The sequence below is a fragment of the Mauremys mutica genome, chromosome 12, assembly GCF_020497125.1.
Source record: "Mauremys mutica isolate MM-2020 ecotype Southern chromosome 12, ASM2049712v1, whole genome shotgun sequence".
Taxonomy (NCBI): Eukaryota; Metazoa; Chordata; order Testudines; family Geoemydidae; genus Mauremys; species Mauremys mutica.
Window position 1 is genome coordinate 56345080 of NC_059083.1, and position 112614 is coordinate 56457693.

General features: G+C 49.0%; 2 protein-coding genes and 2 long non-coding RNA genes across 7 annotated transcripts; 3 read left to right on the forward strand and 1 right to left on the reverse strand.

Annotated features, from left to right (window-relative positions):
• Positions 1 to 4735: 4735 nt before the first annotated feature.
• Positions 4736 to 28287, forward strand: LOC123345146. The gene is made up of 3 exons (XR_006572733.1): positions 4736 to 5042; positions 8907 to 8960; positions 27942 to 28287. It is a non-coding gene; the product is annotated as an uncharacterized LOC123345146 (long non-coding RNA).
• On the reverse strand, positions 15669 to 88190 carry LOC123345130 (E3 ubiquitin-protein ligase TRIM39-like). 2 transcript variants are annotated; one of them, XM_044981815.1, is made up of 8 exons: positions 30931 to 31347; positions 29704 to 29799; positions 27528 to 27758; positions 27160 to 27182; positions 24266 to 24381; positions 21266 to 21325; positions 17995 to 18123; positions 15669 to 16390 (listed from the first exon to the last, which is right to left on the reverse strand). In XM_044981815.1, the coding sequence occupies exons 1-8, from the start codon at positions 31345 to 31347 to the stop codon at positions 15879 to 15881; spliced, it is 1584 nt and encodes a 527-aa protein (XP_044837750.1). In that variant the 3' UTR covers positions 15669 to 15878. The 2 variants fall into 2 exon arrangements, with proteins under 2 accessions (XP_044837750.1, XP_044837751.1); XM_044981816.1 differs by lacking the exons at positions 15669 to 16390; positions 17995 to 18123; positions 21266 to 21325; ... (3 more) ...; positions 29704 to 29799; positions 30931 to 31347 and adding exons at positions 55762 to 56982; positions 63737 to 63840; positions 63929 to 63951; ... (2 more) ...; positions 84016 to 84491; positions 88058 to 88190.
• On the forward strand, positions 44767 to 47013 carry LOC123345143. Its single transcript, XR_006572730.1, has 3 exons — positions 44767 to 45377; positions 45611 to 45798; positions 46787 to 47013. It is a non-coding gene; the product is annotated as an uncharacterized LOC123345143 (long non-coding RNA).
• A 6280-nt stretch (positions 88191 to 94470) lies between the features above and the next one.
• Positions 94471 to 97500, forward strand: LOC123345134 (zinc finger protein 239-like). 3 transcript variants are annotated; one of them, XM_044981823.1, is made up of 3 exons: positions 94471 to 94524; positions 95130 to 95243; positions 95582 to 97500. In XM_044981823.1, the coding sequence occupies exons 1-3, from the start codon at positions 94491 to 94493 to the stop codon at positions 96556 to 96558; spliced, it is 1125 nt and encodes a 374-aa protein (XP_044837758.1). In that variant the 5' UTR covers positions 94471 to 94490; the 3' UTR covers positions 96559 to 97500. The 3 variants fall into 3 exon arrangements, with proteins under 3 accessions (XP_044837758.1, XP_044837759.1, XP_044837760.1); XM_044981824.1 differs by having other exon boundaries at positions 95585 to 97500; XM_044981825.1 differs by having other exon boundaries at positions 95130 to 95231.
• The last annotated feature ends 15114 nt before the right edge of the window (positions 97501 to 112614 follow it).

Here is a 112614-nt window from a genome sequence, read left to right on the forward strand (position 1 = left end):
TTGCTTCCTGCAGGCGCCCGTGACCTCTCACCCTAGCTCACCTCCGCTCCGTCTGCTCCCCCAGGAGTGCCACTGCTCTGCTTCTCCCCCCTCCCTCTCAGGCGAGGGAGGGTGGAGAAGCGGAGCAGCGGTGCGTTCAGGGGAGCAGGTGGATCAGAGGTGAGCTAGGGTGGGGGGGCACAGGAAGTAACGGGGGGTAGAGGAACTGCTCCCCACTCCAGCTCACCTCCGCTCCACCACTGCCGCCTCCCCTGAGCACCCACCGCTCAGCTTCTCCTCCCTCCCTCCCACCCAGCCTTGCTGCGCAAAACAGCTGTTTCGCGTGTGGCAAGCCTGGGAGGAAGGGGGGAGAAGCGGAGCAGCGGCATGTTCAGGGGAGAAGGCGGAGCGGAGGTGAGCTAGGTTGAGGGGGGCGCAGGAAGTAACGGGGTAGAGGAACCAATCCCCGCTCTAGCTCACCTCCGCTCCACGACTGCCGCCTCCTCCGAGCGCCCCGCCACTCGGCTTCTCCTCCCTCCCAGCCTTGCTGCACGAAACAGCTGCTTTGTGCGCAGCAAGCCTGGGAGGCAGGGGGGAGAAGCGGAGCATCAGCGGCACACTCAGGGGAGCAGGCGGAGGCGGAGTGGAGGCGAGCTGGGGCAGCAGGGGCACTTTTTCCTCATGCCCCGGAATCAGTGCCTATGGTGGCCAACGCCAGAATGCCGCCCCTAGAAATGTGCCACCCCAAGCACCTGCTTGTTTTGCTGGTGCCTGGAGCTGGCCCTGATCTGGTGTTAACCTATGCAGAAATACAGGGAAAATTATCCCTCCAAAGGACATAGTTATCAATGGGGTGGCTGTGTTCACTGTTAGTTTTGGGGGCCCCCACTTTCTATCTCCTTCCATGGCTCATGAAACCACACCCTTGCCTCAAAGCACATGGCAGAAGAAGGTTTAATTACACACTAAGCATCAGCAGGTTGGTGGAGTGAAGATTTGGCAGGCTGAAGGCAAGACGCTGCCACCTGCAGACCATTTGGACACCAGCATAGCCAATGCCATCCATATGACTGTGGTCTGCTGTGCTCTGCCTAGCATCTGTGAGGAGAAAGACACTGCTGGTTTGCAGTCCCAGTACAAACATCCAGAATGTGCACCTGTCATGCAGGGGAGCCAGAACGGGGGGCCAGGGGTCCATTGCCCCATCACTTTTTAAAATGAGGGGCTATGCTCTCCAGCATTTTACAAGCCATAAGAGCGAGTGACGGGGGGGGGGAGCAGAGAGGAGTGAGTGGGGGCGGGACCTTACGGGGAAGAGGTGGTGCGAGGGTGGGAGCTCAGGGGGAAGAGGTGCTGGAACGGGGCAGCATGGGGGGAAGGGCCAGAGTTCAGATGCCGGTGGCACTACACACTTTTATGGAGCATCCGTCACTCCTGCTGTCATGATAGGGTTTGGGTCCAGGTGAACAAGGGAAACAAGGGATGCCTTGCATACCCACATCCTTGCAGCACTGGGCAATGTGGAGATATGACCAGTGACTGTAATGCTGAACACTGGCGTTGTGTGTATATATCAGTCTATTTCCTACGTTCTGATTTGCTCTTGGTTATTTGCTATTGCTTTTAAGAGAATCTGATATTTTATTTAAAATCTCTGGATACAATTTCTTGACTCTTCCTTTATTTCTTGACACTTATACGCCAATGTATTGTCCAACCCTGTGCAAGAGGGGACCAATAGCTCCATGGGCTCACTAATAGTGGAACTGGAAGTCAGAAGGGCACCTGTGGTTCTCCTTCCCCCTAGTCAAAATGTTGATCATATTGAATGCTGTTTTATGGGGGTGGAATGCACACAGTACAGCTGCCCATTTCACTACATGCATTGCTCAGAGCCCAACCCAACCCCCGAGTTTTCCAGTGGCTGATGGATGTGGTAGCATGGAAGTGGGTCTGCAGGCAGTGAGGATGGTGCTGAAGGTGGTGCTGGAGCTGGTACTGAGTGCTGCAGCTATCAGCGTGTAGCCTTTAATTTTATTTACAGTGAATTTTGCAATGTGGTATTACATCACCATGGGTTCGGCTCTGGTGGCTAGTTTTAAGCTTAAAGGAGTGAAAGTTACCTTTGCTACTTGCTTTAGATTTAGAGTTTTTAGGAACACATAAAGACGAAAGGTAGTGACCAGGGGTGAGCTGGAGCCGAAACGGTTGTTAAATTTAGAAGCGGTTTTAGAACCCCTTGTTAACTGGCTTCCCTGCGAAGCTTTGATGGGCTCTGGCTGGGAAGGGTGTAATTCCTCCTCCAGGCCTCCAGGGGGCGCCGTGCTGCGCTGCGGGAGGCATGTGAGCTGCCTCCTGGCCCTGTTGCTGCTGCTGCTCCTCGGACCTCTGGCCCTGGGGCTCCTGCTGCTGCCTGGTGGGTCCCCGGCTGCGTCCTGCTGATCGGGCTGCTCCCAGCTACTCTCCCCGTGTGAGTGTCTGCACCCCTCCCCTGCCCAGAGCCCCCTGCCTCCACCCCCCCGCCTGCAGCCACCCCTTGTCACCCAGCCCCCTGTCTGCACCCCCTGCCCTGCCACCCCCAATTGCACCCCTGCCCGCAGCCGGCCCCAGTCACCCTGCCCCCAGCCCCCTGTCTGCACCCCCTGCCCTGCCACCCCCAATTGCACCCCCTGCCTGCAGCCGGCCCCAGTCACCCTGCCCCCAGCCCCCTGTCTGCACCCCCTGCCCTGCCACCCCCAATTGCACCCCCTGCCCGCAGCCACCCCTTGTCACCCAGCCCCCTGTCTGCACCCCCTGCCCTGCCACCCCCATTGCACCCCCTACCCGCAGCCAGCCTGTCTGCACCCCCTGCCACAGCCACCCCCCATTGCACCCCCTGCCCCCCCGCCTGCAGCCCCTGCCTGCAGTCACCTCCTGCTCCCAGCCGCTCTCCCTGTGTGAGTGTCTGCAGCCCCCCGCTCTCCCCTGCCCACAGCTGCCCCCTGCCCCCCTCCCCCGCCCGCAGCCTCTGCCCCCCCCCCCCCCCGGCCCCCAGCCAGCCCCTGTCTGCAACCCCTGGCCAGAGCCAGCCCCTGCCATCCATCCTGCCACAGCCCCTGCCCACAGCCAGCCCCTGCCACCCTCCCCCGCCCGCAGCCAGCCCTTGCCACCCCCACTGCCATCCGTCCTGCCCACAGCCAGCCCTTCCCTGCCCTCCCCTGCCCAGAGCCAGCCCCTGCCCACAGCCAGCCCCTGCCATCCGTCCTGCCCCAGCCCCTGCCATCCCTCCTGCCCCCTGCCACCCCCCTTGTCCCCTGCCACAGTCTCTGCCTGCAGCCAGCCCCTGCCCACAGCCCCAGCCACCCCCCCGATCCCTGCCACAGCCCCTTTCCCCGCCACAGCCTGTCTGCGCCACCTGCCCACAGCCAGCTCCTGTTGCAGCCAGCCCGTGTCACACTCCCTGCCTCCAGCTAGCCCTGCCCCACGCCCCTGTCTGCAGCCAGCCCCATGTCCACTGGTGCCCTGCAGTTCTCAGGGCACTAACCCTGCACACCTGCTTCAATGAGGGGGGGCAGGGAGCAGCTGGGACCCACATATGTGCACACCTTAGGGTGACCAGACAGCAAGTATGAAAAATCGGGACAGGGGTGAGGGGTAATAGGAGCCTATATAAGAAAAAGACCCAAAAATTGAGACTGTCCCTATAAAATTGGGACATCTGGTCACCCTAGCACACCCCAAGGGAGTGGCGGGGACCCACACATGTGAAATGGAGCTCATTTCTAGTTCAGGCCCATCTTTTTAAAAAAGAACTTTAGGTAGGGTTAACATACATCTGTATTTTCCCAGAGATGTCAGGCTTTTAGGTTCTTAAATCGCTGTCTGGGTGGTAAATTTTAAAAATTCCTCCCAGGAAAATACGGACGTATGGTAACCCTATTGGTACAAAAAATCCATACTGTGGCACATCCCTTAAATCAGAACTTTTTATATGGAACCGGTTGTTAAGATTTTAGCAGCTCATCACTGGTAGTGACCACACATACATTTACCAGTACAAGGTTTATTTTATTTTAGAAGTTTTATTGAAGTTGCAATTAAAGTTATAATTACCCAAGCATACGGAAATTTTATACAGACCTCTGCACAAGTTACAAATATAGTTCTACTTTCTTAATAGAGTTAGGGTTTGATGGGTCTTTTATGGCTTGATTATTAGTAGAGGGATGGTTTCTGCTGGAGTCTTCCATAGGGAGCTCAATTTTTCCATTTTGGGCATTTTTTAAAATAATGTGATTTTGTTTATATCTACATTTTGTGCATGTTTATGAAAGTGTTAACCCTTTTTTATTGGGTTGTGTTTCCTGGAAACTAAAGGGATTCCAATTTTTATAGGCTGTGTAAGGTTTTTTTTTTTATTTTTTATTAGCATTGATGCACAACCTGTATTTTATGGTTAAGACACATGTTGGAGACAGAGGTGCCTTTACAGTATTTTTATGATTTACTATTAATTTTGGGGGGGAGGGTGTAATTTTATGCAATATTACCACTTGGTACTTTTTTTCATAATTTTAGGCATTGGGTTATTTTTTGGTTATTGGCTTATGTTATTATTTCTTGTTTTTAATGCCTAAAATAGCTAAGCTAAACTTTTGCAGACCTTAGCCTACATGCCTTGTGTTTTAGTTTGTTTTATTTATGTTTAATACATAATTCTTTTAAATACTAATTGATCTTCTACGTTTATAATTCTACAATTACACAATAAATAAATAATAAACTAAAATTATTGGCTACAAGGGTGACCAGCTGCTCTAACTGTGCTTGGTGGTGATCCCCATTCCTTTGATCATGTTCCAGGAAATCAGTAACCATTCTCTCCCCCCTCCCTCTTCCAGCTCTTTCTTCACTTTCTGACACTCCAGGTGCTCATCAGACCTGTGACCCATGGCATACAACAGGGCATTCTCGCATGCTTTCTCATGCTGGTTGAGGTTCCTGTCCCCAAGGTTCCTGGGTGGCTGTGTCAGTGCTGCTGAGGTAGAAGGGCCTGCAAAGAAAATTAAGGACTACGTGTGCATGTATGTATATTTGTGTTGTGTGTATGTGTAGGTGTATGCATATGTATATATAAACATTGCCCCCCATGTGGGGAAGAAATAATCACCCCATATTTATTACGTTCTCTGTCAAGACAAGGCCAACATGTTTGAACTTTGTCATCAATCTGATATGTTTTTATTCCATCTTCATATTACTGAAAAGCTCCTTCTAGCAACAAACCCAGACCTAAGATACATCATGGTAAGAATTTCTTGGCTAATTCATTAAAAATAAGTAAGCAGGCAGGTAGGTAGGTCCTGGTTGGGGGTTTTGGGTAATCGGATCAGGGGCCTGTTACCTATATGAGTTTCAAGAAGGAAACCTCGAAGCCCTGAGGAAGCCTTGTAGGACATTACACAATGGCATAGAAAGCAATGGAGAGAGTGAGTAAGCTACCACGGTGGGCATTGGAAATTTCCTCATCATGAGATTCTCACTGTCTGCTTGACGTTTCTCTGTATGAAATATTGTCAAGAATCAAATGCTCGATTGGGGGAAAATCCAGGTGAATGTTAACTAGATACAGAGCTAGGATGCAGAGGAGTGATTACAACAGAGCCTATTTCCCCGCTGTCCTTCCACCACCCCATTCCAGACAGGGTAGCACAAATGCACAAAATCAGGAGGCCAAGTACTAGGGCCATAAAAGACTTTTCTACTGAATACAGCCACTGGGACTTATAATCTACACTGCCAGGGACAAAGCTTTTATGCCAGTGACAACAGAATTCTGTGTCATTCTATCGGTGTCACGGAGCTACACACACAGCAGGCAATGCAGAGATGCTTACTCAGCCTGCAGTCCTGAATCCTTTTAAATAAAACAATAAGTGCAAAGATAATAAAAATGAATCACTAGCTGCATGTTTAATCACATGAATGAATCACATGGCAGTGTTCTCTGGAGCTGTCCTCATCTTCTTTCCTCTGGCCTAAGCACTACACAATCCCTGCTCAGAAGCACGTCATGCAAGGCTCTGTGCTCAGAACAGTGCTAAGCACTCAAACTCCTCATCTCAGGGGCAGCTGGCACCTAAGCTGTTGTTGCCATCCTTAGCCCGGTGCTGGAGGGTCTTCAGATGTCTAAGGTGCTCACTGAACTGCACACCAGTCCAGTTGATCCCCTCCCCACCAGCCACCGTGAGCCAGTCTCGTACTGGTGCCGATTTCAGGTGCTTTTCCCAAGATCATGTTCCTTGCTGTATTCACACCACGTTTAAAGAAGAACCCCAGAGTGCTCCTCAGAGTAGCTAGCAGCATGTTGGGTGACGAGCATGAGATTGCTACCTAAATAGCTTGTCAACTAAAATGCCCAAGCTCCAGCCTAGAAGGGGCTCTGTGCCTGTAGCAGGCACACTAGGCTGTGTGGGCACCGAGAGGGCACCCTGATAACAAATGGGCAAGAGTAAAGTGTCACAATCTCCAATTAAATTAAACAAATTTGTTCCCTTCCCACCATATCTCCATTCACCATCCATTTAGCAGGGATCTACTTAAATACATCACAATGACTGCAAGCATGACCATTCTTTGAGTAACTACTACAGCACTGTGGACAGCTCAGAGCCCCAGAGAATCTCCAGTCAAGGACCAGCTCCTCTTTTTCTTCTGCTTCAGTATTCAATTGAGTACTCACCTAAGCAGCCAGGGAGCAGCGAGGCCTCTGGGAGAGCTGAGTTGCCTCCAAGTTCAGAAGAAGGAGATCAGAGTTAACTCTGATTTTATTAGGGGGATAGGGCTTCACTTTAAACCTGTTCTGACTTGAAGGCTGACACTGAGAAAGAAAGAAAGAAAGAGAAATTATTAGATTCTAAGGAAACCACAAGCTAAGATTACATCACTAGTTTGTCACACTTTTCTTCATGTAGGCCGAGCTCTGTGTGTTATCCAGCTTTTCAGTGCAAACGGAGACTTGGCTAGGGGCTAGCCAGAGTGGCAAGGAGGGCTGGCTGGGGTGCAGGGGAGGTTAGGGGCCCAGCTTGTGGTGGCTGGCCAGAGTGGGGAGGGAATGAAGGCTCCAGCAAGGGGGCCTGAATGGTGTGAGGTGAGATCCAGCTGTGAGGGTGTTGACTGGAGTGGGGGGTAAGGGTCATGGCTGGGGTAGCTGGTCAGAGTGGAGGTAAGGGGTGTGGCTGGAGGGAATTTGGGACAGGACAGGGGTGAGGGTACCAGCTTAGGGGCGATGGGGGGACTGGCTGGAGTGGGCAGGCAGGAGGCCTGCTTGGGGGGCTGCGTATAGTGAGGATAAGGGGCCTGGCGGGAGGCAGGGACCCAGCTAGGCATACAGCTCAGCCTACATAAGCAATGCAGTGTGCGACCCCTCCTAGCAGCTACCTGTCATACATATAGACAGCAGCAGGGGGAGCCAGAGAGATTCCCCTGCCCACATCATCCTGGGCCTCTCTGGGCCTGACTTTAGTGGAAATTGGGCTTTTCCAGTTTTCTGATTGTCCCCAAAATCAGCAGGGTTCTGCCTGTTTGCGCCTTAACCAGGCCCATCTGGAACGTAACTGAGCGGGTGTTCTCCAAAGCTATTATGTGACAGGCACAGAAGTGCCTCATCGAGCTGAGTGGGCAGCCTGGCTTCCCTGTGCCCTAAAGATCCTGACATCAGCCTGAGCAGTCAGTTCTCAGACACCCAATACTCAGAAACAGTGTCACCGACTAGCCCCCAAGCGCCCTTTACTCTGCCCCGGCACTGCTCATGGACATTTCTGGGTGGGATTGTCAGGAGCATCTAAGGGAGTCAGGAGCACAAGTCAATTCCCAATGGGCTTTATGCTCCTAACACCCTTAGGTGCTCCTGTAAATCCCACCCCATAATGAGGAAAATGGAGCAGAGAGGCCGCTCAGAACTGTCACACCTTTCCCCCTTCCCCTGGGTTGGGGCTTTCCCTCCAGAACCTTCCCCTGGAGCTAAGCTCTCCTGCGGGGGCTGAGCTCTGCCTGAAGTGCTCTGCTTCTCTCCTCAGCGAGCGGTACTCTGTATCCAGACACTGCTCATCACTGGCTCCCCCTGTCTGTGGATCGGAAAATTTTGACCTGGGCCGTCATACGGCTGAACCACCCTGAACATCCTCAGAGATTTGATTTGTCTCCTTGTGTGCTGGGCTGTGAGGGATTCACCTCAGGGAGACATTGCTGGGAGGTGGAGGTGGGCGGTGGGACAGTCTAGGCTGTGGGGGTGGCTAGAGAGTCTATGAGGAGAAAGGAAGAGCTCAGTCCAGCACCTGAGGGGGGGATCTGGGTTGTGCAGAGGTGGGGGTTCCAGTTCCAGGATCCAGGTGTCTCTGGACTATGAATGGGGGCAGGTGGCATTTTTCAATGCTAATAGCGAGTCCCTGATCTTCACTCTCCTGCTGCCCTCGTTCATGGGGGAGAGAATTTGCCCTTTCTTCTGGGTCTGGGGTGTAGGTTCCCAGCTCACTCTCTATTCCTGAGGCACCGGGTGGCACGTGGCTTTGGGTCTCATGAAGTGAGTTTCTCCGGCCCATAAGTCTCCGGTCCTAGTGTCTTTGACCCTGCATGGCTCCCATGTTCCTGCAGAGACACTTAAGCACAATGTGAACAGACCAGAGAAGTTGCTGTCTCTGCCCCATTGTGATGTTTCCTGCTTGTCTCTGTCTCTCTCTTCCCCGGAGAGACCATGACAGCTCTGCAAGGAATGGAGAATGGGGGTTTACAGTCTGCCTGAAGGGGGCAGGGGATTTCCAGGAGCCCAAGGCTGTGATCCCACAAAAGGGAACATGGCTATCATGTGAAGGGAACCTGGTCATGGCTGTAATGCATTGCTCAAACTGTGATCTACAGAGAGCTGTCTGACTCTTCCCCTTTGTTTTCAGCTGCTGCACTGCATTAAAATAGCCTTGGGTGCCTCCTTAGGATTCCTTCCTCAGGTGAGTGATTGCTGTGGTTGCCACAGGAATGTTGAGGAGAGGGGAAGTGGGCCCTGCAGTCATGTCTGGGAGAGAAGATGGTTTGTGAGTCACTATATCTACTGGGCTTGGGTGTACACTGTGGGGAACCACTGAGATCTGCTGGTGTCAGCGCTGTCCTTCTGTTTAATGTGTGCCCCTTCTAGCCTTAAAATGTCTAAGTCAATTACAGGCATGATTCTTTATTTAAAATGTACAGACTCATACCTTTAGCTCAGGAGGTCCTGTGGTTGAATTATTGATGATGGCCCTCACACTTCCATGTATGGCTTAAAAGGAGCCAAGAGGGATTTTTAAGAACCAGAAAATTACCACAAATATTGATAACAGATTTTTAAAGCACTTAAAAGGCTTCCCATGGGATAAATGAGATACAGTCTCACTTGCTGTAATATTTTGTAAATCTCCCTCTCTTGCTCTGTTTCCTTCTCCCTTTCTTTCATTCTATCAATACTTATATATATCATTTTTTCCAGCACTCATTTCCTATTTCTGTTTATTTCTCTCTTTTTCCCCAACAGTCAGCTCATCGTCTCCAGTTCCTTCCTGAAGCTCCTCCCCACAGCAGCTTTCCCGCCCCAGTGTCTTCAAGGAATCACTCTCCATTCACCAGATTGCCATCCCATTCCCTGAGTATCCCTCTCTCAGGCTCTGACCCAGCAGCCTTTTAGAGTCTTCCACAGCCACAGATAATAGTGACAAGCAGACTGAGTGACAACAGCTGCAATGGGATTGGATTGTTTATCCAGATCACTATGCACTCTCTGTTATTATGACAAGCACCAGGACCCACTGACAGGTTTCAGAGTGGTAGCCGTGTTAGTCTGTATCAGCAAAAAGAACAAGGAGTACTTGTGGCACCTTAGAGACTAACAAATGTATTTGGGCATAAGCTTTCATGGCCTAAAACCCACTTTATCAGATGCATGCAGTGGAAAATACAGTAAGAAGATATATATATATATACACACACAGAGAACATGAAAAAATGGGGGTTGCCATACCATCTCTAATGAGAATTGGCACTCTGTAGCAGAGCAGGATGGAAGGGTAGTCCAAGAGGGTAGCAGACCCTTCTCAGAACATAAGAACAGCCACTGGTTCAGACCAATGATCCATCTTGCCCCAGTGCTTCAGAGGGAATGAACAGAACAGGGCATTTTAATGAGTGTTCCATCCTCTTGTCTGATCCCAGCTTCTGGCAGTCAGAGATTTAGGGACACCGAGAGCATGGGGTTGAGTCCCTGACCAACTTGGTTTATAGCCAATGATGGACCTGTCCTCCATGAACTTGTCTAATTCTTATTTGAACCAGTTATGCTTTTGGCCTTCACAGTCTCCGCTGGCAACGAGTTCCAAAGATTGACTGTGCAGTGTGTGAAGAAGTACTTCCTTATGTTAGTTTTAAACCTGCTGCCTATTAATTTCACTGGGTAACGCCTGGTTTGTTTGTTAGGTTAAGGGGTAAATAACCCTTCCTTAGTCATTTTCTCTATACAAATTCATAATTTTATAGACCTCTATCATATCTCCCCTCAGTTTTCTATTTTCTAAAATGAACAGTCCCAGTCTTAATCTCTCCTCACATGAAAGCTGTTCCATACCTGTAATTATTTTGGTTTCCCCTTCTCTGTACTTGTCCAATTCTTTTTTCTTTTTTTTTTGAGATGAGGGTGACCAGAACTGCATGCAGTATTCAAGGTGTGGGCATACCATTGATTTATATAGTGGAATTATGACATTTTCTGTTTTATTATCTATCCCTTTCCTAATGGTGCCTAATATTCTGTTAAATTTTGTGACTTGCACTGCACTTCGAGCAGATGTTTTCAGAGAACTAGCCACAAGGACTCCAAGATCTCTTTCTTGAGTGGTAACAGATAATTTAGATCCCATTGTTTTGTATATTTTTTGTATTTTTCCCCCAAAACCTCCTCTAGTGACCCCTCAATCTGGGACAGGCCCTCAGATTTGTCACATAAAAAGAATGGCTGATGTGTGGGAATCTCTCCCACACCTTTGCAGGGTTGACTGGAATTTTATGGGCTAATGTGTTTATGGCTCACTACTGATCTGATCAGAAGATAATTTAGGTTCTTATCCCTGTAGAACTGGGACAGAGAACACAGAGAGTGCAATATCATGAGAGGACTCTCGGGGTGTGTGGCAAGGACACTTATACTGAGGACAATACCAACTTGTTAAGATCTTTATTAAATAAAAGAAAGAAGCATAAATGCTACAAAACACAGAGTCACAAAGAAGTAATACAATTCTATGATCCCTGGTGGTAACATTCTATTCTAAAAGACTACTAAAGCTAGCATACTCACATCCTTCCCTGAAGACCTGGTAGCATGAGACAGAGGACCAGCCTTGTCTCTGGCATGCCTGAGGAACTGATTGGTCCAGGCCTCCAAAGTTGTTAGGGATTAGGTTCGAGTGTTGAGTAGCTAGGATATATTGCGAAACTGAGCTGATAGCTTGATAGAAGATAGGAAAATGTGACCCCTTAGCATGGTCATTTGCCATCTTATAGGGTCCCGGTACTGCCCACTGTCAGAATCTAGGCCCAACCTACCATGCACAAATCTTATTTCCTCACCCCCATAAATCTTCAGGTATACTTACTCTTATAGGTTAACATCTTATGCCATATACTCATACATATTAGTATCGATTATCTCATTCCCGAAACCATTACCCTAGGCCTAACTCATGACTTCCATGTTCTGCAGTGTGTCTTGAGGTTACTGGTCTGCTCCAGATTTAAGTTAAATAGATTCAGTTCTTTGTTCAGTTCCCCATTCAGTTCCCCAAAGTAAAGGGGGGTAACCAGTAGGCCATTTATCTATGCCAAAGTTTACAAAAACTTATACTAACTTACTCTAGCTAATCATACAGGATACAGGCCTGTAGGTTACTTGCATTACAGCCAATTATTATGAATAACCCTTATGAATAGCATAAACTGGAATTCCACATAAACAAAATACTATGATTCATTAATAATATGATATGATAAAATAATATGAATGAAACCAAAAGAAAACATATTACACAATATAGCAAGCTAGCAAACTGACCTTATGGGCAACAGCAGTGAAGACCCATGCAAAGAATTTACTTTGCTTCTCTGCAATGGCCTTGCCTTCTGAGAGTGCTCCTTTGGCACCTTGGTTATCCAGTGGCCTCACTGATTGTTTGGAAGGCTTCCTGATTCTGATGTACTTAAAAAAAATTCTGCCAGCAAGGAGCCATGAGCCTGGGGGGACTTGGGCTCCCAACAGGGAGCTGTGAGGAGCTGAGAGCCCAGGCTCTCAGTCCCCCCCACTGCCTCTCTTAAATCAATGGAAGCACTCCTGGTAAGGATGCGCACCACTGACAGAAGGAGAGTAGTGTGGATGTGAATAGGTCAACTTATGTTTGTAGTGTAGACATGCCCTCTGAGGACCTTGAACTGCTTTCACCAAATGCCCACATACGCCACCACCCCACAAGACAGGTAATCACAGATGCTGCATTCAGAGAAATAATTTTTACTTCAGCAGGATTTTGTTGTTGTTGTTTGTTAGTTTGTTTGTTTTGCAGGGGGGTGCTTATTGGCCTACATTTAGAGAATTAATAGTCTGGATGATGGGTTGAATTGCACACTCAGCAAGTTTGTGGATGACACTAAGCTGGGGGGAGAGGTAGATACACTGGAGGGTAGAGATAAGGTCAAGAGTGACCTAGACAAATTGAAGGATTGGGCCAAAAGAAATCTGATGAGGTTCAATACGGACAAGTGCAGAGTCCTGAACTTAGGATGGAAGAATCCTATGCACTGCTACATACTGGGGACTGACTAGCTAAATGGCAGTTCTGCAGAAAAGCACCTGGGGATTACAGTGGACAAGAAGCTGGATATGAGTCAATAGTGTACCCTTGTTGCCAAGAAGGCTAATGGCATTTTGGGCTGCATTAGTAGGAGTGTTACCAGCAGATAGAGGGACGTGATTATTCCTCTCTATTCAGCACTAGTGAGGCCACATCTGGAGTATTGCATCCAGTTTTGGGCCCCCCACTACAGAAAGGATGTGGAGAAATTGGAGAGAGTCCAGTGGAGGGCAACAAAAATGATTAGGGGGCTGGGGCACAAGACTTATGAGGAGAGGCTGAGGGAACTGGGCTTTTTTAGTCTACAGAAGAGAAGAATGAGGGGGGGATTTGATAGCAGCCTTCAACTACCTAAAGGGGGGGGGGTTCCAAAGAGGATGGAGCTCAGCTGTTCTCAGTGGTGGCAGATGACAGAACAAGGAGCAATGTCTCAAGTTGCAGTGGGGGAGGTCTAGGCTGGATATTAGGAAACACTATTTCACTAGGAGAGTGGTGAAGCACTGGAATGGGTTACCTAGGGAGGTGATGGAATCTTCATCCTGAGACGTTTTTAAGGTCAGGCTTGACAAAGCCCTGGCTGGGATGATTTAGTTGGGGTTGGTCCTGCTTTAAGCAGGGGGTTGAACTAGATGACCTCCTGAGGTCTCTTCCAAGCCTAATCTTCTATGATTCTATGAATGTTTGTTAGATATATCTGGCTCTCATATTCCATCTCTAAACTCCCTTGCAAAACTCCCCTATTTGCTAGCTCCTCTGGTACTTAGGAGCTGCCTTTTAAAATTCCTGAGTTAGTCCTGTCCCCTCACGAAGGCCTTCAAAAATCACATCTGGGAAATTAAAGGGAAACAAGCCAATAGAACTTTTTGTAGGCTTCATTTACATTAAGTAAATGTCAGGCTTTAAAGTAGCTGAGAGGATCTTCAGTAACCAGAACATATGGGAAAATGTCCAAACATTTGAAGCATAGTTCTTCTGAGGAACTAAAATGGCACAAATGTCCATGAACTAATGTATGGAATTAAAGAGTTACAGCTTCAATTTCAGTAACATTTTGTAAATCATCTCTCTCTCTCTCTCTCTCTCTCTTTCCTTCTCCCTTTACTTTCATTCTATCCGTTGTTGATCATAATCTTTTCTAACTTTTGTTACCCACCCTGGTTTATTTCTCTGTCTTCTCCATTCTCCTCTAGTCACTGTTACTGATTATTTTCCCCTCTTATTCCCCGTCCTGACTTGCTCTCCCTGGGTGTTTCTCCTCTCAGGAGTGTTTTCCTTTCACTCTATCCATTTCTGTTTTTCACCCTTTCTCTAGGACTCTCCCTTTATTCTTGCTTCCTCTGCTGCCTCTGGTTAAACTCTTTCTGTCCCTGCATCTTCCAGTGTTGCCAGCCCTAAAAGTTAAAAAATTATGAGTCAATCTTGGATTCATAGTGGATAGTTCCCTGAAAACATCCACTCAATGTGCAACGGCAGTCAAAAAAGCGAGCAGAATGATGGGAATCATTAAGAAAGGGATAGTTAATAAGACAGAAAATATCATATTGCCTTTATATAAATCCATGGTACGCCCGCATCTTCAATACTGCATACAGATCTGGTTGCCTCATCTCAAAAAAAGATATCTTGGAATTGGAAAAGGTACAGAAAAGGACAATAAAAATGATTGGGGTATGGAATGGCTTCCGTATGAGGAGAGATTAATAAGACTAGGACTTTTCATCTTAGAAAAAAGATGACTAAGAGGGGATATGATAGAAGTCCATAAAATCATGACTGTTATAGAGAAAGTAAGTAAGGAAGTGTTATTTACTCCTCATAACACAAGAACTAGGGGTCAACAAATGAAATTAATAGGCAGCAGGTTTAAAACAAACAAAAGAAAGTATTTCTTCACACAATGCACAGTCAACCTGTGGAACTCTTTGACAGAGGATGTTGTGAAGTTCGAGACTATAACTGGGTTCAAAAAAGAACTAGATAAGTTCATGGAGCATTGGTTCATTAATGGCTATTAGCCAGGATGGTCAGGGATGGTGTCCCTAGCCTGTGTTTGGCAGAAGCTGGGAATGGGCGACAGGGGATGGATCACTTGATGATTACCTGTTCTGTTCATTCCCTCGGGGGCACCTGGCATTGGCCACTGCCAGAAGACAGGATACTGGGCTAGATGGACCTTTGGTCTGACGCAGTATGGCCATTCTTATGTTCTTAACCCTCAGAAAATCATGAGATTGACACACCGCTCCCCCATGAAAAGGGATTTTTAAAGAAGATTCTATAATGGTTTCTGGTCTCTCTTGGTTTTTGATTTCCCCCTGCATATCCCCTATGTGTGTGTGACAAATAGAGACATCCCATAGCTACAGAGGAAAGTGACTTTGCGCCCTGCTGCAGGATCTGTCACTGGGAGCCCCAATGAGATCTGATTAAAGAGATTTGTAGAAAATGCTCCCTGATGGTGCAGAGCTTCCAGCTTCTCCCTAAACCCCAAATCCCAATTAATTCTGTATCCCTGCCGCCACCACATCTGCCTGTCCCTGAGCCCAGTAACTAATTCTCCCTCAAAAACCCCACATCTCTCCCTACCCCTCAGTGACTCTCTGCTTCTGCTGTAGCTTCAAGGGTTTTTCCCTCACTCCACCCCATCCACCTCGAACAACCTCTGGTGCTTCAGAGATGGAGGGGGAGGAGAGGGAATGAGGAACCAGAGCGTTGAGTACATGGGAGTCCTCCAGGGTCATAGAGACTAGCATGACTGCGGCTAGGGAAGCCCATTTTTTTATTCTCCCCATGTCCTCCTGGACTATAAAAGATAGTGACAGTCTAAACAGCTCCTTGGGTAATGAGATTGGCTTCTCCATCTCGATCATTTGCTTCTTTCTATGGTTTCACAGTACAGACATGAGACCCCAGGACCCTCCAGGGTCATAAAGACTGGAGTTTCTAAGGCTCGAGAGGCTGATTTTAGGGTCCCCAGTGCAATATTCTACTCCTTGTGTCTCAGGGACACAGTCTGAGCTGGGATCCTGCCCCCACCCAGAGCCAGGGGTAGATTCTCTCCCCAGGGACAGAGGCTGGCGGGAAAGTGAAGATTGGGGCCTTATTATCAGTATCAAAAAATGTCACTTGGCCCCATTCACAGTCAAGACAAACCTGGATCCTCCTGGGCACCTGACTCAGGGGCAGGGTGGTTGCAGGGGAGGTGAGAGCCTGGAACAGACCCAACCACTGCACAGCCCAGATCCCCATGTCAGGGTTAAAGCTGACTTCTCCCTCCCTCCTCACAGACTCTCTGGCCACTCCCACAGCCCAGAATCCTCTGTCCCCCACCTCCACCTCCCAGCAATGTCTCCCTGAGATGAATCCCTCAGAGCCCAGCACACAGGCCCAAGAGTCAAATCTCTCGGGACTGGTGGGCAGAAGCTGACATGTGTCTCCCCATCTCACACTTTTCCGATCCTCAGACAGGATGAGTCGGGGATGAGCCGTGTCTGGATCCAGAGTCACATTCACTGGGAAGAGAGAAATCAGAGCATTAGGGGCAGAGCTCAGTACTGGGAGAGTCTGGGACCATTTCTCACACTTCCTAACATCCCTGCTTTGGCTGGGACAAGCCTGGATCCCAGGAAGCTGCCTGCATTGAGATGTCATGGCAATGCCTCAGCCTGTGTTATGTAGGGTGACCAGACAGCAAATGTGAAAAATTGGAACAGGGGGTAGGGGGTAACAGGAACCTACATAAGAAAAAGACCCAAAAATCGGGACTGTTCCTATAAAATCAGGACATCTGGTCACCCTAATGGTAGTGTAATGGGATCCACTTCTGTATGTTCTCATTTGGTTATAGAGGCTGCAGCTCCCTGCTCCCCAGCTGAGGCTGCTTCATTCCCAACAACAGAGAGTTGGCAAGGAAGGTAGCAAAAGCTTGTAATTAGGAGAGTCCTGAGGAGGCAGGTACCAACTTTGAATCCGAGAGGGAGTCTCCTCCCATAAATGCATCCTCCACTCCCAGGTCTGGGAGCAGAGATGAAGATGCAGCATGTGGGAAGAGTCAGTGGTTCAAGGCCGGTGAGCAGGAAGCAGGAAGTGGCATTGGGTGGGGCAGCTCCTTCCCCAGCCCAGAGAAAAGAGAGGGCAGCAGGTGGCAGCATTAGAGAGACATCATCTCCCCAATCCACAAAGCACCTGCAGTGGCAGAGCCCTGCCCTGCCCAAAGGATAGGTAGGATGTTGAAGAAGAGCCAGGTGAAATGGGGAAAGGTGTGACAACCAGGAGGCTCTCGCTCCTGACCACCCTGAAGGTAATATTGGAAAGGCTTGTCAATGTCAATATAAATTCTCAGGTCACAATTAAGGTGGTTCAAGGGCTGGGCAGTGTGAAAGTCTCTGGTTACTGCTGAGCGGGAGATTTGCTTTCATGGGCATTTTCTGTTAATGGAAGGACAGACTCCCCCAGAGCTCACCCTGGGAGTGTGATCCCAGAGATCATAGAATCATACAATATCAGGGTTGGAAGGGACCTCAGGAGTCCAACCCTCTGCTCAAAGCAGGATCAGTTTCCAACTAAATCATCCCAGCTAGGGCTTTGTCAAGCCTGACCTTAAAAACCTCTGAGGAAGGAGATTCCACCACCTCCCTAGGTAACCCATTCCAGTGCTTCACCACCCTCCTGTGAAAAAGTTTTTCCTAATATCCAACCTAAACCTCCCCCACTGCAACTTGAAACCATTACTCCTTGTTCTGTCATCTGGTACCACTGAGAACAGTCTAGATCCATCCTCTTTGGAACTCCCTTTCAGATAGTTGAAAGCATGTATTAAATCCCACCTCATTCTTCTCTTCTGCAGGCTAAACAATCCCAGTTCCCTCAGCCTCTTCTCATAAGTCTGAGTCAGAGAACTAGAGGGACTGGATGGACCCCACAGTGCTCAGCCAGTGCATAGGGCTGTTCACCCTGCATGTCCCCTCTTTTGTGCTCCAGAAGGTGAGGACAATCTAGCCTCTTGCTTCTCTTGCTTTCCTCAACCAGGTCCTGTGAGGGCCCTCACAGCTGGCCCTCTGTAACTCATCATTGCCCCTTGAACCACAAGCCTCCCCAGCCACCTTTGATATGCCACCTGTATTGGCTGCAGGACATCCATCTGGTCCACCTTTGTACCAGTCCCCGAGAACATCTGTATATGCTTGTCCTCCACACCATCCACTTCCTTGCCTTCGTGCTCCATCCTGACCCCAAGTGGCGTGACCTACAGGAGAGAAAGTGAGGAACCCTGGTGAGCCAGCCTCTACTCCACTTTTGTTCCACAGCCCACTGGGGATATTAGGTGGTGTATCAGCTTGCAGCCCCTCTTCCCGCTCCTCCTGGACCTCTTACTGAGGTTCTGGCTGCAATATTCCCTGAACATCCTGATGTATGCACCCACATTAGTGACTTCAGAAAGTGGCAGGACCTCCTTATTAATCTCCTCCTGGTGATGGCCAAGATGGCTACACATCACTGTAGGAGGACAAATCTGGAGTGGGGGGGAGAGATGTTCTGAGACTGTAGGGTCTATATCCAGTCCCTTTTAAAATCATGTCTCCAGGCACAGACCCTCTGGGCAGTGTTCACTGGCTCCTTAGTCCATTCTTTGTCCCATCTTTGAGGAGTGATGGGTGCCATCTGGGGTTCTCTGCTTGGTGTCCCCTTCTGACTCCCTCATTTTTAACTTCTGACCTCTCTCCTTATCCTGGTTTCTCTTTCATTGTCCCAAATACTCCATTGCTGCCTGGGCTTCATGGTTTCTCCCCCATTAGTTGAGGGGGCTGGCCTTTAGTTTCGGGTAGGTGTATATCCACCTTGTCCCAGTACATGCAAATAGCATCTCCCTGCTTTTCCTGCTGGAGCTTCTCCTCTGAGGATTAGAGAGGAAGTTGAGAACCTGAACTTGCAGGGAGGGGAGTTAGAGGAGGGAAGCAATAGATATAATCCTGCAGGAAGCTCTATACTGAGCCTGTCCTTCTCTCCCTGGCATGGGAGAAGAGAAGGGGATGGGTATTGGGGATGATCCACTCAGGCCAGAGAGTGACCCCTTCCCCCGCCCAGAGAGGGGCCATATCTCTAACAGGGGAAAAAGCGAGTAACTCAAACGGGAGAGCTCAGCCCAGTCCAGCTGAAGAGAAAGATAGGATGCTGGTGAAGAGCAATCGGAGAGAGCCCCTCACACAGAGGAAAGGAAAGAAATGTAGCAATCCTTTGAATTTAATATTTAAAGGGCTTATGGACATGTATGGAAATGTGAGGGTCAGCATTAATGACATTTCTGTGTTGGTGAGTGAGAGTTTATCTACGTAGCAATTTAAGCCTGGGTCTGAGCCTGTGCTCAAGCCAAACCCCCATTGCATCCACACTGCAAATATGCTAATCTAGGGCTCTGATCCAGAGTCCCAGGGCCCTGCAGGTCTGGAGGGTCAGAGCAGGGCCACCCAGAGGATTCCGGATGCCCGGGGTCTTTGGCGGCGGGGGGCCCCCGCTTAGGCAGTAAGTCGGTGGCGGGGGGTCCTTCCGTTCCGGGACCCGCCGCCAAAGTGCCCCAAAGACCCACGGCGGGGACCCCCCACCGCCAAATTACTGCCGAAGCGGGACCCGCCGCCGAAGTGCAGCCCCCGCCGCCGCCGAAGTACAGCCCCCACCGCGGGTCTTCGTGGCACTTTGGCGGCGGGTCCCGGAACGGAAGGACCCCCCTGCCGCTGAATTACCGCCAAAGACCCGGCTGCACTCCGGCGGCGGGTCCCGCTTTGGTGGTAATTCGGCGGCGGTGGGGGGGTGTCCTTCTGTCCCGGAGAGGAAGGACCCCTGGCCAGCGAAGACCAGGAGTGAAGAAGCTCCGGGGGCCTGGGCCCCGTGAGAGTTTTCCGGGGCCCCCAGAGAGAGTGAAGGACCCCGCTCCAGGGGCCCTGAAAAACTCTCATGGGGGCCCCTGCTGGGCCCGGGGCCTGGGGCAAATTGCCCCACTTGCCCCCCCCTCTGGACGGCCCTAGGTCAGAGCCCACGTTAAACTACGACCTTGGGTCCAAGCCCTGTTGTTTTCCTATGTGCATGCATCTGTGGCTTGACTTGGGTCCTGGAAGTTTTCTGGGTGTATCCTACACTTCCTGAAGGCAGAGGAGCAGTGCTGCAGGCAGCCAGTGTAGCATGCCAGATGCAGCGGCATTACTACTTGGCTGAGAGGGCCCCCTTCCTGCTCCTCCCACAGTGGTGGTGGAAGCTCCTTCTCATTGTTGCATGGAGCTTGCCTAGAGCAGGGAGCAAAGTTAGCAGGTGGGTCATCCTTCCCCCAGCCATACTAAGGGGAGAGCTCTGCCACTCCTTCTACCTGCAGGGCAGCTGCTATGGTCCCTGCTCTGCTCGCTGGCCCTTACTCCAGGCCCCCCTGCCCTCTCTGGGGCTGCAGGTGCAGAATCACCTGGACAGCATGCATTATTACGGTAGTCAGTAGGAGCCAGTGCCACAAATTCTCCACAATGGTGATGGCATGGATAAGGGATCCCCCAGGGTTGCTGGAGCACACTGCACCCCAAGCCCTGGGCTTGTATTTTACCACTTTGCAGCAAGCAGCAGCCAGACTGGCGTGTGTGTGTTTTCCCTCTGATACCTTCATTTTATATCACACTTCAAAATAAACTGAAAAAAATAAATCAAGCAAGCAACCCCCCCTTCATTGATCATCCTATTTGAAAAACTTAAGAATTACAAAGTTTTATTGTAATAGTTTGAGACCCTGGAGACTGATGTCCTAATTATCCTTAGAACAGGCACAGAGGCATTTTTCTGCCAATGTGACTGAGCCTAGAGCTGGAGAACCCAATTATCCAATTAGACAGTAATTCAATATAATGCCTTCTCAAATGGAGACAGCCACCAAATGAGCTAATTATGCAGTGTATTTACTCATGTGCTCCTTATGGGCACCTGAGTCCTATCAATAGCACCACCACAGTTAGGAAACAGGGTAGGCAGTAGAGTTTTCCCACAGTGCAGAAAATTCTTAACCTAGAGTTAAAATGCAATGTTGATGCTCAAGCCCAAGATTGCCTGACAAGAGGTCAGCTGACTCAAATCCCCTACACTTACATTACTGCATAGGCATAGCCTTAGAGTGTTTGTTGGTCAGTGAGAGTGTTTCTGTTCATCAGTGGGTGCAGGGACTCAGCACTAAGGATGGTGTCAGGATTGTTCGTGTGATTTCAGCTTGGGATCTCTTAGTATTTCAAGTTTTTAATTTTATTTTTAGGGGGGTGTTTCATGGTTAGTGTTGGTTTGGTTTGTACATTTATCTACAAATTCATGAAAATGTTTTCATGAGATTTTTCTCTTTATTTAATGATAATCTCCACCCGAAGTCTCACCTGGTCTGTGTGATCCAAAGGATTTCCCTCTTATTGTCTCCAGTTCAGATTGCAGAGTGTCTGGACGGGGAAAGGATAAGATCAATGATATTTCATGCTGTCATATTTGTGACATCCTCAATCTTAATTGACATAATTGTATTTTAATTATGAGAGAAAAACAGTTGGAGACAGAGACACACCCAGATTTTTAACAAAGGCTAATGTGAATCATCCTATTTTTCTCTTTCATTCAAGCATCTCAAATCAACAGAACCAATATCATTAAGCCTCAGAATCACCCAAAGAGACACTATGTGGAAGACAGATTTCCTGTTCCCTCATCTTCCAGACCCAGCTGGTTTCTCATTCTCCTTTTGCATTTTGTCATAAACTAGACCAGATCCTGCAAAGATTTTAGCATTAATGTAACTTTACAAATATTGATATCTTTCACATCAATGGGGTGCTGAGACTTCTCACGAGGAGGAGCCTGAATTGTGAACTCTTTGGGTCTATTTACACAAGTATATGTACAGAGCTCAGCACAATGGGGCTTTCATTCTGCATAGACTGAAATACGAATAATATTAAAATTATTTCACAGATGCGGAAACTGAGTCAGGGAGAGAATTGGCTCAATGGGCTTCATTCACCCCTGCACTGGTAAAGGGATGGAGGAAACAGTTTGTGGTTCTCCTATTCAGTAGCTGCCGGAGCCAGTGCAGACATTGGCACAGGCTGCAAAAGTCCAGAGGTCAAGCCTGAGTTGCACTTCTGGTCCAGTGGCCCCTACATGACTTCTCCCCAGGGCCGGCTCCAGACCCCAGCGCGCCAAGCAGGCGCGTGGGGCGGCATTGTCACGGCAGGGCGGCATTTGGCTCCGGCGGACCTTCCGCAGTCATGCCTGCGGGAGGTCCACCGGAGCCCGGGATGAGCGGACCTGCCGCAGGCATCACTGCGGCGGGTCCCCTCTTCCCGCGGCTCCGCTTGAGCTCCCGCAGGCATGACTGCGGCGGCTGCGCTGGTCCCGCGGCTTGGACGGAGCTCCCGCAGGCATGCCTGCGGATGCTCCACCAGAGCCGGGACCAGCGCACCCGCCGCAGACACTTCTGCCCCGGCCGCGGGACCGGGGAAGGGCGGCGAGCGCGCCGCCCTGCTTGGGGCGGTGTAATTTCTAGAGCCGCCCTTGCTTCTCCCGGAGGCAGTGTCAAAGGCACAGCTTTACCTGGGCCACACCCCATTATTCTTGCTCAATCCCTTCCTCCTCCGACCAGCCCTCAACAACTCCCTGCTCTCCCAGGAACACTCCTTGTTCCTGCAGCTGCTGTGGAGGAGCTGGAGGCACAAGAGGCTCCTGTGCTGGGGAGGATTCCCCTGGGTTTACACCTTCCCTACAGTCTGTTTGGCCCACACAAGCTGCCATATGGGACCAGAACACAATGGTGAGCTGGGTCCACATTTCAAAAGTGGTCTTAAATTGAGGGTTTAAATTTTGGGTGCCAATCTTTAGGCCTTGTCTACGTAGTTTTGTCAGTAAAACACAGCTTTCGTTGACAAAACAGTGGAGGTTTACTCACTACAATGCTCCTCTCGCTGACAAAACTCTCCTGCTTTACTGACAAAATAAAACCACCTCAATGAGAGGCATAGAGATTTTTGCAGCAAAGTTAGATCAACAAAGTGTCAGTGTAGACAATGTGTTTGTTACGTTGCTGTAACTGGCCTCCGGAATGTATCTCACAATGCCCACCATGACCGCTCTGCTCACTGTTTTGAACTCTGCTGCCATTCATCTAGCTATGTAGACATGTGTCCCTCCCCTTTCAAAGCCCAAGGAAGTCCCCAATGCACAATTTGTCTCTCTTTCTCACATACACACTCCACACACACACAGTCTCTCACACACTCCCCCAGCACATTCTCTCTCTCTGTCACACACACACACACTGTCACACATGTTTCCCCCACACAAACACACTTCTGTCAACTTCTTGTATTACTGTTCAGCAGTGTTAGTTTGGTCATATTATCAAGCATTACTTTAAAAAGTGATTTAAGATGTCTAACTTTTCAGGCACACACAGAAATCATTACAAGGTTCATAGCATGGTGCAAACAAACAATGCCAGGTTCAGCACACTACAGCAACACACATTACTGTGGCTCAGTATTAAAATGCTCCTTCAAGGCATTCTCCAGCCGAATAGCCTCCCATTGGGCTCCTCCTATAGCCCTGTGTTCAATAGAAGCACAACACACAGCACAGCACAATACTGAACAGCAGTGTAGGATCCAAGCTTTCTGACAGAGATGGCTGGGGTGCAGGTTGCCAGGGCAGTTGAAAAATTGCTGGCAATATGGTAGGATGCCCATGGAACAATGAGATTGAGAAACCTTCATCATGTGACTCTGTACCTGCCCCCATGAGGCATTGCAAACCCTTCACAGAGCACCTTGTGGCCAGTTGCACAGTGGGATAGCTACCCAGAGTGCACTGCTCTCTGTGTCAATGCAAAGCTGCTATTGTGGATGCACTCTGCCAACACAAGGAACACAGTTTGACATGCAACAGTAGTTTAATTATAGCAGTGGCTGTTTGTTGGCATAACTTGCATCGACAAAACTCTGTAGTTTAGACAAGGCCTTAGGCACCTGGGGCCTAGAGCTTCTTGGTAATGGATCCTGCAGGACCCGCAGATCCTACTGACTCCAGCTGCATGTGGGACTGCTAAACAGCTTTGGAGCACGTGCCCTGTAGTTCTGTAGTTGGGAGAGAGAAACTGAGGTACCCCAAATTTTGTATATTTTTACCTTAATGATTGTACCAAAGTTCACAGAATGAAACTATGTGAGAGATCCTGGCACCTGGGCCCTTACTTCATCCGCTCAGTTTGTCTGCTTTCCACTTGTTATTAAATAGGTACATAATTTAATTATGAACCAGTTGGCCAGAGCCCATCTCCACCCACAGTCCCAGAGACACACCCTGGTTTCCTTTCCTAGATCCCTTCTCAGTACCTTTGAACTTCCACAGAATCTCCGTTACAGCAATATTTCTCTGGGATAAATCACTGAGTCTCTTTTCCAGCTCAGGAGAAATCTCCACTGGCTGCAGGAATTCCTCCTTCTCACACCTGGAGAGAGAGAATTTCATGGTATTATGTTTCTTTTAGTGACTCATTATAATTCCTTGCTAGTGGAAGTTGCTGCCAGGGGTGGAAGTAACTTACAGGACTTACCGGTACTGCCGGAGTCCTGAGGGGGGTGTGGCCTCATCCGGAAGAGGTGTCGCCTCTCAAGATTTAAAGTCCCTGGGGAACCAGCTGTGGCTGGGAGACCCAGAGCCTTTAAATCAACCAGGGCCTCCCAGCGCAGAGGTGGCTGGAGCCTCCCAGGGTTCAGGGGCAAATTAAAGGGCCCGGGGCTCTGGCCGCCAGGGGGAACCCCAAGCTTTGCAGGGCTGGGGCAGGGATTTAAAGGGCCCAGAGCGCCTGCGGCTAAAGGAAGCCCGGTGCCCTTTAAATCCTGGTCCAGCCCTGCCGCCTGAGCCGTGGCTGAGATTAAGAGCTCTGGGTTGCCCACAGGGGCAGGGAGCTCTGAGCCCTTTAAATCCCAGCCACGGCCAGGATTTAAAGGGCTTTGGGCTGCCCGTAGCTGCGGGGAGCTCTGAGCCCTTTAAATCCCAGCCCTGGCCCGGCTGCCAGAGCCGCGGCCAGGATTTAAAGGGCTCTGGGCTCCCCGCAGCCGCGAGCAGCCCAAAGCCCTTTCAATCCCCCCGTGGAAGTTGATGCGGTCCGGCATGGTGTACTGGCTCTTGCCGGTACGCCGTACCAGACCGTACCGGCTTACTTTCACCTCTGGTTGCTGCTCTTATGGGCCTAGAATTAGAATTCCTCCACTTCTCCCAGCCTCAGAGCAGGCACAGCACTGGCCATGGCAGTGCAACATTTCCCTAAAGGCCCCATTAATATTCTTCATGTCTGCCCTGGACAGAGCAGACCTGCACATCAAAGGGGAATCACGTCTTCGTGACCAATTCACTCCTTCGCCTCCATGCACTAATACTGGTATGTTCCCATATTTCATACACACGGGGTTATTGGATTGTTCTTTCAGGAACTAGATTGAAACCTCAGTGACCCCCACCAGCTCCTTCCACACAGGTCTCCAAACAATCCTGAGGTGGTAAAGACTCTTGATTCCTGCTGTCCAGGGCATGATTGTAACCAATGCCTTGAGGTGAAAGGGCCATATTGTATCCTCAGGATTCTGAGGCAGCCAGTTCCCCAGGGATGTAACATCTCTAGGAAATACTGTAGGCCAGTCTTTCCCACTGGATAGATAATTCAAGAGTCCTGTGTAAAAGGGTCAGGATTAAATGCATAAATGGGAATTATATTCAGAATATGGCCCTGCCCCATAAATTTTGCTCCAGCACGCTGGGGAACTATACTAAAGAACAGAATTATCAGATGCATAAATCAACATGATTTGTTGGGGGAAGAGTCAACATGGTTTTCATAAAGGGAAATCATGCCTCACCAATCTACTAAAATTCTTTGAGGGGGTCAACAAGCATGTGAACAAGGGGGATCCAGTGGATATAGTGTACTTAGATTTTCAGAAAGTCTTTGACAAGATCCCTCACCTAAGGCTCCTAAGGAAAGTAAGCTGTCATGGGATAAGACGGAAGGTCCTCTCATGGATCAATAACTGGTTAGAAGATAGGAAACAAAGGGTAGGAACAAATGATCAGTTTTCAGAATGGAGAGAGATAAATAGTGGTGTTCCCCAGGGGTCTGTACTGGGCCCAGTCCTATTCAACATATACATAAATGATCTGGAAAAAGGGATAAATAGTGAGGTGGCAAAATTTGAAGATAATGCAAAACTACACAAGATAGTTAAGTACAAAGCAAACTGCGAAGAGTTACAAAAGGATCTCACAAAACTGGGTGACTGGGCAAAAAAATTGGCAGATGAAATTCAATATTGATAAATGTAGAGTAATACATATTGGAAAACATAATCCCATCTATACTTATAAAATGATGGGGTCTAAATTAGCTGCTACCACTCAAGAAAGAGATCTTGGAGTCATTGTGGATAGTTCTCTGAAAATATCCACTCAATTTGCAGTGACAGTCAAAAAAGCTAACTATGTTGGGAATCATTAAGAAAGAGCTAGATAATACAACAGAAAATGTCATATTGCCTCTATATACATCCATGGCATGCCCACATCTTGAATATTGCATGCAGACCCGGTCACCCCATCTCAAAAAAGGTTCAGAAAAGCACTACAAAGATGATTCTGGTTATGGAACAGCTTCCATATGAGGAAAGATTAATAAGACTCGGACATTTCAGCTTAGAAAACAGACGGCTAAGAGGGGGCTATGATAGAGGTCTATAAAATCATGATTGGTGTGAAGAGAGTAAATAAGGAAGGTTATTTACTCCTTCTCATAACACAAGAACTAGGGGTCACCAAATGAAATTAATAGATAGCAGTTTTAAAACAAACAAAAGGAAGTATTTCTTCACACAATGCACAGTCAACCTGTGGAACTCTTTGCCAGAGGGTGAAGGTCAAGAAGCAAACAGGGTTGAAAAAAGAACTAGATAAGTTCGTGGAGCATAGGTCCATCAATGGCTATAAACCAGGCTGGTGTCCCTAGTCTGTGTTTGACAGATGCTGGGAATGGGTGACAGGAGATGGATCACTTGATGATAACCTGTTCTGTTCATTCCTTCTGGGGCACCTGGCATTGGCCACTGTTGGAAGACAAGATAGTGGTCTGACCCAGTATGGCCATTCTTATATTTTTATGAAATGTAGAGTCAATACACTCTACAAGCCCTTCCACAGCATCGTGAAGAATGAGGGGAAGCAAAATAGAGCCACATACCTACTCAAGGTGCTTCTGACATCCTAGAGGAGAAAGAGACAGAAAAACAATCTTAGTCCCAAATGCTGCCCACTGGGAATCCCAGAGAAGGGATTTTGCAGATATGGGAAAAAGAGGCCCTGCCTTGGCTCTAGGGCCATGGAGTTGCTGAGTTAATGTCATCCATAATATAATATAATATAATATAATATAATATAATATAATATAATATAAATGATTCTGTAATTCTTCAAAGAGAAACAATAATTCACATTTCAGGAATGCACACACTGAATTACACTGTGAACTCTGACTGCTGGTCTCCAGTGCCCATGATTCAGCTGTCCTGTCCCTGTGTTGGATCAGGGATGTTTCTAACTCAGTCTCACCTGCAGGAATTCAATTGCTGGCTTCTGACACTTCCTCTCTAGCTCATTGATCAGGTTGCTGAGATGGGAAATCTCCTCAGACATTTTAGTGACATTGTCATTCTGTATCTTCAAAATCTCCTGTTCCAGATTTTCCAGCTGGGCAAGCAGGAGTTGCTCTTCTTCCTCTAGAAATTGCCGCAGTTGCTGAAATTCAGATACAACCTTCTGCCTCTTGTTTTGTGTCTGTATCTATTTATTTTTTGAAAGAAAGGAGAGGTAAGGGTTAGAGAGAGAGTCTAGGGTCCGTTCATGGAGTGCTGACTGTACAGGAAAGAGAATTTGTTTGAAAACTCTATGATGTCTAACACATGATTATACCCTGTGGTTACTAGGGACAGGATTTTCTAACACTTTCCCATTTGTCCCTAACAGTTTTTTCATGGGATGTTTCTGTGTTTGACATGGTCAGCACACTGTGTTATCAGAGGCCTGTGGCAAGCCAGACCCAGAGCAGCAGCCGGCAGGACTGAGCACTACATTAACAGAGATGCGAGAGGAGAAAACGATGCAAGAAATGCCTGCAGACTCACGCAGACAGCACTGCACAAGATATAGCCTGCTCACCTTGGGAGGAGTTTTGTGAAAGACACAAGGGCTAGAAATTAACTCGTTAATTGGAATGGAAGCTTAGAACAGGCCTGCACAACATGCGGCCCGCGTGGGCTGACTGTGCGGCCCGCGGGCAAGCGGCGGGGTGGGGCTGTCGGGTTCACCCAGGGCCAGTGCAGCCACTAGGGCCGGCGATCTAGGCAGTCGTCTAGAGCGCCCAGTGATTGGGGGCATCCGGGATTTTTCCTCCCTCCCCTCCCTTCCCCTCACACAGAGTGCGGCGCAGCTGATTAGGCGCCTGGGCCTGATTTAGCTGCTCCCATTGGCCTCCAGCAGGCAGAGTCCCTCCCCCGCTCCCCCCGCCTCAGCATCGCATCGCAACACTCTGTGGGGGAGGGGCCACGTGCTCTGCAGCTAGTTTGGTTTAGCTCCACATGGAGCGGCATGGTGGTAAGGGGAGTCTCGGGGTGCAGTCAGGGAGCAGGAGGAGGGTTGGAGGGGTCAGGAGTTCTTGGGGGGAGGGGCTGGCAGTGGTTGGATGGGGCGCGGGAGTCCCGGGGGTCTGTCTGGGGGCGGAGGTGTAGATAAGGGTTGGGGCAGCCAGGGGACAGGTAGGGGGTAGGGTCCTACAGGGCAGTTAGGGTGGGGGGGGGTCACAGCAGGGGGCAGTCAGGGGACAAGGAGCAGGGAGGGTTGGGAGTTCTGAGGGGGGTGGGAAGTGGGAGGGAGTGGATGGGAGCAGGGCTCAGGTGGGGCTCTCCCCCCATCCTCTTTTTTGATTGTTGAAATATGGTAACCCTAAAAAAGTGGTGCCCTGGCTCGGCAGGGAGGATCCACCTTCTGGAGGCACCGGAGAGCCAGAGCATCAGCTTGCAGGGGTGGCGAGCCCCAGCCATGGAGGAGCTGGCGTGGCACAGGGGGGCAGCAGCCCTGCAAAGGCGGCGGCACTGCTAGCAGGGAGCAGCCGTGCCCCCCACCCCTCCTGCCCAGGCTGCACCTTCCTCGCCCCCCCCCCAGAGGGGCTCCTGCAGGCTGAAGCAGATGCATGCGGTTGGTGGACCCCGTGTGCTCCCGGCTCCCCCTCGCCACATTCGGGCTCTGCGGCTCCCGGGCATGTGAGCCACCGGGGCGCGGGGCAGCGGCGGTGGCTTACACTCCCGGGAGCCGCAGAGCCCGTGCGTGGTGAGGGGGCAGCCTGGGGGCGCATTGGGGGCCGGTGCCCGCATATATCTGCTGCAGCTTGCAGGAGCCCCCCGGGGGTGGGAGCACTGGGCCGCACCCTGGGCAGGAGGGTGTGGGGCATGGCTGCTCCCTGCTAGCAGCGCTGCTGCCTTTGCAGGGCTACTGCCCCCCTACACCGCGCCGGCTCCTCCATGGCTGGGGCTCGCTGCCAAAAGCGGGACACTCTGGCTTTCTGATGCCTCTGGAAGGCGGCTCCTCCCTGCCAAGCTGCTGCAGTGGCCCAAGCCCAGCAAAGTCAGTGAGTGGGGTGGAGGGCTCGCGGAGGGGGGGCAGTGCACCCTCCAAGTCTATCTGCAAGTTAATAATAAGACCTATCTGCAAGTTAATAACAACAGACACCTACCAGATACTCCAGGCTTTTCCCCTCTCCAGTCACTTTAAATCTCAGAAGCTTTTCTCTCTCTTCCCTCAGAATCTCCAAATGGGCCTGAATCTTTTCCTGAAGAAACAGAAATGAGTTGGGAGGTTTCATTTTGAGAGTGTTGGGGGCGGAGGGGCATGTTTTTCCATGTCAAACCCAAGACTCTGTAGGTGACTGTCAACCCTACTAGCTTTATGACATCAGGGACACCAAGGAAATGAAACCTCGTTAACAGAGATAGGTAGTGGTTTATATTCAGACTGTTTTGAATTATTTGTCCTCTTTCTCCATAGAGTTAAACCAACAAGAAACTGGAGTCACATGGTGGTGAATCAATTACCCTGGTTTTGAGAAGATTTAACTCACAAAATGATACAAATCTCAGATGTTGTATGCACTGTTGTATATGTGTTGGTCCCCGGATATTAGGTGTTAATGGGCCATGGTGGGGAACAAATAAATATATTTTTGAAAAGTTTTAGCTTACTTTGTGATACAAACCATGGGACCACTGAACTTGAGCCCTGAAACCCTGGGGAGCATACTGGTTGTGCAGAACTTGCTTAAGCTCTAAAACAAACCCCACTAGAGGTGCTGATCTGTGTTAAGAACAGCTGGAGTTTGACATAGTGCTGTTCTAAACACTTTCAGTGGCAATGCCCTCTGTGTAGGTACCCCAGAGTCCCTGGAAAAGTGCCCAGAAGCAGTGGATTCTGGGAGATTTCAAAAGGCTTCAGTGTAGGACTAATGAAACCACTCTGGCTGGTCCTTGCCCACATACACAATAAAACAATTCAGACTGGCACAGGACAGCTCCTCCAAGGTTAGTTTTGCTGCAATCCAGTCTAATCCCAATGGTGTTTAGCATGGACCTGCGCTGTCTGGAGCCCTTTTGTATGTGGACTCAAGGTACTCAGGGTCCACACAGTTTAGCATAGTGCAGGCTGGCATCAGAGTTTAACCCCTCATGGAGCAAAACAGGAATTCTGAATCCCAGTGGGAAACCGCCTCTCCCTGCTGGGCCTGAGGCCTTTATCAAGGAGTTGCTATATAATTTTTCATACATTTTTTCTTTACAGAGCTGAATGATGCAGATACATCAATAGCTCTAGGAGAGAGAGAGTATGTGTGACTGGCAACTTGGGATTAAATGAACCTGTAACTAAAATTCAAAGTTATTTCTCATTAGGCTGGAGAGAAGTTCCCTACCTTGTACTCCTCGGCAGCCTCCTCTATGGGAACCACAGTGTGAACTCTGTGTGTCCGGGATCTGTCACACACCACACAAATAAGGGTTTGGTCCTCTTCACAGAACAGTTTGAGAGGCTCCTGGTGCTCATCACACACACTCTCCTCTCCTGATCCTGTTCCTGCCTGGAAACTGAGCCGTTTGGCTATTTCTACAACATTTGCCAGCTGCCTGTTTGGCCTGAGGTTTCTCTGCTGAGCAGTTTCTCTGCACTGAGGGCAGGATACTTCTGTGTCAGGTCCCTCCCAGCACAGGCTGATGCAGGCTCGGCAGAAATTGTGCCCACAGTCTATAATCACTGGGTCTTGAAAATATTCCAGACAGATGGGACAACTAGTTTCATCCTGGAGACTTTCCACGGGGTTCTCTGTGGCCATGGCTCCCTCTGGACAGTGTAAGTTTCACTTTCCTGAGCTCAAAAATATGCCCCTCCTGCAACAACAACTGGGCGTTTCCCTACCTGGCACTGACGCATGCTGTTTGCTGAGCTGGAAGGTGCCAGCTGGTAACATTATAGCCCCAAAGTAAGGTGACCAGATTCCCGGTTTTATAGGGACAGTCCTGGTTTTTGGGTCTTTTTCTTATATAGACTCCTATTGCACCCCACCCCGTCCCAATTTTTCACACTTGCTGTCTTGTCATCCTACCCCAACGGCTTTTCTGAAAAATGAACCACTAGGGGTCTGGTGCTGCAACCAGCCCCCTGTGCTGGTGTGGAAGGTCACTGGGGCATCACAAAGACACCAATGTCCACCAGTAATGGTGAGCTTGCAGAAGCAGAGTGTGTGTGTTTAAGGAAGGAAATTATTAAATTCACAGGCTAAAAACTTGGTTAAGTTGAAGTATTTCCAAGGACTCATTCTCATTCACACTAAGACTGTTCTTGTTTGGTATAAAAGGGCCTTGCAGTATTGCCAACCCTCACAATTTTTTCATGAGTTTCATGACAGTTGATGTGTTTGTTAGAGCCCCAGCTCCTGGAAGCTTGTGATTAGATGAGACTCTGGCAACTTCTATCTAAGCAGAGCCCTTATGCCTATAGTCCTCATAATGTACAATTTTTTTTTAACATACTGTTATTCCTCCAGCAATCTGGGCCCTGGCCATGTTCCAGGCACAAGCAATTTTTGCTCAGGTCAGAATTCAGGATTTGCTTTCCAATGAGAGTAAGATGAACACACTGAGTGTTGTGTGTAGAATGCTTTCTGTCAAAGGCACTTACCTGGGATGGGGCAGTATCCTATTGCCTTTGAATGATTTTAGGAGTATGTAGCCAGGAATGGGGTAGGTATTCTCTTTAAATCTATATTTCTTTGTATGAGGGAGAAGAGACAGTGCCACCTGGCATAGCAGGGGTTAAAGAAAACCTGTGGGTTTAGCTAGCCCCGCTCTGCTATACCTGCAGCCAATGCCAGGCCTGGAGGGAGGAGAAAAGAAGGGAGCTGGGCTCAGTTAGGGGCTGACTGGTGAGGGAGCAGGAGTTCCATATTTGTTTGCCTGAAGGAATGGTGTAGCAACTTGCCAGCCAACACAGCCACCGGAGGTAAATAAGGAAGCCAGCCAATCAGCCTTCCCCCTGCCAGGGGGAGCCTGAAGATAAGTCTCAACTGTGGGACAACTGGACTAGTGGGGCTGTGCCCCAAACTAAAGAGACTTTAGTAGGAAGCAGCCCAGGGAAACTGGTTTTGAAGCAACCCTTCCCCTGGCAGGGAGGGACACTCATCTCCCTGTTTAGGGGTTGAACCACACAGGGCCCTGGGATGGGACCTGATGGAGAGGGAGGGCCCAAATCCCCCTACACCCTCTTTGAGCAATGAGCTAGCCACTAGGCCATCTGGCCACTGAAGGCTCTATCATGCCTTCCTTTAAAGATTGGGGCTGTGGTGGGAAACTGCCCATGAGTAACCTTATCTGCCTTTTAGCTAGGATTTGTTTCTTTATATACATTACACATGACTAAAATTTCACTCACTAATTTCACCCAGATGGGGGAGGGGGGAACAACCTCTACCAGCTGTTTGGTGGCATTTAGTGCTTTCTAGGAGGGAGGGGGAGGAGCAGGGATGTGGTATGCTCAGGGAAGGAGGCAGGGATTTGGGGAAGGGGTTGGAATAGGGGTGGGAAGGGATGGGGCATCATTGAAGGGGTGGAGTTGGGGTGGGGCAAGGGGTAGCAGGAGGCTTTTTGTACCTTTATATGAAAAGGTGTCAGTGATGTGGCCCTCAGGCCAATGTACTAGTCCTCATGTGGCCCTTGTGGTCATTTGAGTTTGAGATCCCTGCTCTAAAATATTAACCATGGAGTTTAGCAGATGTCCTAAAAGGAGGTTATGTGAAAGTCCTTTTAATGTGCCAGAGGTGATTCTGGGTGTAAATGAAACTCAGAAGGAGTTTGTTGTGGCTTCACAGAGCAATGCTTCTGTGGTGCAGAAAAAAGACGGATTGTTGCTTAGAAAAATTCCTGAAGAGAAAAAATCTTCAGAGTAGTTTTTGCAAGCAGTTTGCTGTAACTGATGGATGTGGAACAGACATGCCAACCGCCATGCCCCCCCCCCAAATGCAGAAATTGGCTTGTTTTGGGCTTACTTGGCTTGTGAGTTGCTTTTTGGCTAGTCTTTGGCTTGTAGCTTGTTACTTGTGGTAGCTTGTTACTTTTTTTTATCAGCTCTCAGCAAGCAGGGGCAAGGGAGGAAGAGTCAGGGGTGCACAGTGGGCCCACCACAGTCCCAGACTGCACGCCAGGGGGATCTAGTCACATGGATGTTATATCTTTGGGGGCAGCCGGTTTAGGAAGAAATCACTTGAGGCCAGAAAGCAGACAGCTAACAAAGCTACCATTTATTTACAGACACAGAGTTCACCTAACCGGCGGAAGCTGGCTGGGCTATCCCCTAATAATCTAACTCAGTTGCCATAGGAACAAAAACCATGATGTTAGAAAAATAGGCCAATACAAGCCTGTTTGCAAGACTAGGCCCTTAGCATAGGTAGAATCAAGGCCCTTAGCATAAGTAAAATCAAGGCCTTGATATGCAAGCAGAGAGAAAAGCCTGTGTCAGCTATTATCAGTTTATGCTTGGTTTGTACTAGTTCATGCTTATCAGCTAGGCCCACGCTTGGCATAACATATGTGCAGCTGTCCCTTTTATGCTTATGGCCAAAAGCAGTTAGCCTAATGGGTCATCTTCTCATGCATGAAGCCAAAAGTAGTTAGTATGATAGGATAGGAGGTCAAAGGAGATATCTTATGTCTTCCTTACAATGATAAATGTATCCGTACAGCTGCACCCTTATCATGATGGATGTATCTGTGACAGTTATGCATATCTTGTTCCTTTTTGATTGATATATGTATTCTATGTACTTCAATATTCCCTATAGATACATTTACAGGACCTATAGGGTCAGCCAAGTAACGCAAATAAGACGTCAACAAGGTTGTTTGTTTCGGGGTATAAAGGTAAGCCCCTCTGGCCATGTAAGGTGTGACTCTCTCGGGCATTAGCCGAGACGAGGACACCCGCTCAGCTGATCGATCAATAAAGCTAATGGTACTCGTCTTCCTGGTCTTCCGTGCCTCCTTGGTGTAATTGGGTAAGCTCCGGGGAGAACGGGCCCTTTTGGCTAACAAACTGGCGACCACGAAGGGACTTCTCTCCCTGTTGGGGGCGTTGACCGGCGGCCGAGGACGGCTTAGGAGAGTGGCCACCTTGAGCTATTGGTTTGCTCGAGCTCCGGGTCGCCGCAATCGGCCGGGACGGCTACGCCCCCTCCACAGAGAACTCCAGCCGACACGGAAGCAAGACAGTACCAGAAGAGGGGAGTCCACCTGCCGGACGCGGCCACTCCGGGCGCGGTAAGTGCGTTTACCTCTTGGGTTTGAGGATTAACGCCCCCGAAGAGTGAGGGTTGGGACATTGGGCCCCTAATGGTAAAAGAACCCACAGATAGGAAGGTGTGTGGGTAAAAGTTTTCTGACTAAGGTACCTAGGTTCAGGCACGGCAAATGTATAACTTTACTAACTCCACTGATTCGTGGACCGTGCTGAATGAATATTGGAATGTAAATACTACCCTCTTGTGTTTGTTTTTGATAGCAATACTTGTGTTTTACATTGTACTGACAACTTGGAAACCGCGGTTGCACTAGCCTGGTCTAGGACTTAAGCCAACTCTAGCCGCCCCAAGACTTTCGCGAGGGGAATTTCCCCCGGGACCGGAATATCTTGAAAGCAAGGGGAGTTGGCCGAACCCGTGACCAGGCTGATATCTAGGTGTAATGGGGTCCGGACAAAGCTTGTCTACCCGGACACCCCTAGGATGTATGTTAGAAAATTGGCCGGAGTTTAGACGCCAAGCAGATTATGGAATTGTACTGTGTAAAGATGATCTGGAAAAATTCTGTACCTTAGAATGGCCAACGTTTGGGGTGGGGTGGCCCGCAGGGGGAACACTCAAACTGGAAACAGTGCAGGCTACACATAACGTTGTCACTCGGGATGGGCATTGGGATCAATACCCCTATATAGATATTTGGCAGGATCTCGTGGCCAATCCCCCCTCGTGGCTACGGGAATGCAGGGCACAAGCTATCAGAGTCTTATTAGCCCGCGCCCCTGTTAAAAAGCCCTGTCCCCCTTATGATACCCCCCGTCCGCCTGCTGTGCTTCCTTCTGCCCCAGACCCGATGCCTCCTCCCCCTGTATACCCTGGTCTCCCGGTCTTGGCAGCTGCAGCAGCTCCACTGGCTCAAGCTCTTGCTTCCCCTCCCCCGAAGGCGGAAGCCCCGGTCGTAGTGGTAGAACCCTTGCCCGACACACAGGAGGCTGCAGGGACAGACCCGGCCACAGAGCTAGGGGGTGAGCTGTGTGTTTCAGAGCACTCTGATAAGAGTAGCTCAGTGGCAGACCGAGTTAAACAGAATCATAGGGCAAGCCTCAAGGCGCAGGGGACAGGAAGCTCCACGTTTGTTGCCCCTTTCGGGGACTCCCCGGGTAAGGCTGGCCCAGTTTTTCAGTGCCCCTTACGGGAGACTAGGCTTCCTGGCGGTGAGGGGGGTGCTGGTGTCCTGACTATGGTATATGTCCCCTTTACCACCAGTGATCTATATAACTGGAAAAACCAGAATCCCCCGTTTACGGAAAATCCTGCCCCGCTGACTGCCGTCTTTGAGACCTTGGTCACAGCCCATAAGCCCACCTGGGGGGATATGAGGGTCGCCCTAAATACCCTTCTTACTGCAGAGGAGAGACGCTTAGTTTTCTCCCAAGCCCGTAAGTGTCTACGAGAATCGGGGGTGGCGGAGGAGGATCTGGTTGCACGGCTCCCTACTGCACCACCCGAGTGGGGACATACAAAGCCTGAAGACCTGACACTGCACCATAACTATGCTACGGCAGTGGTTCAGGGAATGAAACGTTGTATTCGGAAAACCACAAATTGGGCCAAGTTGTATAATGTTAGACAAGAGAAAAATGAGAATCCAGCCGCTTTTTATGAGCGCTTGTGCGACACCTGTAGGAGGTATACTGACCTCGATCCAGAGACCGCCAATGGAAAGCAGGTATTAATCCCCCTTTTCATTGGACAGTCCTATAAGGATATCAGAAGAAAATTACAGAAGCTAGATGGAGCCGCAGGCAAAAACATAGAAGAGCTTCTGGGGATTGCAGTGAAAGTATATGATCGCAGGGATGACAAGGAACAAAGGAAAGGGGCTCGCGTACTGGCTATGGCCCTGAGAGAAGGGAGAGAGGAAAAGGGGGGCAAGGGAAAAGGACGCTCAGGCTCAATAGGCAGGGGAAAGGGCTCCCGGTTGGGTCGGAATCAGTGTGCCTACTGTAAGGAGGAGGGACACTGGAGGAATGAATGTCCCCACCGACAGGTTAGGGGAGAGGGACACAAGGATAGAACTTCACCCGTGCCTGTTTTCTATGGTAGCACGGGGGAAGGGGCCACACTATAGGGAGGCCGGGGGACCCAACGGCCCCTCCTGGCAGCACAACCCGCCAGTCTGGATCCCACGGTAAAAATTAAGATAGAGGGCCGCCCAGTTACAGCCCTTATTGATACAGGGGCTACTCTTAGTTTACTACCCCTTGACACGGCACCACGAGCCAGAGCCCACGGGTGTGTCACGGTCCAGGGAATAGAGGGGCAACACATCACACTAAAGAAAACCCTCCCCCTTTTAGTGAAAGTAGGGGACCACCAAATATCCCATCAATTCGTTTGCAGCCCTTCCTGTCCCATTGCGCTGCTAGGACGAGACCTCCTCACCAAATTACAGGCGGAGATCTCGTTCACTGATGGGACTATGGAGGTTAGGCTCCCAAAACAACAAGTTTCCAACTATCAGATGGCCCTACTTAATGCTGCTGTGACACCTGCCCTAGCACCCCAAGGGGTTAACGAGGCTTGCCTGCCGGGCATTAATGCCAGAGTTTGGGCCGAGGAGGGAGGTCATGCCCGTGCCAGAAACGCCTCACCGGTACACATCACCCTTAAGGAAGGGAGCTGCCCCGTCCGCATCCGACAGTATCCCCTTAAGTTGGCCACCCAAATAGGGTTAAAACCTCTGATTCAAAAGTTTGTACAATGTGGGTGGCTAAGGGAGGGCACGTCCCCGTATAACACCCCGATAATGGGAGTGCCTAAGCCCAACGGACAATACCGGCTTGTGCAGGATCTAAGGCAGGTCAATAAGCTCATAGAGGCGCCTTATCCTGTTGTCCCAAACCCCCACACGATCCTGGGACAGATACCAAAGAGCCATGGTTGGTTTTCAGTAATAGATTTGAAAGACGCTTTCTTTTCTATCCCCCTTGATCAGGAATCTCAAAAACTGTTTGCCTTTGAATGGGAAGATCCCGACACCCATTACAAAGCCCAGTACCTTTGGACTGTTGTTCCGCAGGGCCTTACCTGTGCACCGGAAATTTTTGGTAGTCAGCTACGGAGGGACCTTGCTCCCTTCCTAGCTCGACACCCTGCGTGCAACGTAGTCCAGTACTGCGATGATTTACTTTTAAGTACTGAGACAGAGCAGACTTGTAAGGAACAAACTGTAGAACTTCTTAATTTCCTGGGGGCACAGGGATACAAAGCCTCTAAGGAAAAAGCACAACTGGTTAAACAGCAGGTCACTTTCCTAGGGTATCGGCTTAGTCAGGGGAGTCGAAGTTTAAGTAACGATAGAATCCAAGCTATTCTCGATAGCCCTCAGCCCCGAAACCCCAGAGAATTAAGAGCTTTTCTGGGACTGACTGGCTTTTGCCGACTCTGGATCCCTGACTATGGGGGAAAAGCCAGACCCCTATATGAAGCCCTTACTAAAAACGGTCTGCTGCATTGGAAGTGGACTAAGGACAAAGAGAAAGCATTTCAAGAGCTTAAAAGAGCTTTAATTCAGCCTCCTGCTCTGGCTCTCCCAGATCCACGGAAACCATTTACTTTGTATGTCCACGAAAGAGCCGGGGTAGCGTCTGGGGTCCTCTGTCAAAAGTCAGGACCGACCTGGAGACCCATCGGCTATTATTCCAGAGTCTTAGATCCAGTTGCCAGGGGGTGGCCAGCCTGCTTGCGGGCTGTTGCTGCAACTGCTCTCCTCGTACAGGAAGCCGAAAAGTTAACCCTTGGAGGGGACACTGAGGTTGTGGTGCCTCACGGAGTACCCCAGATACTAGGAACAGGGGCGGGGGATAGACATCTGAACCCCAGTCGGCATACTAAATATGAGGTGGGACTCTTACTAGCCCCGAACCTCACCTTTAAAACAGTCAGTTCTCTCAACCCAGCTACCTTACTGCCTGACCCTCAGGCTCCCAATGGTGTTGTTGATCCGACCCATGACTGTGTCGAAGTCCTGCAGCAAGAGACTAAACCCCGTCCCGATCTTTCGGATTTGCCCTGGCCCAGCCCTGATCTCGAGGCATATGTCGATGGTTCTAGTTATGTACTAGATGGGAAGCGGTACACAGGGGCTGCTGTGATAATTAAAAACACAGAGGTGGTGTATCCCTTTAAACTCAGCTCCTCTCTATCCGCCCAAGCAGCAGAACTAGTAGCTCTCATCGAGGCTCTTCGATTGGGGGCTGGGAAGACCATAAATCTCTACACTGACAGTTGTTATGCGTACATGGTAGTACATGCTCATGGGACCTTGTGGAAAGAAAGGGGTTTCATTACAGCCTCGGGCCAGAGAATTGCCCATGGGACCCTTATCAAATTGTTGCTTGAAGCCTTAATGCTTCCCCTGTGGGTCGCCGTAATCCATGTCCGTGCACATGGGAAAGCCCCTGATGCAGAGCAGCGCAAGTATAATCGTTTGGCTGATCTGGCTGCGAAGGAGGCAGCACGCAGGGGAACTGTGTGGCTTCTTTTAGTCCAGGACACTGAGGCCGAAACTCCTGTCCCCCGTTACACGACAGAGGAGGTATCCTGCGCCCAAGCTGCAGGGGCCCGGCAAACCCCCTCTGGGTGGTGGAAACTACCCGGGGGAGAAATATTCGTACCCCGTCCGGTGCTCCAGGAGATTCTTCAATCCCTGCATAAAGAGGGACATTTAGGATCGGGAGCGATGGTTGACTTGGCTGCCCGATCCCTTAGAGCAGTGGGTATGCATACAGAAGCCCAGAGAATTGTCAATAATTGCTCTGTTTGTCAGCGCACTAACCAGAAGGGATCTGGCCCCCCTGTTCCACTGGGAGGCCGACCCTGGGCTGCCTACCCCTTTCAAAGGTGGCAAGTGGATTTCGCTGAAGTGCCCCCTTGCCGAGGCTACAAATACTTGCTTGTTTTTGTTGACCAGCTTACCGGGTGGGTGGAGTGTTTCCCTACCCGACACTGTCAGGCTCGAGCAGTTACTAAGGCCCTGCTGCATGAAATACTTCCCAGATACCACCTCCCTGAAGTAATTGAGTCAGATCGGGGAAGTCATTTCATCTCCCAAGTGGTCCAACAGGTAGCACAGGCCCTTGGTATCCAGTGGAAGCTGCATACTCCTTGGAGGCCACAAAGCTCAGGCCAGGTAGAAAGAATGAATAGAACTCTCAAGGATACTTTAACAAAGCTCTGTATAGAGTCTGGTTTAAAGTGGCCTGATGCCTTGCCGCTTGCGCTTACTCGCATTCGAAGGGCCCCCCGTAAGGGTCTGAGACTCTCACCCTTTGAGTTGGTTTTCGGGTTCCCTCCCCGAGTACTTATCCCCGGGTTCCGGGAAAATGTAAGCTGGGAGGTAGGGAATGACTCTTTGTGGAAACAGGTCTCTGCGCTGCAATCTGTCTTGTTTCAGCTACACCGGTACGCAGCACCCTTCCAGGCCCTTCCCTTGGATCGACCTGTGCATTCATTCCGGATCGGTGACCGGGTCTTTATCAAGAAGTGGAAGCGTGATCCTCTTACAGCACGGTGGGAAGGCCCACATACTGTTTCGCTCATCAGCCAAGCTGCCGTCAAGGTTCTTGGAAGCGACAAATGGACGCACTGCACGCGCGTTAAACGCTTTGTTAGCTCGGATCCAGAGGATGCCTCAACTGAAGAGGACAACGGCCCTCTGCTCACCCCGGCTCCGGACGCCCAGGGTGTCACAGGTGAAGATTCCAGCTGGGAGTATCAAGGACTGGAGGGCTTAAAGGGACTCTTTAAAAGAAGGAAACAATGAAGTTGTTCCTCCTGTTTCTGTTTTGTTTCCTTGCTTGCTCTTATAGTTGGGAAAACAGGTTTCTGCAGTTAGGAGAAATAATTGCAAGTTCCTTTAACCTCACTAACTGCTGGGTGTGCGGCGGCCCAGGGGAATTGGATGAATGGCCCTGGGTAGCCCAGCCAGTGCAGCCCAAATACTTGCTGAGTAACCTCAGCATCGTGCATAATGGCACGGAGCTATGGTCCACAGATAGTAGCCCCTGGCGACTCTATTCGGCTGGCATGGGTATCTTTTGCCTTAATCGGACACGACGCGGGGGCCGGTACCTGGGGGAAAGTAAATGTCTTTGGACCCTATCCCGGGGATATGATTGCTACCATCATCCTGGCTGTCACACCTATGATTGCTCTAAATACCGGGGGCGATGGAACCATACCCATGTAAAATTAACCAATAACAGCTGGGTACGATGTTCCTATCAACACCATACCGGTGATGGTTGTAAGGCAGTAGGACTAGATGGGTTCTTTGATTCCCTCTTCCTAGCCTGTCAACGCGATAATACCACTAGCAAAAAGCATGTAATACGGTGGTATCAATGGGCATGGCAGCACTCTAATGGAACTCGGGTAACTCATTTCAGACACTTTTGGTCTAACACCGACAGACCCAAATCCGGTTGCAGGTGTGCATGGAAGGCAGGAGCTGGTGCATGGAAATGTGAATACTGTGCTTCTGATGGGGTACCGTCCTCCGTAATGGGTGGGCCATTCGGAGGACCCCTAGGAACGGGCAACCACATATACTATGAACGACCCTTGGACCCCGACACTTGGGATGGCCCTTTTGCCAAGGGGACTTGGGCCCTAAAGGGCCATTATTGGATCTGTGGCTCTTATGCCTATCGCAGATTGCCGCTAAATTGGTCGGGGATATGTTATGTGGGATATATTCGGCCCTTATTCTTTCTCCTACCCCAGCACCAGGGAAACACATTAGGCATTAGAGTGTATGATGATCTCGTTAGGGAAAAGCGGTTTGTGGACTCCACTTTAACTGCCGGAAGTTCCCAGGCCTGGGGAGCTCAGGAGTGGCCCCCAGAGCGGATCATCAAACATTATGGGCCTGCCACCTGGAATCCCACCGAGCTTGTCACGGGAGCTAGGGAACCGATTTACAATCTGAACCGCATTATCAGGCTGCAAGCTATCCTGGAAATATTAACCAACCAGACAGCTGCAGCGTTAGATCTGCTGGCAGATCAGTCAACCCAAATGCGAAATGCCATCCTCCAACATCATATAGCTCTTGATTACTTGCTGGCGGAGGAAGGCGGCCTCTGTGCAAAACTTAATGAGTCTAATTGCTGCCTGCAAATAGATGACAATGGGCAAACAGTGAAACAGTTGACCAAAGAAATGAGAAAACTCGCCCACGTCCCAGTCCAAACCTGGGGTGGGTGGGACACAGACTGGTTCACATCCTGGTTGCCACAAATGGGATGGCTTCGTAAAGGCTTTTTGCTTTTTATGCTTGTTATAGTTACCCTTGTAACCTTTGCTTGCTTTACCCCCTGCTTGGTCGCTATAGTCCGACGACTGGCTACCCATGTTACCTATCAGCAAATAATGACTTTATATCGGCCTGAGGATCGGCCAAGGGAAGCAGAGGAGTGGGGAAGTTTAAGCTCTTAAGCTCTTAAAATGCTTTAAGGGGGGAAAGCTGTTAGAAAAATAGGCCAATACAAGCCTGTTTGCAAGACTAGGCCCTTAGCATAGGTAGAATCAAGGCCCTTAGCATAAGTAAAATCAAGGCCTTGATATGCAAGCAGAGAGAAAAGCCTGTGTCAGCTATTATCAGTTTATGCTTGGTTTGTACTAGTTCATGCTTATCAGCTAGGCCCACGCTTGGCATAACATATGTGCAGCTGTCCCTTTTATGCTTATGGCCAAAAGCAGTTAGCCTAATGGGTCATCTTCTCATGCATGAAGCCAAAAGTAGTTAGTATGATAGGATAGGAGGTCAAAGGAGATATCTTATGTCTTCCTTACAATGATAAATGTATCCATACAGCTGCACCCTTATCATGATGGATGTATCTGTGACAGTTATGCATATCTTGTTCCTTTTTGATTGATATATGTATTCTATGTACTTCAATATTCCCTATAGATACATTTACAGGACCTATAGGGTCAGCCAAGTAACGCAAATAAGACGTCAACAAGGTTGTTTGTTTCGGGGTATAAAGGTAAGCCCCTCTGGCCATGTAAGGTGTGACTCTCTCGGGCATTAGCCGAGACGAGGACACCCGCTCAGCTGATCGATCAATAAAGCTAATGGTACTCGTCTTCCTGGTCTTCCGTGCCTCCTTGGTGTAATTGGGTAAGCTCCGGGGAGAACGGGCCCTTTTGGCTAACAATGACAACCAAATACACAACAATGGAGTGTTGGGGTTCTTAGGCATTGGCTTGTTTTGGCCTTGTTTTGAAATGGGATTATCTTGACTTTTGGTTTATTGTGAAATTTGGGGTGCTTATTTACTGTGTGAAAGTTGGCAACTGTGGTGTGGAAGTGATTTGATTGAGTTAAGAAAACAACAGTTTGTTTAGAAAGTTTTAGAAAGATTCAGTGTGGATAGTCTAGAGAAGGTTTCAGATTTGGGAAGGGGAATTGTTAAAGAAATTGAGCAGCCCTGTAGCCAAGTGACTGGGCTTGGCCAGCATGTTCTCCACACTGATTCTTTGAGTAAGCAGTCTGTAACTCGGGTTCTGGTTACTGGTTTTTTAGAACAGCTTTATGACTGAATGCACAAGGATGCAGGGAAGAGCAGGCAAACTCATACCCTTAGACACTTTGGATTTGTTTGGTATCTCTTTAAAACAGGGTCCAGTCTCTAAGCTGGTGTTAGTGTAGATCAGGGGTGGGCAAACTTTGGCGTTGCAAAACTGTACGGAGGGCTGGGTTGGGGAGGCTGTGCCTCCCCAAACAGCCTGGCTCCTGCCCCCTCCCACTTCCCACCCCCTGACTGCCTCATGGTGGGTATGAAAGCTCACAAAATTAACAATTCAGAGATATTCAAATAAACTCTATATTTAATAAAGATACATTTAGTGGAAATAAAAATAAAACCGTACTTATTATAAATATACCATCAACAACATATTACAATAACTAAACCAAACTTAACACCTTTCCACACCCTTTTTGATTATGTGAACAATGCAGCTCGTCACCCTTTCTTACAATGGCATCAAAGTCCAGTGTCATTCTTGTGGAAATCAGCAATACTGAGCTGAGATGCTGATCAGTTAACTGGGATCTGTAGTGAGATTTGTTGTAATTCATCAGGGAAAATGTTTGTTAGCACACATAGATGGAGTCAAGCAAAACAAGGATTTTCTGTGCCACCTTGTGGATATTTGGGAACTTTGTTTCACTGAAGGCGGCATAAAACTCATCCAGTTTTTTTGAATTGTACTTTTCCTTCAAGGTGGAATCACACCAGAGATCAGTGAACTCCAGCTGTAATTCTTGTGGGGCTTTCTTGTAGTCAAATAACAGTTAGCATGACACCAGCTCCAGTGCCTTCTCTAGCTTCTCAAAGTCAGAAAATCAATGACAAAATTCTCTGTGCAAGTCACTCAAAATTCTGCTGTACCTTTCTCTTTGCTCTGGTGACACCTCCAAGTATTTCAGTGTTGGTAAGTGTGCAAACACTTTGTCCTTAGTCTTGTTTTCAAAACAAATAACTTGGCTTTGAAAGCTGTCACACTAGAATGCAAAATGTGTACAAACACACTCTTTGCTTGCAGGTTTAAGTTCATTTAAATGTGCCAAGATATCCCCACCAAAAGCAAGGTCACACACCCTTCTTTAATTCGGGGAAATCATTTTCTTTCCTCTGCATCTCCAGAAAAGTGCAAATTTCGTCTGAGCTCCCACACTCGCTGCGATACCTTTCCTAGGCTGAGCCAGCGGATATTTGTATAATAAAGTAAGTCCTGGTGTTCAGCATCAGTGTCTTCGAGAAGGGAAATAAATTGCCGATGATTAAGTCCCCTCGCTCTTATGTAGTTCACTATTTTCACTATTGTGCAAACAACATGACCAATGTCCAGGACATTTTTGCAGAGGGCCTCCTGATGTATAATACAGTGCAGAAAAATCACCTCTTTATGATGGTCATCTTCTTTTACTTTGTCCTGAATTCTTTTTAAAAGTCCTATGTTTTTCCCTGTTAAATTTGGTGATCCATCTGTGGTTACATTTGCCAGTTTACTCCAGGGGAGCTTCAGATGTTCAAGGTACCCAGACACCCTCTTGTATAAATCCGATCCCTTAGTTGTGCCTTTCATTGATTCCATTGATAAAAATTCCTCTGATTTCAAATTTGTTGTCAATTCCTCTGACAAAAATCAGTAACTGTGCTATGTCCTTAATGTCAGTGCTGTCATCGAGAGCTAATGAAAACAATGTAAAGCCCTGTGCTTTCTTGTTCAACTTGGAAGCCAAATGTTCATCAATCACTTCTGCACACCGTGTAACAGTTCTTTGTGACAAACTAATGTTCCCAAATTTGTTTTGGTATTCCAGGCACAGCAGGCCAGAAACATCAGCCATGCATTCTTTCATAAACGCCTCTTCAGCAAAAGGCTTATTTTGTTTAGCGATTTTAAACACCAGAATGTAACTTGCCTTTGTAGTGGCTTCCTGAATTGCAGACCGTCGTACATAAATATTTTGCTGAGTTTTTAAGTTTGTGGTGAGTTGCTCAGCTTTTCTTGCCCTTTCTTCAGTTGTTAAATTGCTGCCATAATTAGGATGTTTCATTGAAAAATGGTGATTCAAGTTGTCCTCCTTGAACACCGCGATGCTCTCCTGACAAATCAGACATACGGCCTTCAAGTTCACATTTGTGGAAAAAATATTTTGTATTCCATTCTTTGTTGAAAACCCGACACTCATTGTCCACTTTTCTTTTTCTTTTTTTTGCAGCACTCATTTTTGAAAGGGAGAAGAAAATCCTAACTGCTGCCCTTATTTCAAACAACTGTTTTACAAGATGGCAGCACTGGGAAAAAACTGGGCCATCTCTTTAGCCTGGATTTGTCAGGTGTCAATGCCCCTGACAATTTTGAGCCATGGCGCTCTATCCTAGAATCCATGTGGACAAGAAGAGGCAGGTATAAACTCCCTGTAACTTTATGCCCCAGCCTCCCCCCGCCCCCCAAAATTCTTACTGTTGTACTTTGCATTCTGTTTGCACAGTTGTGGTCATTAAAAGTTTGTATATAATAAGGGATTTTACTGTGGTGTAGCAAGAGGATTCATGAGGGGTGGCATGGGGGGCTTCATGGGGTGGTACCAGAAACTCCTACTGGCCCTGCTGGCAGTGTGACACCAAGGCAGCTGTGCCACGTGCAGAGGAACCCAGGTGGGAGGAGCTTCAGCCCTGGGAGGTTTCCCTCAACTCGAGGGTGGGGCCATAGGAAAGAGGGAGGGGATTTGGCTCTCTGCTGCTGCATAGAGGTGGTGAGGTCATACCTGAGGAATGTGGCATTTTGTGTGCAGAATCTTCCCTGAAGACTGCTCATCACTGAGGAGCACCGGGTGGAGCGCGGCAAAACCCACAGTACCGCTACCCCGGCCAAAGTGCCGGCTAGAGCGCGACAAAACCCCCGGCCCCGCTCCCCCGACTGGAGCTCAAGGGCTGGAAAAAATGGCCTGTGGGCCATAGTTTGACCATCCCAGTCTAGATTCTGACTCAGGTTGTACCATTGCTTCTTTGACCTCAGCATTTAGCCAGTATTTGGGGACTTCTAGGTTCTTCCATTAGCAGGAAAAGTTAATTATAGGAGTGATGTTATGAGTGTAATATAATATTTCATTGAAAGGTGACAGGGCAAGAAAGAGTTAGTTAACTCACAGACTGACCTGACCCATGACCGAACTTTAGAGACTGGTTAGGAAGATGTGTAAATGAATAGAGCTTTGAAATGCAAGTCTGCATTGTTAGAGATAGAAGAGCAGTTGTTTGCTCAGGTCTTGTGATGTAAGCAAACAAGTCTTGTCTATTGCTATAGCTTTAATTCAAAGATCAAAAAAAGGAGTATTAATATTTAGGAAGACACTTGAGGGAAACTGTATTATTGTCTATATGTCTCTTTGAAGGTTATGGTAACCTGTATCTGAACTGTTAAATGGTTAAATTATCCTGTGCTAATTGCCATGATGTTTGGAAGAAGGAAAGTTAAGACTACCATTTTCTCAGGCCAAAAGGCTGCAGGAAATGCATAAAAACCCTGGAACATGATTCTTCTTCATCTCAGATCTGCTTTGGATTTCAAGAAGGGGAAACCTTAAGCCATAAGGATTGATATCCCCAGTCACTGACTAGAGTCACCCTGAATATGGACATAGTCCATAGGTTATAGTCCAATTTCTAAAAGGACTTTTGGCAACTACAAGCTCATCTCTGCTATGTATCTGAACCTCAAGAATTGAATTCAAGTCTGTATGTATATTGATCTTTTAACCAACACTTTTCTTTTTAAAAAAATAAATTTTAGCTTAGTTAATAAGAATTGGCTCTAAGCGTGCACTTTGGGTAAGATCTAAGTTATCATTTGACCTGGGTCTGGGGCTTGGTCCTTTGGGATCAGGAGAACCTTTTCTTTTAAATGATTTTCAGTAATCATCCTATCTGACATGTATGTTTGGATGGGGGCCTGAGGCTGGGTGCTTTAAGGGAACTGCAGACAGTTACTGAGCTGGTACCTCCAACGAAGACAATGAAAAGGGGGAAAATAGCGGAAGAGCAGAGATGAGGTTGAGAATTTGTCCTCTGACTGCAGCTGTCTTCTCCTCACTTGGCCTCAGGTTCCCTAAGACCCTGGCTCTCTCTGGTCCCTGTTCTTGGCCTGGCTACTTCTGCTCCCCTGCCAGGGTCCCCACTTCTAGGAAAGTCCTGGCACTCTGTGGAGATCAGCCAGCATTGGGCCCCTGCACCCATACAAGGTCCAGCATAACCAGTGAACTCTAGTTTGCAAGGCTCTCAGGCTACTTGTCCATTCCAGCTGCAGGAGGGGGGTCTGGGGCCAGACTGAGGAGACCTAGGAGAGTCTGTGGAGCAGCTTCCTGGCACCAGAATGGGAAGTTGACCGTGATGGGAAGGAAGCACTGACTGGAGATGCTCTTGGGAATGCAGGTAGTTACACAGGCTGCTCTGGAACTGGCCATGAGTTATCAGCTGGATAAGATCTATTGAAGTCAATGGAATCACACTAAAACTGGGTCAGTGTTATTGTTGTTGTGCCACATTGGCTACACTGTCCTGTGTAATGTGAACTGGCCACTTAGCTGTAATTTAGCTCCCCCAGACCCTGATGCTCCAGACAAATGGGGAAAAAAAGTCCCCAGCACTTGACAGGATACAAAAGGTCACTTCAGGTGGAACTGGACAGAAAACCAAGGTCTCCACTGTGTAAAGCCTAAAAACTAGCCACACTTTCCTACTGCCTTTTGGGATGAATACAGAAAATAGATATGATCTGGTTACCTATCATACCCACCACTGCACAATTATCCCACACTCGGCCAGGAAGAGAACTCGGGTGTCCTGATTGCTAATATTCTAAACTGTCTAGTAGGCTCCTGTGTAACCCACCAGCAAAGTATCTGTCAGTTCCCCTCCAGTGGTTGGCCCTCAGACGTAATAGCAATTCTTCCTGAAGTTCCAGTGGTGGAGATGAGTGCAGGAGACCAGAGAGGTCATAGTACAAACCCTGTTGCTGTGGGAGTGGGGATTAATTTGGCATATATTTTAGTTTTCTTTTTTTAAATAGTTTATTTAATTCACATGATCATTAAAACCATTATGGGCTATTGATTCTGATGTGATGAATCATAAAACCCAAGAGTCCCACACTGCAAATATCTGTCATGTATTTTGTTTACTTGTGTCACGCACCAGCAGTTTTGGGGGTTGGGAGCTGAAGTGACCAAACCAGCTCTCTTCAGCTGAACAATTCTTGACATACATGTAATATAAAGCGCATGCCCCAGAGTGTAGAGGGGATAGCAACATATTACAGTAAGGTCCAGGCTATCATGAGATTGTCACACGCACACATACCCTCATAGCTGTTAGGGTGACACAACCAATTGGAGGTGAGGGGGAATCCCATGTCTGCCTTCAAAATTACAACTGGGAAATTAAAAGGAAATAAATGAGAAAACATATGCTTCATTTCTCTTAAGTAAAAGTCAGGCTTAAAAGGAGTGGAGAGGGAATTTTCATAACCAGTCTGACTTTCTGCACCATTTTATAAATCTTCGTATCCCTCTTGTATTCTCTTTTCTTCACGCCTTTCTTTTATTTTATCCAGTTCTACATATCACTTTTTATAGCACACTTTCCCCATCTATTTCTCTGTCTCCTTAACTCTACTCTAGTCACATTCACAGATCATTCCACCTCAGGTTCCCAGTTCTCTCCCCTGAGTTTTTCCTTTCCCCTCTCTGTGTCTCGAGCTTTTTCCCTTCTCAGGATTGTTTTTGCTTTCACTCTTCATTTCAGTTTCCCCCACTTTCCTTAGGCTTCTCCCTTTATTCTTGTTTCACTCCCCTCCCCCGCTTTCTTTTCTTCTCTCCTTTCTGGTTAAACCTGCCCTGTACTTCCCTCTCCAGTTCATAGAGCCAGCTCACATTCATCCAGATGATCTCACCACCCCCAACTCTTTCCCACAGCAGCATCCCCATGATGGCTTGGAGGTCACACTCCTCAATCCCTGGGTCTCCCTACCCCAGGTTCTCTGCTGATGCAGAGCCTCCAGTTAATCCCCCAACCCCAATTAATTAATGTTGTGTCCTGGTCACCCCACATCTGCCTGTCCCCCAGCACCGCTATTAATTAGGGCATTGCTCCTCACCTCTGACCTTGAACCTGCATTGGGGGGATAGCTCAGTGGAGCATTGGCCTGCTAAACTCAGGGTTGTGAGTTCAATCCTTGAGGGGGCCGTTTAGGGATGTGGGGCAAAAATCTGTCTGGGGATTGGTCCTGCTTTGAGCAGGGGGTTGAATTAGATGACCTCCTGAGGTCTCTTCCAACCCTGATATTCTATGATCAATTCTGACCGTGAAGCCACCACATCTTCCTCTGCTCCTCCAGGCATATCTACTCCTTCTGCAGCTCCAGGAGTTCTTTACCTCCTCCCCATTCCCATCCCTTGTGCTCCCAGAAGTGAGAGGGGAGATTAGGTACTGGGGTTTGGGAGGACAGGAATCCTCCACAGTCAGATGAGTGAGGGGTTAGTTAGATGACAGTGCTCCAGGGTCATAGACTGGGCTAGAGAAGACTATTTTTTTCATCCCCAGTGGCCAGGATCCAGGCCAGAGTTTTCTCATGGGCCAGGTGGCCAGCTGCAGGGACATCATAGGACAGCTGCAGAACTGCACATTAATGGCATCGTGGAACGACGAATTGCACTCGAGTTTCCTCAGTCTGGGGTTTGCAGGTGATCTGGTATAAGCAATCCCCCATCAACTCAAAATGGGGGTATGTGGTGGCCTGAGGGGGAACTGTCAGGGTCCCATTAACCCTAGCCAATTGCTAGATCCTCCCATTGGTCACAATTAAAGTCCATCCCCAATGCTGGGGACTCTTTCTGGTTGGGTCCCCTGGGTTTCCCTCCTTCTTCCAGGGTGTCAGGTTTAGGGCTGCCCATGCCTTGGTCATCCCAGTTGGGGTCCCCCCAGGCATGGTCGGCTTCGTCTATGGGTTCACCTTCAAATACAGCTTAGCTTCTACAGGTGAGGCTCTACCAGCCACTGCTTGCAGGAGGCCACAAAGCCCTTCCAGTCTTGGCCCAAGATGACTGGGTACGCCAACTTTGGGGCTAGCCCAGCCATCTGGGTCTGGATTTCCCCTTTCATGGTCAGGGTTGCCTGGGCCTTGGGGTATGGCCACACATCCCCATGGATACACTGGAGCTGCACGACCCCAAGGGGTGGGTCGGGCAGTGGAACGAGACCCTGGAAGACAAGCATCTGCCCACACCCCAAATCAATAAATGGGGGCTCCATTCACCATCATAGGGATAGTCAGCTTACCTGATAGTGCTGCTTCCAAGCCCGGGCCTCTCTCGAGTAGACCCGCCTGAAATTGCAGTCCATCATCGGGCACTCTCGATGCAGGTGTCTGAAACGGCCACAGGTGAAACAGGGGCCAAGTTCAGGGTGTCATGGCTGGTCTGATGCAGTAGGTGATGGGGCGGGTGACTCTGCGGCCCGGAGTCTCCCTTCAATGGGGTCATCTATCGGTGGCCCCCACTCTCTCCAGGGCCTTCGTCGGGCCTGGCCGACTTCCCATCCCTCCAAGGGTCTTGGCCCAGGTTAGGGCTCGCTCCTCTGGCCCCGGGTCTTCTCTTCACGAGAATGGACTGGCACGGAGGTTGGAGGACGGGGCCCTGGTCCTACAGGGGTCTCTGCTACCTGAAAGTTCTCCTTCAAAGCTATGGCCTTGCTCAGCATTGTCGGCTGGTGGCGTATGACCCAAGTCCTTCCGCATGCTGGAAGGATATGCAAAAAATCCTCAAGCATCACTTGTTCTGCTAGCTCGGCCCCCGTATGCTTTTCTGGCTGTAGCCATCACCAGCATGCCTCTCTCACCTGCTAGGCTAGTGCTCTAGACCGGGCTCCCGGAGTGTACGTCTTCTCCCATAGCCGCCGCTTAAACATCTCAGTGGTGATCTCCAGGGCATCAAGGATTGCAGCCTTCAGTCATTCACAGTCATTGGCTTCAGCCATGGGAAGCGCCCTATAGATGGCCTGGGCTGGACCCGTTACATATGACACCAACAAAGTGGCCCATTGGGCCGAGGGCCATTTAGCTGGGGAGGCAACTCTCGCAAACATCATTTAAAAACGTCTTGGGGTCATCGTCAGGCCCCATCTTGGTCAGGCGTACGGGCATGACAGGATCAGGGGGTCCCATGGCCCCATTGGGGTTGGGATGCTCTGGGTTCGGCCAAAGGGCCATGAGCTGCTGCAGGCATTGCTGCTGTTGCTCTCAGTTTTGGGCCCCCAACTCCCGAATCAGCTGCTGCTGTTGACTGCCGAGTTGTTGTTGCAGCAGCTGTTGTTGCTGCTGCTGGCTCTCGGCAAGCCATTTGATCAGCCATTCAATCTCCATCCTCTACATACCGGGGACGGGTGGAGGGTTCTATTGTACCTTATAGTTAGCTCGTTCCCTTATCTCAGGGGAGGGGACGTTGCCCACATTCTCCACCACGTGCAATGGTCCCTCACTCTCTCATGGTGAGGGAGGCCACTCAGTCCGGTCCCATCTGGCCAGGACCAGAGTCCGCAGGACAGTCAAGAGCCCACAATAGGGCTGAGCGACCAACAGTCACAGGCAGGCTTTAGCCTGGGCTTGGGTGGCTCAAGCTGCCAGCCCTTAAACAGAGTCTATAACTGAACTGGGGCCTGGGCTTGAGGAGGCTCAGGCAGCCAGCAACAAACAGTCTATACGTGGGCTGGGGCCTGGGTTTGAGAAGTCTCAGGTGGACAGCAAACAGCCCACAAGGGTGACTGGTAATGGAGGCTCCTTCTCCAGAGCAGTGTTACCTGGGGTTCTTTAAACCCAAAGCTCTTGGTAACTTTTACTCTGTGCGAGGTGGTGTCAGGAAATAAATCAGGGGAGACACAGCCATCCGACTGATAGATGGATGGCACAAAGAGGACAACACAAGAGTGCTTTCACTTAAAGCTAAACTTTACTTAGTCTCAAGCACTTACACACGTCCACAACAGGTTAGTAAAACACCCCCAACCCCCGATAATTACTGAAGCTAAGTGTGGGTTCTCAAGTGGCACAGCGGCAGCCCGTCTTCTGGTGGGGAACACAAGATGCATCCAGTGGGAGAGACCAGTCCCCAAAGAGTTCCCCATATCTCAAACTTTTTCCCATTATTTATTCATTAGCAATAGAATATGTCCCTTTTTTAAAAAAAAAACTTGTTAAGCAAGCAGTTTCAATAGTCAAGCAAGAGGTTTTCTTCTGATTATTGATTAACCAGGTGTGTTTTTTTTCCCAGAGTTTGCAGCCTTGAGACCCTGTTAGACACATTCCTGAGGGCACATCCTGCTCTTCTAAAATGCATGTATCAGCAACTTCAACACAATTCTTATCAGGAAGGGTGCAGGGTCAAGCTGCCCTTTCTGTGGCACCCAAAACCCCCTCCCTTCCTTCCTTGATTAAGCTAAGCTTGCTACATGGCCACTTTACGGCCTGCTGCTTTTAGCAATACAAAATGGTGGTTTCAGGCATTTTACTGGTTTGCCAAAATCTCCCCGTACATTTTCCCTCCTTAAAGGTCACCTTTCACACAAGGGGGCCTTTACATGGTCGCTGTCACAATTTTTCTGGATGCACTTGAGTTGAGATCCAGTGAAAACTCAAGTATCTCAGCCGAAACCGAGCAAATGATCTTCTTGTTGGCATCCCATATACAGCAGCATAGCAATTGACAAGCAATCATTTTGGCCTCCTTTCCCATTTGAGGGAGGGGGCGATATGTTCCTTTCCCAGGGGTATGAGTGCCGGTGGCAGTAACCATTGACTCATCTCTCGGGGGGGGCTTGCAATTGCCAGATTTTGCGCCAGGTCCAGCATGTCAACAGGCTGGTAACAAAAACCACTACTATTTGGCACCCCAAGTTTAATATGATGGGGTGTAGGGCCAAATTCAGGATGCCTGTGCCAGTGGGAGACCATCCCAATAACACTTCCCACCAGTGGTGCGACAGGTCCTGGCCAATTCTTGCAAATACCCGTTTAATTTCATTGGCATTATGATGCATGGTGAACCATGACTCTGCGCCCTTCCTGTTTTGCAGTATCTAGATGGTTCTGTAAATCCGAGTGTACAAGCAATGTTTGTAAAGCAGTTAATCCAATTCCAAGGGGCACCGGTGTTACAATAGAATACAAAGTATAAGACACTTTTAACTGACTATGTTTAAATTCGGGTACATGAAATTCAAGATCACATCCCCTAATTTCTAAGGATTATGATTTACTTTCTGAACATAACTTCATTGGTTTGCCAATACCTCTATGTTAGTAGCATCCAGCATTCCAACGTCTAATCCAGTTCCACCCAAAGCAGTTCAATACATTTCTTGGGAGCCTTTTGTTTAGGCTACCCACCCATCCTGGCTGCCAGACAAATCCAATAACCTTCAGTAGTTCACATTGATATAGTATTAGGGCAGCTATACCTTCACTGGGCCTTTCTTTCCTTACATCCAATTTTATACAACACCCAGGTGCATTCAGCTGGGCTTGCATGCTAGAAGTTGACAAAGAAGTAATAATTGGCACACTGATTTTTGGGACAAGTGTACCACCAGTTTACATATGATAACTTACATGACACCATTTAGATACACATTATGATAACAGTGTGTTGGGGGTAGTGAGTGTCAGACCTCCGCTGAGTTACACTGATTTCTGATTCAGTTGTCATTGAGAGACTCTCAGCATCACATGGGGTATTTCAGAAATATTTTGGCCCTGGCATTTCTACACAACACCATCCCATTGTCACTTCTCCCTGTCCCACTGTCTCTCTCTGATGGATGGCTTTTCCCTTCAGTGACTTCACTCCCAGGATCTGTTTTCCATCCAACTCCACACTCACTCCCACTCTCCCACTTTGGGCCTGTATCCAATATCAAACTGCCTGCCCAGGCATCTGGTTACTGAACAGAACCGCCCCAGCTAACACCATGGTAGAGTTTGCAATAGAATAAAGTTCTGCTAAATGCTCCCCTTCCCCCAAGTCTTGCTGGGGCCTGCAGATGCCCTGTGAGGCAGTGCAACTAAGGGCACAGATGGGACCTTGATCAGTTCTGTCTGCACTGAGGATTCTGAGAGCCACATGTGCTCAGTGGCTCCCCCAAAACAACAGAGAGTGCAGGGGGCCGCCCACACCCTGAGGTCGGCACCACCATGTTGTGCGAAGGACACTTGGCAAAATTATTGTACTTAGTGATGGACGCTGGGGGGGGTGGATATATCATTCAGTCATTCAATGTTTTTTGAAAACTTACCACGGACCTCAAAAATTGGACACGTTGCCTACCCCATCCACACCTCTCCCAACACCATTCCTCCCTTCCTTGGCTCCAGCCTTCTCTGTTCCTGGATCTCTCCCTTCTGCCCACTTAGCCCTTCCCTGGGATCTCCCCACCCACTTCTCAGAGCTCCACCTCCCCATACTGGGGTCTCTTCTCTTTCATTTCTGCCAGGGGCTCTTTCTACTTGTGGCCTCTTCCCCTCCCCCCCCATTACATACCCTTCCCCCACGTCTTCCTCTTGTGATCTGGGCTCTTTACTTCCTACTGCTGCAGCCCCCATCCCACTCCACCCTAGTGTAAGCGGGGGAATGGTCCCACTATTGTGGGGAACTTTCCTGGCTTATACACTACCCGTGTGGAATTGGCTACAGAAAGGATCTCAGTCCTCACCCCCACTTCCTTTACACAGAAGCCTGCCTAACCTCAAGGGCTCCCCTTCCACTCTCCTGTGTGGTAGAGTCCGTGTAACCCCAACAACGCTGGACCCAGGATTCCTCGGGGGCTTGACCCACAATCTTGTCATGGTCACTTAGGACAAAGGCTAGAGTGTCCCCACTCTGAGCTGCTCTCTCCACTCTGGACACTCCCCTGACCCCACTGATCATTACATACATTTCAAAGCAAATGCAATTTATTGAACAGCAGCCAATTAAAAAAACAAGGAAAAAATGTAAAAGGTTAAAGGAAACAAGTAACCCCACTCTGTGGCATGGGGATATCACAAACAGCAGTCTCCAATATAAGGGCAGTTCACAGTCTCTGCCTCACCTGCCCCAGGCCTCCTGCCCTGGTTGTGCTGCAGGGATGCTGCAGGTCGGACACTTGTTCTGGCAGTGGCCACACCCCCCCAGGCTCTAGGTGGCAGGACCCTTCTCCCCAGCATCACTCCCCGCATCAGGGTTATGGTTCACTGCCAATTCTGGCCTGCAAGGCCTCTTGGCTGGTGGGGTCTCCCTGTGCTGGGCCCACTGCCAGGGTCCCCCTCGCTCTCCCCAGCTGCTCACCACAGCCGGCTCCGGACTGCTCCAGCCCCAGCTCCAGCCCCATCTTCACTCTGCCTCAGCGCTGCTGGTGTTCTGCCTCCAGCTCAGCTCTCTGGGGCGCTCCTCCGGCTCCGGCTGCCGTGGCTCTGCCCCCAGCACAGCTCTGATCCCTGGGCTGCTTCTCTCCTTCTGGCTGGTGTGGCTCTAGCTCGGCCCCCCTGGGCAGAGAGAGGATGGGACCCCACGCTCCTTACTCTCTCATTGGCCTGCCTGCTTTGTCAATCAGGTTGACCTGGAGCATTTGCCTCTCCCCATTGGCCCTGGGGACTGTCAGTCCAAGGTACTGGTTTCTCACCTGAACTTCCCCTTTCTTTTGTTACTGGGAGAGGGCCATCCAAAAATCCCCACTAAGTTTCAGTAAAGGGACCTCAGTCCCCCTTACATCAGCAACAGCAGCCGCCCCTGACAGTGTATCTACACACATCTCTGCCTCTGCATGCCCACAACCCAGCAGCCTACATCCCCCCTCTGCCCCCTCCTCTCCCCTACCTCACAGGCTTGGTGCTGGGAAATGAGGAGGAGGTGGTGGCAGGCAGGTGATACCCTAGACCATCCCTATGGGAACACACCTGGGGGCTGGTCAGCGCTGGGAGGGGACAGGCTCCTCCATGGGTGTCACTGTCAGGCACAGAGAGTCCCTCCAGCCTGAGCTGGGACTGGGCAGATTATCAAGGGAGATGTGTTTCTAAACCCCTCTTTGTAACCAGTATAAAAATAAGGGTGGAGCGTCCCGGAGAAGATGTCAGTGAAAGTGAAGAGATGGGACTTGTCAGTCACATTGTAAAATGAGACCTCACCCGCCTCATAGTCCAGGAAAATCCCCACTCGGCTGGGCCTGACACTCATGGACAGTGGAGTCAAATGGGACGTGAGGGCCTTGTATTCCCCATATCTCAGACACACTGTCCAGAACCCATTCTCAGGTGATATGTAAATATTCCCCTTCCTTGTCACAGATTCTGTACAAACCCCCAGAGTCCAGTTTGTTTTGTCTCCTACCTCCACTTCCCAGTAATGCCTCCCTCCCATCAATTTGTTAAAACCCAGAACAATGGGATAAGTATCAAATCTCTTAAGATGGTCGGGCAGATCCTGTTGTTTGTCTTCATATGTCACAGTTTTCTGATCCTCAGACAGGATGAGGCTGGGATGAGCCGTGTCTGGATCCAGAGTCACATCCACTGAGGAGAGAGTCACAGAGTCACTGCTGGAGACAGGGGTTGGTTACTGGGATCAAAGGGAAATTAACCTGTGTCCCCATTAATTGCTGTGACACAGGGTTGCTGGACATTTAAAGGGAGTCAGAGAGGAGAGGAGATGGGAAGAGGGGGGCGGGTGCTTGTGAGGAACATAGGAGAGAGGAGGAACAAGCACCAGGGACGGGGAGCAGATGGGAAGGGAAGGGGGAAATCTCCAGGGAGTGGGGGGAGGGAGGGGGCAGGCACCAAGGAATCAGAAAGGATATGTGTGGGGGGTATAGGGGAGGGCATCAGGGATGGGGGCGAGGGGCAGACACCAGTGGCACAGAGGTCGGTGCCCGGGTTATGGGGGAAGGGGAGGGACAGGGACCAGAGGGGGAGGGGAGAAGCAGGTGACAGGGGATGGTGCAAAGGGAAGAAAAGGGAGGTGGGTGCTGGGATGGAGGGGAGCGGTAAGCATGAGGGGGGTGGGGATGAGTGGCAAGAGAAGCGAAGGGAGAAGATGCAGATGCCATGGGGATATTGGGGTATAGTAGGTTCTGGAGGTGGAGAGAGGGGAGGAGCGCATGACATGGGGATGGGGGAAGGGAGGGGAGTAATGGGGGTTGGGAAGAAGAGAGGGATAAGGGCTGGCAGAGGAAGGGGACAGATGCCAGGGAGGCAGAGGGAAGAAGGGCAGGCTGCAGGAACAAAGGTGGTGGGGGCAAGAGAAGAGGAAAGACAGGTGCCAGTGGGCAGAGGGAAGGTGCTCAGGGGTGGGGCAGGAGGTAGGAATTGGAAGCAGCAGCAAGGGACCTGGAGGGGCAGGTGCTGTGGGAGTTGCAGAGAGGGTTTGGTGCCAGGGGGACATGGAAGACATTGAAGTAGGGTCTAGAGGCCACTCAGGCTGGTTCTTTGTTGTGCCACAGGCACTGCACAGACAGAGGTGGATCTTTGCCTGTGTCTGACTGACTGAGGAGCACAGATCCCAGTGACTGTGAATAGGATGTGTGCACCTGAGTCACTTCGGGTTGCACAAAAAGAGCTTGGGACTAAATTCCTGGTTTCAGCTCCACTGTGATGTGATCTTTGAAAGGTCATGGAAGATGGGAGAGATTCCAGAAGACTGGAAAAGGGCAATTATAGAGCCAATTTATAAAAAGGGAAATAAGGACAACCTGGGGAATTACAGACCAGTCAGCTTAACTTCTGTACCTAGAAAGATAATGGAGCAAATAATTAAGCAATCAATTCGCAAACCTCTAAAAGATAATTAGTTGATAAGTAACATTCAGCATGGATTTGTCAAGAACAAATTGTGTCAAACCAACCTGTTAGCTTTTTTTGGCACAGTAACATGCCTTGTGGATTGGGGGAAGCAGTAGATGTGGTATATCCTGACTTTAGTGAGGCTTCTGATACTGTCTTGCATGACCTTCTCATAAACAAACTAGGGAAATACAACCTAGATGGAGCTACAATAAGTCCGGTGCATAACTGTGAAAAACCATTCCTAAAGAGTAGTTATCATTGGTTCACAGTCATGCTGGAAGGGCATAATGAGTGGGGTCCTGCAGGGATCAGTTCTGGGTCCGGTTCTGTTCAATATCTTCACCAATGATTTAGATAATGGCATAGAGAGTACTTATAAAGTTTGCAGATGATACCAAGATGGGAGGGGTCGCAAGTGCTTTGGAGAATAGGATTATAATTCAAAATGATCTGGACAAACTGGAGAAATAGTCTGAAGTTAATAGGATGAAATTCAATAAGGACAAATACAAGTACTCCACTGAGGAAGGAACAATCAGTTGCACACATATAAAATGGGAAATGACTGCCTAAGAAGGAGTACTGCAGAAAGGGATCCGGGGGTCATAGTAGATCACAAACTAAATATCAGAAAATAGTGTAAGACTGTTGCAAAAAAAAGCAAACATCATTCTGGAATATATTATCAGGAGTGTTGTAAGCAAGACATAAGAAGTAATTGTTCCGCTCTACTCCACGCTGATTAGGCCTCAACTGGAGTATTGCGTCCAGTTCTGCTCACCACATTTCAGGATAGATGTGGACAAATTGGAAAAAGTCCAGAGAAGAGCAACAAAAATGATTAAAGGTCTAGAAAACATGACCTATGAGGGAAGATTGAAAAAACTGGGTTTGTTTAGTCTGGAAAAGAGAAGACTGAGAGGGGACATGATAACAGTTTTCATGTATTGTACATAAAAGGTTGTTACAAGGAACAGGGAGAAAATTGTTGTTCTTTACCTCTGAGGATAGGACAAGAAGCAAGGGTTTAAATTGCAACAAGGGAGGTTTAGGTTGGACGTTAGGAAAAACTTCCTAACTCTCAGGGTGGTTAACCACTGGAATAAATTGGCTAGGGATGTTGTAGAATCTCCATCATTGGAGATTTTAAGAGCAGGTTAGACAAACCCCTGTCAGGGATGTTCTAGATAATACTTAGTTCTGCCATGAGTGCAGGAGTCTGGACTAGATGACCTCTCAAAGTCCCTTACAGTCCTATGATTTTATTATTCTATTCTATTATTCTAAAACTCCTGCTGACCCTGTTGGTACTGAAACTCACTCAGAGCCTAAGTTTGTGCAGTAAAAGTTCCCTCAGTGCCTGTGCTTCTCCTGTCTCACCATGCATATAGCTGGCTCCTTCTAAGCATGAGGATGCCTATCCCCTGCCTGAGCCGCAGCATGATCCACGGACTGGGAGAAGACACATGTGCTGCCACCTCACTCGTGTGCCAGACCCAGTTTGGTAAGTGTGCTCAGGGGCTGTCTATCAGATTGGGTCCATCAGACGAGGTCACAGAGAACAGCTGGTGGGGAAGGGCTTCCCTCATAAATGTTAGCCTAGTGGTTAGGATGGGGGGGACCCTTGGTTTAAGCGCCACCTCTGCCTGAAGGGGAGAAGGGATTTGAATAGGGCTCAGGACAGTGCTCTACTCACTGGGCTCTGCTGATGTGGGGCATGCCTCAATTTCTCCTGTTGAAAATGTTCCAAGGTGGATAAATAATGAAAGAGTCATTGAAGCAGGGACACTAGCTCCTTGCTCTCCCACCTCGCAGATGGGTGCCCGAACCACCAAGCTGTGGACTCATTCTCAAATTCGCTCTCTGGCCCAATGACCTTTAATTATTTAATCCCCAGTGCAACAGCTACAACAGAGGAGAGTGAGGAAGGCCCAAAACAGCCTCTCTCATACCCAAGGGCAACTCACCGAAGGAACCAGGATCACCTATATTCCAGGCAGATGCTCTAAGCACAGGGCTAAAAGTTATAAGGGAGGCAGCACCACCTGAACCTCCTCTGGCTGCTTTGAGCGGAGTGAGAAAGGCTTCCAATTCATTCCCACAAGAAATGCTGTAGGTGCCTAAGTCGCCTGACTCCAGTCGAGGTGTTCCCTTTCGGGGCTGACAAAGCAGAGATAGATACCTGTCTCCGTGAGCCTGAGGGGTCTCAGCAGACCCCCTTGTCATCAGTATCTCCCATTGGTTAGCTAATGTGATGCCCCGCCTAGTGTGCTGGCATTTGTGAATCACACTCTGAGATGCCAGTCTCTTACATTCATTGTACAGGGAGCCTAGGCACCTAACTAAGGCTTTGTGAAATACAGTGTTGTTCCTGTGATTAAAAATTAGGCACTGGAAGTGCTCAGCATCACAACACCTATGTCTCTTTGGGGATCCGGGCTTTTGGATTCAAAATACAAGACATTTCACAAAGTCAAACACTCTATTTTCTCCCTGTGCCCAGCCAGATTGGCCTACAATGTCCAAAGTTTTCTTCCCAGGCTGGAGAGCACTAAGGAAAAATTGCATAGCTCTGAACTCTCAACCACAATCAAGAAACCTTTGCTCCTCCCTTGGGGTTTAGACTCCCCAGCTCTGCCATCAGAGTGTGTGAGTCCCCTCCATGGAGATCTGTGGGCCATGGCACTGACACGCTGCCAAGTGAGTCTGCATGGCTCATGCCCTCCTCAAACAGCTGCTCCAGGCTGGGGCTGCCCAGATGTTCCCCACAGAGATTACAGGCTCTGCAGGCCCCGATGGGAAGCAGTTTCTCTGGGACCCTGAGCTCTGACAGCATTTCTGCTCCTGGCCCAGCTCTCCCTGCCCCTGTGGTGCTGACAGTCTGCCCCTCACAGAGCATGCAGGGCCATTGTCTGTGTCCACGTCCCCTTCCCCCCGTTCCTGGGATGAAGAACAGCTGCCCCAGGGCTCCTCCCTTCACTCCCCAGGGCAGAGAAGTGAAAGACCTTGGCCTCCTGGGCAGTAGGGCCTCCCTGCACCGATTCCTGAGCCAGCGTGAAAGTGTCTCCCAGAGAGGTCTTCACACCTGGCAAATACACAGATGTTCCCCGGGGATGAGGGGCCAGGGCTGGTACTCACCCCTTTCCCACTCTGGGAGGAGAGGGAATCTGGGAGCCACTCATGCTGCTTTCTGGCCTGGATACAGCCAGCTCAACAGGTGACAGAGCTAGTGCCCTGAGCTGTCAGAGCCATCAGTGACAGGACAGGAGCACTGGGGGCTGTGTGCACTGCTGGGACTGTTATGCCAGTGATCTCGGGGCGAATTAGCTCAGTGCAGGATGTCACAGTGATCAGTCTTGCTCCAGTCCAGTCTGACCCACACAGTGGCTGTGACATCTCTGCACTGCTGGAAGCGTGTATGTGTGGGCCTGAGGGATGGGACAGGCCAGATTTCCATGCTGCAGACAAGCAGGCTTATGAGGTCTTGGTCCCTACTGAGCCTGCTCCACTCGTGAGAGCCCCAGGGCTTGGCCACAGAAGAAAGCTTCACTGGGTTAATTTAAATCACTTTGAATACTGCTGTAGTGATCCTGGAGCAAACTCCTGTGTGACTGTCTCAGTGTCGTGTGGATACGGCTCATTGGTTTTAACTTTATGTGGGTCAGGAATTGACCTGAGCTGAACTTGAGCTTTGCTGCTCAAAATCTGAGCGTCATGGGGGCTGGCCCTTTGACAGGCTCCTGTAAAGGAGAAGGAGCCTAACCAGACCAAGCTGGAAGTAGTTAAATCCCTGTTTGGCTGGTTGGCAGCTAATTAGCTACTAAGTTTGATAAAGAGTTAGCAGGGCTCAGCTCCTAGAGAGAGGAAGCTGCTGAGAAGAGGGGCTCCTAGTTCCTCCCAGAAGAGCTGATCAGGAGAGTTCACCAGAGCAAGGAGCCTGGAAGGAGTGCTCCTACAGAGAGGAGCGCCCCTTCGCTAGATGGGCTCCTAGGGCTTGTCTCTACTTATGGCTGGATCGGCACTGCTGCAATTGAATCAGTGGGTCTAGTGAAGCCCCACTAAAACGATGGCAGAGTGCTCTCCATAGACTCCGGTACTCCACCTCTCAGGGAAGTGCAAGGGAAGTCAACGGGACAACACAGCTCAGCGAAGACACTGTGGTAAGTCGACCTAAGGTACGTTGACTCCTGTTATGTTATTCACGTAACTGTAGCAGTGTAACTTGGGTCGACTTACTGGGGTAGTGTGGACAAGGGCCTAGATGTGACGCCCATGGCAGCAGCAGGGCAGAAGCCTGGGTGACTGCACCTGGCTGGAGAAAGCAACTGCAGGTGAGAGCTGCATGGAACAAAGGTACAGTCTGACCCGAGTCCAGCTCCAGGAAGGAGGGCTGAGGACTCCTGACTCCAGGGGAGGGAGGAGCTAGAGTGAGAGCCAGGGCTGAAACCAATCAAAGGTAATTATCTTATTTTGGCATTTATTTGGACTCAGAGTAGATGTCAGCAGGGGACTTTTGTCTCAGACATTTTGGACTGTGTGAGGTAATTTAAGGAGTGCTGAAGAGGGGAAGCTGAGGCAAGGCACTTGTTGCAGGGTCACCTGAGCCAGCTGGGGGCAAGAGGGTTCATGGTCTCACCCCATAATGAGTGCAAAAGTGGCACCTGTTTAACTGAACTGTTGCCACTTCCCCATGCAGACAGAGCCTCACTCTCTGCAGTCTGTCTGTGTGGGCCCTTCACCACAGTATCTGACCCCAGCGGAGCCTGCATCACTGAGTGAGAACCTGGAGTGAACACTGAGCACAGGGTGCTGTGCCTCCCACCTGGTTTCCAGAGTCCCCGTTCCAGCTCTCAGGCTGCTCCTGCTCCCCCACAGCCTCCAGATCCCCTGACCCTCAGGCTGCATTTGCCCTGCACCGTGCCCTGAGGGTACAGAGTCCCCTGCTGGCTGGATGCTGAACTGGGGGTGATGCAGGGCCCAGTATGGAGCCAACAGGGTCATTTCAGTACTCTCTGTCAGATCCAGAAAGGCAAAGGACAGACCCAGGGACTGGGCAGCCCCACACTGGGACCCTCACGCCCATCTCCCCCTAGCGTTTGCTGCTTCCCCTGCTGAGCCTTGTCTGCACTCAGACTAGGAGCCCATCGAGGTCTGGGAGCCCTTTGTTCTGTCTCTGCAGTGCCTGGCTCACTCGTGGGTGCTATATCGATAATAACACTCACTGCCCAGCCCCTAAGGGCTGTGTGACAGCGTGGGGCCTCACCCATTGCAGATGGGGAAGCAAGCAGGGGGCCCTCGGAAGAGGGGGCGGGCGGTGGGGCCTTGGTGGGATGGGGCCACCGTCTGGGCACTGTGGCCACCCCTTCTAGGGAGCTTCTGGTGCTTGTGTGTAAGCCACCCCAAATGGAAGACTCATGCACTGCCTGTGTCAATTCTTCTCCTCACCCACATGTAAAGGAAACCCGGCACCGTAACTTTCACTCACCGGTGAATCTCTCCAGCATTTCCCTCATATCAAGGCAGATTTTATACACGTTCTTTAGGGCAGGAAAAACAGCTTCTGTTTCCTGGAGTGTCACATTCTCAGTCCTGTGAAGAAAACATCACATCATCACTTGGCTGCTCTGCGCACACATCGCTCATGGGAATAGAAGGAGAAATGGAAATGGGAACACACCTGATCAATGTGCTTTTCACATCCTGAAAGGAGACAGAGAGTCAGTGAACTGGGTTAACACAATGTGCGAAAATACTGAGTGACTTTCCACACGCGATCAGATTTAATTCACAACATTTAACGCATCAGGGCCAGACTCTTTTGTGCAGGATATTGAGCAGCGATCAATGATTTCAGGGGCCCTGGTTCTGATTCTCAAAGGAGCCGGGTGTCATGTGACAATAGCGAAGAATGTAATGTTTTGTGAACACTGAACAAGGAGCTTTGTTGGAACAAGAAAAGCAGCAACATCCCTAATGTGCCTCTGTCTGTCCCTCCAGTTCCCTGCAGAGCTTCCACCCAAACCGTCTCCAGCCTCCCTCCTGTCCAGCTTCCTGCTGCAAATCTAAGGAGACAGTGCACAGATCCTCACCCTGAGCAGCTTCAGCTCCCACTGCTTCAGCTGGCGTGTGGGTGCTCAGCACTTCCCAATATCAGGCCTTGGGTGTCTCAGGCTGGCACCCATTGATGAAGGTCCCCAGCATTAATTAATTTGAGAGCTCACTCTGGGTCATTGTTCCCCCCTCTGCTCCCCCCACCCCCCACTCCCCCGCCTCTGCACAGCTCAGAATCTCTGATCATCAGCCACATTGGGCCAAGTTCCAGCAGTCACAGCAGGGACAACATCAGCCCCTTGCTCCTTCTGTTCCATCCCTTTGACCGGCAAATCCCCCACTGTCTCCCTTTCCCTCTAACACAGACGGTGCGTCACTAATTCCTGGGATCTAGTCATTGACTGGAGAGTCCCACCTTCAGCACCTTCATTGACTGGAGAGTCCCACCTTCAGCAGCTCAGCAGCTGGTTGCAGGCATTTCTCTTCTACCTCTGTGATCAGCTGCTTCAACATGGCACTCTGCTCTGAGAGTTTTGTTATATTGTCCTGCAGTTTCTGCAGAGTCTCCTTCTCCTCCTCCACCAGTCTCTGCAGAAGCAGCTGCTCCTCCTCACTCAGAAACTGGTGCAGTTTCTTAAATTCACGTGTGATCAACTGTCTCCAAATCTCTACTTTTTCCTTTGGTAAAAAATGGAAAAGGAACAAAGTCCAGGAGTCAGAGCTGGGCACACGGCATGCTGAGTCTGCCTCACAGATTAGGGAGCTAGAGTCATGAGCTGCAGGGATCACGAACATGGGTAAGTTTTCAGTGTAATGGAATTGCAAAATCCCCTTCTTGCAAAGAGTAACTTGGTCCCACTCCAACTATTGCCCCTGTATCCCCCTCCCACCTTCAGCCCCTCCTGCTCTGTGGGGTGGGGGGTCTGAGCAGCAGGGTGGGAAGACTGTGTCCTTTGTCCTGAGGATCCCAGTGCTCTCACTGGATTAGGGCAGGCAGTGAACCCTTGAACACTGATACTTGAGTCGGAGCATCTGGCAATTCCCTAAAACCACTGTCCTGCCGCAGAAGACCCCTTTGGTAAGGGGCTCAGTAGGGGGTCAGATCAGGGGAGAAGAGGGGCCAGTACCTGGAGGCAGTGATACGTGACGGTAGCGGTCAGTGCCTGGAGGCAGTGGTGAGGGGTTGGGGGGGGGGGAACCAGCACACAGAGGCAACTGTATATGGGGGTGGGGGGAACAGGGGGCAGCAAATGGGGCAGCCCTTTATGTACCTAGGAAGAGGGAGCTCTACCTGCTACACAGGCTGAGAGACCAGGCAATCCATCAGCACATGTCACAGCTCTGATTGGCTGCCCATCACTATCAGGTAGGGGGAAGGCAGCCAATCAGAAGGGCTTTCCCAGCAGACTAGGGTGTTCCCTTTAGAGTTGGCAGGTCTCACATCATAAAAACTGTGACTTTTGTGTGTGTGTGTGTGTGTGTGTGTGTGTGTGTGTGTGTGTACAAAACAGTTGTGGGGGGGTGTAGTGACAGTGGGTGTGAAATGAGTGTGGGTTGGGTGTATGGAACGAATGTCGGAAGTGGGTGTGAGTGAACAAATAGAATATATATATTCTATACAAATGCCAACCTTCTACAACCTGCTAGTATCTGCTTTGTGAATGTTTTCAGGCCGGCTGGCTGCACACAGCCATGTAGTTATAGTTGTAGAAGACAGCAGCTAAGGTTAATGAGTCAAGGGGCCCCATGATAGCTGCAGAGAATGGCAGAGGAGAAGGGCTGTCTCTGTCTGCTCAGCTGAGTGACTCCCAAGGCTCCCCTGAGCTCTGCTCCCTTAGGGCCAAACTCCTAAAGGCCAGTGCAATGTCTGCCCACACTGAGCTCAGTGTCCTGCATGTGGATGTGCAGAGAGCGCCTTTGAGGATCTTCACTCCTGAGGGCTGTCTGTGTCTGCAGTCACCCAGCATGGTTCAAGGGTATGATGAGGCAATGGACTCACATGCAAACACTGCACCCACTATTGTAAGAGTGTGTCATCTCCTTCCTGCTCCCAGAGAGCCTGGAGGTGAGTCTGTGCCACTGACCACAGGACAGGAACTGTCCCCTACTCTGCTTTTCTGTGATCTCCACCGGAGACATTTCCTGCTCCTGGTACCATAGCACCATCTTGGGGCAAACAGCTAGAGCAGGTTATAATGGCCCCTCACTCTGGGAACACTGCAGGGGGAAGGGCTCGGGGAAGGATAAACCCAGACCAGGGGCGGCTCTACAAATTTGGCCGCCCCAAGCAGTCATGCCCGGGAGGCGCCCCCGAGCCGCGGGAGCAGCGGACCTCCCGCGGGCATGACTGCGGAGGGTCCGCTGGTCGCGCGGCTCGGCTGGACCTCCCGCAGCTGCGGGCGGTTCGCTGGTCCGGCGGCTCCGGTTGAGCTGCCGCAGGCATGCCTGCGGGATGTCCAGCCGAGCCGCGGGACCAGCGAAGCGTCCGCAGTCATGCCTGCGGGAGGTCTGCAGGCATGACTGCGGCAGGTCCGCCGGCCCAGCCTGCCGCCCCCCCGGGAAAGGGCCGCCCCAGGCGGGTGCTTGCCCCGCTGGGCTCTGGAGCCGGCCCTGACCCAGACACCCACCTGCCACTCTGTGGTTTTCTCCTCCTCTGCAGATGTCAGCTCCAGCGCCTCCTCCAGCTCCTGCCTCAGAGGGCCCAGGGCTTCCTGGAGTTTCACCTGCAGGGCCAACATGTGTGATAAACAACCATTAATCTGCACTTCCTGATGGGTGGAGATTGCAGGAGGCAGGGCCAGATGAAACAGAGGCACTACAAACCCATGTCTAGGCCCCAGCTACTGGAGTCGTGATAAAATCAGTCTCTTGGCTTCCATTAAAAAGAGAATGTTTCAAACCCTCTGCGTTGCAAAGAAAATATTGAAAACATACCCCAAATGTAACAGATACAGCGATTCCTGCCTGAGTCTGTAGAGAGCCTGAGCCCAGTGCCCTGAAAGGGGCCTGCCCCATTTATGTGTATGGGACATTGACACCAAGCCTCACTGCTCCGGGGGCCAGCCAATCCCCCCAAAAGGGGGAGCTTTGTGTGGCAGCAGGGGATAGCTCATATGACTCAGCTCCCCCATCCAATCATAGACACCCTGGCTGCTGGATTGGGGGGGCTCCCTGACCCTTTTCGAGTATCTCTCTCTCAGTGGGAGGGAGGGGATTCCTGCTGTTGGTCTTGTGGAGACAAACAGCCCTTGGGTGGGTGGCCCCTTCCACAGCCACTGCTAATGGGGCCAGGACCACGACATCCTCTTATCAGCATGTTGTGCCTGGAGCCCTGGGATGCCTCAGTTCAGCCCTGTGCAAAATGCACATTTCAATAACAAAGCCAGAGAATAACCTGGGCAGAGGCAGCAGTGTCAGAGCTGCACGTTCTGGGGCATTGTCTGGCTGAGACACTGATCCTGAGGGAGACGCTTCCCCACTCATCTGCTATGCTCCAAGATTTCTCAGGAATGGAGGAGTTTAGCTGAAGTTTGAGGACACTGAGCCAAGCTGCAGCCTTGCAGAACCTAGTGCTCACCTGGGCAGGGGAGGCCTCAGAAGGGAGATGAATGTATGTTTATGGGCATTACCAAGCAACCATCATTGGGCCCAGGATCTGGCCCCTTCTTGTGGTGTGCTGTCCCTTTAAATGTTTGAGCACTCCCCCAGCCCAGTGCAAAGCCTCACTTGCATGTTAGTTTCAGTTTTTCTGCAGTGCTTCTATATCCTGGGACATTTCCCAAAATCTGGGAATTTTTGAGTAAAATATTTCAACTTGGGAAACTGGGAATTTTCATTCAAAACCTAAATAATCCTGGGAAAATTTCATAAAAAGTAAAAGACTTTCCAAATCTCAAAAATCCTGGGAAGTTTTCATAAAAAAGTAAAATATTTGCACTTCTTTTAAATTTCCCTCAAAATGCGTTCTTCAATATTTGTCACGTGATCTTCATAATCGGGCTGTGCTGCTCTCCTATTGGTGGTGCTTCAATGTACTATATCATGATGGCACAAGTGAAGTGACAAGTACGCACATGCACTCACAACAAACCAACCTCAGCAACAGCTGGCTGGCAGGTAATTGGAGATGGTAATCAAATTTATCTTCTAGGTAAAGTTTCTTCCAATAAGCAAATATATTGCAGTACTTACTGATTATGATTAGTTTCTTGATCTGTCATCAAATCTCTAAAACTTTGTATTTCATGCTTGCAGTTGCACAGAGAATGTGGACCAGTTTGGCTGTTCATAAATTTGTAAAAGCACCTGCCTCCAGGCAAATATTAAATATCTTTGCCTACTGTGTTAGGTAATAAAATATAATATGTTCCCTTCTTTGATTTAAATATAAATTGAAATATACATTATACTAATTATCACATTCCATTATTTCAGAGATCTTGTTCCATTTTTATCTAACGTAAAAAATTAATAAAGAGACCGGTAAGGTTGGTGAGAAGAGGACGAGGACTGCAGGAGTAGACAAAGATCCGTCCATGTTGAAATGAAAACAACCGGATAGCACCCCTGACAGAGTATTGAAGATTCGGGGTGAACTTCCACCAAAAGAGAAGCCATCTACTTTCAAAAAAGCCTTTCAAGACTTGTGGCTTCAAGAAGGTAAATACAAAGACTGGGTGCAGAAAGTAGAAAACAGTCATTTTTTAGCTTATTGCAAATGTCGTGATGTAAAAATCCAGGCAGGTACTAGTGAGTTAGATAAGCACGCTAATGGTAAAAAATATAAACAAAAGGTTGAGACAGTATCTAATACAAAGAAAATTGATGATATGTTTAATAAACAAGATAGTGAAGTTAAAAAAGCATAAACATTTGAAGAGCAAGTTAAAAATGCAGAGATTAGAATGCCTGTTACTTTGCTGAACACATCAGCTGGGGGGGGAGGGATAGCTCAGTGGTTTGAGCATTGGCCTGCTAAACCCAGCGTTGTGAGTTCAATCCTTGAGGGGGCCACTTAGTGATCTGGGGCAAAAATCAGTACTTGGTCCTGCTAGTGAAGGCAGGGGGCTGGACTCAATGACCTTTCAAGGTCCCTTCTAGTTCTAGGAGATTGGTATATCTCCAATTATTACCTTAGTATTCAATCTGTAGAACACTTGACTGAAATACTTAAAAATGTTTCCCTGATTCCAAAATTGCTAAGGCTGTAACATTAAAGAAAGATAAATATACTGCTATAATTAGCAATGTTTTTGCACAAACCAAGATGGAGGAACTTGTAGAAAAATTGAAAGTTAATGAATTTAGATTATTCATGTTTGCAAATATATCTGAACTGGCTAAAAAGGTTTTCACATTACCGCATTCAAATGCAGCATGTGAAAGAATTTTTCCATGGTAATTGACATAACCAAAAAAAGAAACTGTCTCACAACCAAAACACTCAATTCTAGTGTAGTTATAAGGTCAGCTTTGAAAGCAAAGCAAGAGAAATGTTCTAATTTTGTAATTATTATTAAGCACTTGTATTTACATTGTAAAAATATGTACATTAAAAATGACAGCGATAAAACTAGTAAAAATATTAATGATGTTCCTAGAGACGACTCAGACCATGAGTCAGAAAATGGATAAAACTCAGAGATTATAATAAGGAAAATTATATAAAAGTGTTATTTGTTCTTTGTTTGCTTTTTTATCTTATTTTATAAGCATGTTTACTTTTTATTTTTTCAGAATAACTTTGATGCACAGTACACTGCAGGCACATGCTGTATTTATTAATACTTTGTTTTTAAAATAGTGAAATTTGTGTAAAATACATTGTTTTCTATAATTTCAATCCTACTCCTCATGTGTTAAATGTTTTATTTACTGTATAATTAACATAAGTTTAAAATTGAAAAACATGTCTATACATATAAAAATTATAATAAATGTGAAATATCACGAACGAATGAGAATAATTTGTATATAATATATATTATATAGTTATTAAAAGCACACATATTACATTCCTTTGAGATTTTGAAATAAAAAACTTTATCTGGGAATTTTTCACCAGATTTGGGAAATTTTTAGCGCTAGGTTGGGATAAGTTGGCATCACGATATAGAAGCACTGCTTCTCAGATGACAATAAAACCACCAGGACAGAAGCTGTTTTTCCATCAGCTCACTTTTAGTGTAAGGCAGGGGTCCCCAACCTTTTCAGGACCAGGGACCGGTCATGCCTGCGGAGGGAGCGCTCGTCCCGCGGCTCAGCTGGACCGCCCGCAGGCGTGCCTGCGGGAGGTCCACCGGCTCCGGTTGAGCTGCCGCAGGCATGACTGCGGACGGTTCGCTGGTCGCGCGGCTCAGCTGGACTGCCCGCAGGCATGCCTGCAGTAGCTCAACCGGAGCCGGTGGACCTCCCGCAGGCGTGCCTGCGGGCGGTCCAGCTGAGCCGTGCGACCAGCGAACCGTCCGCAGTCATGCCTGCGGGAGGTCCACCGGAGCCCCGGGAGCAGCGGACCTCCCGCAGGCATGACTGCGGAGGGAGCGCTCGTCCCGCGGCTCGGGTAGACCTCCCGCAGGCACGCCTGCGGGAGGTCCTCTGGGTCAGTTCGCGGCCCGGTTTGTAAGAGGCCGCGGACCGGTACCGGGCCGCGGACCGGGGGTTGGGGACCCCTGGTGTAAGGGGTCTGTTGTCCCCTTACTGAAACTCAGTGCGGGTGTTTTGGTTGGCTAGCTCCCAGTACCAAAAGAAAGGGGAAGGGTCGATGGGAAATCCGGACTCTGAGACTGACAGTCCCCAGGAACAATGGGGAGAGGCCAATGCTCCAGGTCAGCCTGATTGACAGGGCGGGAAGGCTAATCAGGGAGTCAGGACAGGAAGCCGGGAGGGGTCTTGTCCTCTATGTGAGCTGGAATTGCCTGGGTCAGTTAGAGTGGGGCCCAACTAAGGAGAAAGCAGGGCCCTGAGCTGAGCTGGGGAGCAGAGCCCTGCAAGATCCAAAGGGGCCAGAAAAGCAGCCCAGGAAGCAGGTCAATGCTGGGAGGAGAGTCACAGAAGCAGCCCACAGAGGAGACCTGTCCTAGGAGGAGAGCTGCAGCAATCAGAGCCAGGGGGGACAGAGAAGCAGCCCAGGGAGCTGGAGGCAGAGCAGTAGCAGCAGCCGTGGTGAGGCAAAGTGGTAGAGCTGGAGCTGAGACACTGCGGTGGAGCTGGGGCTGGAGCGGTCCAGAGCCGGATGTGGTGAGCAACTGGGGAAAACAAAGGGGGCCCTGGGCAGTGGGCCCAGTGCAGGATGATGCCTCCAGCCAACATGCCTTGCAGGCCAGACTTGGAGGGGAATTGTAACCCCGACAGGGTGGATGATACTGGGAAGAAGGGTCCTGCCACCTGGAGCCTGAGAACGTGTGACTACCTCCAGAGCAAGTGTCTGACTCGCAGCATCCCTGCAGCACAGCCAGGGTCTGAGAAGGGGCCTGGGATTTGTGAGGAAGAGACTGAACTTCCTTTACATTCCAGAGATGCTGGTTGTGACGTCCCTGTGCCACAGAGCAGGGTGATGTGTTTTCTTTTAACCTTTCCCATTTTTTCCTTATTTTTAAAAATTGATTGCTGTTTAATTGATTGCTTCGAATTATATGTAATGATCAGTGGGTCAGGGAAGCATCCAGTGCAGAGAGAGCACCCTGGAGTGGGGGCAACCTAGCCCCTGTCCTAAGTGACCACAACAAGGTTGTGGGTTGAGCCCTCCAGAAATCCTGGGTTCAGCCTTGTTGGGGTTACAAGGACTTTGCCACACAGAAGAGTGGAAGGGGAGCCCTCGAGATCAGGCAGGGTTCTGGGTAAAGGAAGTGGGAGCAAGGACTCAGATCCTTCTGCTAGCCCAGGTCACTGGGGTAGTGCAGAAGCCAGGAAAGTTCCCCACAACAGCAGGACCATTCCCCCGCTTGCATTAGCATGTCTATTTAGCTGCTTTTCTGCTGGCTCCAAATATAACATTTGATGGCCAGGAATCAACAATCCCCAAGTGTCCAGTTCTCCCATTGCCTGACCAAGAAGAAGAAAAAAACAGCAAATAATACTATATAAAAAGGGTGGGGGGGAGAGCAGTTCATCTAGAGGCACAATGTGACAGTCTGCTGCGTTTTGCTATTGCAAACAAAGTAGAGATGGGGAACTTGGCAATTCAGGGCAGAACACAGGAGGAGTTTTCTGCTGTTGCTGCCTAGCTGCTGCAGAGACAAAGCACTGAGGAGGAAGCAAGCAGTCACAGTGCTAGCAGACACAGCCCAAGATTGCTAGCAGAGAGAGCCCAAGCGCAGCCAAAGGCAGAATTCTGCAATTTGCAGTGTAGACACACAACCAGCGGGGGGCGGTTCAAACACAGATTGTTACTGCACTATGAAAGAATTTATTTGTGGCAGAAAAGGTCATCCAGGACCTTTGTCATGAAGTCCAACAGGAGAGCAGAGAAATGGCACCTTTTGTGGACAATAATGATGAATTTGATGAAAACTACAAATCATGGGTGATGTGCCTCATATGTTCTGAGCAATTTGTAGCTTGCAGGGCAATTTGTAGTTTCCCGACAGACAATGAATTTCAGTCTTGCTGACAGTGACTGGTCCGAAGCCATATGGTCTGCCACATGACTTATTGTCTCCAACTGTGCCAAGAACTGCCAAGTATGCCACAGTTATTGCCACAATGTGGGAACACTTTTCTCCTACATCATCAGTGATAGCAGAACAATTTCAGTTCCATCAGCGACATCAGGGAACTAGAAAATCAGTAGCACAGGTTGTTGCTGCTCTAAGGGCGTTGGCAGAGCATTGTCAGTTCAGAAAAACATTAAGTGATGCCCTGTATGACCAATTTGTCTCTTGATTATGCAATGACCAGGTTCAGAAGAAGTTACTGACTATGTCACCGTTTACATTAAAAAAGACTGTTGAAGTGGCTGTTGCTATGGAAACTGCAAAGAAGGATTTTCTGGACATTAGTATGAACCGAGGAGTTCATCTTCTGAATTAGTGAGACAGAGGACCATGGGAACATGAAGAATTTCCACGGGGCTATAATGCACAAACTACACATGCTGAGAAGGATTGCTGGGCATGCCTGGTCATTTGTTAGAACTGTCAGAAGAAAGGACACATCATTGTGACCTGTCACACAGTTCAAAGACCAGCAACACAGAGTAACCATACATCCACGAAGACACCTATGAAGACTGAACCTAAGAAATGATAGAAGTTGGGAATTCATAATGTGGAAAAAGACAAGAGCTATAGGGACACTGATCAAGATTTAGCACTTCATGTTTTATCGGAAGCTGGAGTCAAAGATGGCATCTGACTGAAGGAGTTCCCACAAGAATGGAGCTTGATACTGTTTCATTGATTTCTGTGTCTGCCTATCCCTAGATTTTGCCACAAGTTCCTCTGGAAGAAATGTCCACTTTAAAGACTTATACTGGGGAAAAATTAGTCCAAAAAAAGGGATATGCCAGGTGAAAGTTCAACTTTAATAGGCAGCAGGTTTAAAACAAATAAAAGGAAGTTCTTCTTCATGCAGCGCACAGTCAACTTGTGGAACTCCTTACCTGAGGAGGTTGTGAAGGCTAGGACTATAACAATGTTTAAAAGGGGACTGGATAAATTCATGGAGGCTAAGTCCATAAATGGCTATTAGCCAGGATGGGTAAGAATGGTGTCCCTAGCCTCTGTTCGTCAGAGGATGGAGATGGATGGCAGGAGAGAGATCACGTGATCATTGGCCGTTAGGTTCACTCCCTCTGGGGCACTTGGCATTGGCCACTGTCGGTAGACAGATACTGGGCTAGATGAACCTTTGGTCTGACCCGGTACGGCCTTTCTTATGTTCTTATGTAGATGATCAATCAGTTGTTTTACCTTTTTATGTGATTGAAGGAAAGTATCCACCATTATTTGGAGATCTTGACTTGAGAAGCTCAAGATGAATTGGATCAAGATCAAGGTGATCACAAAAGTATCTCAAAATCTTCAAGAAATACTGGACAGACATGCTAAAGTTTTTGAAAAAGGACTTGGACAGATAAGCAACATGTCAGGGAAGCTTCTTGACAGCCAGCCAAAATATTGCAAGCCCAGAGTTGTGCCTTATACTCTGAAGCATCTGGTGGAAGCTGATTTAGACCATTCAGTGAACATTGGAGTCCTGTCACCAGTTTCACACAGTGAGTGGACTACAGCCATCGTACCAATGATCGGGAAGGACTCAGTCTGAATATGTGGATATTTCAAAGTGATGTTTAATACAGTTTTATGTGCAGATTAGTAACCACTACCTCACACTGAAGTTTTGTTTGCTACTTTTAGTGGTAGACAGCATGTCAGTAAATTGGATTTGCTCAGTGCATACCTACAAATGGAGATTGTGAGATATTTGCAAGATGCTGGCTCAGTCAACACACAAAAAGTCTTATTTTGTTATAAAAGGTTGTTTTTTGGTATCACATCAGTACCTGCCCTGTTCTAGAAAGCCATGGATGAGATTCTGAAGGGACTGAATGGAGTTCAGTATTATTTGGATGACATCTTTGTTATACAAAAGACTCAACATGGGGGAAGATGTAGCTCAGTGGTTTGGAGCATTGGCCTCCTAAACCCACAGATATGAGCTCAATCCTTGAGAGGGGCAATTGGGGGATTTAGTTGGGGATTGGTCCTACTTTAAGCAGAGGATTAGACTAGATGACCTTCTGAGGAGGTGGTTCTTGAAGCACCACTGACAAAGAACATGTCACAGTTATGTTCATTCTTAGGACTGCTTAACTGCTACAGTAAATTTCTTCCTAATCTGGTGACAGTTTTGGCATCTTTACATGAACTGTTACAAGCAAAGAAAAAAATGGAAATGGACTAAAGAGTGTGTGCATGCATTTAATGAAGTAAAGAAACTGTTGACATCAGCGGACATTCTAATGCCCATTGATGTTTTGATTCCATTGCAAGTGGCCTGTGATGCTTCACCATATGGAGTGGGTGCAGTTCTTTCCCACATTTTTCCTAATGGTATAGAGAAACCAGTTGCCTTTGCGCCACAAACACTCATCACTTCTGAGAAGCGCTATGTGCAAATACAGCTAGACTCTCTCAGCATTATCTTTGGTATTGGCTGTTCCATACCTGCCTACATAGTAGACTGTAGTGGGTTAGCAGGGGTCCCTCCCCATCTGGATCAGGGGGAGGCTACTCTGCTTCACTAAATAACTGAGCGTCACCCACAATCAGGGAATTTGCCGAGCACTCCATGGATTATATGGCTCTGGCCTGCAGTCTAGGCAGATCCACAAATGAGTCTTGGGGCCTCAGACCCACAAGCAGGGCAGGGCAAGAAATTGTCTATGCCTCTGGCCTGCTGTCAGGGCACAGCAGCAAACAGTTATGAGCCCAAGTCTGCAGTCAGGGTGGGGCAGCAAGGAGTCTGTGGCTCTGTCCTGTACTCTGTGTAGAACGGCAAGAGGGTTGGGTATCTGAGCTCCAGCAGATGGCCAACAAACACAGGCCTCTTGGCCTAGCAAGGGGAGACTGCCACCTCAGGGGTGAACTGGCAGCAGGGCCTGGGCCCACCCGACTCCATCAGGCCCCCAACCCAGGGCCTTAACAGTGGTGGACTGTTCCACCACTGGGTCAGCAGGGAATCCAGCTGCAACTCGCTGACCAGGTCTCCAGCAGCAGTGCAGCCAGACTGGGGTCGGCTGCCTCTGGGCCACTTTCTACACTCCCCTTGGGGTGTACTTGGATCCACGGGTGGCCCTCCAGTTTGTTTGGGTAGAAGTCCAGTGGCAGTCCCAACGACTCTTCAATGCCTTGGTCAGTGCATGGCTCCAGAATCTCTGGTCACTCCTCATCTCAGCTGGGATCCGCTGAAGTCTCCCAGATTGGGAGCGGTCAGGAGGCATCTGTCTTCTTCAGCGGTTGCCACCCAACTGAGCTCCAGGACCAACCCTTTATACTACCTGACTTTCAGTGGGAGGGGTGAGCATGGTCTGGCTGTGCCCACCTGGGTTCAGAGAGTGGTCCCTCTGCCTCTGGCTCAATGGGAGGTCACTTTGCCTCACTACACATCCCCCTCCTTCTTAAGTCCATCTCCTGGTCTCCATGGCTGCCTCCTGACTCCCCCCAGGTCAGACAGAAAATCCGTGTTAGTGTTATCCTTACCTGCTAAGTGTCAGACAGTAAAGGCAAATTGCTGGAGGATGTGATACCATCTCATCAATCTGGCATTGGTACTTTTCATGGCATTTAGCCATTTTAAGGGTTTGTGGTCAGTGATCAGTACAAAAGGGGAAGATAGTATCTGAGGGTGTCAATAGCCCATTTAACAGCCAGGGCCGCCTCCTCTATAACTGAATAGTTACATTCTTGGGGGTAAGAGCTTCCAACTGATATTGAGGGTGGGATGCTCTTCTCCATCCACCTCCTGGGAGAGGGCTGCCCTGAGCCCCACCTCTGAAGCATCCATTTGGACCAGGAACTCAAAGTTGAAATCACAACTGAAAAGCACAGGTTCTCTACACAGGCTTTCCTTGAGGGCTCAGAACATATCTTCACATTCTGCTGACCAGCGTACCGACATGGGCTGTCCTTGGTTAAGAGTGCCTTGTGGGGGGCTGCGATGGATGAAAACTGGAGCACAAAGTGTCGGTAATACCCAGCTAAGCCCAGAAACTATCATACCTGTCACAACAAGGTACACACCTGACAGATCAGCCAGGAAGTGAAGTTGGTCCCTTGATCCATGAGACTTTCACGGGAAAGGCCCACACAAGAGAATACCTTCACCAGTTCTGCTGCAATGGAAGTGTTCCATAGTGGGATGGCTTTGGGGAAGTGACTGGCATAATCCATCAGTATGAGGCTATCCTGGAACCCCACATTACTCTTCAGGAGAGGGCCCACCAGGTCCATCACAATTTGTTCAAAGGGAACCCAGACCATGGGTAGGGGGACCAAGGGTGCTTTCACCACCTCCAGGGAGGCAGCTAGTTGGCACTCAGGGCACGAGGTGCACTAGTCCTTTACCTCCCAATGGACTCCAGGGCAGAAGAAGCACAACAGAACTCAGGCCAGGTTTTTCCTCTTGTCCCAGATGCCAGCCATGGAACCATCATGGGCAAGCTTCAAGATAGCCTTCCAGTGATAGTGGGGGACAACAACTGGGTCCAGACTTCCTGAGTTTGGGAGTCCTGATTAACATGGTAGAAGTGATCACCTGTCAGCTTGAATTGGGTCCATTGTGCAGCCTCAGGGGATCAGTCACGGCTCTGTTGACCTGGCCTACCTGTTTGTAGGCCCGGCTCAGCATGGGCTCATCCCTCTGGTTGCAACAAAAATCTGTAAGGGGGCGGGGGGTAGTCTTCATGGGAATCTTCACCGGAAGGCCCAACATCGTCACTGGGACTGGGGGCTTATCAGGGTGTTCCCCTTAGGATTCCTCAACCTCCTCCTCTTCTTCTGAAGAAGACTGTCAAACCCCAGGCAATCTCATCCCAGGATGACTGGATAGGTGAGGTGGGAGCCAACTCCAGTGTCAACACCCACTGTTAATGGTCAGAGAGATCTGGGCACTGGGGTAGGATTTTACATCCCTGTGGATACACTGGAGGCGTATCTCCCAACATGCTTGTGTGGGGTCAGGGACGAATTCCTGGTGGATGAGCTTTTGCCTACAGCCTGAGTCTATGAGGGCTGTGACTCATTTTCACCCAACCTCCACAGTGGTTGTTTGCCGGCCCGAGACTCTCCAGTATGGACTTGGCCGAAGATGCAGTCCATCTCAGGACACTTCTACTGTAAGTGCCCAAGCCGGCTGCAGGAGAAGCAGGGTCCAAGCTCTAGTTGCCCTGGCCAGGGGATCACCTCCGTGAAGGGATTTGGGTTGTGGTCTCGACTCTTCTTTTCAGAGGCTTCAGAGCATCGGTGCCACGTGGGCCCAGGTCACCTAGAGGTGTTGCTGTCCCCATTCTCATGGGTTTGGATTCCAGGGTTCTGTTTGGCCTTCAGCCTGATCTTCCTTGCTGGGCCATGGACAGGGGCGGCTCCAGGCACCAGCGCAGGCACCTTGGTTGTGGACTCAGATGCACTGGACACTTAATCACGTGGACTTTGCGAGATTTTTAGGTTACATGTTTTTGGTCATAGTCAATGCCATTTGAAATGACCAGTAGTTTTCAGCAGGACGTCTACTACCGCTGCTAAGATCATTGGACATCTTTGCACCTTGTTCAGATAATTTGGTTTACTGTTACAGTTAGTGAGTGACAATGGACCTAAGTTCTGTTCTGCAGAATTTCAGAGGTTCCTGGCTTCAAATGGAATTCAGCACATATGCTCTGCTCCATATTATCTGGCTTCAAACTTACTAGCAGAACTCTTTGTACAGAAACTTAATCAACACTTAAGAGCTAACAAGTCTATTTTGAGTCAGAGACTGGAAAATTCCTTGCTCATCTACAGGCACACACCACATGCTACTACCCAGGAGTCAACTGAAACGCTTTTTGTGAAACAATCTTTGTGTACCTATTGGGACCTGCTACATCCTGATATTGCTGCACTTGTAGCCAAATCCCAATCTGTGCAAAGTGATTGATTATGTGAGACTCATCATTGTTCTTTTCAAGTTCGAGACTTAATGTGGACTCACAAGTACAGTTGTGGAGAGAAATGGATGCCTGGAGAATTTGTAAAATGCACAGGACTTGTATTGTTTTTGGTAAAACTAGCCAATGGTATTTTATGGAGATCACATATGGACCAGTTGCAGCCTCGATAATAGGACTTTCTGTTCCTCGATTGAATCTCCTTCAATTACAACTCCCAGTTTTAACAACTTGTTAAGAAAAACTTTGGTACAAGATCCAGGTGATTGCATACCAGATCCAGTTGATTCCTTGCCACTGACTGTTCCTGTAGTTCAGGACACTGCCACACCACCATCACAGGAGAATACAATAACGAGCTGTGCACCTGAACTTATAAATTGTTTAGTTAGAGTACTGAGTATAGAAAATGATCCCTTGCCATTTAAAAGTACACAGTAGTCCACCTGCAATTATTACTTACGTTATACAGTGTTTCATGTTAGCCATGTAATTGATAATGTATATGTGTTTGGAATGTTTTTTTAAAGCAGGGTAGATGAATGTGATCTACTGTTCCTTTAAATATTTGAGCACTCCACCCTTTCCAGTGCAAAGCCTTGCTTTCATAGAATCTCAGGGTTGGAATGGACCTCAGGAGGTCATCTAGTCCAACCCCCTGCTCAAAGCAGGACCAAACCCAACTAAATCATCCCAGCCAGGGCTTTGTCAAGCCTGACCTTAAAAACCTCTAAGGAAGGAGATTCCACCACCTCCCTAGGTAACCCATTCCAGTTCTTCACCACCCTACTAGTGAAATAGTATTTCCTAATATCCAACCTAGACCTCCCCCACTGCAACTTGAGACCATTGTTTCTTGTTCTATCATCTTCTACCATTGAGAACAGTCTAGATCCATCCTCTTTGGAACACCCCCCTTTCAGGTAGTTGAAAGCAGCTATCAAATCCCCCCTCATTCTTCTCTTCTGCAGACTAAACAATCCCAGTTCCCTCAGCCTCTCCTCATAAGTCATGTGCTCCAGCCCCCTAATCATTTTTGTTGCCCTCCGCTGGACTTTCTCCAATTTATCCACATCCTTCTTGTAGTGTGGGGCCCAAAACTGGACACAGTACTCCAAATGAGGCCTCACCAGTGCTGAGTAGAGAGGAATGATCACATCCCTTGATCTGCTGGAAATGCCCCTACTTATACAACCCAAAATGCCATTAGCCTTCTTGGCAACAAGGGCACACTGTTGACTCATATTCAGCTTTTCGTCCACCGTAACCCCTAGGTCCTTTTCTGCAGAACTGCTGCCCAGCCATTCGGTCCCTAGTCTGTAGCAGTGCATGGGATTCTTCCGTCCTAAGTGCAGGACTCTGCACTTGTCCTTGTTGAACCTCATCATATTTCTTTTGGCCCAATCCTCTAATTTGTCTAGGTCCCTCTGTATCCTATCCCTACCCTCCAGCGTATCAACCACTCCTCCCAGTTTAGTGTCATCTGCGAACTTGCTAAGGATGCAGTCCACACCATCCTCCAGATCGTTAATGAAGATATTGAATAAAACCAGCCCCAGCACCGACCCTTGGGGCACTCCACTTGATACCGGCTGCCAACTAGACATAGAACCATTGATCACTACCCATTGAGCCCGACCGTCTAGCCAGTTTTCTATCCACCTTACCGTCCATTCATCCAGCCCATACTTCTTTAACTTGCTGGCAAGAATACTGTGGGAAACTGTATCAAAAGCTTTGCTAAAGTCCAGAAATAGCACATCCACTGCTTTCCCCTCATCCACAGAGCCGGTTATCTCATCATAGAAGGCAATTAGATTAGTCAGGCATGACTTGCCCTTGGTGAATCCATGCTAACTGTTCCTGATCACTTTCCCCTCCTTTAAGTGGTTCAGAATTGATTCCTTGAGGACCTGTTCCATGATTTTTCCAGGGACTGAGGTGAGACTGACTGGCCTGTAGTTCCCTGGATCTTCCTTCTTCCCTTTTTTAAAGATGGGCACTACATTAGCCTTTTTCCATCATCCGGGACCTCCCCCGATCGCCATGATTTTTCAAAGATAATGGCCAATGGCTCTGCAATCTCATCGGCCAACTTCTTTAGCACCCTCGGATGCAGCGCATCCGGCCCCATGGACTTGTGCTCGTCCAGCTTTTCTAAATAGTCCCGAACTATTTCTTTCCCCACAGAGAGCTGGTCACCTCCTCCCCATACCGTGCTGCAGAGTGCAGCTGTCTGGGAGCTGACCTTGTCTGTGAAGACAGAGGCAAAAAAAGCATTGAGTACACTAGCTTTCTCCACATCCTCTGTCACTAGGTTCCCTCCCTCATTCAGCAAGGGGCCCACACTTTCCTTGACTTTCTTCTTGTTGCTAACATACCTAAAGAAACCCTTCTTGTTACTCCTAACATCTCCGGCTAGCTGCAACTCCAAGTGTGATTTGGCCTTCCTAATTTCACTCCTGCATGCCTGAGCAATACTTTTATACTCCTCCCTGGTTATTTGTCCAATCTTCCACTTCTTATAAGCTGTTTTTTTGTGTTTAAGACGAGCAAGGATTTCACTGTTGAGCCAAGCTGGTCGCCTGCCATATTTACTTTTCTTCCTACACATCGGGATGGTTTGTTCCTGCAGCCTCAATAAGGTTTCTTTAAAATACAGCCAGCTTTCCTCGACTCCTTTCCCCGTCATGTTATTCTTCCAGGGGACCTTGCCCATCAGTTCCCTGAGGGAGTCGAAGTCTGCTTTTCTGAAGTCCAGGGTCTCTGTTCTACTGCTCTCCTTTCTTCCTTGTGTCAGGATCCTGAACTCGACCATCCATGGTCACTGCCTCCTAGGTTCCCATCCACTATTGCTTCCTCTACTATTTCTTCCCTGTTTGTGAGCAGCAGGTCAAGAAGAGCTTTTTCCCTAGTTGGTTCCTCCAGCACTTGCACCAGGAAATTGTCCCCTACACTTTCCAGGAACTTCCTGGATTGTCTGTGCACCGCTGTATTGCTCTCCCAGCAGATATCGGGGTGATTAAAGTCACCTATGAGAACCAGGGCCTGTGATCTAGCAACTTCTGTTAGTTGCTGGAAGAAAGCCTCGTCCACCTCATCCCCCTGGTCCGGTGGTCTGTAGCAGACTCCCACCACGACATTACCCTTGTTGTTCATACTTCTAAATTTAATCCAGAGACACTCAGGTTTTTCTGCAGTTTCATACCGGAGCTCTGAGCAGTCATACTGCTCTCTTACCAACAACGCAACTCCCCCACCTTTTCTGCCCTGCCTATCCTTCCTGAAGAGTTTATATCCATCCATGACAGTACTCCAATCATGTGAGTTATCCCACCAAGTCTCTGTTATTCCAATTACATCATAATTCCTTGACTGTGCCAGGACTTCTAGTTCTCCCTGCTTGTTCCCCAGGCTTCTTGCATTTGTGTATAGGCACTTAAGATAACTCTCTGATTGTTCCGCTTTCTCAGTCTGAGACAGGAGTCCTCCCCTCTTGCAGTCTCCTGCTTGTGCTTCCTCCCGGAATCCCACTTCCCCACTTACGTCGGGGCTTTGGTCTCCTTCCCCCGGTGAAGTTTCAATTTTGCAGCTGAACAATAAAGCCACCACAGCAGCAGCTGTCTATCTGTCACCTCCCTGTGTCTGTCTATTGCCTTCTCTGCTAGTCCAAACATAACATTTCTCTATGTCCCTTTTTCCATTATAGAATAATAGAATATTAGGGTTGGAAGAGACCTCAGGAGATCATCTAGTCCAGTCCCCTGCTCAAAGCAGGACCAACACCAACTAAATCATCCCAGTCAGGGCTTTGTCAAGCCAGGTCTTAAAAACCTCTAAGGATGGAGATTCCACCACCTCCCTATGTGCTTCACTTTCCAGTGCTTCACCACCCTCCTAGTGAAATAGTATTTCCTAATATCCAACCTAGACCTCCCCCACTGCAACTTGAGACCATTGTTTCTTGTTCTATCATTTGTCACCACTGAGAATAGCCTGGCTCCATCCTCTTTGGAACTCCCATTCAGGTAGTTGAAGGCTGCTATCAAATCCCCCCTCACTCTTGTCTTCTGCAGACTAAATAACCCCAGTTCCCTCAGCCTCTCCTCATAAGTCATGTGCTCCAGCCCCCTAATCATTTTCGTTGCTCTCCGCTGGACTCTCTCCAATTTGTCCACATCCCTTCTGTAGTGGGGGGACCAAAACTGGACACAGTACTCCAGGTGTGGCCTCACCAGTGCCAAATAGAGGGGAATAATCACTTTCCTCAATCTGCTGGCAATGCTCCTAGTAATACAGCCCAATATGCCGTTGGCCTTCTTGGCAACAAGGGCACACTGCTGACTCATATCCAGCTTCTTGTCCACTGTAATCCCTAGGTTCTTTTCTGAAGAACTGCTGCTTAGTCAGTCGGTCCCCAACCTGTAACAGTGCATTGCCTCAGCTCTCAGGTGATCCTTGTTTGGGGGAAGTCACTCATTTCAGGGCCAAAGCTACCTGTTTCCCACACTGACTGGATCCCCCTCCTTTGCCTGCTCCCCACAGGCTCCACTTCCCCTCCATTTGGCCGCTCTTCAAACAACTTCATGGATCTCCACACGCCACACACACATATCCTGCCTAGGCTGGGGAAAGCTGCACTGGGACATGCCTCAGCCTCCTGGGAGACATCCATGTAATGCAGAATCCATGGTGCCACCTTCCTGATGTTGCAAAGGTGCCAACAAGCCCAAAATCCAATGTCTGAGCCAATCCCTTGGGCCTCACCCACACACTGAAGAGGAAAAGGCACAAGCCCTGGTTTCCTCCACTCAGGTTCCCTAAGATGGCTGTGGTCACCTGGCACTGGATGCCCAGCCTGGCACAGAGATAGACATGGTTGGCTCCACTCTTCACTACCTGTCTGGCAGAGGGTGGGGGAGGCAGCTGGACCTCTCACTGCTCAGTCTGGCAGCACCTGGAGCTACCTCTCTTAAGCCATGTGAGTTCCCATTCAGCCCCCAGCAGCTGGCTCTGGGGAGAAACACAACGGGGCCTTTAAGGGGTTCCTTAAAGTGTGTGATTCTCACCTTGTAATCCTGGGCAGCCTCCTCTATGGGGACCACAGCATGAGTGCGGTGAGCCCGGGACTCCCTGCAAATCACACAGATGGCTTCTCTGTCCTCCTCACAGAAGAGTTGGAGCCTCTCCTCATGTATCTGACAAAGATTCTCCTTCTGCGCATTCCCTGGCTTTAACCCCAGCTTTTTTATGTTCTCTATAATATCAGCGAGCTGCTTGTTGGGGCAGAGTTTTCCTTTCTGGAAGGGAGCTCGGCACTGGGGACAGGGGATCATTGTGCCTGATTCAGGCTCCCTGTAATCACTGTACTGGGTGATGCAGGCTCGGCAGAAGTTGTGCCCACAGTCTATGGTCACCGGCTCTGTCAGATACTCCAGGCAGATGGAACAAGTGGCTGCTTCTAACACTTCCTCTGTGGGAGCTGCTGAGGCCATGGCTGTCTGTGTCTTGTTGATGGCCGGTCCCCTTGCTGCTTGGATCAGCTCTTCACATGCACAGAATGAGGTGAGGGAATGGGGGTGGGGGTGGGGGTGAGGGTGGGGGGAGTGTGTCAGAGTAGATGGGAAAGTGAAATGGGGTGAGATGGAGAGAACAGATGAGAAAAGTTTATTGACCTTCTGTAGGTTATTAGAGCGTGTGTGTGTGTGTGTGTGTGTGTGTACACACACACACACAGTATATATACACACACATGAGGCTCTAATAAAATCATATTGGTAGATCCAATAGATTTAGAGCACTTTGTGACAATCAGCTCTTTATTGCTGAGGGAGAGCGATATCTGAGCAATGCCTTCACCAAATGACCACAACTTGCACCACTAACTCTATCCCTGCCCCTAATATGACACAGCAATATTTAAAGGATACACATGGGTTTTAGAGAACTTTGAAATATCGACTGTTAAAGAAAAAGCTCTGCCCTTCAGACAAAGTTTCCAACAGAAGCCCATTTCCTGAGGCAGATGGGGGAATAGTGCACAGCAGACAGTCTCTAGGTAATTGCTCTTCTCTGATCCCTGCAGCATGTTGCCTTGAGCTACCCAGTGACTAACATCGGCTGTGCTTCTATACACTCTCCTGTGACAGAGCAGCAGCCCTGCTACACGTGTCTCTGCAGCACCAACACCCAGGCTTGAGACAGTTACTAGCTGGAGCTAACTTTAACAATTATTAACTTTTACAGTATTGCTTCCCCAAAGGGGCACCAGGTGCCAGGCATTAGCTGAGATCAATCCTCAGCAGCTGGTATCAATTTGGGTAGAATCAGAGCAATAGGCTGAGCCCCAAGTTTGTGCAAAAATATTATAACCAGAAAATAGAACAAGGAGTACCTGTGGCACCTTAGAGACTAACAAATTTATTTGGACGTAAGCTTTCATGGGCTAAAACCCACTTCATCAGGTGCATGCACTGGAAAATACAGTAGGAAGATATATATACACAGAGAACATGAAAAAATGGGAGTTGCCATACCAACTCTAACAAGACTAATCAATTAAGGTGGGCTGTTATCAGCAGGAGAAAAAAAATTTTTTGTAGTGAGAATCAGGATGGCCCATTTCAAACAGTTGACAAGAAGGTGTAAGTAACAGTATGGGAAAAAATAGCATGGGGAAATAGTTTTTACTTTGTGTAATGACCCATCCACTCCCGGTCTTTATTCAAGCCTAATTTAATGATGTCCACAGCATCAGAGGCTCGTTCTCCTGCACATCTACCAATGTGATATATGCCATCATGTGCCAGCAATGCCCCTCTGCCATGTACATTGGCCAAACCGGACAGTCTCTACACAAAAGAATAAATGGACACAAATCAGATGTCAAGAATTATAATATTAAAAAACCAGTTGGAGAACACCTCAGCCTCCCCAGACACTCAATTGTAGACCTAAAAGTCGCAATTCTTCAACAAAAAACTTCAAAAACAGACTCCAACAAGAAACTGCAGAACTGGAATTAATTTGCAAACTGGACACCATTAAATTAGGCTTGAATAAAGAATTTCCCCATGCCAATTTTCCCCCTACTGTTATTCACACCTTCTTGTCAACTGTTTGAAATGGGCCATCTTGATTTTCACTACAAAAGCTTTTTTTCCTCCTGCTAATAGCAGCCCACCTTAATTGATTAGCCTCGTTAGAGTTGGTATGGCAACCCCCATTTTTTCATGTTCTCTGTGTGTATATATATATATATCTGCCCGCTGTATTTTCCAGGGCATGTATCTGATGAAGTGGGTTTTAGCCCACAAAAGCTTATGTCCAAATAAATTTGTTAGTCTCTAAGGTGCCACAAGTACTCCTTGTTCTTTTTGCTGACACAGACTAACATGGCTACCACTCTGAAACCTATAACAAGAAAATGTTACTGTCACTTTTTTGAGGAGGTGGGGCCCTGCCCCCTGGGAAACCTTACTCAGATAACTTTTTACATTTGAACCATAAACACTAGCCCAGACCTGCAGAAGGCACAGTAGTTTTCAAGACAATCCACAGCAGCATTTAGATTATATAGCATTTAAAAGACCAGGTGTTAAACATAAGCTTGCTTCAACCTTATCTGTAGGGTGCTGTCACCCAGTGGAGGAAACCAGAAACAGAAGAACAGATACTGGGTGGAGTCAGCAAGATTGTCAGCACCAAGGGAGGAATTCTTAAACTGAAGCCACACCACTGAATTAGTACCTGCCCTCTGAGAGACACTGGCAGCCTCCTTCCATACTGGATTTCACTGGCCATGGATCCACAGATTTTGGAGCAGAGGCCCCCAGCACCTCCTAACAGGGATGGTTCATTGCATGATTTTGGGAAGAAGCTCAGACAGGGGCGCTGGACAGGGGGGAGAGGGTGGAGGGGAGCAAGCAGGGGGCGGGGTCTTGGGGGAAGAGGCAGCGTGGTGGCAGGGCCTCAGAAGAGGCGTGCGAGTGGCCTTGTGGGGAGTGGACAGCATGAGGGTGGGGGCTCATGGAGAAGGGATGATGCAGGGGCAGGGCCTTTGGGGGAATGGGCAGTGAAGGGCAGAGCCACATTTGGGTGCTGAGGGTCCCCCCACTTTTAGGGAGCTTTCATCGCCCCTGGGAACCTGCAGTTCACCTTGGTTTCCATGGGAGCTGGGGCCTCTCATCAAGTCTGAGGTGCTGGGACACAAAAGGGGGTTGTGAACTGAAGACTCAGACTGGTCACTCTGAATCCACTCAGCTTTACTCACAATGGGCCCGTCCCAGGAAAACCAACTTCCAAAAAAATTCATAACTTTTCTGAGTATCACTTATCCCTAGCCTGACCCCTAATAGGGTTCTGCTGAACCCAGTGCCATTGGAGAGCATCTGCCTCTCCTTGGGCTGGCACTAACCCCGGCCCCACTCTTTGAGTGCCTGGGGCTGCATCCCCCATCACGGGCTCCTGGGAAGAAGGGAGAGAATCCTGGACTGCCGCCTCTGCAATCTGGGGAATCAGCCCCAGTGACTCCAGTGGGTAACTCCTGATTTACACAAGTCCTGTGTGTTTTCCTGTCCCTGCCCTGTGACGCGTCTGTCACTCTCCATTTGCCATGTGTGGTCTAGGCTTTGCTGTTCCTGCTCCAGGTGTTTCAGGCACAGGCAGATCCCTGGATCCCTGCACAACCGTCCTGAGCCAGAGCCCCCAGGAAAGTGACTCTGCACAAATGGCCCCTCTTCACCCCACCTCTGCTCCCAGGGGTCTATGAATCCCAGAGCTGCTGCCCTCCCTGACCCCCCAGCCCAGGCTCTGCTCTCGAGTATCTGCAGGAGCCGAGCCAGCTCTGGGAGAGCGAACACCCTGGGCCAGGCCAGGGATGGAGTCTCCCAGCCCGAGGGGAGGGGAGAGGGGGAAGGAGGGAGAAGGCGAGATGGAGACTTAAAAGGGCAGCAGGGGAATGAAGTGGGGAGGGAGGTTCCCAGCTCCCAGCCCTGCCTGGCTCCACAGGCGATGTGATGGGGAATGGCAGAGGAGGTCTCCAGTCCCTCTGTGCAGATGCCCCAGGGCACGAATGAAGAGATGGTGGGGGTGGGGCCAGTCAGTCCTTACCGGCTGTCTCTGGACTCAATGTCTCCCCAGCTCTGTCTGTCCCTGGGAGCTGCCAGGCCCCCTGTGCTTCCCTCAAGCTCGGTGCCGCTCTGGAGTGAGCAGCCCTGTGTCCTCTCCACCCACAGGCACCACCTACCACTGGGCCTGGGGAGAGAACCGCCCTCCACCACAACAGCCTGGCCCCGTCAGGGTGTGTCCTCCCCACACCCCCGCTCTGCATGGAGCAGCTGCTATGCAGACTTGTCAGATCACAAAGGCCAGTTGGCAGCTTCCTCACGTTCGCTTGGCCTGATTCTCCTGCTTGCCCCCGTGTGAACCAGGAATGACAGGTTTAATTTCACTTCCTTGTTCCCATAAAGGTGCTGCCCTAACAGCAACCGGGCATTTCCCTTCTGCCAACTGCCTCCTGCTGCGGGTGAGTTGGGAATAGTCATTGTGACAAGGAGCCATGGTCATCCTCATGTCAGCTCATTCCTGCAGCTTGGCCTCTCCTCAGCTCCAGCCAGTCGCTCCAGCTGCTCTTGGCAAGGACGCTATACAGGGAACAATTGTGTATGTGAGCATCACATCTCTCATGCGTCTGGCTATCCCTGCACACACCTCCTGTGTCTGTTACAGAACCCAATGTCCATCACCACAGTATCTTGACTGACGTTATAAAGCAATCGCTCAGTCTAAGGATCAGGATTGTCCCCTTGTCTCATCACTTGCTGAGACATGTAAGCACTAATCTCCCCCTCCCTCTGCGTCTCCTCCATTATTACTGTATTACAGTAGCACCCACAGGCCCCAGCTCAGACCAGCGCCCCACTGTGCTAGGTGCTGTAGCCCCGATTATCCAAGTCACAGCACCCGTCAGAGCCAGGGCTGGGAATAGAGCCCAGGACACCTATTGTCAGTTCTGTGTCCTATCCACTAGTGCACACGGCCTGCCCTTTCCTTCAGGGGTCGCTGTGGGGAGCTGCTGTGCAGAGCTGGGCCAGGCAGTTTGCTCTGACAGTGGTTAGGTCCGTGCACATTCTCCAAGGCCATTGTGTGGGGTGGGGGAGGAAGGAGGTTCCAGAGCTGGGCACCTTTCATTGAGCAGGCCCTGTCCCCAATTCAGTGGTCCCAGCTGCTGCAGCAGATTGGGTGCATGGGGAGAGAAGGGGGTTCTGAGAATTGGGGCCCAGTTCGTTTGTGGATCCGGCCCCTGCAGTAAGGCTCAGTGGGAGTTGGGCAGGGTGTGGGAATGACAGGATGATGGGGTCACATCCCCAGTGTTAGGTAGAAGATGGGCTGCCACATGCTGCATCATCTGAAGTTTTCTCATGGTATTTACTGGTTAGATCCACCAGAATCGGGGCCTCCTTTTCCACCTCTGATCTGCATCCCTGCATGCCGCAGGCATCTGCTGAATTCCCCTTTGCCCATGGGAAAGTGAGCAGCAGAACCTGGGCCAATGCTCAGGATCTCTAAGCCTCAGGGCACCGTGCACAGTGTGGATTTTAACTCTCCAGAGAATTACTGGGTAACAATACAATACAGTGCAATACAATTAATAATTTCCAGGGCTCCGTTTTTCCCCATCACTTTTCCCTTTTTTTCCTATTCCACTCAGTGACTTTTCCAAAGTTGAGGAAGTTGTGGTGTACTGAGGACTGTGTGGGAAGTCCAGGCTATCACATTAAGAACAGGGGATGGGGATCCCCTGGTGCTGCATGCAGTTGTCAAAGTTAGACTCGGGACTCACAGTTTGTCAGACCACTCTGTTTTATTAGCACAGCGCTCTGCTAATAACACCCAGATAATGTCAGCACCATGCGAGACACAAACTGTCTTGTTTATACAGATAAAAGGGGGAGAACTTAACAAGATAACAAAGGAAGCAGAATCAGATATACATGTCTAGCACAGGTAATGTTATCTTATTTCCTTACTAACTATTACTGATCTTCTATTAATGTTTCACCATTAGCACCATTGTTTATGCCTAATGTTTCTTTTCCTGGCACCTGTATTTCAACATTTCTTATTTCTGCTTAAAGGTACATACAACATTTCTTTAATCCATTCTTATTTTTACAATATAATTCATTCTACTTTCACAATCCCTCCTTTTGGTCAAGCTACGCCATGACCAACATTTTACTGGATTCCACATATTAATCTTTCTTTATCTCTTTGTTCATCAGCGATATTCAAAATAATCATATTAGCACTCTGTTTTGGGGCAGTCACCTGGGTGGCATGCCTTACACAATTTTGGATACAACAGGAGACTAACTGAAAACATAAGCTTATGTTTGTGTTGCTAGGAGCAAGACAGGCACAGGGGTTAGGGTGACCAGATGTCCCGATTTTATAGAGACAGTCCCCCACCCCGTCCCGATTTTTCACACTTGCTGTCTCGTCACACTAACAGGGGCACCAGTTTAATAAGCCTGCCTAGGGCACCATAAATCCTAAGGATGGCCCTGGTTACCAAAGTGAATAACACACAGTGTCAGTGTCACCAAGAAACATCACCTGCAGCTCCTGGTCCCGGACAGTCTCTCTAGGACCAGGACCCGTCACCCCGCCTCCACCCCGCCCCCCCAATCTTCCTCTTGATACTGGGGGGGGCGGGGCTCTCTAGAACTAGCCCCAATCTCTGTAGAAACTCCTCTTTTCCCCCCTCCCGGGGATCTGCCAGTCTCCTTTCTGCCCACTGATACTGTGGCTTCTATGCAGGTCAACGCCTTGCTGCTGAGAGAAGCTGCCCCTGCCCAAGGCAACTGGGGCCCCAGGAGGCAGGCTCTGGGGCAGGGGGCTGCAGTGCAATCCCTTGATCGCTAGGACCCAGGAGCAGCTGGGATGCGGCCCATCACTGGGGTCACTCAGACCAGGCAGCAGGAAGTGAATCGCTCGCCCTGCAGTGACTCTGGGGCGCTGTGGGGAGCCCGTGCTTCTTGCAAGATCCCCGAGTCCCGGCGGCTGCTGCTGCTGGGACCCCGGAACGGGGAATCTCCAGCACGGACAGTCCCGCTGCTCCCAGGAGCCTCTCGCAGGGCAGAGCCACCAGCCCGGCCAGGACCCCCCTTCCCGCCCCCAGCCCCTGCTCCCAGGGCGGGCACCGCTTGGAGGGAAGGTAAGAGAGACCCTCCCCCAACCCCACCCGCAGGGAGCGGTGCCCCCCGGGCTGCAGGGGGAGGGTTTGGCCCCAGGCTGCTCCCAGCTGCAGTCCCCTGCGCACATCTCAGTCCGGCTGCTGGCAGCGATGGAAGCCGGGCGCCGCCAGCTCTTCACCCTGCACCGGCTGCTCCCCCCGGGCTCCGCATCCCCTGCGCGAGGCGGGGAGCGGGGGTGGGGGATGGGGAGCGGGGGGAGGGGGTCAGAGTGCGGCTCCGGTCCCAGGAGCTCCGGCACCACAAGCAGAGCGCGGGGTAGCGATCGCTCTGCGGAGCCCTGCGCTGGGAGAGGGGAGGGGAGGGGCTGAGGCTGAACCCGACACCGGCAAGAGCCCGGCCCCACCTCTCTCCACGGCGCAGCTTCCACTTCCGCCCCGCTCACACGTCACTTCCCCCGCCCCTCCGCAGCCCGTGGGGAGCAGGGAGGCGGGGCCCGAGCGCAGCCCCGCCCGAGGCCCTCCTGGGTGGGCGGGAGCGTGAGAGAGGCTCCGTCAGGCTGCGTCGCGCCCCGAGTCCGGCCGCCCATGGAAGCGCCCCGCGGGGACACCCCAGGGGCCGGGGGCGGGAGCCGTCTGGGTTTAATATTCATTACCGAGAGGCGGGGTTGGATCGCCTGGGGCTGGAATAGCAGGTGGGGAGCAGCTTGGGAGTCCGGGCCCAGCAGCATCACCCAGGGCCGCCCAGGGGGGGGGGCAAGAGGGGCAATTTGCCCCAGGCCCCGAGCCCCACAGGGGCCCCCACCAGAGTTTTTTGGGGCCCCTGGAGCGGGGTCCTTCACTCGCTCCAGGGGGCCCAGAAAACTCTTGCGGGGCCGGGTGCAGGAGCTTCTTCTGCTCCCGGTCTTCGCCGGCGGGGGGTCCTTCCGCTCCGGGGCGGAAGGACCCCCTGCTGGTGAATTACCGCTGAAGACGGAGCAGGACCTGCCGCCAAAGTTCAGCTCAGTCTTCGGCGGTGGGGAGCCCTTCCATTCCGGGACCCACCGCCGAAGTGCCCCGAAGACCTGCGGCGGGGGCCCCCCGCCGCCGAATTACCACCGAAAACCGGACTGCACTTCGGCGGCGGGTCCTGCTTCGGCGGCAATTCGGCGGCGGGGGGGGCCCTGCCGCGGGTCTTCGGGGCACTTTGGCGGCGGGTCCCGGAACGGAAGGGCCCCCTGCCGCCGAAGACCCTGGGCCCCCGGAATCCTCTGAGCGGCCCTGGCATCGCCATAGACTACCAGGGTTGGAAGGGACCTCAGGAGGTAGCTAGTCCAACCCTCTGCTCGCAGCAGGACCAAGCCCCAGTTTTTGCCCCAGATCCCTAAACAGCCCCCTCAAGGATTGACCTCACAACCCTGAGCTGGGGTGGGGCTGAAATACTGGGTGCAGGCTGTGAATAAAAGCTTACAAACTGCTCCCTGGATCAGCCTCTTCCCAGAGTGAATCCCAGCCAGACTCATTGTCACTGGGAAACATGTCCCCTGTCTCTGGGGTCTGGGCAGCCTCTCGGGGCCAGGAACCATCACCCCCAAGTCCTGGTCTCCGTTCTGTCTGCCCGTTGTCACAGTGTCTTCTATGTAGGATGTCTCTTTGGTGCTCAGAGGCGCTGCCTGTTCCTAGGGAATGTGGTTCCCCAGAGAGGGAGAATTTGGGACAGGGCTGGGACAGAGACCCCACAAGGAACACACTGCTGCAGACAGACTGGCCTGCCTCCAGGCACAGCTTGGCTCTGAATCTCAGCCTGCTCTAGCCAGCCAGGATGGGTGAATAGAAAGAATAAAACTAAGGGTCATTGCTAAGGCAGAGGAGGCCACTGTCAGGCCCTGTGCTGAGGGTACTGGAGCCCTAGAGTTAGCTGGGTTTCCTGGGGCACATGATGCTGCCTCCATTGTGATCTGGGAGTCCAGACTAAGCAGCTGCTGCATGATCTGTGCTGGGACAGACTATCATTAAAGACCCTCTGTGCCCAGCCGGGAGGAGGAGGGACTTTCTCTTGTGGCTGGAGCTAGCCCTCTACGGCAGCCCTGGGCTCTGCTGGCATCAGTTCCTGAGCCAGAAACTCCAAGTGATGAGAGAGACCTGGGGGAAGGGACAGGCGGGAAAGTGAGTCTGCACAAACCTGTCTGTGAGTCCCACAGCTGCTGCCCCTAACACACTGAGGCTCACACTCCTGTTAGCAGTGGCAGTAGCTACAGGAGAAGAAACACCCACAGGAATGGCAAGACAGTAACCAGCTCTTCCATGCAGAAGGGACACAGGAGAGACTAGAAGGGGCAACAGGAGCAATAAGTGGGGAGAGAGGTTCCTGGTTCCCAACCCTGCCTAACTCCATTTCCTGCAGCACTCCGGAGTGGATTGACTTTCCTGGGAAAGTGAGGAGTAGAGAAAGGAAAAGCCAGTTCCTGCCTCTGCCTAGTCCCTGTGCTGCTGGGGGAAAGTGGCTCCTTTGATTCTGTTCTTTTCTAGCGTTTGGCTCGGAGACACTATTACTGGGGGGTTTAAAAGTGTCAGGTGGGTTTAATCCCAATGGGAAGGTTCAAGTCTGTGTTGTAATAACGTAACTGAAGGTTTTCCCAGTATGGAGGAGTTGAGTGTCTGTCCGCAGGAAAAGCCTGGGAGGATCAGGGTGTAAAATTGACTAATGATCATTTGAGAACATCCCCAATTGTCTTTCTAACCTTGACAGGCTGCAGAATAACAACCACATTTTGCTCCAGGTCATTCCATCTTCCTAGGGGACAAGGAAGGGAAATGGCTGTGGTGGATCCAGTTCAGGTAGGGGATTTTGTCAGGAGTTGCTGGGGAGGGTGGTTGTAGAGAAGGAGGGGCAGGAAATATACAGGGTGAGGCAGGGAGGGGGATAGGGTGTGATAAACTTGCCTGGACATGCTCAGCCTAGGGCATGATTTATGAACAGGCCTGTGATTGTTGCGGGGGTCCCCTGCCCAGAGCTCTGCTTTCCACATCAGCCTGTGCCTAGTAGGTGCGTGTTAAATGAGAAGACCCTGCCGTCCTCCATCTGCTGGGAGGGACAAAGTGCTCTCACCTTCTCTTTGTTACTTGGAGTCTCCTGGCCACTGTGAGCAGAGTGGTGGTAGGATTCTTCTCCACTGGCCCTCCCAGAGCTGTCCTATTTTTGAGTTTCTTCCCTCATGAATAGTGGGATTCTGTCTGGGGCATCAGGAACTGAGTGGGGAGCACCTGTTGTTTCAGATGCCGGTGACCTTCGAGGAAGTGGCTGTGTATTTCACTGAGGGGCAGGGGGCTCTGCTGGACCCAGGTCAGAGAGCCCTCTACACGGACGTCATGCAGGAGAATTATGAAACTGTGACCTCGCTGGGTAAGGATTTCTTTCCCCTCAGCTTCCTGAAGCCATGGGGTCTGCATTTCTGCATTTGTTCAGGTTCTTCCCTGATCAGTTAGATTAGATGGGAATAAGTCACATAGTTTACAACTCCAATGTGAGAGAACCATTCACCTCCAAACCCCCTATAATGGGATAGGGAGTCATGAACCTAATGGACATGCTAACTCATCCCCATCCCTCCAGCTTTCATGGGAGCAGAAGCAGTGTATTATCCTATCTAAATAAATTCTCACTCACACACTGGATCTCTGTGCACCTACCTTCCTAGAACTAGCTCCATGTGTGGGGAGGGCTCTGGGCTCTGGGGGTTTTAGACATAGGCAGAGGTTTAACACGAGAGCTATTTGTGCCTCAGCAAGTCCCCTGGAGCACACATATCCTAAAAACTCCTAGTGAGGGTGTGAGAACTCACCGTCCCCCAGACATTTGCTTCTCCCAAGGGGGCTCAGTGACCATGTTCCCATCTGTTCAGATCCCACCCCTCCCCAGGAAATCATGGGGTCAATTTAAACTCAAGATGTGCCCTTTGTGACAAATACTTCACCAATCCTCCGTGCTTGTTTTCACCCACTGAGCAGGATTCCCCGTTCCCAAACCTGACCTGATCGCCTGGCTGGAAGCAGGGGAAGAGCCATGGATCCCAGATCTCCAGGCGTCCGAGGAAAGGAAGATCCCAAGAGGTATGCACACAGGTGAGGAGTCAGTGACACTAACACAGAAACTATATGGCAAATGGAGGAAAAAACTGAAAATCCCCAAAATGTGGTGTGAGCCCCCTCAGTTCTGCCTCATCTCACACAGAAGGTATTGCATCATCGTGGCAGATATCACCCATGCCTTCCCACCTACCCTGTTAGCTGTCAGGATTTTTCTCACTTCCCTGTAAGTGTTCAGATGGGATGTGGAAAGAGAATTCAATTTCTCAGTCTCCACAACAGTTACTGTGTTTTCACTCTTTTCTGTTCCCCTTTCTGTCCTTTCTATCAGCCCAGGCACTAACTCCTGCCTGGATTCTCTCTCTCTCCCTCAGCAGGTGATGAGACAGTGAGTGAGGGTAATCCACAGCAGGAAGATCCTGATCAAGTGGAACTCCAGGGGACCTTTTTGAGAAGAGCTGAAGGGAATTTTTCCCAGTGCTTGGAACAGAGAAAAGTCTGGAGTAATTGCCACAAATCAGAGAGGAAGCTGGGGAACTGCCAAACTAAGAAACTGGATGAATCCATCAAATGTGGAGGAGGAGGAAATGATCCCAATGAAACCACAGCCCAGCAGACAAATCACAAAGAAAAGAAATCCTGTAAATGCTTGGACTGTGGGAAACGCATCAGTCATCACTCAGGGCTCATTAACCATAAGAGAATCCACATGGGAGAGAAACCCTGTACATGCCTTGAGTGTGGGAAAAATTTCAGTGCACCATCTGCCCTTATTGTACATCAGAGAACCCACACAGGAGAGAAACCCTATAAATGCTTGGACTGTGGGAAAAGCTTCAGTGTGAGCTCACACCTTATTACTCATCGGAGAGTGCACACAGGAGAGAGACCCTATAAATGCCTTGACTGTGGGACAAGTTTCAGAGTACCATCAGCCCTTATTGTACATCAGAGAACCCACACAGGAGAGAAACCCTTTAAATGCTTGGACTGTTTGAAAAGTTTCAGTCGGAGTTCAAGCCTTATTAACCATGGGAGAATTCACATGGGAGAGGGACCATATAAATGCCTTGAGTGTGGGACAAGTTTCAATGTACCATCCGCCCTGATTGTACATCAGAGAACCCACACGAAAGAGAAACCCTTTAAATGCTTGGACTGTGGGAAAAGTTTCAGTCGGCATGCAAATCTTATTGCGCATCAGAGACTGCACACGGAAGAGAGACCCTATAAATGCTTGGACTATGGGGAAAGCTTCAATGAGAAATCAACTCTGATTAAACATCAGAGAACCCACACAGGGGAGATACCCTATACATGCTTGGACTGTGGGAAAAGCTTCAATGAGTAATCAACTCTGATTAAACATCAGAGAACCCACACAGGAGAGAAACCGTATAAATGCCTGGGCTGTGGGAAAAGCTTCAGTCAGCGCTCACATCTTATTAATCATGGGAGAATCCACTCAGGAGAAAGACCCTATACATGCTTGGACTGTGGGAAAAGCTTCAGTCGGCGTTCATATCTTATTAACCACGGCAGAATCCACACAGGAGAGAGACCCTATAAATGCTTGGACTGTGGGAAAAGTTTCAGTCAGAACTCAGACCTTATTAGACATCAGACTATTCACACAAAAGAGGAAACCCATCAATGCTTGTATGATGGGAAAAGCTTCAATCCCCGCTCATACCTTCCTAAACATCAGAGGATTCACACGGGATAGAATCTATAAATACCTCAACTATGAAAAAAGTTTCATTCAAAGAACGAACCTTGCTTCGCATCAGACAATCCACACAAGAGAGAGAACCCATAAATACTTGGACTGTGGTAAAAACTTCATTAACTGCAGGAAAAGCCTCTCCCAGTGCAAAGACTCCAGCCTGGCCAGGACCCCCCATTCCCGGGCCCCAGCCCCTGCTCCCAGGGAGGGCACCACTTGGAGGGAAGGTGCCTCCTGATTCCACCCTGGCTGCAGGGGGAAGGTGTGATTGAGTTGACTGTGATTCCCTGCCCTGTGCCTAGGAAAGCTGCCACCAGCTCCCATTGTTTTCAGGGCACATGAAGCCAGCCCATGCCATGGGGAGGGCTGGGACAGCGACACCTGGGGGATACAGGGGTGTGGGAGTCGAGAAACTGCTACCTGTAGTTGTTACTCATATGTAAGGGATTGTAAAAATAACTGGTAGAGTAACTCCTCACTTAACGTTGTAGTTATGTTCCTGAAAAATGTGACTTTAAGCGAAATGATGTTAAGCGAATCCAATTTCCCCATAAGAATTAATGTAAATGAGGGGGTTAGGTTACAGGGAAATTTTTTTCACCAGACAAAAGACTATATATATATATATATATACACACACACACACACGCAGTATAAGTTTTAAACAAACAATTTAATACCGGTACACAGTGATGATGATTGTGAAGCTTGGTTGAGGTGGAGGAGTCAGAGGGTGGGATATTTCCCAGGGAATGCCTTACTGCTAAATGAACTAGCAATTGACTGCACCCTCAATGGTTAACTCTCTCAGCACTCTACAGGGCAGCAGGAAAGGAGGGGGGGCAGACAGAGACACACCCTGTGTGTGAGAAAAAATGCACATTTCCCCTTTAAGTAGCTGACCCCAGGCTTAAGTACACTGTCTTGTTAACTAAATCAGCATGCTGAGACCTGAGACCCGCAGCTACTGCCTAGAAGCTCCCTCATCCCTCCTGCTCTATGGAATATGGGGTAAGTGGGGTGCAGGAGTAGGGGGGAGGGGGAGACACCCTGACATTAGCCCCTCTCCCCCAGTACAGCAAGCAGGAGTCTCTGGGAGCAGCTCCAAGGCAGAGGGTAGGAGCAGCACATGGCAGTGGGGGGAGGGACAGCTGCTGCACAGGGAACTTAGGGGAGTGGGTAGCTGATAAGGGGGTTGCTGGTCCACCCTGGTTCCAACCACCCACCAGCTAGCTGCAACAGGCTGCTCTTCTGGCAAGCAGTGGACAAAACAGGCAGCTGCCAAAGACATTAGAAGGGAGCATTGCACAACTTTAAACAAGCATTTTCCCTAACTGATCAGCAACTTAATATCGAAACAACGTTAACCGGGAGGACTTTAAGTGAGGAGTTCCTGTGTTGTAAGAAACTGTTATCTGATGTAATTTGCTACCAGTAGTAGCGAGAGGTAGCAAATTGTTACCAGTAGTGCAGTTGCTCATAGGTAAGGTTGTTCTTATTTGCTGACTTGTCCTACTTTGCTAAATCTTGACAGTGGTGTGGGATGGAAGCATAAAGTCTTCGGCTTCCAAATGACCCTGCCTGGTGTACGTATGTATCAATTACCTCTTAATAGAGAATTGTAAAAAATAGAGCGAGATCATTTAAACATCCTTTATTTTGCAGCTTAATTTACTGTGCTAACAATGTAGCATCGTGACATTGATACTTGTGCCCAAATGACCTGTGGGTTGGATTCATGTTAGTGGGACGCGGGACCTGTGGAGAATAATTTAAACTCTTTATTTCCTTAGGGTTTGCCTTCAATATACTTATATGCTGGTGTGAGCTCTGACCATTACAGTTCATCAACTCAGCAGGCAGGCAGAGGCACCAATGCACTTGTCCTGTTGCCTTGACTGAGAAAGGTTCTGATTAAAGGGGGTGTAGATTCCAGCAAGCTCCTGGGGTAATATCTCATTGGAGATGAAAGGACTTGTTCAGAAAGAGATTTTGAAGTCTGTAGGGTAAAGATGAGCCAGATGGGTTTGTCTTCATGCAGGTATATTTTATTCTCTGGGAGCTGGGTAGAAAGGAGAGAAGTATTTTGCATTTCCTATTTCCCTTACTGAGAGCCATCTATGCTCACCTGAATGTTTTCCTGGCAGAAGCTGTTCATATCTACTTATTACAGGGTCAAAATATGGCTGCCATTACACAGAGGCATTAGTGCTGGTGGAGGTGAGAAGAGGGCCAAGAAGTCCTTTCACTCCCTCAGCACTCCCATGCATGTGGAAGCTATAATATTGCTGCTGCCTAAGTACCCTGGTGGCAAACGGGTAGGGGCAGAAGGTACTGCCAGCTCTACTGAGCACCCCAAAGGAGCCAGGCACTCTGTGCAGTGTATGCTGCTACATCTATCCTGTACTGGTGAGGGCAACCCTCAGTCCCCAGGACTCCTGGTGGCCTCAGGGCATCCCCTGGCGTCCATGAACACAAACACTGATCCTACTGCCATTGCTTGAAGATGTACCACCTTCTCCTCCTCCACCCCATTGCTCAAGCTTTAGAGTCAAAACTGAGCCTGCAGGTGGTAAAGTGCTCATGATCTCTGTCATAACTATAAAGGGAAGGGAACAGCCCTCCTGTGTACAATACTATAAAATCCCTCATGGCCAGAGACACCAAAATCCTTTTACCTGTAAAGGGTTATGAAGTTCAGGAAACCTGGCTGACATCTGACCCAAAGGACCAATAAGGGGATGAGATACTTTCAAATCTTGGTGAGGGGAAGGCTTTTGTTTGTGCTCTTTGTTTTGGGGGTTGTTCGCTCTTGGGACTAAGAGGGACCAGGCATCAATCCAGGCTCTCCAAATCTTTCTGAACCAGTCTCTCATATTTCAAACTTGTAAGTAACAGCCAGGCAAGGCGTGTTAGTTTTATTTTTGTTTTCTCATCTTGTAAATGTTCCTTTTTGCTGAGAGGATTTTACCTCTGTTTGCTGTAACTTTGAACTGAAGGCTAGAGGGGGTTTCTCTGGGCTCTATGAAGCTGATTACTCTGTAAAGTTATTTTCCATCCTGATTTTACAGAGATGATTTTTACCTTTCTTTCTTTAATTAAAAGCCTTCTTTTTAAGAACCTGATTGATTTTTCCTTGTTTTAAGATCCAAGGGGATTGGATCTTGACTCACCAGGAATTGGTCAGGGAAAGAGAAGAATGAGGGGGGATTAGTCTGCAGAAGAGAAGAATGAGGGGGGATTTGATAGCTGCTTTCAACTATCTGAAAGGGGGTTCCAAAGAGGATGGATCTAGACTGTTCTCAGTGGTAGAAGATGACAGAACAAGGAGTAATGGTCTCAAGTTGCAGAGGGGGAGGTTTAGGTTGGACATTAGGAAAAACTTTTTCACTAGTAGGGTGGTGAAGAACTGGAATGGGTTACCTAGGGAGGTAGTGGAATCTCCTTCCTTAGAGGTTTTTAAGGTCAGGCTTGACAAAGCCCTGGCTGGGATGATTTAGTTGGGTTTGGTCCTGCTTTGAGCAGGGGGTTGGACTAGATGACCTCCTGAGGTCCCTTCCAACCCTGAGATTCTATGAAAGGAGGGGGGATGGTTAAATTCTCTTTGTGTTGAGATCCAAAGGGTTGGATCGGTGTTCACCAGGGACTCGGTGAAGAGGTCTCTCAAGACTATCCAGAAAAGGGAGCTAGTACTTGAGAGTGGTGGCAGCAAGACCAGATCTAAGTTAAGCTTAGAGGTATTCATGCAGGTCCCCACATCTGTACCCTAAAGTTCAGAGTGGGGAAGGAACCTTGACAATCTCTATAAAACATGACATAGCATGATTATAACTGTTGCTACTGAGACTCTCAAACTCAGACAAAGCTTAGTGGGGAGGTAAAGAGTTCTATTGAAAAACTGACGTGGTGTTTTCCGTGAGGTGAATAGCTCTTTAGAGGTTCAGGCTTCACCAACTAAGAAACACATGAGCCAGTGAAGCAGCCTAGCAAAATAAACATATCTACCCTGCGATTTACATTAGGAGGATAATTGATTCTGAATTCTGCAGCTGACAGAATGTGATATAAACAAATATCACTCAGATCTCTCTATTATTCCCAGAACTTTTGACTCAGCTCTGCACATGCCCAGTCCATTCACACTCCCTACTTTCATCTGGCTTCTCTCACTCAGCACAAAACCAAATGCACACAAGATGAGAGTTTGTCGATGAACCTGCCAGTGAATAGCTACTGCTGCTGGAAATACAGCAGGGGAGTATACTAGACAGATTAAACTAATTAGGCCTCTGGAGACTTTACAAGGGGAATCCAGAAAGTTTATGAATTAGGATTCTGGAGAAAAGTGCAGGGAACTGAGAGCCAGGATTTCCACTGACTTTCTGTGTAACCTTGGGCAAGTCACATCACCTTCTGTGCCTCCAGTTTCTCCTCTCAACTTTCCCCTTTTCTAGTCCAGGGGTAGCAAAGTGTGATGGAGGGGGGTATCTCTGGCACAATTTCCTTTGAATGTGACAAGACATCAACCCGAGAGCACAGCATAAGAAAGTTCAGAGGCAGCAAATCTTTGTGGAGGATTGATGCCCTGTCACAATTGGTTACCATTGTGAAATCTCCATTGTAAATGTGGACACAACTATAGAGAGGTATTTTTTCAAAGTATGAAACCTTTACTATTGTAGCAAGATATAAAAACAAGAACATCTTAATTTCAACAGTTTTTAAAAAACAAGCATCTGGACATATTTATAAGTACAGTTATTAACACATTTTTTTTTCTTTACTGAAATCTACAGTAACGTTACACGTCTCTACTTCTCATTTATATTTCAGATGTGTTATTTGAACTATGCACACTTGTATCTGTACTCTTTTTTCTGATCAGTCAGGTTTTCTTCATTGGTTTCCTCAGGAAGGCAGGGAACATGTGCCCACTTCTTACAAGAGTCACACTGCACCTTAGATAAGTAATAGATGAGAAAATTAGGTCACAAAACTAACAATGGTACTGGTAATTTCAATTAACTGGTACAATTTACAAAATAATATTCCTTGACCATATAATCATTACTCAAGATACGACTATCAACAGTGGTGGAAATACTTGCTATTGTGGAATAATTACAAGAATCCTGATCCTTAGGCAGGTTATGGTGTTCGGTCAATATGCAGCTGGCTACATCTTCGCCCATGAGTTTTGTTCTTGTACTGCAAATAATCATATTCTCCTTACTTATCTGCTCCAGCACATGGTGTGTGTTTCTCATACCACTTCGTGCTTCTTACCATCATGTCATCTTTATTTTTTTCCAAGTCACATAATTGCAGTATAAAGCAGTAGTCCTCCATGCTATTATGCTATACAAAGCACACGGGATCTTTTTGGGGGGGAGGAGGAGGGAGGCAAATACGCCGCATTTATTGAAAATACAACAGTTAGCATATGCTTTTCAGTCTCACACACACACTTCTGCCAGTTGATGTTTACAGCTATCGGTCTGTTGTAGCTGGAGTCAATCTAATGGCCAGTTAAATTGAACATGAGTGTGGAGCTGGGTTCTGTTGGTCGCGATCCGATGCCCCGAGGCTTTGCAGGACTGAACCCACAGTTCCATGGCAAAACACCCCAGCTTTATAGTTGTAAGTTCCCATTTGAGTCCATGCATTTTGCAATGTCATCCTGTAATCATTAGTCAATCAATCCTGTAGTCCTTAAGTGGTGTTATCATTTGATGGTTATTGCCGGGCTTCCCATCGTTATCTCTTATTTATTGTCTTGCCTTCGGGGGTGCCTGCCTCACCTCTGAGGTCGTCACTGCTGGTCACTGCTGCGTTAGCATGCATGTTTAGCATCAGATACAATAGATGTTTTCTGATTGTCTCCTGGTTTTTCCAAGTCTTTCACTTTTTCTTGACCATCTGAACATTTATGATGACTTTCACACCTTATCTTTTCCTGATGCATGCATTCCTCATTCACACAAACATCTTTTACAGAAACCTTCAAAGGTATATGGACAGCAGTATTTTATATTCAGTAGAATACATTGTAAATCAAGCCTTGCTAAATCTTATAACTAAAACAATTCACATTGGGGCTTCAAGCCCTCAACACTCCTCTAATCTCCTTAACATGGATACAATACAAGATCCTGTCTCTTACTTACTAAAACCTTAAAGCAAAGAAATATATATTTAACTAGAGTGCCTAATTTGTAATACATATAACTTATCCTAAAACAAAAGGGCAGGGCTGGCGCCAGGGTTTTTGCCGCTCCAAGCGATGGGGGAAAAAAAAAAGCCGCAATCGCCAGCAGCTCCACCACGCCGCTTTCTTCTTCAGCGGCAATTCGGCAGCCAGTCCTTCCCTCTGAGAGGGACCAAGGGACCCGCCTCCAAATTACCGCCGAAGAGCCTGACGTACTGCCCCTTCCCCTTGGCCGCCCCAAGCACCTGCTTGCTGAGCTGGTGCCTGGAGCAGGCCCTGCAAAAGGGTGACCATAATCAGTTGTTCTGGTCCGTCATTCCTATCTGCTATTCAGGAAAGAATCAAATAATACATTAATTCTCACAGGACAATTATAAAATCCTGCTCCTATAATGCTCTCTTAAAAAAATCAGTAAAATATAGTTAAATGATGTTTACATTGTGGCCAAAACTGTAAACAGAAATCTTGATTTATTCATTAGTGTCAATTACTCCAAAAAATGAACTGGTTTGCACATACTTTTTCTGTTTGGGGATCATATTTTAAATTATATTTGGAGCCCCAGTTTAACTTCTGCACCAGGGAAGATAACCGAGCGAGTGGTTAAGGAAATCATCTGCAAACACTTGGAAAGTGGAAAGGTGATAGGGAATAACCAGCATGGATTTGTAAAGAACAAATCGTGTCAAACCAATCTGATCACTTTCTTTGATAGGATAACGAGTCTTGTGGATAAGGGAGAAGCGGTGGATGCGGTATACCTAGACTTTAGTAAGGCATTTGATACGGTCTCGCATGATATTCTTATCGATAAACTAGGCAAATACAATTTAGATGGGGCTACTATAAGGTGGGTGCATAACTAGCTGGATAACCGTACTCAGAGAGTCGTTATTAATGGTTCCCAATCCTGCTGGAAAGGTGTAACAAGTGGGATTCTGCAGGGGTCTGTTTTGGGACTGGCTCTGTTCAATATCTTCATCAACAGCTTAGATATTGGCATAGAAAGTAGCTTATTAAGTTTGCAGATGATACCAAACTGGGAGGGATTGCAACTGCTTTGGAGTACAGGGTCATAATTCAAAATGATCTGGACAAATTGGAGAAATGGTCTGAGGTAAACAGGATGAAGTTTAACAAAGACAAATGCAAAGTGCTCCACTTAGGAAGGAAAAATCAGTTTCACACATACAAAATGGGAAGAGACTGTCTAGGAAGGGGTACGGCAGAAAGGGATCTAGGGGTTATAGTGGACCACAAGCTAAATATGAGTCAACAGTGTGATGCTGTTGCAAAAAAAAGCAAATGTGATTCTGGGATGCATTAACAGGTGTGTTGTGAGCAAGACATGAGAAGTCATTCTTCTGCTCTACTCTGTGCTGGTTAGGCCTCAACTGGAGTATTGTGTCCAGTTCTGGGCACCGCATTTCAAGAAAGATGTGGAGAAATTGGAGAAGGTCCAGAGAAGAGCAACAAGGATGATTAAAGGTCTTGAGAACATGACTTATGAAGGAAGGCTGAAAGAATTGGGTTTGTTTAGTTTGGAAAAGAGAAGACTCAGAGGGGACATGATAGTTTTCTGGTATCTAAAAGGGTGTCATAAGGAGGAGGGAGAAAACTTCTTCACCTTAGCCTCTAAAAGGATAGAACAAGAAGCAATGGGCTTAAACTGCAGCAAGGGAGGTTTAGGTTGGACATTAGGAAAAAGTTCCTAACTGTCAGGGTGGTTAAACACTGGAATAAATTGCCTAGGGAGGTTGTGGAATCTCCATCTCTGGAGATATTTAAGAGCAGGTTAGATAAATGTCTATCAGGGATGGTCTAGACAGTATTTGGTCCTGCCATGAGGGCAGGGGACTGGACTTGATGACCTCGTGAGGTCCCTTCCAGTCCTAGAATCTATGAATCTATGTTTCTCTAAATTTTGGTTTACTGCTGGTGGATATAATGATATCCAAATAGATTTCACTGCTTTATCAATAGCAACCATTCGCTCCCGCCACTTTTTTAACAGTACTTACAGACATTATTCATACAGATTCACCTTGGAGAACCAAATCTGTGACATATCCCACTGTAGGTGTTTTGAGATAACTCTTTGTGATATGATTTTATTCCACTCTCCGTTATCTTCTTCTGTGCTATGGGCCCAGTAAGTATATGTAGCCAAGTTATTACCTGACTCTTTCATTAAAAGAGTTGCTATTTTTCTTCTAAACATAGAAGAAAAACATTATTAGGGCTTCTTGTGTGGTTTCTACAGTACTGATGTCTTTATGCTATACTAACTAATTTCTGCAAACTAACAACACTTCTAATTAGAAAAAAACATCATAATCATGCATCATTAACAATCAATATTGAACATTTGGCATTGAATACTTTTAGGATTAGTGGTCCACAGTTGTGCTCATCACTTTGTCTCTTGTGTTCCACTATTTTGTTTTTCCAATGCACTGTGAGTTTTCCAGTTCCTTGGTAGATGAAAGGCCTGAAATGTGAAGGCAGTATTGGAGCCAACTGTATACAAGGGTTTTGCTTTTTCCAACAATTTCTATACATGTTTTGTAACCCTTTCTTTTTTTACTTGCAACCACTGAATGCTCATATGTATGCCCTTAGTTTCATATAATCGTATCAGAGTCTTACACTACATATATCACTTGATTTACTGTGGCCAGTGTTGCTACTAACACCTCGTGACTCATGTTAAATGCTAGTGTTTTGTGCCCATGTTCAATGAAATAGTTAGCCATGCTCAAATCACACAAGTTCACTCAATGTCCATTATTAAGCACAGTCAGCACTACTGCATGGTGTTTCTATTTCTCTTTGTAGCTATCTGGAAGATATTATCCTCATTGTTACAGTTTTTTAAAACAATTTTCACAATAACACTAGAAGTGAACTCTGAAAGTAAGTATCTCAAAATTACCTCCATTTCCTCAGGAATTTGCTTTCATATGTCATCTCATTACCCAAGGGGTCCATTATTAACAATTCTTTGGTTTCCATTAATGTTATCCGTAAGTGTACATGTATAAACGTTATTGATAATGTGGTAATTTAAACAATTTTCTAATGATTTTTCTAAACATTGCATGCAGATTTTATTTGTAACGTCTCACTAACACACAAGAGAAAATCATATTGTCAATTCCTTGACAACAGTACAGAATATATTCTTTATATTTACATTGCCAAAAGAATACCAGTCTTCACACTAGTGCTTTATTTTCTAAACTGCAGTCCTCAGAATTTCAAGACTTACATTACAGTTGCATTTTCATGTATTAAAGTTATTAAAAACCCACAATACAGGAAATTATATCACTGAGGTACACAGCTGTATTTGAATCCTATGTAATAATACATTAAGTGCAGACAATCCCAAAGTATAGCAATGGAAAACATCTTACCACAATAACCCAGTGATTTGGTGCATTGAAAGGAAGCAATAATATATCACTTTGAAGAATTCCACTCTGTGGTAATTGAAAAAAGAATTAAAAACTAGCAACCTGGGGGACCGCTAGCTTTTCCAGCAAGCAGGGATGCACAGTCCTTGGCTAGCTGGCTCGCCCCTTTCCTTTCCTTCCTGCCAGCCTATATAGCCCCCTGGCTAATAAGGCCCGAAGGGGCCTCCCTTCTATCAATTAGGCGTGGCATATTCAGCCAGCCCCAATTAATGCTTCTTAATTGGAGCTGGGCTAACAGGGGGCTGGCTGACCTCAGCCCCTCAGTCCTCTCCTCTGTGGGCTCCTCTGGGGAAGTTCCCCACTCTTGGTCAGGTGATCCCCGGCCTCCTCTCCTGGGATTTTTTCTTCCCCCACCCTTAAAATATACATTGCTCTGGAGGGTGGCTGCCCCCATAGTTCCACCTCTGGCCGCAGGTCATCATACCCAGTCGCACCCCTGCAGGCCTCTCATCCCCTGTACCACCTTTACTTTTGGTGGTGGGTCAGGATCCATCCCACTGTCCTGCTGGATCCTCTGCATCTCAGTTTCCCCTGCACCACCCACCGGGTTCTGGGTCCCTCCCCCCCGGGGAGCAGTGTTGTGGGGCAGTTCAATTGCTCCCTCTCCCCTTCAAAGGGGCTCAGGATGGCCGGCTCCCCCATACACCCTTCCCGCAGTTCCGCTTGTTCTGGGCTCTGTTGTCTAAGGGTCTCTTCTTTGCTATTTCTGGGACTTTGCTCGTCTTCCCCACTTGGTCTAGGGATATGTGCTCCCTCCTTCGGGGCCCCTCTCCACTTCTTCCTAGGTAGTGGGCCTCAGTCCCTACCTAACACCACCAGGTATGGTATTCCCTGTAGCACCCCAACCTGCCTGCATTTGAAGCGTCCCCTCACTTCAAGGGGCACGTGGGCCACTGAGCAGGACCTCTTGTCCCCATGGATACACTCAAGGGTCATCCTTGACCTGACGATCAGCCAGTGCGGCTTCACCAGCCCCTCGGTACAAGTGAACAAGCTGACGTGGTATCTATCAGGCCTGTTTGGGGGTTCCTCCCCATCCTCACTGTGACAGTGGACAGTTTCTGCCCCCCCTCCTTTTGCCCCCCAACCTGAGTCCAGCCACAAAACTCAGCCCACCAACACTCCATATCAGGTCAGTCACATTTTGTGTGTCCAGATGTCCCACACTGCCAGCAAACAAGCTTGGCGGGTCTCTCAGGTGCTCCTTGGGGCTCCCCCTTTCTCTCCGGGCCTTTCCCAGAAAAAGATTCCACCTCTTTCTTCCCCAAAGCCTTGTCTTTACCAGTCGATCTTCCCTCCGGGGACCCTCTGCCTCACTATATTCCTCCGTCAACCTGACGGCTGCCTCAACGGTAACAGGCTGGTGACCCAGATGCGGATGTTCTTGGGGAGGCTCTGACGCAATTGTTCTAGGGCCAACGTGTCCATCATTTCGCCCACTGTGCGCGTCTCTGGCCTTAGCCAGTGTGTGGCCCAGTCCATTAGTCTCTGGGCTTACGCCTGGGGTCTTACCGCCACCATCCATCAGGCCACAAAGAACTTTTGGCAGTATCGCTTCATTGACAGGCCCACCTGGTCTAGAATGACCAACCTCACCACCTCATGGTTCTGGGCTTGCTCGTCGTTCAAGGCCACATAGGCTGCTTGAGCCTCTCCTGTCAGGTATGGAGCCAGTCAGAGGGCCCAGGTTGCCCTCTCCCACCCGGTGCCTGTGGCTACCTGCTTGAAGTTTTTGAGAAAGGCATCCAGATCATCTGCCGGGCTCATCTTACAGTCCTCAGCCTGGTGGCCAGGTACCATCCCCTCCCGCAGGACTCATCACTCTTTTCAGGAGCTGCTGTTGCATGCCAGTCTGCTCCCATATGAACTCTCGCAGACTCTGCTTTTGCTCTGCTTGCCAGGTCAGTAAGGCCTGTCTCTCAGCCTGATGGGACTGCTGAAAACTTTGCAGTACCTGCTGCACCAGTTCCTGCCGTTTGACCAGCCATTGCAGGATCTCCTCCATATCTGGGCCACCAACCATGTTCGCTGGCTCTCAGATCCCGGACAAGCCGCCACATGTAATGAGGGCCTCCTGTTCCCCCTCACACTATGGGCCCCCTGCACCCACAAATCAGCCAGAGACCTCTTCTGGGTGCAGTCACCAGTGCCTTATTTTTCAGTGTGAGCTCCCACTGCCTTCTGTTTACAGACCGCTCCAAACTAGTAACCTGGGGGACCGCTAGCTTCTCCAGCAAGCAGGGATGCACAGCCCTTGGCTGGCTGGCTGGCTTGCTCCTTTCCTTTCCTTCCTGCCAGCCCTATACATCCCCCTGGCTAATAAGGCCCGCAGGTGCTTCCTTTCTATCAATTCATAGAATAATAGAATCTCAGGGTTGGAAGGGACCTCAGGAGGTCATCTAGTCCAACCCCCTGCTCAAAGCAGGACCAAACCCAACTAAATCATCCCAGCCAGGGCTTTGTCAAGCCTCACCTTAAAAACCTCTAAGGAAGGAGATTCCACCACCTCCCTAGGTAACCCATTCCAGTTCTTCACCACCCTACTAGTGAAAAAGTTTTTCCTAATGTCCAACCTAAACCTCCCCCTCTGCAACTTGAGACCATTACTCCTTGTTCTGTCATCTTCTACCACTGAGAACAGTCTAGATCCATCCTCTTTGGAACCCCCTTTCAGGTAGTTGAAAGCAGCTATCAAATTAGGTGTGGCATACTCAGCCAGCCCCAATTAATGCTTCTGAATTGGAGCTAGGCTAACAGGACCTCCTGGCCAGCACTCTGTTACAGGCACACAAAAAAACCACAATGTAATTCATAACAAAAAAGACATGGTAGGGATCCTTACTCTTACAAAAAACCTATGTAAGACAGTTTACGAACTGTATGTTTTTTTAGGACCCCATGTGCTCTGTCATACTTACTTTTTTGTGCGTTGGGAAGCTGGGGTCCAGGAGAGCCCCAGATTCACCTGGTCCAGGCTGACTCTTAAGCCTTTCACCTAGCGTTAGGTGGCGATTATTAAGCCTTCCTCTGTGGATTGGTCTGGAAAGCCTGCCCCCCTGTAAGGTACATTTGGGTGGACACCGTGGGTGGCAAGAATTAGGGCCATCAGGTCAACCCACTGGGGCCAATGGGAGCGAGACAAGAGCCCTGTGATGAGTGTTTTCTCCTCTTGCCACTGCCAGGCAAAGAAGGGCCGGGGCCAAGCACCTTTCTGCCCAGTAAGGGCTGGCTTTTTGGGAGGACAAGTAGGGAGAGGGAGAGAGCCACTGGAGGTACTCAGCCTCCTGGCTGGCAGTGCCTTCAAAAAGAAGGAGAAGAGAAGGGATGGAAACACCCCTGCCACTGGACGATGCAGGCATCGGTCCCACTGCCTCTCATGCTAAGCGAGCACTCTATCACTTGAGCAAACTCCCCTGCTCATAACGAGCCAGCCTGACCCACCCATCTCATTCCAGAAGCCGCAATGTCTGTGCAAATGCCCGTGGCTCCTTTCCAAAAGGGCCACTTGTGAGCTTGTTGTGTGTGGACTGGCTAGCTCAGCTGGTTACAGCATGGCGCTAATAACACCAAGGTTATGGGTTGAAGCCCTATGCCAGCCACTCAATACATGGCTGCAGGGGGGGGGAACTTTCTATCATCAGGACACTGTTGTAGATGGAGTGGAGATGACCAGCTGGACTGTCAGGCTTTTCTTCCACCATCAATGATGGGGTTCAGCCTGGCTTCAAGGCTCAGCCCTCTATATTGTTGCTCCCACTGTTATCCAGTTGCAGCCAGTCTTACACAAAGTACATCAGGTAAGATGTCAATGGAAGAATTATGATGGCTTTGTCTACACTACAAAGCTTATAGTGACCTGGCTGTATCGACATGGCCGTGTCACTAAAAGTCAGGCAGTGTAAATGCTGTTTGTCGGCATATTTGCCAACAAAATACTTCCACTCCTAACGAGTGGGGTTTGCGTTGTCGACAGGAGAGTGCTCCTGCCAACAATACGCTCTTTACAATAGCACTTGCCGTGGCAAAACTTTTATCATTTGGCGGGGGGAGGGGGGTTAGCACCTCTGAATGACAAAAGTGTTGGCACTCAGTTTCCAGTGTAGACATAGCCATTTGCTCAATATGATTATCCTGTTTGTATGCATATAGCATTTTTGTATCTGAAGTTATGAATATTTATCTTGTACCAGTATTTGAAATGTGTTTGCTCCTGGGGTAACACCCACCACATATTTTACAGTCTAGCTAGCACATTGTGAAGGGACTGTTCAAGTTGATGGCCCATCAAAGAACACTTAGCTCCCACAATGTATATCAGGGCATTCTCTGTCCGATGTGCCTTCCTGAGTATGTTTTAGCCAGAATATGGGTAATGGCTCTTGCTATGAGTCATAGAGGTATTCAAGAACATGTGACTTGCTCATGTGACCCTGAAATCCATCTTGTGCCTGTACTTTCCCACAAACTAACACTAAGTTCTTTCCCTCCACATGAGAGAAAGTATAAAAGGCCCTGGAAAAATCTACATTTTCCTTCTTTCCTGCTCTGATCTCTGAACTGTGACATTACACTCCATATTCTTTATGTAAATAAGCTTATGATATGAATATGATATAACTACGATATGCTTTAAGCAAGATAACTCATGTAAGGTATCATTGGAAAGGTTATGATTTACTGAATATGATTATCCTATTTGTATCCATGTATCATTTTTGTATCTGAAGTTAGGAATATTGGCTAATGTATCTGTATTTCAACTATGCTGCTTTGGATGACTCCCCCGCTAACAGTTCAGGTACAACAATGAAAAAGCCAGACAGGGCTGATGGCCCATCAGCAAGGACAATGGATTGTGAAAAGAATTGGTCTTTCTGCGGACACTCCATACTGCTACTGACTCATGGACACTGTGATGCTACAGAGTCAGGTGACCTGGTCACCTGATACTAACCTGCATCTTATCATAGAATCATAGAATCTCAGGGTTGGAAAGGACCTCAGGAGGTCATCTAGTCCAACTCCCTGCTCAAAGCAGGACCAAACCCAACTAAATCATCCCAGCCAGGGCTTTGTCAAGCCTGACCTTAAAAACCTCTAAGGAAGGAGATTCCACCACCTCCCTAGGTAACCCATTCCAGTTCTTCACCACCCTACTAGTGAAAAAGTTTTTCCTAATATCCAACCTAAACCTCCCCCTCTGCAACTTGAGACCATTACTCCTTGTTCTGTCATCTGCTACCACTGAGAACAGTCTAGATCCATCCTCTTTGGAACCCCCTTTCAGGTAGTTGAAAGCAGCTATCAAATCCTCCCTCATTCTTCTTTTCTGCAGACTAAACAATCCCAGTTCCCTCAGCCTCTCCTCATAAGTCATGTGCTCCAGCCCCCTAATCATTTTTGTTGCCCTCCGCTGAACTCTCTCCAATTTATCCACATCCTTCTTGTAGTGTGGGGCCCAAAACTGGACACAGTACTCCAAATGAGGCCTCACCAGTGCTGAATAGAGGGGAATGATCACATCCCTCGATCTGCTGGAAATGCCCCTACTTATACAACCCAAAATGCCATTAGCCTTCTTGGCAACAAGGGCACACTGTTGACTCATCTTGGACTCCTGAACTGTTCCACAGGGAGTTGGGAGAATCAAACAAAGGATTCCCACCTTATGGAAATTCTGTATAAGTCGGGGGAAGAAAACAATCAAGAAAACAGTTTGCTTCTCCTCTGCCTCCCAACCCAAAAGGATACTTGAAAACACCTGGAAACAAAAGGACTTGAACTGGGTCTGGGGGAGGGAAGAACTACTGAACCCAGACTAGAAAGACACGTTTGGCTGTGAAGGACTCTACCTAAAACAATCTCTAGGGTGAGGAATTATTATTGGTAAAAAATTTCTTTAGTGAATCTAGCGTAGTTGGTGTGCTTTGTATTATTTTCTTAGTAATGTGCTTTGTTCTGTTTGCTACCTCTTTAACCACTTAAAATCCACC

Coding starts and splice junctions, on each gene's coding strand:
- LOC123345130 (XM_044981815.1), bottom strand. CDS start 31,347: ATGGCCACAGAGAACCCCGTGGAAAGTCTCCAGGATGAAACTAGTTGT. Junction 27,759..29,703: donor GGAAAAGCCTGGAGTATCTG/GTAGGTGTCTGT, acceptor AAAAATAAATAG/ATACAGACACAAAACAAGAG. Junction 21,326..24,265: donor GATTCTGTGGAAGTTCAAAG/GTACTGAGAAGG, acceptor TTCCCCGTCCAG/ACACTCTGCAATCTGAACTG.
- LOC123345134 (XM_044981823.1), top strand. CDS start 94,491: ATGCAGGAGAATTATGAAACTGTGACCTCGCTGG. Junction 94,525..95,129: donor TGAAACTGTGACCTCGCTGG/GTAAGGATTTCT, acceptor CCCACTGAGCAG/GATTCCCCGTTCCCAAACCT. Junction 95,244..95,581: donor CCCAAGAGGTATGCACACAG/GTGAGGAGTCAG, acceptor TCTCTCCCTCAG/CAGGTGATGAGACAGTGAGT.